Raw genomic sequence first — 120,739 nt, 5'->3', positions numbered from 1 at the left:
AAAGCCTTTGCATTTGGGGAGGTAAAATTAAATGTCCTTAAAAAATTCTGATTCCCACCAAGACTGAAAACTGCAGAACTTGAACTGTCCTTGGGCAAGTACCTTAACTATCTCATAATTTAGCTTTCATGTGAAAAAGGGAGTGCAAATATTTGCCTTAGCTCATCCTGAGTTTCCTTAAGAATTAAAAGATTGTATATGCACACAGATACACATATAGGTGTTATCTATGTGCTTTGAAATCTAAAAAAACTCTATTCCACTATGATTAAGCACTCATATCGTTGGAGAATCCCTCTGGAAGAAAATATTCTCTGTTCAGTTCACTCATTTAGGTACCTGACCCCTTCATCTCTGATCCCATCTGTATCTTGGATGTAATATGCTTTACAAAAGTCTGTTTTGACAATCTTTTACTTACACCTCTCATGTTCAATGTCAGCTTCTCTGATGTCATTATAAAACAAATGTCAGGACAACTTTGTGGTTGGAATAATTGAGGAAGCTGTTTACCCTCTTGACTGTGCTGTGGGACTAAACTCAGAATATTGAGCATCTCTGCCTATGAATTCAACATGCTATAAAATTCCTAATGATGCCTATAATCTAAATAGGCATCAGAGATGTTACTCAGAGATGTTCATTTTACCCTGAAGTCACCAGCATGCTTCTAAAAATTTTATCTGAAAAGTATTCCATAATTCCAACATACTGTGTTATGATTGTTCTATTTCAAGTATTTGTTCATAACATGTTGAGTTTTCACTGAAATCATCATATAATATCATTTTGTGTCCTGATTTTTGACTTGGGATTATTATAACACTTCTTCCCATGTTATTATACTTATCATTAGTTTAACTGTTAATTTAATTATGTGACATTGTGTAAAGCTTTTTAAGTGTCATCTCCTTGATCATTTGTCTTTTGAGATATTTATATCGCTTCCAATTTTGACTCACACAGATAACAACTTAATTTCCCAAGTATGATGCCGCTGTCCCAAATGCTAGGGATTATCATTTGTGTTTATCTCCACATCTTTTTACTATATACACATATGGTCAATATTTCAAGGTTCATGATTTTTCAGAAGAGCTGACCATACACATATGGTCAATATTTCAAGGTTCATGATTTTACAGAAGATGCAAACAAACAAAAAAGGTTATTTTATGACATGATCTTATTCTCTCATTTGGTTAGTAGAAAAAAATTGCATTTTTTATATACATACATATTTTTATCACCAGCCACATGTTACATTTTTACTACGTTTTTTTACATGTTTACTACATTTTTTAATGAAAGTATTGCTGTTACGAGAATTTTTTTATGTTTGTTCAGTTCATATTTTGCAATGTTGATATTTTATCTGGGATGGCTATTCATCAAGAAAATAACTACATTTCTTGGTCAAGAACACTGTTGCTCCAGTCAGATATCTTGGGTTCAAATCTCGGCTCCACTTTTTACTAGCTGGGGAAAGATACTTTAACATAACATAAAATACTCACTTCTTAATGAGTTTTGAGTTTTAAGATACATGTACATGAAATCATTCATTATGTAAGAGACTATATGGTTGGTATTAGAAGAATAGAAACCATCTGCAGAGAGAAGTGTAAAAATTCCTAAGAGACAGACGGATCAGTGAAAAACTCCAGATTATGTTAAGGGATGAACTACAGCTTTAACTGAAGAAAGTCAGATTCTGAACCAGGTTCCCTGAGATGCAAACATCCTAAAGCAGAGCAGAGAGGTAGGTTAGCACAGTGACAGAGCATCAAAGCTGGAGCTGAACCGCCTGGATTCATACCCCAACTGCTGCACAGTATGGTGCCATATTTCACAAGTCCCGATATATCTCTGGGCTTCATTTTCTTCACCTGTAAATGTGAGGAGTAAAATAATCTACCTTTTAGAGTTTCTATGAAAGCTAAATAATTAAGTATGTACAATGCATAAGAGATGCAGATAGGCAGTACATGCTTTTGGAATGGTCCTTTCATTAAGATTATTAGCATCAATGTTGTATTACGATTATTAATATTATCAAGATATTAATCTACCTGTTCATTTACCCCTAATACAGCTGCACAACTGTTTTCACACTAATTGCCTGTGGGGGATAAGCTTAGGAATCCTCTGGGCTTACACCGATGGGTTAACAAGGCATAGAGAATTATAGTCATAAAACAGTCACACCCGAGTTTGAGTTAGCCAGATTGACACCCCAAGAATAGGGGGTTGCAAAGGCACCCCGAGTATAAGGAGGCAAAAAGGCGCCAAGAAGGAATAGGGAGGTGTAAAGGCACCCCAAAATAGACACCAGTGCAGAACCCCCAGCATAGAGAGGGATTGGCAAAGGCCTAAAATAGGAACAGGCGCAAAGGTGCCCAACACATAGGTATATGAAATAAACAAGATTAGATGTTCAGGTTGAAAGCATTCCCAATTTAGTGCTACATCAGAAAAGCTGCTTTTGCAGGAGGATAGGGCCAAGTTAGGTAAATTGGTGAATTGGACTGTGGACTGCTGCACTGCAGGCAAAGCAGCCCAGAGCAGAGAGGGTTAACAAAAGAAAAGGTGCCTTGTTAACTCTGAGGTTATTTCCCCTACCTGCCTCATGCCCTAGGCTAGCTAAGATAAACAGAGGTTCTGCCTCATATACACTGTAAACAACCTTCCTCCTGATTGCCCTCCACCCAGATTTGTTTTGTATTAACCCAAACCCCTAACCCCAAATACCTTCAAAACCCCCTTTCCCTCACAACCACAAGTTAATGTTGACAAATTCATTCTCTCTTTGTGCACGTCCATCGCCATGTTTGTAATCCTTCTCATCCTAATAAAAACAGGGCAAAGACACTTATTCAGGGCTCTTGTCCTTCCCAGACATTAGCCATCTCTCGTTTTTCATCCTGTGTCCCACTCTCTTGCCAGACAAAAGAGAATTTTACAGCCAGAGCCTCTGACAATTTCCTTCTTCGAATGACTGAAATCATCTCGGCACTGTGGTTTCTGCTAATTTGCTCATGGTGATCAGAAGCTAGGAATGGCATCTCCAAATATCGCTAATAAATACTAAAAACCAACAACAAGGTGCAAACAGCCTCCCTAAATGTGATCCATGATGACATGAAAGTAGAAATAAAATAGGCCCTTGGTTGTAAAGAGTTTGTGGTCCAAAGACATGAAAATCAGAGGGGTGAGAGCATTTGACATGAAAGAAACCAACCAACGTTTTAATGGGGATGATGGGACAAATAGAGAAGATCAATATGAAACCTTTGGTTTAGACTGATTCTAGTGTCATAGTAGAAAAACTTGGAAAGGTAAGGTTCCCTCTCTGCCAAAGCCATGGAAGCCACGTTATGAAATCTGAACATATTTTTGCAGTCAAATGTGAGATTTGGAGATATACAAGATATGAGAGCTGATTTTATTAAGATTTATTCAGCACAGAAGAACAGAATCATTCAGCTGTTTATCAAAATTTAATCATCTGGTTTTTCTAAATTTAGCCCAGTTGGATTTGGGCTTATCTGGAATGAGGTGCCTGCTCCCTTCAAGATGTCAGGGTTGCACTGAAGACATCCATCTTTGAATCCCCTGCATTAGAAACTCAATGGAGAACATACAGGTGGATCCACTGTGGCCCCAACAGAATGAAGATCGACCCAGCAGGCATCCCGAGTATGATTCAGTGGTGACTCCAGACCTGTCCCTTCCCCTCTCAGAGGAGGAGCAGATGGGCTCCTTCTCAGCTGTCTCTGTGGGGGGTGGGGAGGAGGCAGCAAAATCACACGCCTCCTCTCAGCTTTAATAAGATCTTTTGGTCGTTGTTGCTTCTTAGTTTGTTCTTGTTGCTAAGAATTAATTTTTTTAGAGCAGTGCTACATTCACAGCAACACCAACACAGGTACAGAGATTCCCCATATGGTCCCTAGTCGCCATCCAAATATCACCCCTGCCATTACCAACATCGCCCGCCAGAACGGTACATTTCCCAGAACTGATGAGCCTACCGTGACACATCCTCATCACCCAAAGTCCAAAGTTTACCCCAAGGTTGACTCTTAGGTATGGTACATTCTATGGTTTCAGTACATACTAGTAACAGACATCCATCATCGTAATATCATGCAGAGTATTTTCACTGATCTAAAACAGGATCAGTTTAGATTCTCAAAACATGGGACATAAAAACTCCTTTCACACAGTGTCTAATACTCATTAAAATCTAAATAAAATGTCTCACACCATTTTGTTGAAGAAAAATAACATGTCAAGGGAGATAACTACGTGAGTTTTCACTGTGAGCATTATTAGCTCATACATAGGACAAAATCGGACTGGTATCTCATGAACGTCAGTATTGCAAATGGTCAATCCTACAGTTCGTTAAGTGGACCCTCTATGTTTCTAAACAGAAAGAAAGGACCCAATTTCAGAAATTCCATCTTCTCCTCGCTCTCCATCCTCCCCTCTTTTTACCTCCTAGCTGCAATTCAAAAGGAAAAGTGGGCATTCTAAAAATATGATTAATCTTAACTTATGATTAAAGGGTTACTGCAGTTTTCAAGTGCAAAGGCTGAAATACTCACCATGACTTTCAAAGTCCTCAAACGCTGTGCCATAGTCTTGCTTACCACCTTTCCTCCCAAGGCTTCTGCTCGTGTGTGTTCCAGCCATGCCTGACACTTGCTGTCCCTCATGAATATGTCCCGACCATTTCATTCCCTACATTTTTAGCATTTCTTAGTGGCTAAATGACCTTCATCTGATAAACTTCCACCTTCCGCATTTACTTCCTGTGTCCAGAGTACCCTGTCCATCTCCTGAGCACAGCCTTCCAGGTTTTCCCAAACAATTTTCTTGCTACTTATCTTCCACTGCTAAAATGTGTGTGTGCGTGTGTGTGTTTTGAATCATGCAACCCTTGATTATAGTTTTCTTTCCTTTTCTTTTTAAAATCTTTGCTCATTAGAATTCATATCTCATTAGCAAGTTCACATTGATCTATTTGGTGCACCGCAGACTAGGCTGGGAAGCAGCTTAGCAGAGAGCAGTCAAAAAGCATCCAGTACTAGAACTCAAGCCTTTGTGCTCCATGGTCATCTCTCCATCTTGAACACTCCACACCTCACCCACCACTGCTTGCAAAGCATCAGACTCCATTTATTTGGGTAGAGCTTGCATAAAGCCAGAAACCATGAACCTGGAAAGAAGAAAAGCACTGCCATGTCCAGTATGTATCCTGACTCTCAAATGGATGCAAATTGAAAAGGGATTAAAAAAGAGAGCAGAATTTGTATCATTATTTATGATTAGATTTATATTTATATATATATTTTTATGTTCATATTTATCATTTAAGCCCACAGTGTAAGGTTGAGCAAAGGATCCTATTAGGGATAAAGAGTACTTGTCTAGGATTTCACTAGAGAGTTTGTTTCTCATTCCTCCACTCCATATATACCTCTTACCCCAACAGCAGAAAGAGAATATAATTCTTAGCTGTAAGCAGATTTTACATGGGTTCTGGATAGCCAACTTTAATATCATGACGTCGTAACAGTCAGTGTATCATAGAATCGTGGTATCAACTGTATCAATCCATAGAGACTGCATATGATCAGTATACAACCTGATCCTTTTCCTGAACGTAAAGCTTGTAAATAAGAAATCCACCTGGGGGTGCCTGGGTGGCTCAGTCGGTTAAGCATCGACTTTGGCTCAGGTCATGTTTTCACAGTTCATGAGTTTGAGCCCCACGTCGGGTGCTGTGCTGTCAGCTCAGAGCCTGGAGCCTGCTTCGGATTCTGTGTCTCCCTCTCTCTCTGCCCGTCCCCTGCTCGCTCTCTGTCACACTGTCTCAAACATAGATAAAACATTTTTTAAAAATTTAAACTAACAAAAAATTCACCTGTATTGGGGCACCTGGGTGACTCAGACAGTTATGTGTCAGACTCTTCATTTCAGCTCATGCCATGATCTCACGGTTCATGGGACAAGGCCCACATTGGGTTCTGGGCTGACAACCTGCTTCGGATTCTGTCTCTCTCTCGCTCTCTCACTCACCCAGTCTCTCTTTCTCTATCTCTCCTCTCTCTGTCTCTCTCGATATAAATAAATAACCATTTAAACTAAATTTAAAAAATTGAGGATCAGCTGCTTATTTAATCCATTAAAAGAAAAAGAAACCCATATGTAGAGGACACTATACCTCTGCCCCCTCAAATATACCCCCCACCCTTTCGATAAGAATTTTTCCTGAGACTGTGCTGCCTCAAGCAGAGGCCAGTGAAACTGGAAGCCCTGACACATTCAGATCCTCTCATCACTAAGACAAATATGTTCCCAGAGCTTCAAGCTTCTCAGGAGACAGAACTAAACCATGGCAACTTCCCTAAAACCCAGTCCTGAATGGGAGGCAAGGAAAAGAACATAGTTTACTTGAGTTTGAAAACTTACCTTATTGCTCGTAAAGGAGATGAGGTCCAATAGAGAGCTCCTAGATTTGCTCTCGCAATTCGGATTTACTTTGAAGATGAATCATGTGCAGTAAGTGTGCAACATGTGAACCGTACATCCAATAGATTTACTCAGCTTTCCAGTGCAGGGTCTGTGGGGAGAGGAGATACTCCACGGATAGCCAGTCTTTCCTAGAAGGTCTGAGTTAGAGCTGTAATATCAGCAGAAAATTTCTCACTTCTATTCTTAGAGCTTTCAAGAATTAAAATGAAACATCCCCACTATTCTATCATAGGAACATCTCTAAAAGCAGCTCTGTAACCCCCCACAAAAAAACCCTGGAAGAACACATGAATTAACATTTCTTCCTCCTCCATCAGATATTTATAGAGATTTCATAGACGTTCACAAATGCTGAGCCTTTGGAGGGACAAGGACTCTGCCCTTTACACACAACCCCAAGGGATAAACTCAGTCAATCCTTGACCACAGTCACCTCAGTGGCAAGGATTCCTGAACAAGGCCATCAATGGGCGGATTCTGTCCTCAGAGCCCTTCTCCCCCTCCAGTCTGTCCTATGGGACACCTTTCATTTCAGTTACCAAGTGCTCCACTCCTGGCCCTGCCCTACGGAAAAAGCAAGCAGGTATAGATCACTGAAAGTTCCCAAATGCTCTGCTCTTTAAGCCAAATCTTTTCTAACCCCACACGAAACTTGGAGCCCATGTACAGGTTGAACCACATGTGATGAAATTGAATTCTAGCTTCACTATTTATATGTCTGTCACTTTAAGCAAGTTTCTAAACTTCTCCCTATTTCTTATTCTAGAAAATGTCACTCTCAGATATAATATTATAAATCTTAATGATACTCATAAAATATAAAATTATAATGAAACTACTCATTAAAATTCCTACAATTTCTATATATTTTGAAGTCAGTAAGTCGGCAGGTAAAGAGAGAAGAGAAAAAATATGGAAATGAAGATGTTTTTAAGTAGTTTTTATTTTTAATTCAACTCAAGTTATACTTAACAATGAAATGCACTTTTGTTATTGAGCAATTCTACACATTACTCAGCGCTCATCACAAGTGTCACACACTGGCTACCTCTGGAGTATCTTCTCTCCTTTTGATCTCCTTTACTATTCCTCCCAGCCCCCCACCTCCCTTCAGCAACCAGCATTTTATTCTCTGTATTTTAGAGTCTGGGTGTTTTTTCTCTTCTTTCTTTGCTCATTTGCCTTATTTTTTGAATCCACATATGAGTGAAATCATGTGCTATTTGACTTCCTTTGTCTGATTTATTTAGCTTATGGGCACTCTAAGTCCATCCGCGTTGTTGCAAATGGCAAGATTTCATTCATAATAAGGCTAAGTGTTTCTGCATGTACGTACCACATCATTTTTTTTAAATTTACATGCAAGTTAGTGAGCATATAGTTCACTAATGATTTCAGGAGTAGAATCCAATGACTCATCCCCTACATCTGACATCCAGGGCTCATCCCAACAAGTGTCTTCCTCAATGTCCGTTGCCCGTTTATCCACCCACCCACTCACAACCCCTCCGGAACCCATCAGTTTGTTCTCTACATTTAAGAGTTTCATGCATTGTCCCCTTCCCTGTTTTTACACTATTTTCGCTTCCTTTGCCCTATGGTCATCTGTTTTGTATCTTAAATTCCACATATGAGTGAAGTCATATGATATTTGTCTTCTCTGACTGACTAATTTCCCTCAGCACAATACTCTAGTTCCATCCACATTGATGCAAATGGCAAGATTTCATTCTTTTTGATTGCCAAGGAATACTCCAGTGTGTGTGTGTGTGTGTGTGTGTGTGTGTGTGTGTACCACATCCTCTTTATCCATTCATCTGTCAATGGACGTTTGGTCTCTTTCCATACTTTGGCTTTTGTCAATAGCGCTGCTATAAACAATGGAGTGCACGTGTCCCTTCAAAACAGCATACCTGTATCCTTTGGATAAATATGTAGTTGTGCAACTGCTGGCTCATAGGGTAGTTCTATTGTTAATTTTTTGAGGAACCTCCATACTGTCTTCCAGAGTGGCTGCACCAGCTTGCATTGCCACCAGGAGTGCAAAAGGGTTCCCCTTCCTCCGCATCCTCGCCAACATCTATGGTTGCCTGAGTTGCTAATGTGTGCCATTCTGACAGCTGTGAGGTGGTATCTCCGTGTGGTTTAGATTTGTATTTCCCTGGTGATGAGTGATGTTGAGCATGTTTCCATGTGTCTGTCACCCATCTGGATGTCTTCTTTTGAAAAGTGTCTGTTCAGGTCTTCTGTCCATTTCCTCACTGGATTATTTCTTTCTCAGGTGTTGAGTTTGACAAATTCTTTATAGGTTTTGGATACGAACCTTTTATCTGATACGTAATTTGAACACATCTTCTTCCATTCCATCATTTGCCTTTTGTTTTTGCTGATTGTTTCTTTCACCACGCAAAAGCTTTTTATCTTGATGAGGTCCCAATAGTTCATTTTTGCTTTCTTCCCTTGCATCCAGAGACATGTTGAGCAAGAAGTTGCTGCAGCCGAGGTCAAAGAGGTTTTTGCCTGTTTTCTCCTCTAGGATTTTGAGAGCTTCCTGCCTTACACTTAGGTCTTTCATCCATTTTGAGTTTGTTTTTGTGTACGGTGTAAGAAAGTGTTCCAGGTTCATTCTTCGGCATGTCGCTGTCCAGTTTTCCCAATACCATTTGCTGAAGAGTGTCTTTATTCCATTCTATTTTCTTTCCTGCTTTGTGAAAGATTAGTTGGCCATATGTTTGTGGGTCCATTTCTGGGCTCTATATTCTGTTCCCTTAATCTAAGTGTCTGTTTTGTGGCAGTACCATACTGTCCTGATGATTACAGCCTTGGAATCCACCTTGAAGTCCAGAATGTGATGCTCAAGCTTTGGTTTTCTTTTTCAGGATTGCTTTGGCTCTTCAGGGTATTTTCTGGTTCAACACAAACTTTAGGATTGTTTGTTCTAGCTCTGTGAAGCATGTTGGTCTTATTTTCATACAGATTGCATTACATACATAGATTTCCTTGGGTAGTATTGACATTTTAGCAATATTTGTTCTTCTAATCCATGACCAGGGAATATTTTTCCATCTTGTTGTGTGTCTTCTTCCATTTCTTTCAGTAGCTTCCTATTGTTTTCAGTGTATAGATTTCTCACCTCTTTGTTTAGGTTTATTCCTAGGTGTCTTATGGTTCTTGGTGCACTTGCCAATGGGATCGATTCCTCGATGTATCTTTCTGTTGCTTCATTATTGGTATATAGAAATGCATCCGATTTTGTGCATTGAATTTATATCCTGCGACATTGCTGAATTCACGGATCAGTTCTGGCAGCTTTTTGGCGGAACCTTTGGGTTTTCTATATGGTGTATCATGTCATCTGCAAAGAGTGGAAGTTTGACTTCCTCCTTGCCAATTGGATGCATTTTATTCCTTTGTGTTGTGTGATTACTGAGGCTAGGACTTTCAATACTATGTTGAATAACAGTGGAGAGAGTGGACATCCTCGTCGTTTTTGTGACCTTGTGGGAAAGCTCTCAGTTTTTTCCCCACCAAGGATGATATTAGTGGTGGATCTCTCATATATAGCTTTTATGATCTTGAGGTATGATCCTTTTATCACTACTCTTTGAGGGTTTCATCAAGAAAGGATCCTGAGAAACGTAACAGAAACCCATGGGGGAGGGGAAGGGAAAAAAAAAAAAAAAGAGGTTAGAGTGGGAGAGAGCCAAAGCATAAGAGACTGTTAAAAACTGAGAACAAACTGAGGGTTGATGGGGGGTGGGAGGGAGGGCAGGGTGGGTGATGGGTATTGAGGAGGGCACCTTTTGGGATGAGCACTGGGTGTTGTATGGAAACCAATTTGACAGTAAATTTCATATATTAAAAAATAAATAAATAAATAAATAAATAAATAAATAAAAATAATAAATCCCCAAAAAAAAAAAAAAAGAAAGGATGCTGAATTTTTTCAAATTCTTGTCCACATCTATTGACAGGTTCATGTGGTTCTTCCCCCCTCTTTTCTAAGCAAGATGTATGTCATTGATTGGTTTATGGAAATTGAGTCAGTCTTACATCCCAGATATAAACCACTTGATCATGGTGAATAATTCTTTTAGTGTTGGCTAGGATCTTGTTGAGAGCTTTTACGTGCATGTGCAACAGGGAAATTGGTCTGTAGTTGTTTTCAGTGGGGTGTTTGTCTGGTTTTGGAATCAAGGTAATGCTGGCCTCATAGAATGTGTTTGGAACTCTTCCTTCCTTTTCTATTTTTTCGAACAGCTTCAAAAGAATAGGTCTTAAATCTTGTTTCAGTGTTTGGTAGAATTCCCCGGGAAAGCCATCCAGCCCTGGACTCGGGTTATGGGGAGATTTATGATTACGGATTCAATTTCTTTAGTGGGGCTATTCAAATTGTCTATGGAGTTGGAGTTTCCGGTGGTATTCTCTGGTCCTTTCTAGTCTTTGTTGCTTTTGATCTTTTTTGTTTGTTTCGTCTTTTTTCCTCCCAGGGAGTTCCCCTTAAAATTTCTTGCAGGGCTGGGTTAGTGTTCACCAGCTTCATCAGGTTTGTTTGGGAAACTTTTTATCTCTCCTTCTATTTTCAATGACAACCTTGCTGGATAACGAATTCTTGATGCATACTTTTCTGATCCAACACGTGAACATATCTTGCCACTTCTTTCTGGCCAGCCAAGTTTCTGCGGATAGGTCTGCTGTGAACATGATCTGTCTTCCTTTGTAGATTAAGGTTTTTTTTTTCCCTTGCTGCTTTCATGACTCTTTCCCTGCCTGAGTATTTTGTGAATTTGAACATGATATGCCTTTTTGATGCTTAGTTTTTGTTGACCCTAATGGAAGTTTTCTGGGCTTTCTGGATTTTGAGGTCTACTTTTCCACTCTTATTTGCTCACATGACCCTTCTACCCCTTTTTCTCTCTCTTCATCTTCTGGGACCCCTATGATTTGGATATTATTCCCTTTTAATGAGTCGCTGAGTTCTCTCATTCTTATATCATGATCTTTTGCCTTAGTTTTCCTGTTTTTATCAACTTTATTATTCTCCATAATTTTGTCCTCTATATCATTGACTTGCTGCTCTGCTTCATCCATCCTTGCCACTATGGCACCATTTGAGATTGAATGTCAGTTATAACTTTTTTAATTTCACTCTGACAAGAGTTTACTTCTTTTATTGCCACAGAAAGCGATTGTGTGTGTGTTTGTGTGTATGTGTTTGTGTGTGTGTATGTTTTAAGCTGAGTAGTATTCTTAATATTGTGATTCTAAATTCTGTTTCTGACATCTTGCTTATAACTGAATTGATTAAGTCTCTGGTTGTCACTTCTTCTTCTTCTTTCTTTTCGGCTGAATTCCTTCTATTCATCATTTTGTAGGATGAAAAAGAATTAATAAAGTAAAATAAATAAATAAAAATTCAAAAATTTAAAACAACACAAAAAATATCAAGTAAAGAATGCTGGATTGTAGGTGTGTTTTGGCCTGGTTGTTGAAAGAAGCTTGATAGAATAGAGAACAAAGGAAATAAAACAAGTGAATAAAAGGGCACAAAAAGAAAAACATTTGAAAATTTAAAATCACAAATACAATAAGGTAGAATAAAATGAAATGATGAAAGTGAAATAGGATTTAAAAATTTACAATAAAGTAGAAAGTAAAGTAGAAACTGTAAAGAGAAATCTTTTTATAAAACTGGAAAATAAATATAAGTTTTTCTCTTTGTCTTTTCAAGAATGAGAAACAAAAAGAAAAGAAAAAGAAAAAAAATGGAATAGACGGACCAGTGAACAGAATGAGATATGGTTGAAAGAAATCCAGTTTCCCCCAGGAGTCAAACTATCAAGCACTTTATGGTTGTAAACTAAGCAGGCCGACAATTGTGGCATTCCTCTAGAGCACCATTGGCCCACTTGGAAGGACCTTGGTGTAATGGCTCGATTCTCCACAAGATGGCGCTGCTTAGTGTGCTACAGTGGAAGGTTGTGGCAAGCATGGGTGTGTATTCACATGCTCAGGAGGGCTGAAAATGGAAACACCAAGCTACCCAGTCTCTAGTATCAGAGCTCTGTGAACTCCCCCACCAGCAATCAAGCACTCCTCCTTTGTCTCAGGCTTCTGTCCACTCCCCGCAACTACACTGCCTATGACCAAGACATCAGTGCACCAGGCAGCACCTCCCTCCCAAGTTTTATCTCAGATGGGGCTGTGTATCCAAACCCCTCACTTCTGAGGGACTCACAGCTATGACCCACTGAGATGCTTTGGGGGAGGGTCTCAAGAGCAATGGCTGGTGCCTCCCTGCCCCCAGGAAAGTTCACATGACTGCGATGCTGCAGATACCCAGAGAGTGAAGCCTGGTGCCAGCCTGTGCTAGAAAAAGTTCATGCAATCATGTAGCAGCAGTGATTCAGGGATTATGAATTATGGTAAATCACAACACAGATATGGCACCAGGCTTCACCCTTAACATCCTCATCACAACCCCAGTGAACGTGGCTGTTATCCAGGGTCCGCTGGGACCTATGCCTGTGGGGAGGCCACACAGTGTCTACCAAATGTTATCCCGGAAGGGAAACTGCCTCTTCTGGTGTGGCCCTAGGACCCCCTCGGACCTCACTGTCTGCTGCTGGGGAATTCACCCTTCCAAACAGAGCTTTGCTGGGTATTGAGCTGTGGAGTTTTAATTCTGCCCACCCTTGTTTATGGAGACTTAATTAAACCCTCTCTTTTCTAGGTTCTCTTTCACCCATTCTTGTGGTTATTTTTGCTCTTTTTCTTCTTCACCAGCTGCTTTTAGAGGGAGTGCATTTCCTATACTCTCTTTCCTCTGTCCACAAGCAAAAACAGCTCCTAGTATCCACAGCTTCTCTCTCCCCCAGTTCACCTCTCTGCACCATGTACCTGATGAGTTCTGTGCCTCAAGTTGCAGATTACTGTGTTAATTCTCAAATCTCTTCTCTAGGTGTGGAAGGTGGTTTAGTGTTGATCCGGCTGCATTTCAGGGATGAGAAAGGAAAAAAAAAACTTCCCTGCTGGTCCTCCATCTTGGCCCCTCCAGTGCTGTCTACCATCACTTTCTAAATTAAAATAAATTCTGTTGAGGGCCAGTGTTCATACAAATTATAATGTAACCTTTCTTATGTAGCAAGGTGTTAAAACTGAAATGTTGTATAGACACAATGGATGTGAACTATGTTCTGAATCACCTTATGCCTATTTCCAAACCAAAGAAAAAGATGAAAGAAAGTTTCCTACTAGATAAAGGATATAGACGTGGTCAGGTTATAAAGTGGCCAAGAGACTTGTGAAAAAAAAGCTTTAAGTAAATCACTGTAGAGATATGTCTGTCCCTCACCCCAGACTTCACATGTGTCTGTGTGTGTGTATGTGTGTATGTGTGCGTGTGTGTGTTTGCGTGCTAGAGCACTACTTGGAGAACCTAGCATGGGGGCCCTCCATATGGGTACTCACAGCAGAATGAGATAAGAAAAGTCAAGGAAGGAAGAGAGACTGGTTGGTATCAGGTGAGGGTGACTGGTTGACATTAGCCTATGTTAGAAGTTTTCCATATAAATATAACTCTTTGGGAGCAGATATGCCTGGATGTTTCCCCACACACTCCCACAGAGAAGCCATAAGGAGAACTTCTCGGGACTAGCTAAAAAGAGATCACTGGGAAGGGTACAGAATTTGGAAGGAAACCACTGGCTTTCTGAGGGCTAACAAGGGGTCATCAGTGATATTAAGAAACAGAAATCTTCTTCCCACACCAAGGATACTAAAATTAGAGAGCCTACAAAAATCCGCCAAAAGGAAGTCAAAGAAAAATCTTTCACTATTTGCCAGAAGCAGACACGGTGAGTGAGTTTGTTAAGGTACCAAATCAAGTAAGACTTTTTGGTCCCCTGACCACTTCTTCCACCCCTATGAACTGACTTTATCTAAAATCTAAGGGAAGCTGGGATCTAAATGACCTAAGCATGAAAAGAAAATTCCCACAGCTTTCTGAACACTAACGAATATTTTTTTTCTCCCACTATATTAAATTTTAAGAATCAACAAGTGATAAGAATTAAACGTTTATTTTATTATGTCTTGGTCACTTAAGAATCGAGTATTCTAAATATAACCTTCACAGACCAGATTCAAATGCTTCAGAAATGAAACTGCAAGACACAAAATTAGGAATATCTTGAGTCTTCACTTAGAACATAAAACATAATTGCCTCTTGTAAATATGGCACTTAGAGCTCTGACAAATGTCTTCCTTGGGACTTAACTATTTATTCTGCCACTTCTTTCTATGTAGGAGTCTTGGGCATCTTAGATGGGACATGATAACATTTGGTCTTCAGTTGGTAGAAATGTTCTCATACTTGGGAAGGTCATTGGATTCTCTTCCCATTAGCCTATATCACTTAAAGTAATTCTTCTTGGTGCCAATTTGGTGTGAATTGTAAGTTCAGACACTGAAACAGCATCACATGACGGTACTTAATTATGAGATTATGATGTGGTGGTGGCGGATGTGGTGGTGGTTATGGTGGTAGGGTGTTTATTGCACATCTCAATTGTTTAACTTCAAAAATCAAACAATGTATTCAAACATTCTCCTACAAAACCAGAAGACCAGAATTGAAAAGCACTAATGTGGGCTTTCAATCCTGGGTTCTCCCAAGGAATATGAAATTTGAATGTTCAGACACCATTGGGAACCCTAAATGAATAAATAAATAAATAAATAAATAAATGTGTTTTCTCAATATGCAAATAAATGCAAGAGACAAGGAAGTCAAGCTAATCTAGGTCAATTTTATAGATACCCAGGAACTTCATTTTTCTCCTTGCAAATGTTCAGATACACAATGAGCGATTCTCCAATATAAAAGGGCAAAGCTTCTTCTATCCCACCTGGATACAGTTACCACTTTCCTTTCACCTTTGCTTTCTGTACACTGTACATTGCTTTCTAGCCGCCCTTCTACCCCTTAACCTTCTGCATATTCCTGTTGCCAAACCCCCTCACTGACCCTGATCTGTGACGATGAAAGAGAAGGACCCTGCCAAAAAAGCAGTTCATTGGCTGATACCGCCCATCACTGCCAAGTGTAAAACTCTCCTTCTCCCACCATTCACCGAACATTGACAGTGTTTTCCAGTGACAGTCCAGGTTTTCACTGAGGTTTCCAGCTCTTCGTGGAGTCTGAGGGTCCATCCATGTCCCAGTGAGTCAGGCTCAGGCAAGGATTGCACCACAGAATTTTCTCAGAACATCTTCTCCAACTCCCAGATTGTCAAGACTACAACCTTCCTTTCTAAGTTCTGATTCTATAGGGATTAGCTTTATGTCCAAGTTTTTAAGGACTAAAATAAAATCTGTAAAGAATTAGTGTGTACGAACACATACACACACACACACACAATCATTCTGTCAATAGTCAGTATAATTTTTTCTGAAGACAAATTGTACAGGAAGAGAAATTATCATGTGAATGTGGCCAGCTGTCAAAAGAATTCAACGGAGAGGCAGCCAGGTTGTTCATAATGGTTACGGAATTTAAATAATCTTATTCTAATGCCATCCTCTCTGAAAAAGGCATGTGTATTATTCGTACTTATTCACAATAAGTCAATTAAATATATAAAATATTAGTGAAATTAAAATTTCCCAATGGATTTTTCACACGATGAGAATAATTCATTTTGCCTGTCCATGAAGGAAGACCAGGCTGTTAAGGAAAAATACATTAGAAACCCTGAATATCCTGTATCCAAAGAAGTCATACTTTGCTACACCATAATTTCTTCATGGCTTTTTTCACTTCCATATTCCTCAGCGTATAGATCAGAGGGTTCAGCAGGGGCGTCCCAATTGTATAAAACACAGCCAGCATCTTGTCTATTGGAAATGTGGTTGGTGGGCGTGTGTATATGAATATGCATGGACCAAAAAATAAGACAACCACAATAAAGTGGGAGGTGCAGGTGGAAAGGGCTTTTCGCCTTCCTTCAGCACTGTGGTTACGCAGAGAGTACAAGATGACAACATAGGACATAAGCAGGATTATGAAACTCACCGTGCATATGGCCCCACTGTTAGAAACAAGTAACAAATTTGTCACATAAGTGTCCGTGCAGGCAAGTTTCAACAAGGGCTGCAAGTCACAGAAATAGTTGTCAATCACATTGGGGCCACAGAAAGGCAATCTCAAAGCCAGGAAAATTTGTGCCGAAGAGTGGATACATGATCCCACCCAGGCTAGAATCACCAAAACCCTACAGACGTGCGGGCTCATGATGGTTGTGTATCGCAAGGGCTTACAAATAGCTACATAGCGATCAAAAGCCATGAGGATGAGCACCAAGATTTCCATGCACCCAAACAAATGGAATGTAAAGACCTGAATCATGCACTCATTGTAGGAAATGGTCCTGTTCTGAGCAAGGGCATCCACAATCAATCTGGGGGCTGTGGTTGTAGAGAAGCAGGTGTCAGCAAAAGACAGATAGAACAGGAAGAAGTACATAGGACTCGCAAGGGTCCTGCTTGTTTTAATAGTCACTACAATGAGAAAGTTCCCCAACAGTGTCGCAAGGTAAAAGATCAAGAAGACCCCAAATACTGCCTTCTGCTTTCCTGCATCCCGTGTCAACCCAAGGAGAATGAATTCAGTCACACTGCTATTCATCACAGTACTACTGGCTGAAAGTAAGGTGCAGTTGAGGACAAGGGCTGAATCTGCAAAGAGAAGAAAAGAAGTGACAGCTTGGGAAGATCGGTGGGCTGAACTCTGAATGCCTTGCTTTTGCTCCATGTTATGTTACTTCTGACTGCCTTCAATCCCCTTTGACTCTTGGTAAATCCGCAGATGCCCAAGCCTCTCCCAGATCTATCTGTTGATTCAGAAACGAACTACCTTGGATCAAAGCCTTTGCATTTGGGGAGGTAAAATGAAATGTCCTTTAAAAATTCTGATTCCTCGGGGCGCCTGGGTGGCGCAGTCGGTTGAGCGTCCGACTTCAGCCAGGTCACGATCTCGCGCTCCGTGAGTTCGAGCCCCGCGTCAGGCTCTGGGCTGATGGCTCGGAGCCTGGAGCCTGTTTCCAATTCTGTGTCTCCCTCTCTCTCTGCCCCTCCCCCGTTCATGCTCTGTCTCTCTCTGTCCCAAAAATAAATAAAAAAAAAACGTTGAAAAAAAAATAAAAATAAAAATAAAAATTCTGATTCCTACCAAGATTGAAAACTTGAAACAGAACTTCAATTCTCCTTCAGCAAGTAACTTAACTGTGTTAAAATTTAGCTTTCATTTGAAAAATGGAGTGAAAGTATTTGCCTTACCTGTCCCTGGGTTTCCTTAAGAATTAAAAGATTGTTTATGCATACAGATACACACATATATCTCATGTGTTATACGTTTTATCTATGTGCTTTGAAATCTAAAAGAGACTATTCCACTAAGATTAAGCACTCATATTGTTGGAGAATCCCTCTGGAAGAAAATACTCTCAGTTCAGTTCACTTATTTTTGGGTCTCCTACCCCTTCATCTCTGAACCCATCAGTTTCTTGGATATAATATGCTTTATAAAACTCTATTTTGACAATCTTTTACTTAATGCCTTCGCGTTCAACATCAGCTTCCCTGATGTCATTATATAACCAATTTCAAGAAAACTATGAGGTTGGAATAGTTGAGGAAAACTGTTTACCTTCTTGACTGTACTGTGGGACTAAACTAGAATATTGAACATCTCTGCCTATGAATTCAACATGCTATAAAATTCCTAATGATGCCTATAATCTAAATAGGCATCAGAGATGTTACTCAGAGATGTTCATTTTACCCTGAATTCACCAGCACGCTTCTAAAAATTTCATCTGAAAAGTATCCCATAATTCCAACATACTATGTTATGATTGTTCTATTTCAAGTATTTGTTCATAACATATTGAGTTTGTCATTGAAATCATCATATAATATCATTTTGTGTCCTGATTTTGACTTGGAATTATTATAACCCTTCCTCCCACGTTATCAAACTTATCATTAGTTTAACTGTTAATTTAATTGTGTGACTTTGTATAAAATTTCTTCTATGGAATCTCTTTGACCGTTTTTCCTTTGAGATAGTTATATTGCTTCCAATTTTGACTCACATAAATAGCAACTTCGAGTAATTTCCCAAGCATGATATTGCCATCCCAAATACTAGAGATTATCATTGCTGTGGATAATTACTAAAAATATTTTTCAGTATTGTGTGTACATTTATTAACTATATTTTCTGATGAAATAATTCATGTTTTTCATTAATTATTCAAAGTACACAGAAATATGAAAGAAAATTTAAAGCTGTCTCCAAGCAATTGAATATATAATCCTACTCTCCAGAAATAACTACTTTTGGTTTCTTTTAGAATGTCTTTTAAGAAACATTCCCTAAGTATATTAACATATGTGTGTATGCCTATATCCTTTCGCTATATACACATATGGTCAATATTTCAAAGTTGATGATTTTGCAGAAAAGCTGATGAACATGCAAACAAACAAAAAAGGTTATTTTATGACATGATCTTATTCCCTCATTTGGTTAGTAGAAAAAATCGTATTTTGTTTTATACATACATACACATTTTTATCACCAACCACATTTTACATTTTACTACATTTTTAATGAAAATATTGCTCTAATGAGAAATTTTTATCTTTGTTCAGCTCATAATTTGCAACCTTGGTATTTTATCTGAGATGACTATTCATCAAGAAAATAACTACATTTCTTGGTCAAGAGCACAGTTGCTGCAGTCAGATGTCTTGGGTTCAAATCCCAGCTCCACTCTTTACTAGCTGGGGAAAACTACTTTACACATAACATGGTTACACCGCAGATAAAATGAGAAAAAGATCCAGCTTATAATAAGCGAGAGCTATGTAAGTCCCGCCTCTGCTACTTTCCCTATTATGATTTTACTTTTTCCCTTTTTCTGTGACCTTTTTTCCTTTTCTTATATTACAAGCTGTCCATTTTCCCATTCTAATTTAGTCTTTTTGCAAAACATTTTATAATGGTACTGCCATTCCCTTCTCTCATACTTCCATAATCATCTTTGATTTTCAATATCAAATCACAATTACCTGGACTTATGGCAAACATGGGCAAAATACTCACTTTTTCTTAATGATTTTTGAGTTTTAAAATACACGTAGATGATATCATTAATTATGTAAGGGTCTATGTGGTTGGTAGTACAAGTATGGAAACAATCTGCAGAGAGAAGAGTTAAAATTACTAAAGGACAGATGGGTCAGTGAAAAACTGAGGATTCTGTTAAGGGATGAACTATAGCTTTAACTGAAGAAAGTCAGGATCTGAACCAGGTTCTCTGAGATGCAAACATCCTAAAGCACACTGGAGAGGTAAGTTAGCACAGTGAGAGCATCGAGGCTGAAGTGGAACCACTGGATTCATACCCCACCCACTGCGCAGTATGGCGCCATGTTGCAGAAGTCCTTACATACCTCTGTGCTTCATTTTCTTCACCTGTAAAAGAATTTACTTTTTAGTGTTTCTATGAAGGCTAAATAATTCAGTATGTACGACGCAGAAGAGATGCAGGTATTTAGTAACTGTGATTGGAATGGTTCTTTCATTATGATTACTAGTATCAACATTCCACTATGATTATTAATATGACCAAGATATTAATCTACCTGTTCATTTACCCATACTGCATCTGCACAATGCTTTTTCACACTAATTTCCTTCCCCCAAGTGACTGAAATCATCTTGGCACTAATTTGCTCATGGTGATCAGAAGCTGGTAATGGCAACTCCAAATATCGTTAATACATACTAAAAAACAAATACAAAGTGCAAACAGCTTCCCTATATGTGAACCATGATGACATGAGAGTGAAAATAAAATATAACCTTGGTTGTAAAGAGTTTGTGATCCAAAGATACGAAAATCAGAGGGGTGAGAGCATTTGACATGAGAGAAACCAACCAAAGTTTTAATGGCGATGATGGGACAAATAGAGAAGGTCAATATGAAACTCCTGGTTTAGACTGATTCTAGTATCATAGTAGAAAATTTGGAAAAGCAAGGTTTCCTCTCTGCCAAAGGCCATGGAAGCCACGTTATGAAATCTGAACATATTTTTGCAGTCAAGTATGAGATTTGGAGATATACAAGATATGAGAGCTGATTTTATTAAGATTTATTCAGCACAGAAGAACAGAATCATTCAGCTGTTTATCAAACTTTAGTCATCTAGTTTTCTAAACATAGTCCAGCTGGATTTGGGCTTATCTGGAATGAGGTGCCTGCTCCCTTCAAGATGTCAGGGTTGCACTGAAGACATCCATCTTTGAATCCCCTGCATTAGAAACTCAATGGACAGAATACAGGTAGATCCACTGTGGCCCCAACAAAATGAAGATTGACCCAGCAGGCATCCCGAGTATGATTCAGTGGTGACTCCAGACCTGTCCCTTCCCCTCTCAGAGGAGGAGCAGATGGGCTCCTTCTCGCTGTCTCTGTGGGGGGTGGGGAGGAGGCAGCAAAATCACACGCCTCCTCTCAGCTTTAATAAGATTTTTTGGTCATTGTTGCTTTTTAGTTTGTTCGCGTTGCTAAGACTTAATTTTTTTTAAAGCAGTGCTATATTCACAGCAACACCAAGACACAGGTACAGAGATTCCCCATATGGTCCCTAGCCGACACCCAAATATCACCCCTGCCATTACCAACATCGCCCGCCAGAACGGTACATTTCCCAGAACTGATGAGCCTACCGTGACACATCCTCATCACTCAGAGTCCAAAGTTTACCCCAAGGTTGACTCTTGGGTGTGGTACATTATGGTTTCAGCAAATATTGTAACATACATCCATCATCATAATATCATACAGAGTATTTTCACTGACCTAAAACAGGATCAGTTTAGAATCGCAAAACATGGGACATAAATATTCCTTTCACACAGTGTCTAATACTCATTAAATTAAATAAAATGTCTCACACCATTTTGTTGGAGAAAATAATACATCGTGGAAGATAACTATGTGAGTTTTCACTGTGAGCATTATTAGCTCAAACATAGTACAAAATCAGGCTGGCTACTCATAAACAGAAGTATTACAAATGGTCAATCCTACAATTCTTTAAGTGGACCCTCTATGTTTCTATACAGAAAGAAAGGACCCAATTTCCGAAATTCCATCTTCTCCTCGCTCTCCATCCTCCCCTCTTTTTACCTCCTAGCTGCAACTTCAAAAGGAAAAGTGGGCATTCTAAAAATATGATGCATCTTAACTTATGATTAAAGGGTTACTGTGGTTTTCAAGTGCAAAGGCTGAAATACTCACCATGACTTTCAAAGTCCTCAAACGCTGTGCCATAGTCTTGCTTACCACCTTTCCTCCCAGGGCTTCTGCTCGTGTGTGTTCCAGCCATGCCTGACACTTGCTGTCCCTCATCAATATGTCCCGACCGTCTCATTCTCTATATTTTCAGTATTTCTTAGTGGCTAAATGACCTTCTTCTGGTAAACTTCCACCTTCCTCATTTACTTCCTGTGTCCAAAGTATCCTGTCCATCTCCTCGGCACAGCCTTCCAGGTTTTCCCAAACAACTTTCTTGCTACTTGCCTTCCACTGCTAAAATGTGTGTGTGTGTGTGTGTGTGTGTGTGTGTGTGTTTGAATCATGCAACTCTTGATTATAGTCTTCTTTCCTTGTCTCTTTAAAATCTTCGTTCATTGGAATTTATATCTCATTAGGCAAATTCACATTGTTCTATTTTGTACACATCCGACTAGGCTGGGAAGCAGCTTAGCAGAGAGCAGTCAAAAAGCAACCAGTACCAGAACTCAAACCTTTGTACTCCATGGTAATCTCTCCCTCTCAAACACTCCACACCTCACCCACAACTTCCCTGCAAAGCATCAGACTCCATTCATTTGGGTGGAGCCAGATTAAGCCAGAAACCAAGAATCAGTAGAGAAGAAAAGCACTGCCATGCCCAGTATGTACCCTGACTCTCAAATTGAAGAGGGATTAAAAAAGAGAGCAGAACTTATATTTCTATTTATGTTTATATTTATTTATATATATATATTTATATTTATTTATGTTCACATTTACCATTTAAGCCCACAGTGTAAGGTTGAGCAAAGAATTGTTATGGAAAAAGAGTACTTGTCTCGGATCTCTCGAGAGAGTTTGCTTCTCATTCCTCCACTCCATATATACCCCTTACCCCAACAGCAGAAAGAGAATATAATTCTTAGCTGTAAGCAGGTTTTTCAGGAGGTATGGACAGCCAACTTTAGTATCATTACTGGCAGAATAATGAGTAAACCACAGATCGAGGTATCAATAGTATTAATGCATAGAGACTGCGTATGGTCAGTATACAACCTGTTCCTTTTCCAGAACTTAAGCCTTGTAAATAAGAAATCCACATGAATAGGGGTGCTTGGGTGGGTCAGTCAGTTATGTGTCAGACTCTTCATTTAGCTCAGGTCATGTTCTCACGGTTCGTGGGATCAAGCCCCACGTAGGGTTCTGCGCTGACAGCCTGCCTGGGATTCTCTCTCTCTCTCTCTCTCTGTCTCTCTCTTCCTGCCTCTCAGTCACTCATTCTCCATTTCTCTCTCTCTCCTCTCTCTCTCTCTCAAAATAAATTTTAAAAAATTCAATGATATAAATAAATTGAGGGTCAGCTGCTTATTTAATCCATTAAAAGAAAAAGAAACCCATATGTAGAGGACACTACCTCTGCCCCCTCAAATATACCCCCCACCCTTTCGATAAGAATTTTTCCTGAGACTGTGCTGCCTCAAGCAGAGGCCAGTGAAAGCTGGGAGCCCTGACACATTCAGATCCTCTCATCACAGAGATAAATATGTTCCTTGAGCTTCAAGCTTCTCAGGAGACAGAATTAAATCATGGCAACTGCCCTAAAACCCAGTCCTTCGTGGGAGGCAAGGAAAAGAACATAGTTTACTTGGGTTTGAAAACTTACCTTATTGCTCGTAAAGGAGATGAGATCCAATAGAGAGCTCCTAGATTTGCTCTCGCAATTTGGATTTACTTTGAAGATGAATCATGTGCAGTAAGTGTGCAACATGTGAACCGTACATCCAATAGATTTACTCAGCTTTCCAGTGCAGGGTCTGTGGGGAGAGGAGATACTCCACAGACAGCCAGTCTTTATTAAAAGGACTGAGTTAGAGCTGTAATATCAGCAGAAAATTTCTCACTACTATTCTTAAAACTTACGAGAATAAAAAGGAAATATCCCCAATATTTGATGATAGAAAAGTCTCTTAAAGCAACTCTGTAACCCCAAAACAACTCCCCAGAAGAGCACGCAAATTAATTTCTTCCTCCTCCATCTAATATTTATAGAGATTTCATAGATGTTCACAAATGCGGAGACTTTGGGGGGACAAGGACTCTAGCCTTCCACCCACCGCAAGGGATAATCTCAAACAATCCTTGACCACAGCAAACCTCAGTGCCAAGCATTCCTGAACAATGCTATCAATGGGAAGATTCTGTCCTCAGAGCCCTTCTCCCCCTCCAGTCTGTCCTAAGGGACACTTCTCATTTCAGTTACCAAGTGCTCCACTCCTGTCCCTGCCCTACAGAAAAAGCAAGCAGGTATAGATTCCTGAAAGTTCCCAAATGCTCTGCTCTTTAAGCCAAATCTTTTGTAACACCACACAAAACTCGGAGCCCATGTACAAGTTTAACCACATGTGATATAATTGAATTCTAGTTTCACTATTTGTGTCTCTGTCACTTTAAACATGTTTCTAAACTTCTCCCTGTTTCTTATTCTAGAAAACGTCACTCTTAGATATAATATAAATCTTAAAAATACTCATAAATTACAAAATTACAATGAAAACTACTCATTAAAATTTCTACACTTTCTAAATATTTTGAAGTCAGTAAGTTGTCAGGTAAAGAGAGAAGGGAAAATATATGGAAATGAAGATGTTTTCAAGTAGTTTTTATTTTTAAATCAATTCAAGTTATACTTAACAATGAAATGCACTTTTGTTATTGAGCAATTCTACACATTACTCAGTGCTCATCACAAGTGTCACAGACTGGCTACCTGTGGAGTATCTTCTCTCCCTTGATCTCCTTTACTATTTCACACAGCCACCCACCTCCCTTCAGCAACCAGCATTTTCTGTTCGGTATTTTAGAGTCTGGGTGTTTTGTTTTCTTTTTCCTTTCTTTGTTCATTTGCCTTATTTCTTAAATTCCACATATGAGTGAAATCATGTGCTATTTGACTTCCTCTGTCTGAGTTATTTAGCTTATGGACACTCTAAGTCCATCCATATTGTTGAAAATGGTAAGATTTCATTCATTTTAATGCTATAACTGCATTGTACATACCACATTATATTTTCTAATTTACATCCAAGGTAGTGAGCATATAGCTCACTAATAATTTCAGGAGTAGAATCCAGTGATTCATGCCCTACATCTGACACCCAGTGTTCATCCTAACAAGTGTCTTCCTCAAGGTCCTTTGCCCATTTATTCATCCACTCACACACAACCCGCCCAGCACCCATCTGTATGTTCTCTATGTTTAATTTTAGTTTCTTTTCTTGTTCGTGAAGACAGAAAGAGAAAAAATTGATACTTATTCCCATTTTTATGAAAAGATTTTTCTTCAGTTTTTTCTACCGTATTTTTCACGTTTTTGTAAACTTTTAAATCTATTTCACTTTCCTCATTTCTTTTTATTCTGTTATTGTATTCATTATTTTAAATTTTCAACTGTTTGCGTTTTTTCACTTCTTTTATTTCCTTTTTTTCTCTATTCTATCAAACTTCTTTCAACAAACATCCAAAACACACCTGTGACCAGCATCCTACATTTGATTTTTTTGTGTTGATTTTAATTTTTTAATTTTTATTTATTTACTTTATTTTATTAATTCTTTTTCTTCCTTCAAAATGATGTAATGAAGGAATTCACCCCAAAAGAAAGAAAAGGAAGAAATGGCAACCAGGGACTTAATCAACACTGTTACAAGCAAGAAGACAGAACACAAATTTACAATCACGATAATAAGAATAATACCCAGGGTAAAATAAAAAACAAAAAACACGAAGAATCCCTTTCTGTGGCAAAAAGGAAGTAAACTCCAGTAAGGTGAAAATAAAAATGCTATTACTGACATTCAATCTCGAATGGTGCTATGGTGGCAAGGATGGATGAAGCAGAGCAGCAAATTCATGATACAGAGGACAAAATTATAGAGAATAGTGAAGAAGAAAAAAAGAGGAAAACTAAGTCAAAGAGCAGGATATAAGAATGAGAGAACTCAGTGACTCATTAAAAAGGAGTAACATCCAAATCATATGGGTCCCAGCAGACAAAGAGAGGGAAAAGGGGTAGAAGGGTCATGGGAACAAATAATAGTGGAAAAGTAGACCTCAAAATCCATGAAGCCCAGAAAACTCCCATTAGATTCAACAAAAACCAAGCATCAAAAAGGCATATCATAGTCAATTCATAAAATACTCAGGCAAGGAAAGAATCATGAAAGCAGCAAGGGAAAAGAAAAAAAAAAGTCCTTAATCTACAAGGGATAACAGAGCAGGTTCACAGCAGACCTATCCGCAGAAACTTGGCAGGCAAGAAAAGAATGGCAAGATATGTTCAACGTGTTGAATCAGAATGCAGCCAAGAATTCGTTATCCAGCAAAGTTGTCATTGAAAATAGGAGAGATAAACAGTTTCCCAAACAAAACTGATGGAGTTGGTGAACACTAAACCAGCCCTGCAAGAAATTTTAAGGGGAACTCTCTGAGAGGAAAAAAGACGAAACAAAACAAAAAAGATCAAAGCAACAAAGACTAGAAAGGACCAGACAATACCACCAGAAACTCCAACTCTACAGACAACACAATGGCAATAAGTTCATATCTATCAGTACTCACTCTAAATGTCAATGGACTAAATGCTGCAATCAAAGACATAGGGTAATAGAATGGATAAAAAAACAAGATCCATCTATATGCTGTTTAGAAAAGACTCATTTTGACTTAAGACAACTTCAGATTGAAAGTAGGAAGGTAGAAAACCATCTATCATGCTAATGGTTGCCAAAGGAAAGCTGGAGTAGCCAGTCTTATATCAGAAAATCCAGATTTTAAAATAAAGAGTGTAACAAGAGATGAAGAAGGGTATCAGATCAAAATTAAGGTGTCTATCTGCCAAGGAGATTTAACAATTGTTAAATATTTATGTCCCCAAGTTTTGATACCACAAATTTACAAATCAATTAATCACAAATATAAAGGAACTCATTGACAATAATACGATAATAATAGGGGACTTCAACACCTAAATGACAACAATGGACAGATCATCTGAGTGGAACATCAACAAAGAAACAAAGGCTTTTAATGACATACTGGACTGGATGTACTTAACAGATATATTCAGAACAATCCATTCTAAAGCAGCACAATACATATTCTTCTCCAGTGCACGTGGAACATTCTCCAGAAAATATCGCATACTGGGACACAGATAAGCCCTGAATAAGTACAAAAAGATTGAGATCATACCTTGTATATTTTCAGACCACAACACTGTGAAACTCGAAATCAACCACTAGAAAAAAAATGGAGACAGTATTATGAGCAATTATATGCCAATAAATTGGGCAATCTCGAAGAAATGGACAAATTCCTAGAGACATATAAACTACAAAACCTGAAATAGGAAGAAATAGAAAATTTGAGCAGCCCCATAACCAGTAAAGAAACTGAATCTGTAATCAAAAATCTCCCCAAAACCAGAGTCCAGGGCTGGATGGCTTTCCAGGGGAATTCTACAAAATACTGAAAGTAGAGTTAATGCCTATTCTTTTGAAGCTCTTCCAAAGTGTAGAAATAGATGGAAAAGTTCCAAACTCATTCTATGAGGCCAGCATTTACCTTGATTCCAAAACCAGACACCCCACTAAAAAGGAGAACTACAGCCAACTTCCCTAATGAACATGGATGCAAAACCTCTCAACAAGATCCTACCCACCCTGAACTATACAATACACTAAAAGAACTATTCACCATGATCAAGTGGGATTTATACCTGGGATGCAAGGATGACTCAATTTCCACAAATCAATCAATGTGATACATCACATTAGTAAGAGAAAGGAGAAGAACCACGTGAACCTGTCAATAGATATGGAGAAACCATTTGACGAAATTCAGCCTCCTTTCTTGATAAAACCCCAGTTTGTAAATGGTAATTAAACCCTTTCTTTCTAAGTTCCCTTTCTCCCTTTCTTGATCAGTCCTTGTGGGTGTTTCCACTCTTTCTCTTCCTCATCAGCTGCTGTTAGGGGGAGTGCATTTCCTGTACTCTCGCCCTGTCTCTGTCCTCTGTCCACAAGCAAAAATAGCTCCCCACTATCCACAGCTTCTCTCTCCCCCAGTTCACCTCTCTGCACCATGGACCTGCTGAGTTCTGTGCCTCAAGTTGCGGATTGTTGTGTTAATCCTCAAATCTGTTTTCTAGTTGCGCAAGATGGTTTGGTGATGATCTAACTGTATTTCAGGGAAGAGACAGAGAAAAGAAAAACTACCCGGCTGCTCCACCATCTTGGCCCCTCCAGTGCTGTCTACCATCACTTTCCAAATGAAAATAAATTCTCTTCAGGTCCAGTGGTCATACAAATTGTTTATAATGTAACCTTTCTTATGTAGCAAGGTGTTAAAACTGAAATGTTGAATAGACACAATGGATGTGAACTTGTGCCTAAATCATCTTATGCCTACTTCCAAACCAAGGAAATGATCAACAGAAGTATCCTACAACTAGATAAAGGATATAAACGTGGTCGGGTTATAAAGTGGCTGAGTAATTTGTGAAAACAGCTTTAGAGAATTCACTGTAGAGGTATGTCTGTCCCTCACCCCAGGAGTGTGTGTGTGTGTGTGTGTGTGTGTGCGTGTGCATGTGCGTGTGTGATGGAGCCCTATTCTGAGAACCTAGCATGGGACCCTCCATATGGGTGCACTGAGCAGACTGAGGTAACTAAAGTCAAGGAAGGAAGAGAGACTGGTTGGTATCAGATGAAGGTGACTGGTTGACGTCAGTCTATGTTAGAAACATTTCTTCATTAATAGAACACTTTGGGAGCAGAGATGCCTGGATGTTTCCCACAAACTGCCACAGAGAAGCCAGAAAGTGATCTTTTAGGGACCAGCCCAAAAGAGTTCACTGGGAAGAGTACAGAATTTGGAAGTTAACCACTGGCTTTCTAAGGGCTAACAAGGGGTCATCAGTGATGACAAGAAATAGAAATCTTTCCACATCAAGGACGCTAAAATTAGAGAGCCTACAAAAAGCCCCCCAAAGGAAGGCAAATAAAAAGCTTTCACCATTTGCCAGAAGCAGAGACAGTGAGGCAGTTTGTTAAGGTACCAGGTCAAGTAAGATCTTTCAGTTCCCTGCAAGTTCTCCCACCCCTTCCAACTGAGACTTTATTTAACATCTAAGAGAATCTGGCATCTAAATGAACTAAGCATGACAAGAAAATTTCTGCAATTGTTCTAAATATAACCTTCACATGACCGGATTCAAATGCTTCAGAAATGAAACTGCAAGACACAAAGTTAGGAAGATCGGGAGTCTTCACTTAGAGCATAAAACATAATTGCCTCTTGTAACTATGACACTGAGAGCTCTGATGAATGTCTGTCTTCCTTGGGACTTAACTATTTATTCTGCCACCTCTTTCTATGTAGGAGTCTTGGGCATCTTTGATGTGACACGATAACATTTGCTCTTCAGTTCGTAGAAATGTTCTCATACTTGGGAAGGTCATTGGATTCTTTTCTCATTAGCTTATATCACTTAAAGTAATTCTTCTTGGTTCCAATTTGGTGGGAATTATAAGTTCAGATACTGAAACAGCATCACATGACGGTACTTTTTTTTTTTAAATGAATTTTTTCTTTCTTTTTTTTTTTTAACGTTTTTTTATTTTATTTTTGGGACAGAGAGAGACAGAGCATGAACGGGGGAGGGGCAGAGAGAGAGGGAGACACAGAATCGGAAACAGGCTCCAGGCTCCGAGCCATCAGCCCAGAGCCTGACGCAGGGCTCGAACTCACGGACCGCGAGATCGTGACCTGGCTGAAGTCGGACGCTCAACCGACTGCGCCACCCAGGCGCCCCCACATGATGGTACTTAATTCTGAGATTACGATGTGGTGGTGGCGGACGTGGTGGTGGTTATGGTGGTAGGGTGTTTATTGCACATCTCAATTGTTTAACTTCAAAAATCAAACTATGTATTCAAACATTCTCCTACAAAACCAGAATACCAGAATTGAAAAGCACTAATGTGGACCTTCAATCCTGGCTTCTCCCGAGGAATATGAAATTTCAATTTTCAGACACCATTGGGAACCCTAAATAAATAAATAAATAAAAAGTGTTTTCCCGATATGTAAATAAATGTAACAGCCAAGGACATCAAGCCAATCTACGTCAATTTTATACAGATACCCAGAAAGTGCATTTGTTTCCCTGCAAACGTTCAGATATCCAAAAAGTTATTATTAATATAAAAAAGCAAAGCTTCTTCTATCCCAGCTGGATACAGTTACCACTTTCCTTTCACCTTTGCTTTCTGTACACTGTACATTGCTTTCTAGCCGCCCTTCTACCCCTTAACCTTCTGCATATTCCTGCTGCCAAACCCCCTCACTGACCCTGATCAGTGACGATGAAAGAGAAGGACCCTGCCAAAAAGCAGTTCCTGGATGATACCGCCCATCACTGCCAAGTGTTAAACTCTCCTTCTCCCACCATTCACTGAACACTGAGAGTGTTTTCAAGTGACAGTCCAGGTTTTCACTGAGATTTCCAGCTTTTCGTGGAGTTTGAGGGTCCATCCATGTACCAGTGAGTCAGCCTGAGGCACACATTCCACCGCAGAATTTTCTCAGAACATATTCTCCAACTCCCAGGTTGTCAGACCACAACATTCATTTCTAAGTTCTGGTTCCATAGGGATTAGCTCTATATCCAAGTTCTTAAGGACTAGAATGAAATCTGTAAAGAATTGGTGTGTGCACACACATACACACAAACACACATTCTGTCAATAGTCAGTATATTTTTTCCTGAAGACAAATTGTACAAGAAGAGAAATTACCATGTGAATATGGCCAGCTGTCAAAAGAATTCAACTGAGAGCCAGCACAGGTTGTTCACAATGGTTATGGGTGTTAAATAATCCTATTTTAATGCCATCCTTTCGGAATAAGGGATGTGTATTTATTCGTACTTATTCATAATAATTCAATTAAATATATAAAATATTAGTGAAATTAAAATTTCCTAATGGATTTTTCCCACAATGAGAATAATTCATTTTACTTGTCCGTGAAGGAAAACCAAGCTGTCAAGGAAAAATACTTTAGAATCCCTGAATATCCTATATCCAAAGAAGTCATTCTTTGCTACACCATAATTTCTTCATGGCTTTTTTCACTTCCATATTCCTCAGTGTATAGATCAAAGGGTTCAGCAGGGGCGTCCCAATTGTATAAAACACAGCCACCATTTTGTCTATTGGAAATGTAGCTGGGGGGCGTGTGTATATGAATATGCATGGACCAAAAAATAAGACAACCACAATAAAGTGGGAGGTGCAGGTGGAAAGGGCTTTTCGCCTTCCTTCAGCACTGTGGTTACGTAGAGAGTACAAGATGACAACATAGGAGGTAAGCAGGATTATGAAACTCACCGTGCATATGGTTCCACTGTTAGAAACAAGTAGCAAATTTGTCACATAAGTGTCCATGCAGGCAAGTTTCAACAAGGGCTGCAAGTCACAGAAATAGTGGTCAATCACGTTGGGGCCACAGAAAGGCAATCTCAAAGTCAGGAAAATTTGTGCCAAAGAGTGGATACAAGATGCCACCCAGACTAGAATCACCAAAATGCTGCAGACGTGCCGGTTCATGATGGTTGTGTATCGCAAGGGCTTACAAATGGCTACATAGCGATCTAAAGCCATGAGGATGAGCACCAAGATTTCCATGCACCCAAAGAAATGGAATGTAAAGACCTGAATCATGCACTCATTGTAGGAAATGGTCTTCTTGTGAGAAAGGGCATCCACAATCAATCTGGGGGCTGTGGTTGTAGAGAAGCAAGTGTCAGCAAAAGACAGATAGAATAGGAAGAAGTACATGGGAGTCCCAAGGGTCCTGCTTGTTTTGATAGTCACTACAATGAGAAAGTTCCCCAACAGTGTCGCAAGGTAAAAGATCAAGAAGACCCCGAATACTGCCTTCTGCTTTACTGGATCCTGTGTCAGCCCAAGGAGAATGAATTCAGTCACACTGCTATTCATCGTAATACTACTGGCTGAAAGTAAGGTGTAGTTGAGGACAAGGGCTGAATCTGCAAAGAGAAGAAAAGAAGTGACAGCTTGGGAAGATCGGTGGGCTGAACTCTGAATGCCTTGCTTTTGCTCCATGTTATGTTACGTCTGACTGCCTTCAATCCTCTATGACTCTTGGTAAATATGCAGATGCCCAAGCCTCTCCCAGATCTATCTGTTGATTCAGAAGCTAACTGCCTTGGATCAAAGCCTTTGTATCTGGGGGGGTAAAATTAAATGTCCTTAAAAAATTCTGATTCCCACCAAGACTGAAAACTGCAGAACTTGAACTGTCCTTGGGCAAGTGACTTAACTGTCTCATAATTTAGCTTTCATGTGAAAAAGGGAGTGCAAATATTTGCCTTAGCTCATCCTGAGTTTCCTTAAGAATTAAAAGATTGTATATGCACACAGATACACATATAGGTGTTATCTATGTGCTTTGAAATCTAAAAAAACTCTATTCCACTATGATTAAGCACTCATATCGTTGGAGAATCCCTCTGGAAGAAAATATTCTCTGTTCAGTTCACTCATTTAGGTACCTGACCCCTTCATCTCTGATCCCATCTGTATCTTGGACTTTACAAAAGTCTGTTTTGACAATCTTTTGCTTACACACTCTCATGTTCAATGTCAGCTTCTCTGATGTCATTATAAAACAAATGTCAGGACAACTTTGTGGTTGGAATAATTGAGGAAGCTGTTTACCCTCTTGACTGTGCTGTGGGACTAAACTCAGAATATTGAGCATCTCTGCCTATGAATTCAACATGCTATAAAATTCCTAATGATGCCTATAATCTAAATAGGCATCAGAGATGTTACTCAGAGATGTTCATTTTACCCTGAAGTCACCAGCATGCTTCTAAAAATTTTATCTGAAAAGTATTCCATAATTCCAACATACTATGTTATGATTGTTCTATTTCAAGTATTTGTTCATAACATGTTGAGTTTTCACTGAAATCATCATATAATATCATTTTGTGTCCTGATTTTGACTTGGGATTATTATAACACTTCTTCCCATGTTATTATACTTATCATTACTCTAACTGTTAATTTAATTATGTGACATTTTATAAAGCTTTTTAAGTGGCATCTCTTTGATCATTTGTCTTTTGAGATATTTATATCGCTTCCAATTTTGACTCACACAGATAACAACTTAATTTCCCAAGTATGATGCCGCTGTCCCAAATGCTAGGGATTATCATTGCTGTTGACAATTATTAAATACGTTTTTCAATATTTTGTGCACATTTATTAACTATATTTTATTATGAAATAATTCATGATTGTCATTAATTATTCAAAGTACACAGAAGAATGAAAGAAAATTTAAAAGCTGTCTCCAAATTATTGTATCTATAATCCTACTCTTTGGAAATAACTATTGGTTTTCTTATATGTCTTTTAAGAAACATTCTCTAAGTATATTTACATTTGTGTTTATCTCCACATCTTTTTACTATATACACATATGGTCAATATTTCAAGGTTCATGATTTTACAGAAGATGCAAACAAACAAAAAAGGTTATTTTATGACATGATCTTATTCTCTCATTTGGTTAGTAGAAAAAAATTGCATTTTTTATATACATACACATTTTTATCACCAGCCACATGTTACATTTTTACTACGTTTTTTTACATGTTTACTACATTTTTTAATGAAAGTATTGCTGTTACGAGAATTTTTTTATGTTTGTTCAGTTCATATTTTGCAATGTTGATATTTTATCTGGGATGGCTATTCATCAAGAAAATAACTACATTTCTTGGTCAAGAACACTGTTGCTCCAGTCAGATATCTTGGGTTCAAATCTCGGCTCCACTTTTTACTAGCTGGGGAAAGATACTTTAACATAACATAAAATACTCACTTCTTAATGAGTTTTGAGTTGTTTTTTTTTTTTTAATTTTTTTTTCAACGTTTATTTTATTTTTTGGGACAGAGAGAGACAGAGCATGAACGGGGGAGGGGCAGAGAGAGAGAGGGAGACACAGAATCGGAAACAGGCTCCAGGCTCTGAGCCATCAGCCCAGAGCCTGACGCGGGGCTCGAACTCACAGACCGTGAGATCGTGACCTGGCTGAAGTCGGACGCTTAACCGACTGCGCCACCCAGGCGCCCCATGAGTTTTGAGTTTTAAGATACATGTACATGAAATCATTCATTATGTAAGAGACTATATGGTTGGTATTAGAAGAATAGAAACCATCTGCAGAGAGAAGTGTAAAAATTCCTAAGAGACAGACGGATCAGTGAAAAACTCCAGATTATGTTAAGGGATGAACTACAGCTTTAACTGAAGAAAGTCAGATTCTGAACCAGGTTCCCTGAGATGCAAACATCCTAAAGCAGAGCAGAGAGGTAGGTTAGCACAGTGACAGAGCATCAAAGCTGGAGCTGAACCGCCTGGATTCATACCCCAACTGCTGCACAGTATGGAGCCATATTTCACAAGTCCCGATATATCTCTGGGCTTCATTTTCTTCACCTGTAAATGTGAGGAGTAAAATAATCTACCTTTTAGAGTTTCTATGAAAGCTAAATAATTAAGTATGTACAATGCATAAGAGATGCAGATAGGCAGTACATGCTTTTGGAATGGTCCTTTCATTAAGATTATTAGCATCAATGTTGTATTACGATTATTAATATTATCAAGATATTAATCTACCTGTTCATTTACCCCTAATACAGCTGCACAACTGTTTTCACACTAATTGCCTGTGGGGGATAAGCTTAGGAATCCTCTGGGCTTACACCAATGGGTTAACAAGGCATAGAGAATTACAGTCATAAAACAGTCACACCCGAGTTTGAGTTAGCCAGATTGACACCCCAAGAATAGGGGGTTGCAAAGGCACCCCGAGTATAAGGAGGCAAAAAGGCGCCAAGAAGGAATAGGGAGGTGTAAAGGCACCCCAAAATAGACACCAGTGCAGAACCCCCAGCATAGAGAGGGATTGGCAAAGGCCTAAAATAGGAACAGGCGCAAAGGTGCCCAACACATAGGTATATGAAATAAACAAGATTAGATGTTCAGGTTGAAAGCATTCCCAATTTAGTGCTACATCAGAAAAGCTGCTTTTGCAGGAGGATAGGGCCAAGTTAGGTAAATTGGTGAATTGGACTGTGGACTGCTGCACTGCAGGCAAAGCAGCCCAGAGCAGAGAGGGTTAACAAAAGAAAAGGTGCCTTGTTAACTCTGAGGTTATTTCCCCTACCTGCCTCATGCCCTAGGCTAGCTAAGATAAACAGAGGTTCTGCCTCATATACACTGTAAACAACCTTCCTCCTGATTGCCCTGCACCCAGATTTGTTTTGTATTAACCCAAACCCCTAACCCCAAATACCTTCAGGACCCCCTTTCCCTCACAACCACAAGTTAATGTTGACAAATTCATTCTCTCTTTGTGCACATCCATCACCTTCTGATCCTAATAAAAACAGGGCAAGGACACTTATTCAGGGCTCTTGTCTTTCCCAGAAATTAGCATCTCTCATTTTTCATCCTGTGTCCCACTCTTTTACCAGACAAAAGAGAATTTTACAGTCAGAGCCTATGACAATTTCCTTCCTCGAAAGACTGAAATTACCTCGGCACTGTGGTTTCTGCTAATTTGCTCATGGTGATCAGAAGCTGGGAATGGCAACTCCAAATATCCTTAATAAATATAAAAAAACAAATACAAAGTGCAAACAGCTTCCCTAAATGTGACCCATGATGAAATGAGAGTAGAAATAAAACATACCCTTGGTTGTAAAGAGTTTGTGATCCAAAGATACAAAAATCAGAGGGGTGAGAGCATTTGACATGAAAGAAACCAACCAAAGTTTTAATGGGGATAATGGGACAAATAGAGAAGGTCAATATGAAACTGCTGGTTTACACGGATTCTAGTGTCATAGTAGAAAAACTTGGAAATGTAAGGTTTCCTCTCTGCCAAAGGCCATGGAAGCCACGTTATGAAATCTGAACATATTTTTGCAGTCAAGTATGAGATTTAGAGATATACAAGATATGAGAGCTGATTTTATTAAGATTTATTCAGCACAGAAGAACAGAATCATTCAGCTGTTTATCAAAATTTAATCATCTGGTTTTTCTAAATTTAGCCCAGTTGGATTTGGGCTTATCTGGAATGAGGTGCCTGCTCCCTTCAAGATGTCAGGGTTCCACTGAAGACATCCATCTTTGAATCCCCTGCATTAGAAACTCAATGGACAGCATACAGGTGGATCCACTGTGGCCCCAACAAAATGAAGATTGACCCAGCAGGCATCCTGAGTATGATTCAATGGTGACTCCAGACCTGTCCCTTCCCCTCTCAGAGGAGGAGCAGATGGGCTCCCTCTCAGCTGTCTCTGTGGGGGGTGGGGAGGAGCAGCAAAATCACACACCTCCTCTCAGCTTTAATAAGATCTTTTGGTCGTTGTTGCTTTTTAGTTTGTTCGCGTTGCTAAGACTTAATTTTTTTAGAGCAATGCTACATTCAGAGCAACACCAAGACACAGGTACAGAGATTCCCCATATGGTCCCTAGCCGACACCCAAATATCACCCCTGCCATTACCAACATTGCCCGCCAGAACGGTACATTTCCCAGAACTGATGAGCCTACCGTGACACATCCTCATCACTCAGAGTCCAAAGTTTACCCCAAGGGTCACTCTTGGTGTGGTACATTCTATGGTTTCAGTACATATTAGTAACAGACATCCATCATCGTAATATCATGCAGAGTATTTTCACTGATCTAAAAACAGGATCAGTTTAGATTCTCAAAACATGGGACATAAATATTCCTTTCACACAGTGTCTAATACTCATTAAATTAAATAAAATGTCTCACACCATTTTGTTGGAGAAAATAACATATCGCGGGAGATAACTATGTGAGTTTTCACTGTGAGCATTATTAGCTCAAACATAGTACAAAATCAGGCTGGTTACTCATAAACAGCAGTATTACAAATGGTCAATCCTACAGTTCTTTAAGTGGACCCTCTGTTTCTATACAGAAAGAAAGGACACAATTTCAGAAGTTCCCTCTTCTCCTTGCTCTCTATCCTCTCCCTTCTTTTACCTCGTAGCTACAACAACAAAAGGAAAAGTGGACATTCTAAAACTATGATGAATCTTAAGATTAAAGTGTTACTGTGGTTTTCAAGTGCAAAGGCTGAAATACTCACCATGACTTTCAAAGTCCTCAAACGCTGTGCCATAGTCTTGCTTACCACCTTTCCTCCCAGGGCTTCTGCTCGTGTGTGTTCCAGCCATGCCTGACACTTGCTGTCCCTCATGAATATGTCCCGACCGTCTCATTTCCTAAATTTTAAGTACTTCTTAGTGGTTACATGACCTTCCTCTGATACAACTTCCACCTTCCATTTCTTCCTGGATCCAGAGTACCCTGTCCATCTCCTCGGCACAGCCTTCCAGGTTTTCCCAAATGACTTTCTTGCTAATGGCCTTCAACTGTTAAAATGTGTGTGTGTGTGTGTCTGTGTGTGGTGTGTGTGTTTGTGTGTGTGTTTTGAATCATGCAACCCTTGATTATACCCCTCTTTCCTTCTCTCTTTAAAATCTTTGTTCATTGGAATTTATATCTCATTAGGCAAATTCACATTGTTCTATTTTGTGCATGTCCGACTAGGCTGGAAGCAGCTTAGCAGAGAGCAGTCAAAAAGCAACCAGTACCAGAACTCAAACCTTTGTGCTCCATGGTCATCTGTCCCTCTCGAACACTCCACACCTCACCCACCACTGCCCTGCAAAGCATCAGACTCCATTCATTTGGGTGGAGCTGGCATAAAGCCAGAAACCATGAACCAGTAGAGAAGAAAAGCACTGCCATGCCCAGTATGTACCCTGACTCTCAAATGGATGCAAATTTAAGAGGGATTAAAAAAGAGAGCAGAATTTATATTTATGTTTCTGTTTATTTATATTTATTTATGTTCACATTTATCATTTAAGCCCACAGTGTACGGTTGAGCAAAGAATCTTGTTAGGGATAAAGAGTACTTGTCTCGGATTTCACGAGAGAGTTTGCTTCTCATTCCTCCACTCCATATATACCCCTTACCCCAACAGCAGAAAGAGAATATTTCTTAGCTGTGAGCAGGGGTGACAGTGGGTCTGGACAGACCACTTTAGTATCACGACTGGCAGAACATTCAGTGCATCATGGAATCGTGGTATCGAATGTAACAATGCATACAGACTGCATATGGTCAGTGTACAACCTGGTCCTTTTCCTGATCTTAAACCTTGTAAATAAGAAATCCATCTGGGGGCTCCTGGGTGGCTCAGTTTGTTAAGCATGGACTTTGGCTCAGGTCATGATCTCGCGGTTTGTGAGTTCGAGCCCCGCGTCGGGCTCTGTGCTGACAGCTCAGAGCCTGGAGCCTGCTTCAGATTCTGTGTCTCCCTCTCTCTCTGCCCTTCCCCTGCTCGCACTCTGTCACGCTCTCTCAAAAATAGATAAAACATTTAAAAAAATTTAAACAACAAAAAAAGAAATTCACCTGTATAGGGGCCCCTGGGTGACTCAGTCAGTTATGTGTCAGACTCTTCATTTCAGCTCAGGCCATGATCTCCCGGTTCATGAGACAAGGCCCACATTGGGTTCTGGGCTGACAGCCTGCCTGGGATTCTCTCTCTCTCCCTCCCTCACTCATTCTCTTTCTCTATCTCTCCTCTCTCTTTCTCTTGTGAAATAAATAACCATTTAAACTGAATAAAAGAAAATTGAGGATCAGCTGCTTATTTAATCCATTAAAAGAAAAAGAAACCCATATGTAGAGGACACTATACCTCTGCCCCCTCAAATATACCCCCCACCCTTTTGATAAGAATTTTTCCTGAGACTGTGCTGCCCCAAGCAGAGGCCAGTGAAAGCTGGGAGCCCTGACACATTCAGATCCTCTCATCACAGAGATAAATATGTTCCTTGAGCTTCAAGCTTCTCAGGAGACAGAATTAAATCATGGCAACTGCCCTAAAACCCAGTCCTGCATGGGAGGCAAGGAAAAGAACATAGTTTACTTGGGTTTGAAAACTTACCTTATTGCTCGTAAAGGAGATGAGATCCAATAGAGAGCTCCTAGATTTGCTCTCGCAATTCGGATTTACTTTGAAGATGAATCATGTGCAGTAAGTGTGCAACATGTGAACCGTACATCCAATAGATTTACTCAGCTTTCCAGTGCAGGGTCTGTGGGGAGAGGAGATACTCCACAGACAGCCAGTCTTTCCTAGAAGGCCTGAGTTAGAGCTGTAATATCAGCATAAAATTTCTCACTTCTATTCTTAAAACTTACAAGAATAAAAAGGAAACATCCCCACTATTCTATGATAGGAACATTTCTAAAGCAGCTCTGTAACCACCTGCCCAAAAAAACCCTGGAAGAACACATGAATCAACATTTCTTCCTCCTCCATCATATATTTATAGAGATGTCATAGACGTTCACAAATGCTGAGCCTTTGGAGGGACAAGGACTCTGCCCTTACCACCTCAAAGGATAAGCACAATTAATCCTGATCACACAAACCATGGTGCCAGGATTCATGAACAAGGCTGTCAGTGGTCAGATTCTGTCCTCAGAGCCCTTCTCCCCCTCCAGTCTGTCCTAAGGGACACGTCTCACTTCAGTTACTAAGTGCTCCACATCTGTCTCTGCCCTAAGGAAAAAGTAAGCAGGTAGAGATCACTGAAAGTTCCCAAATGCTCTGCTCTTTAAGCCAAATGTTTTCTAACCCCACGCAAAACTCGGAGCCCATGTAGAGTTTGAACCACATGTGATATAATTGAATTCTAGCTTCACTATTTGTGTCTCTGTCACTTTAAGCAAGTTTCTAACTTCTCCCTCTTTCTTATTCTAGAAAAAGTCACTCTTAGATATAATACAATAAATCTTAATGAGACTCATAAAATATTAAATTACAATGAAAACTACTCATTAAAATTTCTACAATTTCTAAATATTTTGAAGTCAGTTGACTCAGTAGGTAAAGAGAGAGGAGAAAGAATATGGAAATGAAGACATTTTTTAAATATTTTTTTTTATTTTTAAGTCAACTCAAGTTATACTTAACAATGAAATGCACTTTTGTTATTGAGCAATTCTACACATTACTCAGTGCTCATCACAAGTGTCACAGACTGGCTACCTCTGGAGTATCTTCTCTCCTCTTGATCTCCTTTACTATTTCACCCAGCCGCCCACCTCCCTTCAGCAACCAGCATTTTATTCTCTGTATTTTAGAGTCTGGGTGTTTTTTCTTTTTCCTTTGTTCATTTGCGTTGTTTCTTAAATTCCACTTATGAGTGAAGCCATAAGATATTTGTCTTCTCTGACTGACTAATTTACCTCAGCAGAATGCTGTAGTTCCATCCACATTGATGCAAATGGCAAGATTTCATTCTTTTTGATTGCCAAGTAATACTCCAGTGTGTGTGTGTGTGTGTGTGTGTGTGTGTTGATATATATACCACATTCTCTTTATCCATTCATCCATCGATGGACATTTGGGCTCCTTTCATACTTTGGCTATTGTTGATAGTGCTGCTATAAACATGGGGGTGCATGTGTCCCTTCGAAACAGCACACCTGTATCCCTTGGAATCCCTAGTAGTGCAATTGCTGGCTCATAGGGTAGTTCTATTGTTAAATTTTTGAGGAACCTCCATACTGTTTCTATTACATTCAAAGGATTCTACAATGCGTGTGGTATGTATTCCTGAACAAACAGACAAAACTCCGGGCATTCTTGGATCTTACATTCTGCTGGGGACAGACAAGAAACAATATAATAATAAGTCAGTCAAATAGTACGTTAAGAGATGATAAATGCCATTGAAAAAGAAAGCCAAGTAAGAACAGGAGATACGGCATGCTAATGGAAATACAGTAGTAAATACAGCATAAGAGAGGCCTCACTGAGGAGAGATTAGAATAAGACCATAAGCAGATGAGGCTATTAGGCAAACACCCATGTGTTAAGCAGAGAAAACAGCTGAAGCAAATAACACAAAGAGAAAGCCTGCCTGGTGTGGTCAATAAATTGCAAGGAGGCGATTGTGGCTGGAGCTGAGCAAGTGTGAAGTACCAGAAGAAGCCAAAAGAGCCACAGAATGTCAAACCATTGTAAGGGTTTGGTCTTTCTCTGAGCAAAATGGGGTCAGTGCAGGGTTTTGATGAAAATAGATTTAACAGATTGAGAGTAGAAGTAGGGGGAATTCTAAGTTCATGACTATGATCTAAGTGAGAGATGATGGCAGCCCAGACCAGGATGGAAGGAGACTTGATGGGAAAATAGATCATATGCTGCATCTATTTTGAAGGCAAATGAATGTTTTTCTAATAGGTTATGTGTGAACTGTGATGTTATCAATTTTTTTTTTTTTTACTTCCATGTTTTTGGTCTGGGAAACTGGAAGGATGGAATTTCCTGGGGAAGGCCACAGGTCAATTATGTTTGATTGCAAGAACAATCGATTCTTCCCGAATCAAACATTTGCAAATTGATCACCACTGGGGGCACTGGGCCTGGCGGTTGGGGGGGAAGGATCAGGGGTCTTCCCACAACCCCGGGGATTCCAGCACATGGAAGGGAAACACGAAGGCATGCCTGTACTTCTTCCCCTGCAGAACTGTACCTGCTGAAATTTGTAGTGCTGTTCATGGATGACCTGGGCCATAATCCCAGTGGAGCTCCATCATGGCTGGAAGTCTAGCAGACATGGTTTTCACCATTGTAAAAAATACAGACCTCATCAAAACCAGGCTGTTGTGCAGAATGTGCTGAAACCATCTCACAGGGGGATCCTCTGTATTTTTCTACTGTTTCTGAAGAGGAAGTGTTCCTGACCCTTTATCGGGGGGGTTTCCCTTACTGTTTCTCTACTGTCACCCTTCTAGTTTTTGTGAACCTAGAGAGAATCTAGACTGGGCCCCGAGATTGATTCTCTCTCCCCCGCAACTTTGCCAGTGTCTGCCTGGCTACTGCGGTGGCCCAGATCCTCTCCCTTCTACACGGTCAAGAAAAAGATGAAGGCTCAGAGCTCCTACCTCCCCCATTGTGGAGGAGTAGATGTTCATTTCTCAGGAGCAGTGGACAGGGAAAGCCCCAGGGGAACTAGGGCTCTGGAATGGATTGACAGTCAACCTACTGAAGATTGTGCCACATTTTGGAGTTATGTTTGGCACCTTTGAGTTCTCCAAGCAGAATCTGTCTTTACCAAAATTGTTACGTTGTGTCTCTGAGCTATAAATTGACTCCAGGGCTGGATCAGAGTTTGAGGCCCCAGGAATTATGGGAATTAAAAACATTCTTCAAAACTAGACAAGTGAAGTCTAAAGAACGAACACTTTAAAGTCGAATAGAAGTGCACCGACGGAAGGCATGCTGCAGTCACAGGCAGATGTGGCTTCATACTGTGCACACACGGAGCGAGGAGAGGGTACTCTTGTCTGCTGCTCTTGGAAATGAGAAGGTTCAGCCATATACCGCCTCTGAGCTCCAAACTGATGTCCCTGGGAACACCTGTGCCACAGGAAGGCTGCCCAACACGACTGTCTCATGACGGCACTTCACTAGATTCGATACACGACGCCAAAGAAACGTCACTGTCACGACACCTCAAAACAACATGTAACTGAGGTGGCTGAGCAGATGCCATGTCGGGTCACAGTTTGCACTAAACTCCATCCGTCCAGTTTCACTCAATGGGACCCAAGACCTCTCAGTACAATCATTCTGGAACTCATAACCTTTGCTGACTGCTGAATACACACACCGCAGCATAAATTACGCCTTAATCATAAACTAAGTGAAAACATTTAACATTTTTCACCATGCGGGTGCCTGGGTAGCTCAGTCAGTTAAGCTTCTGACTCTGAATTTTGGTTCACAGCATGATATCATAGTTTGGGTGGTGGGATCAAACCCCACGAGGAGCCGACAGTGTGGAGCCTGCTTGGGATTCTCACGCTGTCTGCCCTTCCCCTCCTTGTGTTTCTCTCTCTCACTCTCTCTCTCTCTCTCTCTCAAAATAAATAAATAAATATTTTTAAATGTTATCACTATCATAGAACCATGCTTTTTTATTTAAATTTGAAGCAGTCCAAGCTTAGGTATTTCAAGAATCTTGTGTTTCAGGAGGCAGTTTTCATCATGACTGCTTAATTACGACCGAAAAGACCCTCTTCCAGGTAAAGTCATATACAGATTGAGTGGCCTGAATTCTCTGTCTTTTAAACCTGATTGGCAAACTTACCCTGAAAATAAATTATTTAAGTCAAATTATTCTCGCAAATTGTCTTAGATGCCTAGAAAGGATCAAATAGAACATTTGGCATATATCAAAAAAAAATGTAACTGAACAAAATACTTCAGGCTAATCATCTCTACTAGAGTTTTTTAAAAATCAGATTTCAGGTTGTTACAGCTGAGGACTCTCAGTCAAGTTTATGCAACTGTACTTTCCAATAGTGCCTATTTAAAAAAAATTTTTTTAACCTTTTTATTTTTGAGAGAGAGACAGAGTGTGAGCAGGGGCAGAGCAGAGAGAGAGGGAGACACAGAATCTGAAGCAGGCTCCAGGTTCTGTCTGCACTGTCAGCACGGAGCCCAATGCGGGGCTCGAAAGCATGAACTACAAGACCATGACCTGAGCTGAAGTTAGACGCTCAACTGACTGAGCCACCCAGATGCCTGCAATAGTGCCCATTTATGCGTTTTAAAAATCTAATATTAAGATGTTAATTTATACACAGACAGGCTTTTGTGTATAAATATGTTGAAAGCATTTTCCCTATTAAATTATTTTCAAAAGAGAGACAAACCAGTCATTAAATATGAAGATACCTATTAGATATATAAAGGAAAGTATCAAGCAAGTAGTCAAGTATACAAGTCTGGCATTCAAGACGGAGGTCTGGGGTGGAAATATAAATGTGTGACTCATCAGCATAGAGATGGTATTTAAAGCCACAAGAACCTTTGATTCTATTTTCGTTCTAATATAACTTATGAAATGAATTTTTCTGCTGAGCTTTAGTGTCCTAAAGACATGCATTTTCAGAGAAAGCTCAGCTAATCAGAATTGACAGAAAAGAAAGGAAAATAAGAACCTTCCTGATCATCAGTGGCTCCACACTTTCCCAGAGGAGGTTCCTAAAACTCAAAGTGAAATGCTTTCTCTCCTTCATAATCTCAACTCCATTACTGCTCTTTTCTCCTCTCCTCTCTTCCCTTCTGTTTCTATAGCAATACTAAACTGTAGCAAGTCATAGCAAAGCTAAATTTGTGGCAAAGCAGGCAAGGAAAGTAGCTTGTTGATGCCTTTTTTTTTTTTTTTTTTTTTTACCAACCAAGAAATTCCTGCCTTATCCTCTACAGGATTTGTACTGTGAGAGATTTTCCAGTACAGGAGATGAGCTTTCAATACATCCTCCAGGGGTGTCTGGGTGTCTCGGTCAGTTAAGTGTGGACTCTTGATTTCAGTTCAGGTCAAGATCTCATGATTTGTGAGTTCGAGCCCCACATTGGGCTCTCTGTCGATGGTGCAGAGCCTGCTTTGTGGTTCTTTCTTTCTCTTTCTCTTGCCGCTCTCCTTCTCTCAAAATAAATAACTAAACTTAAATGAATAAATAAATTAATGAATACATGAATGCATATATAAATAAATATATAAATAAAGCTTCCAAACTTTTATTATCAGAGTTTGAAGGTCCGCCTTTACCCCCAGGGAAAAATGCTCATGCAAAGCCTCTCAGATTGGCTTTAGATGAGTTTATCTGCCACACTTTACACGCCAATCATCAGATCTATAGGAAACTACTCTCGATTATATTTACTCTCAGAGACAGACTCATTGGCCACTCCCACAGGGACTGGCTCCTGTTGTCCATACTCATTAGTTAACAGTACCTGAAACTAGAATGGAAATCTGATGAGATACATGAAAAACATAAACCAAAACACCGAAGTGCTTATCCCAGTCACTAGTCCATATCTTTCCCACGAGGGAAGAAAATCTCTCAAGGAAGCCAAATTATCATGCGAAGTTTGCTTGATAAAGGTGGAATTCAAGAAGCCATAGCCTGAAACGTTTCTCCCAATCCAGAAGTGTACATGCCATGCCAAGCAGCCGAGCAATCTTATCCACTAGTCCGTGAAACACTTCTTTGCACTAGGTCTACACCTGTTGCATAATGAGAAGTATTGCCTCCTTGACATATTTTGTTCTGTATTTCCAGGTTGGAATCTTACTTCTGTGGACATCTTCTCTTGGTGGATGGAATATTATAACAGTAGCTCTGTTGTCTCTGTCAGTTGTTTTTTTCATATGTATGATCTTATCCATGAGGTGTTGGTTTTCATGATGTAACTCTCACAATTGTATAAAACTGTCACCAATTCACCAACCGATGATTAGGGAAATGCCCATGGATTTATATCACAAATATATATGAAACTCAGAATATGAACAAATAATGAGAAGCATGATGAACAAAGAAAAAAGATATTAAAGTACATAGAGAGTAATTATGGATTAATACAATGAATACATTTGTTGTAAGCAGAATTGTCCTGTTTGGGGTGCCTGGGTGGCTCAGTCAGTTAAGCGTCAAACTCTTGATTTCAGCTCAGGTCATGATCTTCTTCGTGAGATCAAGCCCTGCGTCAGTTTCCAGGCTGACAGTGAGGAGCCTGCTTGGGATTCTCTGTCTCTCACTCTCTCTCTGCCCCCTCTCTCAAAAATAAATAAATAAACTTTTTTAAAAAAGTCATGACCTATCTTGTTGTACATGTTCAAAAGGCAAAAAAAAAAAAAAAAAAGGAAAAAAGGGCCAATTTTTTTTCAATATATAAAGTTTATTGTCAAATTGGTTTCCATACAACACCCAGTGTTCATCCCAAAAGGTGCCCTCCTCAATACCCATCCCCCACCCTCCCCTCCCTCCCACCCCCCATCAACCCTCAGTTTGTTCTCAGTTTTTAAGAGTCTCTTATGCTTTGTATCTCTCCCACTCTAACCTTTTTTTTTCTTCCCCTCCCCCATGGGTTTCTGTTAAGTTTCTCAGGATCCACATAAAAGTGAAACCATATGGTATCTGTCTTTCTCTGTATGGCTTATTTCACTTAGCATCACACTCTCCAGTTCCATCCACGTTGCTACAAAGGGCCATATTTCGTTCTTTCTCATTGCCACGTAGTACTCCATTGTGTATATAAACCACAATTTCAAAAAGGGCCAGTTTTTAAAGATGATACAAAGAGAAGACAAGCATCAAATAGAGGCTTAATTAGATGGTATGTATGCTCCTGTGGGATCATCAGTTTCTTGTAGTGACTTTGCGATATTCACTGTTGAGCCAGAAAAGACAAGATTCAGATCTGATAGTGTCAGAATTGATTTGCCAACCAAATAGGTCAGTCAAAATTAGGGGCCAATTTTTCAACACAGGTCAGAAACATGGAAAAGAGAAACACACCAGAATAATATACGAAGGAGGGAGCTACAGCTATAGATACAACAGAATCTGGCTACAAGCTGCAATGCAGACAGCAGAAGGGAAGAGTGGTCTTATCTTCCCATAAATACCACTGTACTAGATGTTTAGGCACTCTGTGATATTGGCTCAAAATAATACGGGTCGGTGCTCTGCGGTCATTCTGCCTATGTCTTCAAAAGTTCTACTGGGAGAGAATTCAATTGTCCACGTCAGGATGAAAACATCTTCTCTTTTCTATTAATCCAATTTTATTTACGTTGTTATGGAATTAGCAGTTGGAGTCCTCTGCTTTTTCCCACCTCAAGTCAGAGTTTGCCACACCATAACTTCCTCATTGCATTCTTCACTTCTGCATTTCTCAGAGTATAAATCAGAGGGTTGAGCAAGGGTGTCACAATAGTGTAAAACACAGCCACCATCTTATCCACTGGAAATGTAGTTACAGGGTGAGTATATGTGAATATACATGGAACAAAGAATAAAATGACAATGATGATGTGGGATGTGCACGTAGAGAGGGCTTTCTTTCTTCCTTCTGCACTCTGGTTATTCAGAGAATGTAAGATGAAAATATAAGAGAGAAGCAGGACGACGAAACTCACCATGCAGATAGCCCCACTGTTAAAAACTATGAGTAAATTGATTACATAGGTGTCCATGCATGCAAGTTTCAACAAAGGTGGCATATCACAGAAATAATGATCAATAACATCGGGTCCACAGAAGGGTAGTTTCAAAGCCAAGAAAATCTGTGCAGAAGAATGGATACAAGACACCACCCAGGCTAGATTCACCAGTGTGCCACAGACATGCCGGCTCATGATGATAGTGTATCGCAGGGGCTTACAAATGGCCACATAGCGATCAAAGGACATGAGGATAAGCACCAAGATCTCCATGCACCCAAAGAAGTGAACTGCGAAAACCTGGGTCATGCACTCGTTGTAGGAGATGACTTTCTTCTCAGATACAGAATCTACTATTAACCTAGGAGCAGTGGTTGTTGAGAAGCAGGCATCAGCAAAGGATAAGTAGAAAAGGAAGAAGTACATGGGGCTCCCAAGTGTCCGGCTGTATCTTATGGTCATCACAATAAGTAAATTTGCCAAAAGGGTTGCGAGGTATAGAAACAAGAAGACCACAAACACTACTTTTCCCTTTACAACATTCTGTGTTAACCCAAACAGAACGAACTCATTCACACTGCTATTCGACTCCATGGTCACAGTGAACGTAGAAAAACACAGCTGAGAAATTGTTCATCTGCAAGAAAGTTGGGGAAATGGTGACTTAGCAACAGCAGTGGACTTGATTCAGAATTGCACTCTTGTGGTTCTAAATCAACGGTTCTCAGTTTTTTATGTATTGTAATCACTTGGGAAACTTTTTGTTTTTTAATGCTGATGTCCACGCTTTCACCATGAGCATTAACTGAAGGTCTTCCAATGTGGACTGAAATTTTGACAGGGAAAAAAAATCTCTCAAGTGATCGTGACCTCTGCCAAATTCTGAGAACTAATGACTTTGCTGTATGATCTTGATCAGGTCACTTTAATGTCTGGAAGCTTTTTCTTCATTTGCAATTAGAGATACTAATAGTTTATTAAGTACGTACATATGTGTATGGTATATATGTGCATGTAATGTATATGCAGCTCAATTACTGAAAAGTAATAACCTTGTATGATTTTAAAACATATACACTTGGAGACTCTCTCTTGAAAAAAACACATTTCTTGATTTGGACACTGGTTTGTACCAATTATTCCTGACCTCTTTGGTATCTTGGTTAGATTATGCTGTAAGAAAAAATTATTTCCCCAAATTCAGGTTCATGGTGGCCATAATTTTACCTATTACTTCAGCTTAGGAAATTACTACAATTTGTCTTTATTCTGTCTTACAATATTTCTGTACCTTTCAATATTGATGTGAAATGATCTATAATTTAATATGAGTTTTGAGATCCTCTTCCTTTCTGATAAATCACCAGTCCTTCGATGAATTAATAACAACATCAAACCAGTCACCAATATGTACTAAGCACATACTCATATCTTCAATCTATGTAATAGGGCATAGATATGTCCTCAACCTCTTTACAACAAAGTTGGAGGGATAACACACTTCTAGATAAGATAATTAACTACATAAGAATTATATACAATTCTATGCGATAATGCTGAATGCATTTGTACTTTTGATTCCAAAAGTACAAAGATCCTTAGATTCTAAATTGATTGGTCAGTGAAGTTTCAAAAATGAGAAAGATGTGACGTAATTGCTTTAAATATGTTAAACTGGTTCCCAATACGGTTCTCTGAAACTCAAGTATTCCATAAGTTTATACTGGCTTTCCTTAAGTAAAATATATAGTTCAAAACTACTCACTCAAACTGTCCATTTACCCCTACTAAAGTTATGCATCTAAAAAACTTCAAGTTTATTTTCCATCCAGCTAAAATAATATTAGTGCATTATGATAAACCAGAGATGTTATAACTACAAACTTCGATTGGCAGGTCCAATTATCTCTTGACAGCTATAAAAAAAGTAAATAAATTAATTATTACTTTGTTTTGAAACATTAGATTCCTAAAAAGGGATTAAAAAAAAAAAAACCAAAAGGGCCCTTGGCTGAGAAGAAAGGAGCAGTTATGTGAGAAGAGTCAGTAAAATATCATAAAGGGAGAAACGTGCATTGCTTCAGGTCAACATAGAGACTATCTCCATAGAAACTATACTCTTGTTAAATCAAAAGGTTGTAACAGAGAAGTTTGGGAGCAGATAATAGACAACTGTGAAAGCCAGGTGATGTAGTTCTATTTGTTTTATTTTAAATAAGCAAAAAGAAAATTTGGGGACATAAAGACAAGAAAGTAGCACTTGACAAGATGTATGCATTATGTGAGATCAACACCACCACTTAGAGTTCTATCACGGAATTCAGTCATCATTTCCAACACTCCTGGACTGTACTTTTTCTCTGATCCGGGAGGATATCACAGTAATGGAGCACAGTATTTTCTCTTCATAATTCTTAAGTTTTACTTTTATCTGTTGAAATTTTAGCCAGTTTCAAATTATATTGGTACCAAAAGTCTTCCTTTGGTTTTCCCAGATAAATAAACCTCTACCCCTAGATCCTATATTACTATGTGCTTTATTAAATATATATATTTATAGGGACAGCTGGGTGGCTCAGTTGATTGAGCATCAGACTTAGGCTCAGGTCATCACCTCACAGTTCGTGAGTTCAAGCCCCACATCAGGCTCTGTGCTGACAGCTCAGAGCCCAGAGCCTGCTTTGGATTTTGTGACTCCCTCTCTCTCTCTGCCCCTCCCCTGGTCATTCTCTCTCTCTCTCTCTAAAATATAAACATTAAAAAAATTAAATAAGAAATATATTTAAAATGTATATATATTTATATTTATATACAACTGAACAAGGCAATCTTAGATTATACATTATTCATGTTCTATAATCTTACCATTCATACGATATTCCACTTTTGTTATTTTATTTGACCTGCACACTTTCCTACAATGTAGGTGTGGCCACTTGCCCTATGTACAAAAACTCTATGTGCAAAGTTTCAGGTATGATACAGAAAGTTTCACTGAGTACAACCAGGCTAGAACTTGAGTGGGAGGCTACTAGATAGGAAGTCTCTCTATCATTCACCCTCCAGGTCATATAATGTATCAAATCCCTATCACCATGTAGATTGCATCCAAGAGAAGATAAATCCTGAGCCATCAGGGAAGGATGTCAAGTGATACCTTAATTCCTGCTCCCAACTCCAAAATCAGGTTCTGTAAACTTCATGGCAAAAGGAAAATTAGATATCCAAATGAATAATAGCGAAGGGCAAAGACAGAAAAGAGAACAGGAGAGAGGAGAGTGACAATGAGCAGACATCAGGGAGAGAAGAAACAGGGGATAAGATTCAAAAGATGTATAGAGGAGAGGTGAGCAAAAAAATGTTGGAGAGGGTCATTTCACCCAAGTTTTCATCAGAGAGTTTAGCTTCTTTATTCCTGATCCACCACACTATCACTTGCCCCCCCAAAAAAGACAGAGAGTGCAGTTTTGGGTCGTGAGCAAGAGTTAACAAGCTTCTTGAAACCCCAAGTGTAGAGAAGGGACACTCTTATCTTATACTCCATTCCAGAAACATCACCACTGACCTAAAACTTTTCAAATCAGGGGGCTCCTGGGTGGCTCAGTCGGTTGGGCGGCCGACTTTGGCTCAGGTCATGATCTTGCGGTCCATGAGTTCTAGCCCTGCGTCGGGCTCTGTGCTGACAGCTCAGAGCCTGGAGCCTGCTTCATATTCTGTGTCTCCCTCTCTCTGGCCCTCCCCTGTTCATGCTCTGTCTCTCCCTGTCTCAGAAATAAATAAACGTTAAAAATTAAAAAAAAAAAAACTTTTCAAATCAGAGGACCTGCAAAGTAGAAACTTCAGCCAAGTTGGCCTCAATGCCATGGTGCAGTTTATCGTTCTTCACCCTCTACATTAAGCAGAGATTATCTGAAAGTCAGTATAACTCTGTGCTGAGGCCAGGAAAGTCTTAGGAACCCTGGACAACCTCAACCCTTCATGGGTGGAAATACTGTCCAGGAACTTCATCATTTGTTAGAAGACACGCTGAGTATTGATATCAGATCAGTCTTGAAGACACAACATGAAGAAAACATCTCAGACAGACAGGAAAACTTACCCCTTTGCTTAAGAGGAAATAGATGACTTCCAATGTAGTATATTTTCTTGTATCTTCAACTTCCATTTGCTTAGAAAGTGAATCATATGAAGCCTGAATATCATGTGCAAACCATACTTCATTGACACTTATCCTTGTTTTTTTTTTTTTATCACAAGAGGTGATGGCATAGAGAGAGTTTATGGAGGAAGGGGACTCTGCATGTGGCCACACATGACACAGCTCCTCCCTGGAAGCACTACGACAAAAACAACAAGGTCTATATTGGAGGAAGGGAGGGGGTGGTGAAAAAGAAAAGTTTCTTAATTCAGCCCTTCAAAATTTTATGGAGGAACTTATTCCTGCATTCTGAGAGAGAGATGCCTCTGAAGCAGCCTCTCTTCCCAGAGTTTCTTTTGGAGAATACAAATGAGGTAAGCATTTTCTTCTTATGCTATTAGGTATTTACAATTCCCACGTAAGTCTGCAAATGCCTAAGACAGGCTTTCAGACTCAAGACTTCCAGGAAAACCATTACTCCTAACCCAGTCCCAAAGGATGTCCAATGAGCTACCTCATTCAGATAGTCCAAGGGCAAATGTATGCTTTGGGGCCAATTAGTTAGCTTCAACTCACTATGATTGCAGGTTAGGAAAGTCTGTTCACTTCTCCATAGGATTTGCTTAAGCTCATCTCTTCTAAAAGCATGAAAGTCATTGATGTCATTTAAAGGCTCAAATAGATACATGTCAGATAGACAGACGTGAGCCCTGGCCCCACCACTATCTGCTATGTGATTTTAAGCAAGTTTCTCAGCCTCTTTAATTTCCAATGTTCTCTTAGGAAAAGTCAACTGGTAATCATTATTTATTTATTTTTAACATTAGTGTTCAGTTCTCCCCTGTTCCTAATCTTACCTATATTTTATAGTCAATGCAGAGAATAAGATGAGAATAAGAATTTTTGAATATAGGTCTTCGGTATTTTCTTTTTGTTTTTAAAGATTCATGCCCTTCCACTTACGTAGAGAAAGTTGCTTGTGAATGGTTACAAGCTGTTAAAGATGGGATAAATTACATTAAAACAACACTTTTCACAAAGCAAATCATGTTGCAACCCAGCACTCTGCTCTAGAATCGCCTGCCAGGCACGTCACTGTCCACTAGGCACCTTCAGTGAAGATGAAGTGATCCATTCAGGTAACAGGGGAATGACAGAGGGTGGTGACAGAAAGAGAGGTAGGAGAACACTACAAAAGATTTCACAATGCTTTGAACTCTTGCTGAAAGGTCTAGTGGCAACCAGCAAGGCCTGGTGTCTCACAGAAACATCTGAGAGAAAATCACACCCCAACACCTGGCTTGTCGTATTAGAAAAGGACTAGAAGAATCCTGAGGAAGGTTTTTGGTCTGTCACTTAAAGTCTTAGAGCCTCCACTGCCCCATAAATTAAACGGTAATATGAAGACCTACCTTTAAAAAAAAGTTTCTGCAAATCTTAAAATATATAACATAGGAAAACAATGAGTCCCTGGCTCGCAGAAGCACAGAAGAAATATTCATGTGTTTTTATTACTCCTGCTTAAACATGAACTGAGCACCAGAGAAGTGAAATAACTCATGAAGTTTACAGAACAGAAGCAACAGGTTACAGAAGCAACAGAAATGAGCCTAGAATCCACATCTCTTAAGTAGGAGTCTAAACTTCTTTTATTTTCATATGATGTGCACAGGAATGTCATAAGATTTCTTAGGCTGGGAAACAAGAGCAAGCAATGAAAGAGCCCCTGCCTTAAACCTCCCAATCAAAAAGCCCCATTTTAACTCCTTACATTTGAAGGAGGATTAAGCTCTCCAGTGCTGGTGGGAAAGTTTTGCAGAGGGCAGTTTCCAAGGAGATCTTTGAAGCGGTCAAAGCCAAGAAGCCAAGTCGATGATCTCTTGAAGTTTCTTCGATCTCTAAGTGAACTGACCCTTAACACTCATTAAATTCCTTATAGACCAAAGGACTAAATGAGATCTGGATTCCAGGTCCTGTCAAAACAATGGCAGGGTTTGCTGAATGCACTTGGCTATGCTCACTCCATCATGGAAACTGTGGAAACAGAACAAATGCTAGCTGAGGTTTTTACTAGTTTGAGCCACCTCTGGCTTCATCTTAGGATTATTTAAACTCTGCTCATTGAAATTTGTATCTTACTAAGGTAAGGTTTCCAGTGGATAATTCAGAAACTCTGGCTAGATAAACCCAACTAATAAAATTTAAATTTTAGGCAATAGATGACTTTATTGGGATCATAAATATTTTATGAATAAAAGTCAGATCACTGAGAGCAAGACTTATTGTTGCAGGGAACGGAAGAAGGGATAGAGAATGAAAATGAGAAAGTGGATAGAGAATAATGGCTTTATTTTCTATTTGAATTTTGAGATATTATATTTAGATTTTAAACATGGGGAAATTTGCTAGAATGTAGAATTTATTTTAAATGCTCTATGTATGTCAAAAATTAAGAGCTAATTTATTTTAAATACTCTATGTATGTCAAGAATTAAGAACTAAGAGCTAAGAGCTCGTATCAGCAATAACCACACTCCTTTGCCAAATTTGACACTTTAGTGTGTTAATGTTAAAGATATATTTAAATGTGAATATGGGAAGATATCTCATTTATTCACTTATTCAACAGATATTTACTGAACTCCTACCTCAGACTGTTCTAGATGCTAATGATACATTATGAGCTGAAGAGGGGAAAATTTCCCTGCCTCACTTGAGTTTATAACCCATAAGAGAAGGGTGACGAAAGAAAAAAAGAAAGAAAGATAGATTATGTAGCATATTAGAAAATAACTTCTCTTTCAATAATAAGTTAAATACGTCAATAAGAGAAGGCTGATAAAAGAAAGCAAGAAAGAAAGAGATTATATAGCATATCAGAAAATAATAACTTCTCTCAAAAAAGTTAAAAGATGAAGAGTAGGTAGGGAAGTGGGGCTATGAAATCTAAGTTGCTATTTTTCAAAACATATTCCCATGACACAGGAACACCTATAGCTGAGGTTCTGAGAATGCGCTGATCTCTTCCACTCAACCCATGACTTTCTTCCTCAATCACTGAAATCATTGCCCTACGCATAAACTTCTTTTCATTTGAAATAGTGTTAAGTTTCTAACCTCTTAAGATATTTTTGGCATGCCTCCACAAAGACTTACCAAAGCATGGGATGAGTGACAACAGGTCTGATAGGTAATTTCTCCCTTCAATCTTTTTTTTTTAAGATTTTAAGTAAACATAATATCCAACGCTTTTACTTTACTATGAAGATACTGAGTTACCAAATCAGAGTCGATAAGTGATCTAAGTGTGAAAACATTTTTCCTGACCCCATATTACTGGGTTTTTTTATTGCATTACATTAGCTCCTACCAAACAGACCCAAACACACAAAGGCTTAGTCTAGAAAATTTGACTCTTCTACTCTTTACAATATTTTGTAAACTTCAATGTTTTATTTGTCACTACAAACCACCATTATTCTGTTCCACATTTTCTTTATGGCATTTTTCATTTCCTTGTTCCTGAAAGTGTAAATCAAAGGATTGAACAAGGGAGTTAGGATGGTGTAAAATATAGCCACCATTTTGTCAAAAGAGAAAGCAGATGGAGGTCGTGCATACACAAATATGCAAGGGACAAAGAACAAGACCACAATAGCAATGTGAGATCCGCACGTGGAGAGGGCTTTCCGCTGCCTTTCAGGACTGTGGGTTCTCAGAGAGAGCAAGATGACAACATAGGAGACGAGTAACAGAGAGAAGATTATAATGCAGATAGACCCACTATTGGCGACCACCAAAAGGCCAAAGATGTGAGTGTCATCAGTGCAGGCAAGCTCCAATAATGGGTACAAATCACACATGAAGTGATCAATGACATTGGGGCCGCAGAAGGGAAGCTGGAAAGTAAAGAGAATTTGTATCATGGAATGCAGAAAACCCCCTGTCCAGGCTACACCCATCAGAATAGTACAGAGCCTCCAGTTCATAATGGTTGTGTAGCGTAGGGGCTTGCAGATGGCCACATAGCGGTCGTAGGCCATGGCTGTGAGGACAATCACTTCCACCCCAGCAAAGAAGTGTTCAGCAAACAGCTGGGTCATGCAACCTCGAAAGGAGATGGTTTTCCTCTCATAGAGGGAGTCCACAATCATCTTTGGGGCAATGACAGTGGAGAAGCAAGCATCGAGGAAGGACAGGAAAGCCAAGAAGAAGTACATGGGGGAGCCCAGGAGTGCTGGGCTGCTGCTGACGGTCACCACAATTAGCAAGTTGCCCCCGACAGTTGCAATGTAGCTGAACAAGAATACAACAAATACTATTTTCTGAACACTGGGATTCTGCGAAAGCCCCAGGAGGACGAACTCAGTTACAAAGCTTTGGTTTCGCATGATTTCCAAGGAAAAGCTAAAAGCCGCCAGAAGGAGCATGTGTAATCTGCAATTATGAGAAAGAAAAATTTGTCTCGGACCAGCGGACAGTAGTGCAACAGTCAGTAATAAGTTGGTGCATCACACGAAAAATTATCTTCTATGTTTCTGGCGTCACTGTGAGTCACACAAAAGTCAAAGTTTGTTGAAGGTGGTAGTGAGCGGTCAGGCAGAATTGGGGAGGAGAAAGGTAGTATTAAATACTTTAAAATAGCCAGAGTTCCAATAAGGGGTAAGAATGGAGGTATCCACATGTAGAGAAATAGTTTATCTCAACTGCCAACTTGGGTCCCTTAGCAATGGCTTCCAGAAGTGAACTGTTGGCAAGGGTTCTGAAGCACATCCAGGTTCTGAGGAAAGGACCATGACAGTGTGGTCATCATGTCCACCATGAGATGGAATGGGAGCCGAGGGGACTTGCGTGCCATCCCTGATAGGAGTCTGCCTGATCTGCAAACAGAAGAAGAAATAACATCCAGGTTAAGAGGTCCTTGCAAATCATGGCTACTCGCCAAATATTTCTTTAAACATCTGAAATGAACTTGGCCTTTAAGATGAGTTCATTCATTCCTTATAAAAGAGAAAGATACATGAGAAAGCTCCATGTGAACACAGAACAAGTATGCATGTGTTAAGTTGAGGGGTTTTTTTACTCATCATTTTAAAATAAGAACAAACGTTTTTTGTTTTTTTTAAAGTACCTATTTCAGAGTCTTGCCATGATGACTAAGTTAAATAATACAAGAAAAACAATTGTTCAGGGCCTACTGCCCAAGAAACAGTCCATGTTAGGTCTTATCCCTATTTTACTGATGGGAAGCTCATGCTTACCAAGATAAGGTTAGCAAATAACAGATGCTAGGTCTGGGATTTTAACAAAGAAACTCTGGCACTAACCCCCAACTCCATCCACTGTGTCAACAGAAAGGAGTAAGAACTTTCTTTTTCTAGCAAGAACACAGAGCAGGGTGGCCTTTCAAACGTTCATCCACCTGTAGAGGTTTTAACCTTCAGATTTCCTTATTCATGTTTGAAGGAGGCCCTTTGATGAAGGACACAGAACAGATGAGTGTAGAATCAGAAGGTAATGACCCAATTACTTGCAGGTACAAATTGATAACAATCACATAAGTAAGGAACAGTAACAGCACGGTGAATATTGCCAGAATCTTAGGGCTTTATTAATTACTTGCTAATTAATCATACAAAGTGCTCCAATCTGATTAAGCACAACTTGCCAAAGTATATCTGTTGCTAATGAATATGACTTTATGGTAAAGTAGGGATATTCATACATAACCTGCCTGCTCATCTCACAGGATTATGATGTGGGTCAAACTGGAAAAAGGAAAAATGTCACTTAGATTAAGCAGTCCTTACCAATCATAATTACTACTCTCTCATTTAAAAACTCAAGCACTTTACCCACAGAAATCTTTTCCATAAGCCATCCAGATGATTCCTCCAACTTTTGACTTCATTTTCGATAGCAAGACACAGCTTTGAAGAATGATTATGTCCTCACCTGCACCTTTAGCAGAAATTTATCCATCCTTACGTATATGTATGTACATATACACATAATCTATGTTTATTAAACAGGTGAATAAAAGAATAATGGGTCTTATTGGGCAAATTAAAAATAAGCTGATTTTTATGAACGTCTCTTAGAGCTAATCAAAACAGTTTACAATGTTAATAACGCTAACCAGTATACAACCATGTATACGAATGTCTGTTGTCTCTTACTTTAAGATAACTATTTCCATTATTTTTCCAGCATACTAGACATTCCTAAATAGTGCCTGGGCTGCAAAGTTGATATTTGGCTACAAGCTGTCACTAAGAAGAATATCAAACACTAGAAGGTCATTGGATCAGTCAACAACCATTTATTAAAAAGTAAAGAGGGGCGCCTGGGTGGCGCAGTCGGTTAAGCGTCCGACTTCAGCCAGGTCACGATCTCGCAGTCCGTGAGTTCGAGCCCCGCGTCAGGCTCTGGGCTGATGGCTCGGAGCCTGGAGCCTGTTTCCGATTCTGTGTCTCCCTCTCTCTCTGCCCCTCCCCCGTTCATGCTCTGTCTCTCTCTGTCCCAAAAATAAATAAAAAAAAAAAAAAATTAAAAAAAAAAAAAAAAAACGTTAAAAAGTAAAGAATATCAACGCATGATCCAGCAGTGATCAGCTTATCCCAGAATCAAAGCAGGAAAGAAATGAGGAAGCACATCAGCTCCAGATTCATACAGACCAGGCTGTTCTACTCAGTTATATCGTGTGATGGGAAAAAATCACTTAAAATTCTCAGAGACTCTGATTTTACTTCTGTAACTGGGTATATATAAAAATGCCTATTGATGGGATTCTTGTGAGATTCAGAAAAGGTGAGACACATAACAACATTTATGTAGTTAGGATCATAGGAGAAAAATTACAATAAATGGTAAGAACAAGCCCCAGAGCTACTGACAGAAGAGAGATGACAGTGTTTTGTTTGGTTGTTTTTTTTTTTTTTTGTAATGTTTATTTATTTTTGAAGCAGAGAGAGACAGAGCGTGAGCAGGGGAGGGGCAGAAAGAGCGGGAGACACAGGATCTGAAGCATGCTCCAGGCACTGAGCTGTAAACACAACGCCCGACCCGGGGCTCAAGCTCACAAACCGCGAGATCATGACCTGAGCAGAAGTCGGATGCTTAACCGACTGAGCCACCCAGGGGACCCCCAAAATTTTTTAATAATATAAATAAATATTCAGTTTCTGCTGTCAAAAAACTAGCAATTACAGCTTCATTGCTGAACACCCATGTGTCATTGAATAAAACCACTAAGTCTCAGCATCCTCTTCCATAAAATAGATTTAGTAACGCTTGTTCAAGCTGATGGCTCACAAGAGTCAAATGACATAGTCATTATGCATATGTTTTGCAATGTATAATCCAAAAGGAAGATGTGAAATACTGATATCAGAGTGATATTTAAGCAGTGTTTACACCCACAAAGCAAGCTGAAAACTTTAATCTATGATGAGATAAAACGTGTCTTTAAGGTGTTGGTTTTTAAAATTATATTAATTCTAAAATCGCAGGGAAACTCTCATTATGGAATCATTTGGAAAATATTTTTGTAAATATTTCCAGAATCATAAACATGTTTTTATTCCTTATAGTAGTGACTCCCACCCTAAACAAAAAATTATTCTAAAAGTGAAATAAGGCGGTGTCACTTTTTCTGTTTGTTTCAAACAACAGAAATGTATTTTCTCATCGTTCTGGAAGCTAGAAGTAAAAATTCAAGGTGTTACCAGGGCACTTCCTCCACAAGCTCTAGGAGAGAATCCATTCTTGCCTCTTCCAGCTCCAAGTATTCTTTGTTTATAGGCGCACAGCTTCACTCTCTGCCTTAGACTTCGCGTGACTTTATCCTCTGTCTCTTCACATAGCCTTCTCCTCTGCATCTTGGTCTGGGACTTCGGTATCTCTGTCTTCTCCTTTTCTGTCTCACAGGGATACTTGCCATTGGATTTAGGGCCCATCTGGATAAGTCTCATCATGAGATCCTTAACTCAAGTACATCTGTAAAGACCCTCCCCCAACCCCGCCAAATAGGGTCACATTCACATGTTCTGGTAGACATATCGTGTGGGACATATTATTCAACCAGCTCTACTAGGGTTCCCCCAAGAACTGATACTTTATTTATACTATCTGATACATTGTGAATACTCCAGACTGAATGCTCAAGTATCAAGTATGTATCATGATACTATAATGAGCTATCAGAACACGGTTGCATTATTGAATACTGCGCAAAAGTCGGTAGACTGAATACTTTACTTTTTGGCTTATTTTTAATATAGAAATAATAAATTTACCTGCAGGAAGGGTAGGAGTTAAAACAAATGATTTCCTGTAGTTTCTTTTGCTTGAAATACCTCTGAATCTTTATTTTAGCTAAGGTATTTTGGGTTTGGGTTTGTTTGGGGTTTTTTTAGGTTTTATTTAAATTCTAGTTAGTTAACATACAGTGCTATATTAGTTTCAGATGTTCAGTATAGTGATTCAACACTCCCTATATCGCCCTATGCTCATCACAAGTGCCCTCCTTAATCCCCTTTACCTGTTCCACCCATCCCCCCATCCACCTCCCCACTGGTAACCATCACTTTGTTCTTTATAATTAAGAGTCTGTTTCTTGGTTTGCCTCTCTCTCTCTCTCTCTCTTTCTCTCTTTTCCCCTTTGCTCATTTAGTTTTTGCTTAAATTAAGGTGTTGTAACTTTTATAATGGAAGACGATGTCATATCATTTATAATAGTCATTTATGTGTCATTTATAATAGTGAAAAATTAGAAATATCCAACATGGTCAATAATAGGAAAATGCTTCTGTAAATCAAACTACTACAAATAGCGCAGGATGCTGTCAATAAAATGCTAATCAATGTGAAATGAGAAAAACAAAAGTAGTATAATAACTCTGCCCATTTGTACAGATGTTTTAATAAAATTTTATTATTTTTTTTTTTAATTTTTTTTTTCAACGTTTTTTTTTTTTTATTTCTGGGACAGAGAGAGACAGAGCATGAACAGGGGAGGGGCAGAGAGAGAGGGAGACACAGAGTCGGAAACAGGCTCCAGGCTCCGAGCCATCAGCCCAGAGCCTGACGCGGGGCTCGAACTCACGGACCGCGAGATCGTGACCTGGCTGAAGTCGGACGCTTAACCGACTGCGCCACCCAGGCGCCCCAATAAAATTTTAAAATCAAGAAGTGATCATTCAAAAATAGACTTTTATTCTCAATATGTATCTAGACATAAATATATGAAACTTAAAATTAAAAATCAAGTTTAAAATCCATATCACCATATTTTCCATCACCTTAACCATTCCGAGAAAGGAGACAGGGTATGAGGATCGTTTTATTAACTATCCAGTATCATTAATTTGCATAGGTGGCACTAACATGGTAACATGACATAGATTCTTAAACTAAAAATTTTTAACTATTGTAAACTTTTCATAAATACCCATATCATGGGCCCAAACTTTCCCAAAGATTTCAAGGTCCATCCTTTCTTGATGGCCACACTTTGTAATGTGTACACCAGAGATTGCTCAGGGACTCTCATGGCCATGAACTGGGGCTGTGGACTATTTCCTGGGGCTGTGACCTTGGGAATGTGCCACCCCACTAACCCCATTGTCCACTATTTCCTTCCCATTCATTCTGCAACAAAACTAATCTAGCATCAATCTTTCTGAAAATAATAGAAATGCTTGTTTCAATTTTGAAATATATATTTAAAACTATATGAGGAATTATTAGTAAGGTTGTCATTATAGGTAGATTTTTATAATTATATTACAAACAGTAAATTTAAGATATGTTTTTATGTACTTATATGTGCATATCAATCACATTTGCATGTAAAATTTAAATATACATAGTTATTACATATTAAAAGAATAGATTAAAACTCCATGATTAACTATTCCCCCTTAATTCCTAAACCCACTGTATTTTTGATCCAGATTATTATTTACTGCTGCAGTAAAAAGAGTAAAATTCTCTCTGAAAATGCAAACATGTGAATCACAAATCTCACCATTTATCAGTTTCTTGAAAATTCTGGTGATGGCAATCACTTATACTCTATGGAGAAAAGTCCATTCAATGGCTGGCCAAAATGTGAAGCATGTTTCCAAGTCTTATTTCTACATCTAGGAGACAGAAGAAGAGTGTCTCTGGCAGACGAGGTAGAGAATGTGCCTCACTGCTTCTCAAGCAGTCTTCAACATGACCTCAGGGATAAAAATAAAATAAAGAAGCAAAAGTTCCCTCCTTGACTTCCAGCTAGGATTTAAAGAAGTTTCCCTGAGAGGCTATGAACCTGTAGGATTGCTTCTTAGTTTTCCTCAGGGTTTGGAAATTTCCCATCAGTATGATTTTTCAAGACACAGTTATCTGTGATTTGATTTATGCAGGTACTTGCAAAACCTTTATGTCCCTAACCAATTAAAGTTTTTTTTTCTTTTTTTTTTAACTTCTCCTGGGTTCCCATTTGAAGATGCTTTGATTTCCCTTCATATTCAGGAATAGAAAACTATGTATATTGGGATGGAACATAATATCTCTGCGCAGGATTCAAGCAAAATGCCCGTGTATTTACTAAATACAAGAGCTGAGTTCTGGGATGAAGCACATCAATTCATAAGGATCTGTAATGTGTTGGGATTAGGATTAGATAACAAGTGCTTTTTCAGGAATAACACATTTTATGAATAATGTGCAAAGCTGTGTGGATTCATGAAAAATCTTCTTTTTTTATGTCTGAATACCTAAGCGATATATGTTATGACTTTAAAACTAAAAACAATTTTTAGAGATTAAAGGAATGTTTCTTTTTCTACTTTTTTAAAAAGAAGTAATGACAGGGGGCACCTGGGTGGCAAGGCTGGTTAAGTGTTGACTTTGGCTTAGGTCATGATCTCACGGTTCATGGGTTTGAACCCCGCATCAGGCTCTCTGATGTCAGCACAGTTGGGATCCAACTTGTTTGCACTTCCTCTCTCTGTCTCTTTTTCTCTGTCTCTCTCTGTCAAAATAAATAAATAAACAGTTTTTTAAAAGAAGTAATGACAGGTCTGCTTACTTTAATCCTTCAGAGTATGTAGCGCTGGGATTGAAGCTTGAGGGAAACTTGGACTTAGCTCATGAGATCCCTTCAGAGAGGGTCCATACCAAGGAGTTTGTTGTTCTACACACTTTTGTGTCCTACCGAATTTTATGTCTATTCACATCTGACAAAAAGAAGCAGAATTGAAGTGATTTGCCAGAAAAGTGAATGTGCAGAAGCACCTTCACCTGTGGTATTAACGGGCACGTGCTACTTTCTTTTAACTGACATTTTAGAGACTTTTCCCGACCAGAAGAACCATCTGACCAGGAACACACTCCTGGAGGAGACGATCTTTTAAACACATGACTCAACAGCAGAACTCCAGCAATTAAATCCTGGAATCCTGGTTCCTTCTTTGAACCACACTTGGCATCTTCTACTTTATTCCCTACCTCGCTTTGCTTAATCCTTATTATTTGATTCTATTAGAGAAACAGTGGGATAACACTGAAATAATAGTGGGAAGATCGAAAGGGACAGATAATATAATAAGCATGTTATTTGTGCAAATATTTAATTTGTGAATTAAAAAAGAAACTGTACAAGTCAAAAAAGACAGAGGAGAGAGATAGAGACAGGTACAAAGAGATGTATGAAATGGGGGGGGGGGGGAGATACAAGGTAAGAGGGAGAGAAACTAGAAATTTGCCCCTTCAGAATTGATCCAATAGACCAATCTTACCCACCGATTTAAAATTCCACCTTTATCATTTATTAAATTACAAAAATTATACCAAGTTTCCAAAGATAGATGGCTTAACCACTGGACCATTTCTTCTGTTCTTTAGAATTCTCTATTAAATGGCCTTTAGCAAAATATTTACACAGCAGAGCTTTATGATATATTCTGATATGTAGAAGATCCAGTCCCGTCTCTACTTCTCTCACGTTGTTTTTATTACCAAGGCTGTTCAAACATAGCTACACATACACACAAATTTTAATGTTAGTTTATCAATTTCCACAAAGATGCACTTTCTCATTCTTTTGCAGGAGTGTTACTAATTCATCACAGAAATTGGTGTCTCTAAAATCAGGGTCTCATCTAGGGTGCGCAGAGCAGCCAAATATTTTTTTACAGGACCCCTGCCTAGGTAAATACTCTTATGAAATAATAATAATAATAGAGTAAAACCTTGATTTGTGAGCATAATTCATTCCAGAAAGATGTTTATGATCCAAAGCACTTGTCGTATATCAAAGTGAATTTCAAGAACCGTTGGCTCAGTTGTGACCATGTGATATTTGGTGTCACGTGCTACTCATATTGCAAGATATCGCTCGTTTATCAAATTAACATTTCCTAAAAATGTTTGCTCATCTTGTGGAACACTGGTAGAACAAGTTACTCGGAGTCCAAGGTTTTACTGTAATAATAACAATAATAATAATAATAATTTGATTCAAAAGTATATTACAAGATTCACAGGTCAGTGTTAGATATAGTGAATTATTGACAGAATTCTAGAATTCAGGGTAGAAAGAGGTACTTTGGATTTGTTTATTGTCCAGTTAGACACAGAAAGATTCTTCCTGATGCGTAAACATCTGTCTTCCTCTTCATATCCAGAATCTATCTCTTCTTATTCTCTCCAGAACCTCTTGGAATAATGTTGGAATAATGCCTCTTGCTTGACATAATGCCCTCCTGGAACCAAGGTCCTGGGCATAAAACCTAGGATACTTCATAGAGTACAGTATAGAATCCAGAGTTTCTAGGGCATCTGGTTGGTGCCATGGGTAGCACAGAGAGCCAAAGAGCACCCCAAAGGAGGAAACAAGGATGAGACCCATGCAATCAGGTCCAGCTGGAGTACCCCACCAGAAGGCACTACCCAGTTACAGACACTAGAGAACCTAGAAAACTTCACAGAAGACATTTCCAAGTGTGGAATGAAGACCAGAAGCCTTGCTTGCCCAGGTCTATGTATTATTTAAATATTATTATTAAATTAAAAATAGAAGTTCTTCCCATCTGGGAGCATAAAGTGAGTTAGTCATTCAGACGACTGGGAGAAAGTATTTTGGGCAGAGAGAATAGCCTACATAAAGACCCTGCAGCAAGAATGTAAATGACCAGTAAGAGGAACAGAGAGATGCCAGAGTAACCAGAGGAGTCAGCGAGGCTTTAGTCATAAGGGAGGAGTTGAGAGTAATAAGAGGGCAGTCAGATTATGTCCACTTGATTGTTAGTATTGCAAAAGGTTTTAGCTTTTAACCTGAGTGAGATCAAGAGTCATTTCAGAGAATTGAATAAAGGTATGGCTATTATCTGACTTCTGGGTTTAAGGATATTTCTGCGTGTTGTGTTGACAATAGAGCAATAGGGCAGAGAATGCCAAGAAAGAAGTGAGAAGAGTGGGTGAGAATTGCAAATATTCAGGTGAAAGATGTAAGTGGCTAGGAGCTAGAAAATGGTCCAAAAGAGATCACAATTGGGTGAATTTGGTCCAATTGGTTGTATTGAGATAGAGCCAACAGAATTTCCTGATAAACGGGGGTATGAGAAAGAGAGACCAACTATGCCACCAGCTGAAATATAGAATGTTGTGAACAGAGTAGATTTAGAGGTGGGAAAAGAATCTATTAGTCATTCAAGAGGAAATGCCATGAAGGAGGTTGGGTTTCCAGATCTCAGCCTCCGGAGAGAAGCCTGAACTGGAGGTAGTAATTTGGGAGTCAAGGTCAAGTAGGGAAAATATGTCATGGAAGATTGGATTCAGTGATGGAGTCCATAAGATGAGAAATGAGGAAAGCCTATTCAATGAGTGACACAGATGTCACTGGTGATCTTGAAAAGAGCATTTTTAGTGTTAGGTCCTGAAGTATGCCTGAAAAAGATGTAAAGAGATTGGAAAGGGAGAAATGGGAAACAGGCATTACAGAATCGCTTAAGTTTTGCTACAAAGAAGAGACAACGAAACAGTAGTACTTGATAAAGGAAATGAGATCAAGGGAATAGTTTATTTTAAAAATGAAAGATATCAGACTGCCTCTTTGCTGATGCAAATGATCCATTCGTAAGGGAAATGAAAAAAGAGATGCCTTTATGTAAGTGATAAAGAGTTGAAGTCCAGAGCAGATTGGTTGCCTTCAGACAGGAACACAGATAATGTATTTAGTGGAGTAAGAAGGTAGCATATGATTGAACAGGTGCTGACAGATTGATAGGTATAGTCACAAGTCTGTGGAAGTATTCTGATGTCTTAATTTTTCTCAATGAAACAGGAAGAAAGTCCACCTAATATTGCCCCCAAAATTTGATGCTTGCAAGGGCTTTTTAGGCATATACTCTTTTTCAAATTAAAGCACCATTTTACCCTATTTTGCTATGCCTTTGCATCATGAATAATATTGAATTTTCATATTTTATCATATTTCAATTTTACATAATCATATGAAATTTACAAACTACACTAGTAACAGCAAATCTCTATAAAAAAGTAGTAAGATCAATATTTGTTTCAGATGTTAGGGTTTAAAAAGTCAGGCACTGAGCTCCTAAGAAATATGTTTAATGAGCAAAGGTATTTAACGTGAATTAATTTGGGGAACCCATAGGGCAGATATGAGAAGGAATTTGTGAAATCTAACTGACAGGTAATAATTTCAGCACAAATGGTGCTAACATCTGCAGTTATATTAAGCATTAAAAGTTGTATTTAGAGATAATGTTTGAAAACTGAAGTCAAGACTTTCAGCCTGCGAAAAACATTGCTTCAAATGTGCTCTAATAATTCCAGCAGATGGCAATACAATCATTGTTTAAAAAAAAAAAAAAGTGTTTCACCATCCAATGGAAAATAGAAGACAAATAAAATTTCTCTTTTATTTTGAAAAAAAAAAAAAAAAAAAAAAAGAACAGCTCTCCCCTTTGTAAGAGAAGATGTAGGTTTTGGACCTGCTTTTGATACGGGGAAAATTACCATACACATTACAAATATGTAAGGCTAGGGATATCGTTATGACCTTTCCAGTTCTTTAATTCTATAATTAAAATAGAAAAATGATCATCCTAAATTTTTTAGAGAGCAAGTTATTATGCTTTCATGGGCTTTTTCTTCCTTCTTGACATGAGGCAAGGTCGAGAAATGTAAAGTGAATCCAGGAATGAAGAGGTAACTGAGGGAAGAATGACTAGGGAAAATCATCAGGACAGATTTATCTAAGGATGTGTGAGTTCATCCGAAGATGGAAAAAATGAGGTGGAGCCCGCCAAGCGAAATCTCTGGAAAAGAGAAGTCCAGCAGTGAACAGAATAAAAACAAACAAAAGCCCTGAACCAGGACTTGAATTATTGAAAATCAGGCTTGAATTCTTTAAAAAGAAAAAAAAAACAGGTTTAAAAAAAAAAGAAAAAAGAGTGGCCAGAGTCTAGTAAGAAAAGTGATGGAGTATAAAATGTACTGGAGAGGTGGGAAATAGGGTGATTGTAGTGTCTTAGTGTGATTTGCATATTAAAAGATGCCATCGGCTGCCCTGTGCCCAATGGATTGTGATGAATGTTGGAGGGACAAAACCTCGTTGTCCTTGAAGGAAAGATTTGTCCTTCGCATACAAATTAGTGACACCCCAGGGTTGTTTGTTTCTTATACCTTGATGTATAGAAGTGTCTTATACCTTCTTGACCCACAATTTCCTCATGGCATTTTTCACCTCTGCATTCCTCAAGGTGTAGATCAGGGGGTTTAACATGGGTACAACAATGGTAAAGGACACAGCCATTGCTTTGTCGATGGGGTAAGTGGCCACAGGCCGCACGTACAGGAAAATGCAGGGCACGAAGAACAAGACGACCACAGTGAGGTGGGAGCCACAGGTCGAGAGGGCTTTGCGCCGCCCCGCAGAGCTGCAAGACTTCAGGGAGCAGAGGATGACCACGTAGGAGACCACGAGGATAAGGAAGATGGTCACACACATCACCCCACTGTTGAGGATGACTAAGAGACCCAGGGCGTGGGTGTCCATGCAGGCGAGTTTCAGCAATGGGAACAAATCACACATGAAGTGATCGATGACATTGGGACCACAGAAGGGTATTTGATACATGAAGAGAAGCTGTATTGCTGCGTGGATAAACCCCCCCACGCAGGCGCCTCCCAGCAGCAGGCGGCACACCCGAGGGTTCATGATGCTCGGGTAGTGCAGGGGCTTACAGATGGCCACGTAGCGGTCATAGGCCATCACGACGAGAAGGATGACCCCCACACCACCAAAGAAATGCTCCGCAAAGAGTTGGGTCATGCAGCCTTCAAAGGAGATGGTAGTTCTCTCGGAGAAGGAGTCCACGATCATCTTGGGGGCAATGACAGAACAGTAGGTGGCATCCATGAAGGACAAGGAAGTGAGGAAAAAATACATAGGTGATCTCAGGCTCTGACTTGTGATCACGGTTGCCACCATGAGTAGGTTCCCCAAAACCGTGGACACGTACAGGATTAGAAACACAGCAGAGAGCATTTTCCGCAGCTCTGGGTTCTCTGTGATGCCCAAAAGAATGAATTCAGTCGCATTGTTTGGATTCTCCATTTACTTTGGGCTGAGATAAGCACACCACACTGAGCTGGAAAATCTACAAAAGAATACTATTTTGAATTAGTAATCATTGAGTGTGCTGGACAATTTTTTCACTGTGTCTTACACCTTCTTGACCTACTTTTTTCTCCAGCCACTGACACAGCAACCAGCTGCTAACAGTATAGCCTGACAAGAGCTCCATCCTACTGATCCCTCCACCAACACCTTCACTCCCCAGTACATCTGTTGTTTCCTGTCCCCATATGTGTTGCTTGAGATACTTGGAAAACCCCACTTCATCATTCTGGCGCATACTCTTACCTGGAAATATGAAGAGATTAACATACTTGAAAGAAATCCTAGACCATTCATAAATAGAAGCCGAAGAATAAATGGTAACCAGTTTAACCACAATCTTGGATTAACTTGCCTTTCTTCCCTATTTCACTCTCCCCATTCACTGCCTCCAGAATAAACCACCTACGTACAAGCCTTCTCTCAGCCTCTGATTTTTGGTAACTTCAAGCCAGAAGCTAACACTCATTTATCACTAGACACACCCAACAACCAAGAACACATAAATTCTCCTTCACTTCTTCCACATATGCAGTGAGCACTTAGAATGATCTAAGTTGAACAGCCTACCAGCTAGGTCATATCCCAAGGACTCCCCACTTATTAAAAGCTATACTCTTTCCATGTACATGTTATCTTCTCAAACTGGATTATTATTACGTATTGTGAATATGCAATGAATCACCACTATGTCTCAGGCAGTGGAATACCCTATGAGACATTTTCTACATTTTAGAGATAAGATATGGAGGCTTCAAAGAGTAGAAAAATAAGACACTGAGTTCCCACCGTTAGAAAACATTGAAACCAAATTCAAATCCGGTTTTTCCTGGATCAAAATCAATAGCAACGGCAAGCAATGTCTCTTCTCTTAAGAGTCTATCAAGTGCTCGATATGGTAGAGACATTTGCTTCATGATATTTCGCTATCATAACAAATCAGTGAGATAAATTTATGCTTCCTGTGCTCATTTTACTAAATAAATCCTACAGTAAAATTCAACAACAAATTTGATGACAATTTTACCATAAAGAACATGTTCTAATTATATATAATCCAATCCTGAAACTAGAAATTACAACTAATTAACTGTAACTAACATTCCAAGACTCTAATAATTTGCCAGATATGCTGACTAAAGAAAATAAAACTGTGCCTCTTTCTCTGCCCAAGGAAGACCCCGTTCCAACTTAGCTGATATCACCCCTGCACGTGAGCCTGAAGTAGTATAAATCATTCCCTCCATTTTTCCTTGTGAAGGAGTGCCAGGCGAAACAAAGAATTTTATTTTTTTTAATTTATTTATTTTTTATTTTTTAATATATGAAATTTACTGTCAAATTGGTTTCCATACAACACCCAGTGCTCATCCCAAAAGGTGCCCTCCTCAATACCCATCACCCACCCTGCCCTCCCTCCCACCCCCCATCAACCCTCAGTTTATTCTCAGTTTTTAACAGTCTCTTATGCTTTGGCTCTCTCCCACTCTAACCTCTTTTTTTTTTTCCTTCCCCTCCCCCATGGGTTTCTGTTAAGCGAAGCAAAGAATTTTAAAGAATAACCAAAATATCAATAAAACAATTCATTTATTTTTTTTTTTACTCATTATGTACCAGCAAGGTACTTAGTCTGTTACATGCATTATTGCAATTATTTTTCATATCACATGAGTTGGAGGCTATCATAAATCCCATCTTGAGGATGAGGAAACTGATGTTTGGAGTCAGTAGGCGTCTCGTCTAAAATGAGTGAGGATTATGAATCCATATAATCTCATTTTGAGACACGAGCTCTTAACCATTACACTATGCCACTGAAGAAGTGAACAGTGGCCTCAGTCAGCTATATACAAGTGTCACTGCCACCAAATGATATGGTAAAAGCACTGTTCCAGTAGTAAACTTCTCTTTGCTATGACTACCTAAGCAGAGGCTGTCTGCCACTTGATAGGAATATGTTAGAGACCTATGGGGAATATAAATAAGGTTCTCTAAGATTCCTCTAAATCCCCAAAGACACATTCCTAATATTATTCCTTTTATTAAACAAGGTACACAATTGCCAAGGCACTGTTTGCAATCTACAGTATGGGCTAACCCCAATCTCCAGGATAGGCTAACCCCAATCTGCAATATGGGCTAACCCCAATCTACAGTATGGGCTAACCCCAATCTCCAGGATAGGCTAACCCCAATCTGCAATATGGGCTAACCCCAATCTACAGTATGGGCTAATCCCAATCTCCACCTCAGAACTTTAAAAGTCCTATAATAGCCCTAATAGTGTAGAAGGAACATAGTCTCAGAATCAGGCTAGCCGGGTTTCATTCCAAATTATTCCTCTTATCTCTGAAGATGTGTCGTCACATTCTCACCACTCTGGGCCTCCGTTTCCTCATCTGGAGAAGGAGGCAGCTGTGGTAGATGAGTGGAATGCTAGGGGTTCAAAGGAAGCAGTTCAGGGACTCTGTCCCTCTCAAGCACAGAAGCTTGGCTCCTACCTGCCTTAAATGTTCCCACTTCCAAGTAAGATGTCCTTTGGCCATCTCAGGACTTAAAATATCTTAAAGCATAATACACTAGAATAGAGACTCATGCCCCTTCTGTCTTAAAATCTATAAATTTTTTATATTTCTTTTCTGACCACTAATACACAGTCGGTATGACATTCAAGGCCTTGCCTCATACTAATTAACCTCATTTTTTGTATGCCTCCTTCGCACAGCGGTCAAAGCCATCTCTTACTGCCAGAACACACATGTCTGTCTAGTCTGGTGGGAGAGGCCATGGGTTCAGAGCAAGCAGACTTCGCTCTCTGTCCCACTCCTGGCACTCACACACTGGACAACCTTCAACCCTGCAAAAAGAAAACAATGTAATTAGCCATTAAAGGGGCAGAGAGAGAGGGAGACACAGAATCCTAAGCAGGCTCCAGGCTCTGAGCTGTCAGCACAGAGCCCAACGCGGGGCTTGAAGTCACGAACCGTGAGATCATGACCCGAGCCGGAGTCAGACGCCCAACCAACTGAGCCACCCAGGCGCCCCTGATTTTTTTCTTTTAATTCCCACAAAAGCCATAGGAGACAGGAACCCGTATTAGCCTGGTTTTCTGATGCAGTGGTTAAGGCTTAGAGAAGTTGTACATTTTCGTATGTCTGTGACCAAGTCCATGGCACAGGATACTAACCACCATCTCTGCAGCCTCTCTAAGAATTCCATACCCTGCCTCACAATGCTTTCAGAAGCACCGAAGGAAGTACCAGGCATGAGAATGTTTGGGGAGCACTAACAAAATATTCACGACTATTTTCTGTTCCTATAAGCTCCTGTCTTCCTCCTGCCTCTGCCCATGCCATCTATTATCAACAAACCCATTATTATTCTTCCTTCCTGCCTCATTTCTTCCCGAATGCCCCCTTCACCACCATCATTCTGGATATTTGTTACAATGTCCAGCTAGGGTACATATCAGTGGTAATTCAGCTGTATTCCTGGCCAATTTTTTTTTAAATTTCATGTCAGTGTTATCTCCCTATGTGGATGCTTAAGGATAGCTAATTTATTCTATTTCCACAAATGTCTAATGCTGTGCTGTGTACACTCTAGTCATTTAATTAAATTTAATTAAATCCATGAAATTGGATTCAACCAAGGAAAATAGCATCCAAGGAAAATGCCCAAACAATACTGGTGCCCGTCTTGCCTCCAGAAATGAGAGAGTGCCATTGTCAGAGCCAGGATGCTATCCTTCTGGCATCTAAGCTCATATATCCCATCTTTCAGCTTTTCATTTCTACTCCTAGACATACATTAGCCAATCCCAAGAGTGGAGCCCTACCTTGGATTTGCACTTTAGTGTTGAACCACCGCCTTCAGATCCTCTTTGTAATAATGCCTTCTTTTTCCAGTGCTCCTATGAAATACACTGGCTAAAAGACCATTCATACAAAGAAGTGAACAACTGCATTGCTTCAATTCTCTGATGATTATCTAGACAGTACATATTTCTCATTCCATTACATGTCCAAAACTGTGAGGGATAGAGGAGGTGCCCTACCTGTAAAGAAGGAAACAGAATGAGCACTCCTGAAATGATGCATATACAATGTAAGTTCCAGAAGGGAAATTATCAGTATGATCTATAGATTTCAAAGAAGATTAAGTGATCTAAGCCTTGACATGAGAATTTAGAAACTCCTAAGTTTTTGATAAAGAAAGTCAACAGGAAAGAGAACAGCATGAGCAAGGCATGAAGAAAGGAAAAACATAATGTACATAGCCAAAATATGTGAACTTTGACATCACAAAAACCTACATTTCATTCTGGACCTGCCAGGGATGTAATCAACCAGAAGTTACACATGGTCTTTAAATCACGGGGTTTTTTTCAGAGTTGTATTAAACATAATAAGTTCCTAGCATTACAGTTTAGGTTTTGATATTTACATTTATAAATATTAAAATGGGATAAAATATTAAATTAAATTATAGTGTAGATGTTTGTTAAATATTTATTATAATGCTTGTGATATTTTTGGTGTCTCATAAAAGTTAGTCACATACACCCCTACTGAGTTATGAGATGCCTTGAGTAGGTGTGCCTAGCTAAACTGGAGTTCAATTGGGAGTAGGGAGTAAGAACTTAAAGACCTATGTAAAATTCCTGATTTTCCACACTGCAGTCAGTTCTCACTTCTGAATACATAAAATAGGCCAGACAACTTCTCTGTGCCTCAGTTCCATTTTCTTTTTAAAAATTTTTTTTTAACGTTTATTTACTTTTGAGACAGAGAGAGACAGAGCATGAATGGGGGAGGGTCAGAGAGAGAGAGGGAGACACAGAATCCGAAACAGGCTCCAGGCTCTGAGCTGTCAGCACAGAGCCCGACGCGGGGCTCGAACTCACGAGCTGTGAGATCATGACCTGAGCCGAAGTCTGACGCTTAACCGACTGAGCCACCCAGGCGCCCCAATTCCATTTTCTATAAAGTGGGAAGGTAATGTTACCTATTCCAAAAGGTTTGTAAGGATTAAATGATTTTATAAATGTAAAGGGCTTAGATCAGGATCTCTATTTCTTTTCCTAGAATGAGGGGAAGGATACTGACCACAAACTATTTTAAAACAGATCCTCTGCCTTTGGATCACATGTTTACACAGGCTTCTAGTAAATGATATTAGATTTTATTAGAAGTATCCATATACTTCTACTAAATGCTCAGTTTAAGTTTTATAAATTGCAAAAGTAAGATATAGCCCTTGGAAAATATTTCGTATGGAGAGGTAGAGTGATAGAAAGCTGAAAGTCAAGGACCACTCCCAAGCATAAGCCCTACTGGACCCTTTATTGTTAGTGTAGTTCACTCTCTTCAGATGTGCATTTGTATGCAGGAATATTCTATGTGCACATTTATGTGTTTTGCTCTATATAAAAGTATATAAAATATAATAATATTCTTGAAATTTTAATTGAACTGTTTGGGCATTATTTGTCAACAGTTATGAATTTTCCTACATTTTAACTTCTGCATGTGATTCTATTTTATGGTTGTACTATGATTCATATAACCAATTTGTTTTTGCTTGACATTTATGCTATTTCTAGTATTCTGTCCTATACACAATGATGCACTGGACGTCACTTTACTGACTTTTTTACTTTCTGGTTTGAATGTTTCCTGGTTGAATACTTCCTGGTTGGAGAAATTCCTAGTAATGCCATCACCGGATCAAAAACTATGCATATGTTGAATTTCGATTGCTTCTGTAACTGTTCTCTCAAAATCCTGAAGTATCTTTCATTCTCATCAACAGTGTATGAAAGAGTAGTTTTTCCCACAGTTTTACTCACACTGAATATTATCAATCTTGATTATATTAACCAAATGATAAGGTAAAAAAATCATACATTACTTTAATTCTCATTTAATCATTCATTCATAGAATTTCATCAATGACCTAAACAATAAATATATTATTGGTCTCCAGATGAAGCTAAAGTAAATTTACTATGTAAACTTTTTTAAATTTTTTTTAATGTTTATTTATTTTTGAGAGAGAGGGAGAGACAGAGCATGAGCAGGGGAGGGGCAGAAAGAGAGGGAGACACAGAATCCGAAGCAGGCTCCGGGCTCTGACCTGCCAGCACAGAGCCAGATGCAGGGCTCAAACCCACAAACGGCGAGATCAGCTGAAGTCAGATGCTCAGCTGACTGAGCCACCCAGGCTCCCCTATATGCACTGTGATATCGATGTAGAGATATATAGTCTATACACAAAATATCAAAATAATAGTAATAATTTAGCATGTGCTGCATACCACGTATTTTGCTAGTACATAATACATGTTTTCTCATTTAATTTTCACATCTGGCTCTGTTTAGACAAATTTTATGGCTGAGAAAAAGCAGAATAATTAACTTGTGTAAGGCTATACAGTTAATAAATGATAGAACCTGTATTTGAATCCAAGTTATGGCTGATTCATGTTTCTAAGTGTGTGAATATCTTATGGAGCCGAATAATTTCTTCAGTAAAATCCTGGACCACAAGAAATGCATTTATGGATGTCCCTGAGTTGTCCTTTTTAACGATCAATCAATAGCCCCGTATTTCTCAGAATATCTGTACCCAGAACATATGCATCATCAGTAGAATGTCTCTAATTAAGAGCTTTAAAAGGATTATTTTTGTCAGCAAGTCTTCCTAATTCATTTTGCTTTCCTTGCGAGATGAGTGGAGAAGGAATTATCTACAACAGCACCTCTATGGGTTGGAAATTACTATACCATTGTAGATACAAAACTTAATGTTCTCTAGGGATGTTTCCAGTGGGAGGTGGCTGAATCCCTGAAGAACCTTTCTTGATTTCACGACCCCATCCCCGAGCAAATCATATCAGCATCACCTTCAGCACCAACACTAACACCCTGCAGTGGACAGAGCTGCTCACATATAAATGTGTATGTGCTTATATAAATATATGTTTTATATAAATATATTCTTTAAATCTAATTCATCTTTACATTAAAACTGAAAGCCAAACAGGGCGCCTGGGTGGCTCAGTAGGTTAAGCATCCAACTTCGGCTCAGGTCATGGTCTCATGGTTCGAGCCCCGCGTCGAGTTCTGTGCTGACAGCTCACAGCCTGGAGCCTTCTTCAGATTCTGTGTCTCCCTCTCTCTCTGCCCTTCCCCCACTGGTGCTTTCTCTCTCTCTCTCTCTCTCTCTCTGTCTCTCAAAAATAAACACTGGAAAAAAATGAAACCAAACATTTGAAGTATCATTAAACTAAATCGGGAATAAAGCACCATGTAAATTCGTTCTCAAAGGTTATTGGAAAATCAAGGCTAAAAGCAGTTGGCACAAGAAGAAAGCAGAAACATGTGTAATATATACATATATATGTGTATTCATGTGCACACACACACACACACACACACACAGAGTTGCATGAAAAAAAGGAAACATAAAAATCTCTCTAAAACCATCCTAGACTTACCAGCTATTCCTGTTCCTCCCCTTCCCAAGAGCACATCCCTAAAACATAAATACACTCTCATAGTTACTAATCTCATGACTTGGATTAGGCAGACACTTACATTTTGATAATTTGCTAAAAGAAATTAAAGCAAATCCCATCAAAAGTGTTGATAGGTTAAAGCTCTCCATTCTGAAGACACAAATTTGCGTGTAGAGACAAAACCGTTGAACTACTGACACATTTTAAGTATTATTGTACATGTGTAAAAAATGATTCAATTAGTTCAACAATTTCAAAGGAGTAGTTCAAATTAAGAAGAACATGTTTAATACTCACGTAACTTGTTGGAGTCACCTGGAGTCAGTGCTCGACCTGATGTCATCCTTGTGACCTCCAAAAGCCAGTTACCCGATGGTTCCAGAAGGTAGAAGGCAGAGATTGTACAAGTAAATTCTCCAGGATAATGTCAGGGTAACCAAAGTCTGGCCCCACCCAGGATGTACTTACATGAACTTTCATCTACAAAATAGCTACAAATCATGACCTATTAGAGTTTCCATTGAGCAGATCAAAGCATACAGGCAAGTAAATCAGGACACGTACTGCAGACACATCGTCTAATCATTTCATGGGGAGCTATTTCTATAGGACCAGAGTTTCTCATGATTTTGGATGAAAGATTTACAACAGATGCTCTAAGTATCCAAGAATTTAAATAGGAAACAATCCTTGTAGATGGCAGAGAAACTCAAATTTCATCTAAATAAGAAAGGTTGCCAAAAAAAAAAAAAAAAAGACAGCTAAGCTATTTACAAAATCATGCATGGAGCTGTCCCTGCCATTTGGCTGTATTTTGAGCTTAATTTGTAAAGAGTTTCCAATCCGCATCTTAGAAGAAACACTATTAATAAGATGTTTTCCTTCGGGCAATAGTCTTGAGCTAAGAGGGCAGAGCGCCATTTTCCAATGGCACAGAATTTCCACGTGTGCAGACTTGTATCATTCCAATTGCGTCCCCTTGAGGCTGTGTCTCTACTGACTGGGGAGCTAATCACCGTACCACTGAATTCCTATCCACCCCTACAAGGATCTGTTTTTCTCCGGGGCAGAACTTCACTGGAGACAGGCCAGGCTGATACTCCACAAACACAACCCCAGATCCTGGTATTAACCATTCAATTATCTATTCCCAATGTAACCTCTCTTCTTCAGTAACAGAATGGCCACACAACCATCCATCTGCCTAATAACCTAGACGAAGAAAAGCCAATACACCTAGCAAATCCTGGAACCAAGTTTTTCCACTAGTCTGGTGTCCCCTTCATCTTTTAAGACTATTATTAAAATTGTCACACCTAACTGCAGAACAGTTGCCATTATTAAGGATTTTAAACAATGTACCTCAGCCAGAAAAAAAGGACTCAATTCTTTCTCATTTCATAACAATAGTACTCTCAAATAACATGTTTTCAATTTAGAAATATTTGGAATGATAGCCTTCATTCTTTTTCCACCTTCAATAGTGAAAAATATCAATATGCTACATTTACAACATAGTGCACAGAATACAACAGTCTCCTGAGGAAGTCTCCAGAAAAAGAAGAGTCTCTCAGTTTTATTGAGTATGACCCACAAAGGTGATGGGCCATCTTCTGCACTTGGATTATTTTTACTAACATCTTAGAATCACTTCATGTTCTTACCTAACCACTTTGATATGTAGGTTAGGGGAAGCTTCTCAATCTTTTTATTTTTCATTACTGCCCTCCTAAGGCACCGTTGTAGACATTCTAATTACCCTCACTAAAATTTTAACACCACAGATATATTATCCATGTATGTACCTTATGTATATCTGTGCTTTATATATAAAAACACGTTAAGATATTTTTATTCTCCAAGAAATTGTTTTTACCTGAGCGAAGAATACTTTACCCTTTGCCAAAGCATATGAAAAAGCTTACTTACAAAAAGAAAGGTGGGGGGCCCTGGGTGGCTCAGTCAGGTAAGCATCTGAGTCTTGAATTTGGCTCAGGTCATGATCTCAGGGTCATGAGATTGAGCCCCGCGTTGGGCTCCATGCTGGGTGTGGAGCCTGTTAAGATTCTGTGTCTCTCTGCCCCTCCCCCACTCATACGCGAATGTTCTTTCTCCCTCTCAAAAAAAAATAATAATAAAATGAAAACATAAAGAAAGGGCTGAAGGTAAATAATGTGGTTAAATGTGAGCATGACTGAAATCCTAGTTGTGCTACGAACAAGTACACACATCTATATCCAGTTCTTCTCTTCTGCACCACCTCCTTAATATAATGTTTTTCATCATACCTATTACCAACACAATTACATTTTTCATTCATTTGTTCACTTGCTTATTAACCATCTGCTCCCCACTGTAATTTAAGTTCCACACAAACACAACCTGTTTGTGTTAGTCAACGTCTTATACCAAGCCCCTAGAACTCTCTGGCACACTGTGGGAATTAAATAGTATTTTTTTTTAATAAAGGAAATAAGAATTTCCTAAACTGAGTTGACTTTGGAGTCATTTTTCAAGCAATAAATATTCACACATGGAACAGCGATTGTAAAAGCCCTAGAGAAACGACATTAAGTGCTTGACAACACTACCCTCATGCCCAGACTATCAGTCTCCTCAACGATTGAATTGCTTGTTTTTCTTTCAAATATCTTTCTCGCCCATACTTCATTCACTGTCTTGCAAATGCAACCATTTGAATTTCATTTCCTGAGCCCGTTACATCCCACTTTTCATGATGTCCATGAAAGGAAATACATCTGTGGACATGAGATCATCAAGTGGCTTTTCTCGGACACAAGGAGAATCAAGAGAGTACAGGTAGCCTGGGAAACCAGTCTCAGGGGAAGGCTGAAGGAAAGAAAGTGACCCCCAAATAAGGGGGAAAAAATGCCTCACGGACAATCTTCACAATGTGGCCAATGAGTAGTTCTCGTTTTGGTTATTTCACTTCATGCCAGCAAGGAATAGTGGGAAGTGGGAAGAGTAGAGGAGGCAGAGCCTAAAAGTCTTGATATTGACACTTAACCCTTATTGAATTGCATTTTTTTTTGCATAAATAGTGTAAAGATCCATCGAATAAAACGTATTGCATAAAGAGACTTACAGCTCGTAAAGCGCTATCAAAATGTGTGCGTCACAGTTGGTCTTCAACAAGAGTTAGCTCACTCCCCTCACTTATTGCCTGATAGTCTCACCGAAGTCTACATAAACCAAAGTCTCCTTGTACAACAGATACGACCACTATGTGTCTTATTAATTTTTCAGAGTAAATATACTTCTTTCCCTCCTGTTGTTTTAAGTATCAGAAATAATCAGACGGCACTTGGCCTTCATGAGAGAATCTCGATGATGAGATTCTTTGCAAAGGATTACCTTAACATTCCTTGAAATTACACCCAAACCAGCAAGCCTCCCTCAACAGTCTCCTGACAACAGGAGACAGTCTTAGACCGTCTTACATTTCTCCTTTCAGGTCTTAATGCCTGTCAAGTTTGCCGTTGACAATTTATAATCTGTGCCTCTTTAATCTTCTCACGTGGTACAGCCCTAAGACACAATCGTTGGCTGTAGCTTCCCTCTTTCAATCTCCCCTTTTGTCTCAATGTAGAAACATTTACTCAATACTCTCCCTGTTCTTACCCCTGGCTCCTATCTGTCAAACTGAACCACACATTGTTTGGTTTGGAGTCTGTTGTGCTTAATTGCCACCAGCAATTGCAAACTTGATCCCTTTTAATAGATTAAGCGCTGTTAGATCATCTTCCGGGCCTCGACTTTGTGGGAAAATGTTCTATGCCTTATGATTTGAGACAGCCAGGCATAAACTAGGACACACAGTCACCCCCGAGAAAAGATAGACCGTGCTCTGGCATTACCATGCGGTCAAATTAAGATGTTAAGTCCAGATGACCAGCGAGTGTGAGAAAGGGACCTCTGTGGGAAGTAACACAAGTTGGAGCCTTACAGTCAGAGAAGCTTTGTTTCGTAAAGTGCTGCGTAGTGAAAGAGAATGACCCGGCAGATTCCATGTGCACAGAAGAGTGTTATTGCGTAAACATATCTCTATATGGAAGACAAGGCTACAACCAATTTTGACACCGTCTTTCTTGAAGGACAAAGTGAATGACCAAGACCTGCAGAAAAATGTCTTATCCATAGATATAAATGCTTCAGACGACTGTGTTTTATCTGAAAGAAAGTAGGGCTGAGATCTGGAAGACCCGTGTTCAAGTGTTGCAGCTGAAACTCGTAGACGTGTGACCTGAGGCAAGTAAATTAGTAAACCTCTCTTGTCACCAATTTGCTTCTCTGTAAAATGAGGACAGTAACATTGGAACTACCGGTTTTGGATGCGGATAAATCACCTGAGCTGGGGGCGCCTGGGTGGCACAGTCGGTTAAGCGTCCGACTTCAGCCAGGTCACGATCTCGCGGTCCGTGAGTTCGAGCCCCGCGTCAGGCTCTGGGCTGATGGCTCGGAGCCTGGAGCCTGTTTCCGATTCTGTGTCTCCCTCTCTCTCTGCCCCTCCCCTGTTCATGCTCTGTCTCTCTCTGTCCCAAAAATAAATTAAAAAAAAAAAAAAAAGTTGAAAAAAAAAATCACCTGAGCTGAATATGCCTGATAAGTAATAAAATGTTCATTTAATATAAATGTATGTATCACAACCTCCCGAACAAAAGCTTTAGAACCTAATCATATGTCCTTTTGTTAAGGTTAAATAAAATAATGTTTACTGTTGTTGTTTCAAATGTCTCAGGTTTTGGTAAGGAGAAAGAAAAAAATTCCTTTATAGTAAAAAATATTTAAAAAAAATAAAGTATGAGTCATAAGGGTATTTTTATTTTTTATTTTTTTATTTTTTTTATAAGGGTATTTTTAAAGATGAGACCAAATTCAGAGTGATTTCAACATTTCTGGCTTATTTTTTGTGCCAAAAAAAAAAAAAAACACCCTAAACTAGAACTAGGTTATGAATTATTCCCTTCCTTTTGTGTGTGTTTTCCCTTTTGCCTTTGGTACATTCATAGGGCTAAAAAACATCAGCAGTTTCACTCCCCAACTGTCCCGTCCACATATATCTACCTAAGAATTTCTATTTTCTGTTTCACCATAGGTGAAGCAAAAAAAAAAAAAAAAAAGTCCTATGGAAAAAACGATTTCATCCAAGTAACATATGTATGAAAAATTTGGTAAAGTAACAGTAAGACTCTGGAGAAAAACATACTCTTTAATAACCAAACTTGGGATTTATAGTCGTCTTTTCCATTGCATACCTTGAATCTACGAACACTGACGCTTTGGTAAAGTACATTAAAAACTATCAAAAGCACCTATCAAAGGGCTTAGCCACTATTGAGTGTTTAATAAATGTTAGTATGTGGGACTTTTTTTTCTGTCAGCCATCTGCAAAATTTATTGATTCTCTTTCATACTTTATGACAGATATAGTCTTCCCTATTTATATATACCATCACTTCCTTGGCATTATGAACAGCCTAACTAACTCTCTTCTTCCACAGACTCCTCATGGCATTTTTCACCTCTGTGTTTCTCACTGTATAAATGATAGGATTTAACATGGGAGTGAGGATTGCAAAGAACGCAGTCACCAGCTTATCCACAGGGTAGGTGACCACAGGACGCATGTAAGTGAATATGCAAGGCACAAAAAAAAGTACAACTACGGCAAAGTGGGAGCCACATGTTGAGAGGGCTTTGTGTCGTCCTTCGGAGCCGTGGGAATTCAGGGACCTCAGAATGGCTATGTACGAGATGAGTAGCATGGAAAAAATGAGCAAGCACATGGCCCCACTGTTGGCCGCCACCACCATTCCCAACCTGTAGGTGTCGCTGCAGGCAAGTTTCAGCAGAGGGAAGAGATCGCACATGAAGTGGTCAATGACGTTGGGACCACAGAAGGGCAAGCTGACCATGAAAAGCGTCTGCACAGCGGCATGCAGGATCCCCCCTAGCCAGGCCATCGCCAGCAGGAGGCGGCAGAGCCCCTGTCGCATGATGGTTGTGTAGTGCAGGGGCTTGCAGATGGCCACATAGCGATCATAGGCCATGACAATGAGGAGGATGATCTCTGATCCTCCCAGGAAGTGCTCCACAAAGAGCTGAGTCAGGCAGCCACCCAAGGAGATGGTTCTCCTCTGATACAGCAGGTCGATGATCATTTTGGGGGTGGTCACAGAGGTGTAGGAGGCATCTATAAAAGACAAGTAAGTAAGAAAGAAATACATGGGAGCGGAAAGTGTGGGGCTGAGGGAGATGGTGATGACAACGAGCAGATTGGCAAGCACAGTAAATAGAAAAATGAACAAAAAGACCACGAAGAGTATTTTCTGCAAGCGTGGATTCTGCGTGAGTCCCAAGAGAAAAAAATCAGTCACATTGTTCGGAGGTGTGAGGCTATCCATTCAAGAAGGAACACCCTCCTGGGGCCTGAATTCCCTACAGAGGGATAAAGAGAGATACCTATTAATCCATGAAAGGATTGTAGTCTGAATTTCATGGTACAAAAACAGTCACTGTAACTGTAGCGCATGTTCTGGGCACTCCTTGCCTCGGCGTTTGTCTTCATTCCTTCTTCCTCCGCAATGCTCTGTCTCTTCATACACCTCCCACCTGCCGCTTATAAACACCCAAAGGGCAGCTCCTGATGTGTAATTTACGGAGAAAACCCTGGGTTTTAAACACAAGTGGGATTTTCCGGGTTCCAACCCTAAGTGACTTCACTAAGTCATTTCAGTGGCCCATGCTTCTGAGCCCTCCTCTCTGCCTGTGACCGTATACATTGTAACTCAGTTACAACTGACTTACAACTGTAACAACTGAGTTAACTTACAACTTTAAGTCAGTTAAGCGTCTGACTTGATTTCAGCTCGGGTCAGGATCTCAGGGTGATGGGATCGGGCTCCATGCCAGGTGCTGCCCTCAGCGTGGAGCCTACCTGGGATTCTCTCTCTCCCTCTTCCTCTGCCCCTCCCCGACTTGCATGTGCAGTCTCTCTCTCAAAATAAACACTTTTTTTATGTTTATTTTTGAAAGAAAGAGAGAGAGAGAGCACACAAGTGGGGAAGGAGCAGAGAGAGAGAGAGAGAGAAAGGGAGACACAGGATCTGAAGCAGGCTCCAGGCTCTGAGCTGTCTGTCAGGGCAGAGCCTGACACAGGGCTGGAACTCATGAACCCGAGATCATGACGTGAGCTGAAGTCCAATGCTTAACCGACTGAGCCACCCAGACGCCCCAAAAAATAAACACTTTAAAAAATAATAATAAAAGATAAAAGTTTTTAAAAATAAAAATTTCATGTGGAGAACAGAGTCTGTTAGATAAGATAGGTTATGTGTGTGTGTGTGTGTGTGTGTATATACATATATACGTGTGTGTGTGTAAACATGCACACACAAATATATAAAATCTATTACTTTAAGTGTGTATCATATGTTCACTTATTCAACAAATACTTACTGGACGTTTCTTATGTATATAAATGTGTTTGTCAACATAAAGTCATAAAAAGCGTCCCCGTTTAAATGCCTTTAGTAGGGGTGCCTGGGTGGCTCCGTCGGTTGAGCGTCCGACTTCGGCTCAGGTCGTGATCTCATGGTCCGTGAGTTCGAGCCCCGCGTCGGGCTCTGTGCTGACATCTCGGAGCCTGGAGCCTGCTTCAGATTCTGTGTCTCCGTCTCTCTCTGCCCCTCCCCCCACTCATGCTCTGTCTCTCTCTGTCTCAGAAATAAATAAACATTAAATAAATGCCTTTAGTAACCCCTCCCCCAACACTTTATTACCAAACAGTAGCAGCGCATTCATTCATGAGACTCCCCCACTCCTTCATGCTCCTCCTACCTGCATTCTTGCGCCCTCCCTTCCCATCCCCCCAAAGCATCCATCACCCATCATTCCTGCTTGCAGGATCTTGCATTATTAATGGAACGAGGAAATGTGGGGACATAAATCTCTCAAATGAAACAAGGGAGAAAACATAAATATAACAAAATTTATCCTGCAGGAACACATTTCTTTTCCTTCCAAAGGTAAATGGATAGAGTTTAAGTTTTTAATTATCCACGATGAAAATGTTATTCATATGTGAAAACCAAGTGTAGCAACCTCATAGCAAAATCAAGTAGTCCCTTATTCTGAGGTGGACTTCCCCGGAAGATTAGAAGAGACAATAGTGCATGTAAGTAAGAATAAGATGTAATTAATAACAGTGATTTATAACTAGCTATGAAGAAGTAGAAATTATTTGGGGCGGTATTCTTTGAATCTACAATATTCCTTCTAGGAATAAAACCCAAATAACAATATTTTTAAAAGAGAAAAACCATTATGTACAAATATGTTCAACACAATTATTAAGAACTGTGGAAAATTAAAAACTGCATACAATGTCCAACATCAGAGAAATGGATAGGCAAAATACAGTGCACCTCTCTGAATAATATGTCATTTGTAACAGAGATGTTTTTAAACATTTGCACAATATCAAAGCAAAATTATTATGTTGTAATAATAGTTGGGGGAAATTCTGGACGCAAATTTGAATATATAACATGATTCTAACTAATTTAAATATGCATATAAATAAATAAATAAGAAAAAAAGATCCCAAAATATTTTTACTTCCAAATTGGTAGTATTGTAGTTGATTCCATCTTTTGTGGTTTGACCTGCTGCAGAAGACATTTAAATGTCAGATTAACCAGGGGAGGGGGTAAGAGGTGATTTTATGATTTACAAGATCCATTTAAACCTAAGATTCTATAATTATATATTTTCTGGGGGGAAAAAAATCTCACCTATGAACTTGTCTGACATAGCTCCATGGCCAGGGTCTCAGGCAGCTGGTAGTTCACCAAGAAATAAGTCAGGTGGTAAGATTGAAAATACAAACTAGCCCAGCTACATTGTGTCTTTGCTGATTTATAAACGGCACCTTTCTCTTGAGTCTCACAAGCACAACTATCCACCCTGTCGGTAGGCACATTCTGTGAAGTTTATTAGTTATAGCTAATTAGACCTCAGGGATATGTCACCATCATCAGTAGATCTTGCCAACAACCCAATTATTGCACGTAACTTAACTGAACATCAGTTTTATAGCATTCGTCTTTAATTTTTAATTTCTTCCTTGAATCTATATGAATACAAAATACCATGACAAGAGGAGAAAACTAAGTCAACCATTTATAAATTTGTATGCTTGATAAAAAATGAGCTTAATACAGAGTCTGAATATTTGGTATTGTAAAAATTAAACATTTAGATGGATAACTATCTGATTTTTTAAACTTGCAAGCCATAATATTTGTTTTTTGATTGGTCTGCCATTCATGGTGGTAATTTTCAAATATTGTTTTCAGATGTACATGAGGTGATAGTTACGAACCCTATTATAATACTGGTACCTCATATCAGCTAAAGTTTCCAACACTTCTTCAAAGTGGTTCTTTCTTATGCCAATTCTGAAATTAGATAAAAATGATAATAATGAACATAATTCCATTCTTGAATTGTAGTCAAAGATGGTAACATGTATTTATTTCACTCATATAAATTTAATCTCATAGTATCCCTATGAAATAGAAAAGAAATAGGCATCTATCTGTATTTATAACAAGGAAAGATAAGACAAGAAATAAGAATGCTATTTGCCAAGGTGAAACAAGAAGCCAGGCCTCTAAATTGTGGGCCAGGATCCTTGTCCCTAAATTATTGTTTTGCAACTCAAGTGTCATGACACCTTTATGCTGCCACCAACTGTGAGGCATATTACAGTTATGTACTAAAAGAAATAAATATCAATTTTTGAAGTGATATTTTTATTCAATTACATTCAGAAATATTCCTGTATAGAAGCACACTCACCCATGTTCAGATATGCTTTCTTTAGTAAGAGGAAAAGGTAATTGTACATAACTCTGGGTTGGGTCCTTAAGAGCAACATGTGTCATGGGGGAAAACAGTTTAAGGTATCTGAGAAAACATGACTAAACCTAGTTTGATTAGACACTTGAGTATTATAGTGCCATGGTAATATCTGTGATGGTACATACCAAAGACAGTTTGAATGAGGATTTGAACCTGAAGAGCTATAATATATATATATATATATATATATATATATATATATATATACATATATATACATATATACATATATATATTATATATACAATATATATGTATATATATACATAATATATACATATATATACATTATATATATATATATATATATATATTTTTTTTTTTTTTTTTTTTTTTGCTGAAGGATCATCTGTGAAAATGTCTTGAACTTGTCTTTCAACTCTGGGATGAAAACCAGTCAGATCAGAGAATTAGCATGTGCTTACAAGGTCATTGTGCCCAGTGTCATGAAAGATTGCATGCCATTCACAATGCCCATTAAATGGTCATCCAGCCTCTACTTAGCTGCAGTAGTCAGTGGAGAGACTGCGTTAGAACCCCTACCACTGTCTAGTCCAGTTTCCCAAGGCCTACAATAGCATGAGATGAAAAAACAACGAGTTAAATATAAATCACTGAGGGTTTCCCATGAAAGTAATTTTTCAAAAGAGAAGTTCCTGGAGCTATACCAGGGAAGTGTGTTTCCAGAATGTAAATCCAAAGGCAGAGTGGTTGCAAACCCCCAGAGAGACAGCAACACAGCGTTTCAAATCAGAAGGATAAACCAGAATGAAAGCAGAAGAAATTAAATATAGATCATATCACAGTTGACCAGAAACTAGTTGAGGTACGGTCTGATGTTTGATGGGTTCAGGGACTAATTTCACAAAAATCAGGTACCTGCCAAAATGTTCTTCATGCATTTCATGTGGCTTCGTGCATTTCAATGGGGAGAGGAACGTGTTCTCAAAGGAGCAGAACTCGCATTGTCTTACCAGTCCACAGACCCCTTCAGCCTTGAAGGACATCTTCTAAGTTGTTTGTCAGAAATGCAAAACTTGGGGGAGATGAGCTGTGGTCTCATGACTCTTCCAATTTTACTTTTAACTGAAGTAGACGTGAATATAACAATACTCATAGTAATAAAATATGGGCATGGGCAGAACCACGGAACTTGGAATCACCTTCTAAATTACCCAGGTAAACTACTGGTAGACATAAGGAGAGCTGGTTTGGGTCATGGATGAGATAATGGTGCAGTGAGAAATAAAACCCATGTCTCCTGGTCCTAAAGCTGATGTTTTTTTACTCTACATTTTCATAACCATAATATGCTGACTAAATATTGTTACATCATGGAATCCCTTGATTTTTTTCCAATAAAACATATGGCACTCATGAGGTGGGATGCTGGATCTTTCTGTCAGAAGAGGAAGCTGTAAATACATCTATGACATACATACACATTTGTATTTTGGTCACAGATTTCATTTTCTTTAACAGACTTTATTTTTGAAAAAAGCCAAAATTAATTCACAAGAAAGTCATGCAACTTAAGCTGTTCAGCTGAGAAATACTTTCTTTGACAACTGTTGAGTAATGATTCCTATTTTTTCGTATCTCTTATAAATGCTCTCCTAAAGCAGTTTCCAAAGAGGATTCCAGGTTCAAGGAACTAAATGCAAAGTCAACTTTTTAATAGTGAAATGATTTTACTGCATGTTTCTGACAAATAATTACATTTGATTTTACTAATAATTATTACTCAAAGTGTCACTTTCTATGGCATATAACCAAAAACTATTTTTATAAACCAAACCATAATCAAATACCAGTCCCAGACCCCTGTATCATGAAAAGATCACAGGATGTGGAGTACGAATATTTGCACTCAAGGCTGGCTTGCATGTTCTATGATCTAGTTATTTAACCTTTCTGATTTTCTACTTTTTTTCTGTAAAATAAAAACACGAGAATTCAATTTTGTAAGTTGTGACCATGGGAAAACACTTTAAAATCTTCACATCAGTCTAAATACAATTAATTTTTATAATCCCTGACAACTTTTACCCAACGGAACAAGAAACCCAAGATAATTTTAAACATTAGATATATCAAGTGTGTGCTAAGAGGGTATTGGCAAATACCTCCTTTCTAAATTGCATTCCACACTGTCCTAGGCCAGTAGGCAATTCAACTGAGTACCAACTGCTTATATACACAAGCCATTACACAGCTCTGTAATTAGAAAGGAACATTTTTAAGTCTGTTACAAAACAAGAGTTCTGATGAAATGCTGCCTTTTTTCTGATACTCTTTGAAATGGTTGAAAGAGCATCAAATTTGGATTTAGAAAAAGGCAGAGCTGCATACTAGCTCTGTCTGACATTGGGCTGGTTATTTAATGTTTTTGAACTTCATTTTCCTTCATCTGTAAAATAGGAATAATCATAATAATACCTGCTTGCAGAGGTGTTGTGCCACATGAGAGATATGAGGTCTTAAAAGTAATAAAATATAAAAATGTAAAAGATCATGAAAGAAATAACATCTTTGTAGTGGGTCATTTATTTTCTGAAATTGCATTGCTGTTTAATAACATTCTAATGGCATTTTTTACTTCTGTATTCCTTACTGTGTAGATGACAGGGTTTAGCATGGGAGTAATAAGAGTAAAGAATAGTGTTAGGACTTTATCCATGGGAAAAGTAGCTACTGGTCTCAGATACATAAAAGTACAGGGCACGAAGAACAAAACAACAACTGTGATGTGGGAGCCACAGGTAGAGAGGGCCTTTTTCCTCCCTGCAGAGCTGTGAGTCTTCAGGGAGCACAGGATGACCACATAGGATACCAATAACATCACAAAGGTGATCACAGAAATTACTCCACCATTGGCAACAACCAAGAGGCCAACAAGGAAAGTGTCAGTACAGGCAAGTTGTAACAGGGGGAAAATGTCACACATGAAGTGATCCATGACATTGGGACCACAGAATGGGAGCCAGAAAGTAACTAGAATCTGTCCAATGGAGTGGAGAAAACCCACTGCCCAACACACCCCCACAAAGAGGCGACATGTGTGGTGGTTCATGATGGTCACGTAGTGCAGGGGTCTACAGATGGCCACATAGCGGTCATAGGCCATGACCACAAGGAGGACAATCTCTGAAGCTCCTAAGAAATGTTCTACAAAGAGCTGTGTCATGCAGCCACTGAAAGAAACAGATTTTGAATCAGAAAGCAGATCAGCTAACATTTTAGGGACTATGGAGGAGGAATAGCATGCATCTATCAAAGACAAGAATGCCAGGAAGAAATACATTGGGGAATCCAAAGTCTGGCTGCAGATTATAGTGACCACAATGAGCAGGTTGCCTGTGACAGTGACAATGTAGATGATAAGTAACACCAAAAATAGAATTCTCTGCATCTGAGGATTCTGGGTAAGTCCCATTAGAATGAATTCAGTCACATTCATCCTGTCTTCTTTTATTTCAAAGCTGATGATGAATTCAAGAGTGGAGAATTAACCTGTAAAGACAGTATTTTCAAAGACAAGGTGATGAGAACTCTATATGTGGGGTTTTTGGGTAAGTCCAAAGCATTTTAATAGCATAAGCTATTTTTTCATGGTGTGCCAAAGAAAAGAAACTTGCTTTTTCTATTTTATAAAAAGAGCAAATTTTTGAAGTGACTTCAACTTCTTACAAGGATGCAAAAATCCTTGTTCCACACCTGAAAAACTGGTCACTGGGTCTTTGCTAGAGGACATCCAGGCACAGGAAGGTCACCATATAATAAGCCTGATTGCTTCTCAGCCAGTAAGAAATGTTAAAAAACTCATTAAATATTTTTAAAAAGATGTACAACTGTTGGTTTGGTTCCACACATGGTTGACGCAAGATTAAGTCTAATTCACCTTCTTTTACATTTAAAAACCCTTTAAATAAGTGGCAGAGGAGTAGACCTGCCTGCTTGTTCACCCCTTTATTTGTTCCCTTGGTTCAGTGTCGGACTTATTGTGGTGTCCAATAAATATGAAATGAATAAATAAGTTGGAAGACTCTTTACTTATTTCTTCTGTGTTTTCTTTTTTTCCAGTTAACTCCAAAAAATGAAAGTGTTTACTCCCTTACTAAGGAAAAAATAATGCAGTACATGGTGGGAATGCACACTAGATGTAGTCTTTCCACCCCTTCAGATCCACTCTCAATGTGCCCACCCTGGGCAGCTGCTTTCCCTGGTCTCTTTCAACCAGATCTCTTACCTTCTGACCAGTAGGTGGTACCAGCTGAATGTAAGAAAGCAGGTGAGAAGAAAAGGATGTCAGGGTATGTATTGTTAGATTGACAGTGGTCTGTCAACCACTGGGTGACTCACTGAAGCAGAACTCTTTGGGATGGACCCTCTGGGTTCCTGTGATCACTCCCCCTGCCCCCTGCCCTTGCTCTCTCAAGTCTAATTGTGGTAATGGCTTTTTCATCCCTTATTGGTTTCCCTTAACCCTACCTATACCTTGATAAATAAACATAATTAAACTATTTTTAATCTTTCATTTTAAGTATGTTATCTCAGGACCCCAATGGATGCAGGAAATTTGTGTTCTTTCCTTTGTAAAAAAAATAAAAATAAAAATAAATGAGAAAATCATTTTCCCTTTATATGAATTTATTTTATTTATAAGATCTGTACTTCTTTTCATGTATAGCTGCTAAATTAAATTAACTTTTGTCAGAACAAACTGAGGGTTGATGGGGGGTGGGAGGAGGGGAGGGTAGGTGATGGGTATTGAGGAGGGCACATGTTGGAATGAGCACTGGGTGTTGTATGGAAACAAATTTAACAATAAATTTCATTTTTATAAATAAATAAATAAATAAATAAATAAATAAATAAATGTTTGGTAGAATTCCCCTGGAAAGACTATATATATATATATATATATATATATATATATAGTATAAGGCAGAAATGTAGCATAAAGATTATTGGGCATCTTCAGTGAAAGTTTGTGTTATCTGCAGCACTCTCTTTGGGATTATATAGGATTTATGCCTTTTACTGCCTTGAGCTATTTTATAACTCATAACATTTATAAAACTGATAATAATGCTAATAACTCTGGCCCATAGAAATGCAAGTGTTGTTTGGTGAAAGGTTGATTGACTTCCCTGGCCATTCTAGATAAAGTCAGTTCTGCATTTATTTGTAGATGAATTACACATCCCTGATTGAATAATGTAAGGGTAATATTTTGGATTCTTCTTTTGGGTGATTATAATCTTACCAGTTCTCTCATAAATTAATGATTAAATAAAATCTTTTTCATGTGTTCATTTTGTGTAAGAGTCATGGTTTCACTTTCTAAAAAATTCTCTTGCTTTTTGATCTGAGAATAGGGACCATTATATTTAGGAGCAATAAGCTAAAAGACTCATAAAAATCCAGATATTCTTAACCTCTGTGTTATTTCACCATGGGTTTTTCTGTTTTATTTTGTTTGAGGATCTCCTTCTATTTAATCAATTTGTAAAAGTCTTCTTTAAAATTTGCACCTGGGTGGCTCAGTCAGTTAAGCGTCTGACTTCAGCTCAGGTCATGATCTCACAGTTCGTGAGTTTGGGCCCCGTGTAGGGCTCTGTGCTGACAGCTCAGAGCCTAGAGCCTGCTTCAGATTCTGCCTCCCTCTCTCTCTGCCCCTCCCCCGCTCACAGTCTCTCTCTCTCTCTCTCTCTCTCTCTCTCTCTCTCAAAAATAAATAAGCACTAATTTTTTTTAAAAAACTTGCTTTGAAGACAAATAGAATCAAAATATGTTATTAAATTATTTTTTATTAACCTCCTAATTCTATTCCCACCCAGACTTGGCTAATTAAGTACCCTTATCAACCACAGCGAAACCAAGCTGCTGAACAAATTACATCAATTTGGCTCTGGTGTGTGTGTGTGTGTGTGTGTGTGTGTGTGTGTATAGGGGAAGGATTACACAACGAAATATAATTTTATGGTCTACTGAGTCATTCATGTATAAGTTCGTTTCAAAATACTAACACTCTCAGAAGTGGAGCTTTAACAGTAAAAATAAGAGATAAAATTTCCTCTTTCGTGAAGCTTATATTCTGGTAAGTAGAGAGAGAAAATAGCAAATAAAAAAAAGAACTATACATTATGTCAAGTTACAATAATTGCTATGAGAAAAACAAAGCAGGGTAAATGATACATGGTCCCTGTATATGATTTTCTCCAAGGCAGTCAGAGAAGGCTTCTTTTGGAAGGGATTACATAAGCCAAACTTGAATGAATGGGGAAGGACCTGCAATGATACCCAAGGAGAGAAGTTTCCATATAGAGAGACCAGCAAGTGAAAAGTCCTGAGGAGGGAGCATGGTTGATACTGTTGATCAAAGGAGGCAATGTAACAGGATAGGAATGAATAAAGACTGGCTGATGACAGATCTTGTAGGGCCTTGCAGATCATTGTAAGAGGATTATTCTGACTCAGAATGGGTCAGAGAAGAAAAAGAGTAGAAGCAGACTCGTTGGGAGGTTACTACAACCATCCAGCTAAAAAGCAATGATGGTTTGGACCAGTATGGTAAGAGTAGAGGTGAATATATTATGAAGGTAGATACAATAGAATTTGTGGATGGCCTTAACATAGACGTAAAGAGAGAAGAGAGTAAAAATTACTCCAAAAATTTTTGGACAACAACATCTAAAGACAGTGTTGTCATTTACTGAGACAATTTCATGTCTAGAAGTCACTGCTAACACAGTCAATGATTTCCTGTTTATCAAGTACCAGACACATTTAATCTTTAATTCAACAATGAAGTCAGACACTGCTATCGTCCTCATTTAACAGATGAAATATTTAAGATATAGAAAGGGTAAGGAAGCTGTTCAGTGTAAGTCAAAGGGTTGTGACGCTGAAATAAACAAGCAAAGATAATTCTATAAAATGCATTTAACCCCTGGAACTCTTCACTATTTACCGTAAAATGAACATGCTTGGCTCAAAGGATATCTGTGAGGGCAGAACAGCTACTATCCCAGTAAGTGGCATAAAGGAGATACAAAGGATGACGCCGGACTACGACTATTAATATTATAGTCCATATAATATGAGGCCATATCTATAACACCTAAAGCAATGAATTACTCAAAAAGAATAAGAGTGGTTGCCAGTCATTTATCTGCATGGTTTTTAACCACCTAGCACGAGTCCTTTTCTCTTCTTTACCAAAGTGATTGCTTGTAAGCTATTTCACACATGCACTCCACAGTAGATTTATTAGTCTTGGCCTTCAGCGGATAAAGACAGTGTTTGTTACACATGATTACAGTTTTAAAATGAATGTCAAAAATATTTCAACAGAAATAGATTTCTTGCAAGTGTTATTCACTGATACTCTCCCCTTCAAATTCATTTTTCCTACCTTTTTGCTCAGCATCCTCCCTGCCCCACAAAATAAAAAAGATCTCTACCTATCCACTACTCTCCATTCCTTTTTCGTGTCTCCAGATTTCATTTCCCTAGAGTGATCTTTTAACCTGTAATGGTGTATACTCAAGCAAATGTTTCTCCCCTTAAAATCCCAGAAAGCACTGCTTCAGTGCCTTCTGAAAAAGGACTAGTAAGAATAATCTAGTAGAGGCATAGCTACCAAGAAGGCCAAGGAATGCGCATCAATGCTGCAGGTGAAAATATGAAAACTAGGATGCCTATACTGTAGGAGCCTAACCAGGCTCCTTTTTTTCAGCCCCCAGATTGAAAAATAAAGGCACCTGGGTGGCTCAGTCGGTTGAGCGTCTGACTTTGGCTCAGGTCATGATCTCACAGCTTGTGGGTTCGAGCCCTGCATCCAGCTCTGTGCTGACAGCTCAGAGCCTGGAGCCTGCTTCGGATTCTCTGTCCCGCCCCCCCCCCCCCCCCCCCGCCGCATCTCCCCTGCTGGTGCACTCCCTCTCTCTCAAAAATCAATAAACATTAAAAAAAAAGAAAAAGATAGGCCTATTAACAGGTGTTATCATTATAGATGAGAAAAGGAAGCAATTTTTTCTGTTTAAGCCTGTGTGAGCTAAAGAGAGAGAATCCAGTCTTTAAAAACTCCAATGTTTTATCTCTTGCAAACATGGTTGTTTGGGTCTTTGGCTTACCTTTGTAATTATATCATCTAAAAATTGTAGAGAATTAATAGAGAAGCTATCGAATAAGATATAGTTGCGGTATTGTCACAACTAGATCAAATCCACTTTTTAGTTTTATGAAAATCAGTCCCTTATTTCTCAGAACCCATGATTCATTCATTCATCCGTTAATTCATTGGTTTACTGTCCAAACTTTCACTGATTTACATGTTAATTCAGTAACTATATATATATATATATATATATATATATATATATATCCGGCCCCTAATATGTGCAAAGGGGCTGGAAGGGGCTACCAAGAGAGATGCAGACAGGGGCCTTCTCTGAAAGAACTCCTCATCTATGATATGGACAGTCAATATTCTAAGGAAAAAGAGGGAAAATGTTAAAAGTATCAGAGATACGCACTTCAAAGTGTGTGACGTGCCCCATAACCAAGTGTGAATGCCCTGGAAGATGGAGCATTGGATCACACCTCGTGACTAGTACACTGAGTTAGGCGCTTTAACATTTTGCTCTGAAGATTAAGTGAATACTTAAAGTAGGGAATAGAATTCCAAATGCTTACTCTTGAAAGAACCACTTCAGTTTCCCATCACTTCAGGAAGCAAGGGACTGCTATTTCTTGCATAAAGAGATTAAAGGGGTGCCTGGGTGGCTCAGTCAGTTAAGCATCTGAATCTTGAATTCAGCTCAGGTCATGATCTCACAGTCTGTGGGTTCAAGTCCCACATGGGGCTCTGCACTGACAGTGCGGAGTCTGCTCAGGATTCTTGCTCTCCCTCCCTCTCTGCCACTCCCCCACCTCAAAATAAATACATAAACATTTAAAAAAGAGAGAGATTAAAAATTTGGAAGCAGTGAGGCTCCAGTTATCTGCTACATTTTATCAAATACGACCATCTCAACTCTCAGAGAGAAAGCCTTTGCTTTGATTGCTTTCAAATGTGATACCAGAAACGACATCTTCAACCAATAACCGTGATGTTTTCACTAGCCTCTCCTATATAATAACACATAGGAGGGGCGCCTGGGTGGCGCAGTCGGTTAAGCGTCCGACTTCAGCCAGGTCACGATCTCGCGGTCCGTGAGTTCGAGCCCCGCGTCACGCTCTGGGCTGATGGCTCGGAGCCTGGAGCCTGTTTCCGATTCTGTGTCTCCCTCTCTCTCTGCCCCTCCCCCGTTCATGCTCTGTCTCTCTCTGTCCCAAAAATAAATAAAAAATGAAAAAAAAAATAATAATAACACATAGGAAACAACCAAGGGTGTCCCTCCCAGCAGTGTTCTCCCTCATTAAGAGCCAAACTACATACGAGTCAAGAAAGGAAACGTCTGCTACACAATCAATTAATAAAAGCTAAAAGTCACTTCAGTGCATTTAAATAAGGCACCCCTTTTTGCTTTCAGGAATTAAAGAAACATTTCTCCAAAATCTTTTAATTCATAGAAAAAGTCTCAGTTACTATATTGTTAAATGTTATGCTTTTGTTGGAAAAGTATAGGGATAACTATGAAAAATTATGCATGAAAAATACAGAAAGTAAACAAAGCAAAAACAGTATTATTTTATAGGTTTTTTGTAATGCTGAAACTAACATTTTTTTCATTTTTCACCTCTCTGTATTTTATATTTTTTTTAGCATGATTATATGTTACTCTACTTTTAGAAAAGACTTTTTAAATAAATTTTAGTACCATTTTTAATGTTCCAATAGCTCTTTCTCACCTCCTTTTTTATTTTTGTGGTGGCAGAAATATTACAGTTCTGAGATAATTAAGGACTAAAGAATTAAGCTTACTTTCCTCTTAAGAGTGTGAATTATTTGGTAATTATAAAGTTCTGTGTGAAAGTTAACCATTATTATTACAAGTAATGATCAAAAATTAGTATTGACTGTTTCACATATGCTATACATTATGCAAAAAAATGTAAAATACCTCACTGAATATTTTTTAGAAAGAGCTATATGTGGTTGAAAGGTTCTTCCTTCTATTTTATAGATAGGAAAATTGAGACATGGAGAAGGAAAACCTTGTGTTCCAGGATATATAGTTAGTGAGGGACAGACCTAAAGATATAATTCAAGTCTGTCTGGCCTCAAGTCTTGATCTTGACCATGGCCCCACATTACCTCCTATGTAAAATCTTACCAAGGTACTTAGCATGAATCTTCTTTAATATTCATCTTTCAACAAAGGCTTCAAGAAGAGACTGTTTCTCATCCTAAGTTGTGGAGACATTAACAAATAGATTCAAAACACACTTGAGAATTTGAAATACGTCAACTTCTTCCTCTGAGAATTGTCCATCTCCTCTCTTTGGAGAATTTAGAATTATCATTACTTATATATTTTGTCTGGTCAGTTAATAACATATTATGGTCTCTGTCCATTTCTAATTTGACCTAAATTTGCTATTAAAAGGTAGTATCATACATCAAGCATTTACTGTTTACAATCCTCTCTCATATTTAATTTCAAAATAACCCTAGAAGATGAGTACATTACTCTGAACTTATAGATGGAAAACCTAACACTTAGAATAATTTATTTCATTTTTCCAGGATGGTGTAACTAGTAAGCAGTAGAACCAAAAGTCAGTTTCTGCTATTTCAGTTCCACAGTGTTATCTGCCTGATTTACGAGCTCTCCAAAATCAAAAGTCCCAAAAAGTGTTGTACCATTTTTGACTGTAAGAAGAATACATGGAGGCCAGAATTTGGTTAATCAATCATTAACCATAGACATTGGGAATTGAATGAATTATTGAAGAGTATCTAATTCATTCTTTTTATTTTTCATATGAAGAAACTGAGGCCCAGGGAAGGAAAGAAACATTCCTGAAATTACACATTCAGATGGTGACGAGGAAAAAATTTAAGTCTGATGGTGACAAATTAAGGGTACAAATTTAGGTTTCTTATATCCCAACCTACTTATCTTTTTCCTGCATGGAATAGCTGATATTTTCACTTGCTAAAGGATAATTCAAACAAAAGACATTGTTTTGCTTACCTAATTTAAGATTTATTTTAAGATTCCATTTTCCACACAGTTACCCTGTCTCTCCATTTTATTCCAAGCCGAACTAGTAAATTCAGTGGGAATGTGGTAAGACTCACTCCCTGAATAAATCAAATCTCTTTGGTAGCCCAAGGATATGGTAATGTTTTTTTACTTACTGTTTTGAAGAGGAAGATTAGTTCTAAATACTTCTACTCAGCCTATCATTCCATGAAACTAAACACCAGGGATCAGGGACCCAAAATGGAAATGTATTCCTGTAGAATATAAGTAGTCTAACTTTCTCCGCAGAACTGGCCCACTGTGATCGCTTTGGGCCAATATTCTTTCACCTTCGGTCTGCTTTCTGACCATTGGCCCACAGTGGCATTTTGCCACCCAGGAGTGAGCATTAGTTTGCAACATTTTTATGGCATCTCCAGAAATGTTTGAGTATTTCTCTCTTTTCAGAGCATAGTTACCCTGACAAATGATGTCAGATGCCTTAGAGAAAGGTTAGGATGAAGATATACACCCCCTATCTGTGGTGATATCACAGGGTATTTATTCAAGGATATGTGATGATTCCTTCAAGAAGTTCTGGCTTAGGAAATTATTCTCATCTCAAGATTTGATGAGAAGCTATTATCTTCCTGAACTGAATTTTGGTGATTCAGTTCAGGACTTTATTCACCAAATCTAGATTATTTATCATCATCATCATCATCATCATCACCACCACCACCATCATCATATTAGTCTGCTTGGGCTGTCATAGCAAAATCCTGCAGACTGGGAGGCTTAAACAGACCTTGGTATTCCCATAGTTCTGGAGGCTGGAAGTCCGATATCAAGGTGGCAACACGGTTGGCTTCCGGTGAGGCCTCTTTTCCGGGCTTGCAGATGGGCCACCTTCTCACACTGTCCTCACATGGCCTTTCTTCTGTGCACACGAATGAGAGAGAGAACTCTAATGTCCCTTCCTCTCCTTATTAGGATACCAGTTGCATCAGATTAGGGCCCCACCCTTATGATCTCAAGGAGTACTAGTTCCTCCAGCCCTCACTGTTCAAGACTTGCAAGCCTAGTACAAGGCATGTGAGTGAAGAAGCTTTTCAGAATGACCTCAGGCTCAGCCAATTTCTGCCTGCAGCCTCATGAGAGGCCCTGACCCAGAAATACCGCTGTGAACCACTTCCAAATTTCTGACCCACCAAAACCATCTGAAATGATAAAGTGGTTGCTGGTATTTGGGGGCGATATTTTAGACTTCGATACTATGTGAAACATTGCAGTAATTTAGACACTGTATTATTGTTCATGGATCAACAAATTGAACACTTTGGAAAGCTAAGAAATAGAAGAATAGATATATAGATATTTTCTGTATGAAAGTGGAGGTGTTGCAGGGTAGTGGGAAATGCAATGGTTATTCAATAAATGTGCTGGGAGAAGTTAATCTACTATAAAAAGGAAAGTATATTCCCACCTCGCACCATACCTGAAAATTTATATCCTATATAGGTTAGAGATATAAATGTAAGAAGCAAAACTTTAAATTTTTTTGAAAGTTATATTTATCAAATCAGGACAGGGAAGGACTTTGAGAAGTATATGCACAGAACATTCATCCTGAGTCCGGTTTCTGCACCTCTGCACCACAGCAGAGGTGGTGAGACCTTGATCCCAACTTAGTTCATGCCAGGACCCCAGTGTCATCTCCTACAGTTCTGATAAATTTTTACTATTTAATCCACTATGTTGAATTTCTTTCTGAAGAAAAGATCTAGATTAATTTTTATTTACTTCATTGAATAATAAATGAACCTTCATGGCTGGCATTTATTCAATACATATAAAAGAAATGGGAGCGTTAATATTGCTAAGTACACTAACCGGATCGAATTACAAACTGAAAGAAGGATGAGGGCAAAAAAATACCAATATCGTATCCAATCTGTGTTGTGAGTTGACTTCTCAACAAGGTAACGCATAATGCCAGAACCTTAAAAAATGGTCTTTGTATTACAGTAATAGACCTCCAAAACTTCTACAGAGCAATTGTAAACAGAGAAGACACCTATGATTTACCACTTAAGTCAAGAACACAAAGTTTACAGAGAATCAGAAAGTCATTCATATGTAAACAAAACAATCTAGTCCCAAAATGTTTTACATTTATTGCCAATTTTTTAAAATGGTACCCAGAGAGTATAATTTAATGTAGGCAGCATTTGAGGCTCTATCGTAATATGAGTCGAGTCACTTATACATATATTGTAACTACTGGAAGAAGCCATTTGATCTAGATGTACAGAATGGGTTGAACAATTTAATTTTTCTGTCAGAAACTTAATTAGAATATACAAAATCAACCATATGCTACCACCACAGTATAAACCTAACAAAGTTCACTACTTATGGGTCTATCCTCAGCTGTGAACATGTGCTGTGAAATTAATTAATTTGACCAGGATATTTATTTTTGCTGTTAGGTGAAGCAGTTAGGTTTTCTTTTTTAACAAGGTGAATTTTTAATTTTAAATTTTCTACTAGATAATATTTTTACATACCATGGAGGTGCCATACCCCACAAACAAGAACTTGAAATAAAACCAAAAATTGTTTCCCACTAAAGAATCTTAACACAGTTTGATTACATATATCAGGGATTAAATTGACACAATTCTCTTGCTCTCTAAGGGATATAACATACCCCATTTAGATAAAGATTAATTTATAGACCTGTTTCAGAATAAATAGGCTAAATAATGCAAAGGAGATGATTTTTATTTATTTTTTTTATTTTTTTTAAGGGTTTATTTTTTTTTATTTTTTTTAATATATGAAATTTACTGTCAAATTGGTTTCCATACAACACCCAGTGCTCATCCCAAAAGGTGCCCTCCTCAATACCCATCACCCACCCTGCCCTCCCTCCCACCCCCCATCAACCCTCAGTTTATTCTCAGTTTTTAACAGTCTCTTATGCTTTGGCTCTCTCCCACTCTAACCTCGTTTTTTATGATTTTTAAAATGTAATCACTGATAGTGAAAGGAGTCCTTGATTCTGTGAAAGAATGAATATCATGTTCTGCACGAGCAGTACAACCTTCCTCCAGCAAAGGTCAGATTTTTACTCCAAAGCTTCCTCATGGCATTTTTTATTTCTTTATTTCTCAGGGTATAGATTAAAGGGTTCAGCATGGGGGTTATGAATGTTAAAACCACAGTCATGAATTTATCAATAGGAAAGGTAGAATTAGCCCTTGCATACAGGAAGATACAGGGAACAAAGAATAAAATGACCACAGTTATATGGGACGCACAGGTGTAGAAGGCTTTGCGTTTCTCTTCCAAACCATGAGTCTTAAGAGAGCGTAATATGACTGCATAGGAAACTAGGAGAATGAAGAAGATGACAGTGCAAATGGCTCCTCCATTGGCTATCACAGAAATCCCAATGAGGGAGGTATTGGTGCAAGCAAGTTTCAATAAGGGATACATATCACACAAGAAGTTGTCAATGACATTGGGGCCACAGAAAGGGAGCTGATAAATAAAGAAGAATTGAACCAATGAGTGCAGAAAGCCTCCAGTCCAGGCCACCAGCAGCATAAGAACACATACCCTCCTATTCATGATGATTAGATAATGAAGTGGTTTACAGATGGCTACATATCGGTCATAGGCCATCACCACCAGAAGAATGACTTCAGCACCAGCAAATAAGTGATCCAGAAAGACTTGAGTCATGCAAGCCTGGAAGGAAATAGTCTTCTTCTCATAGAGCAAGTCTACAATCATCTTGGGAGCAATGACAGTAGAATAGATAGCATCTATAAATGATAAATAAGCCAGGAAAAAGTACATGGGAGAACCCAGTGACGGACTGGCCATGATGGTCACAATGATAAGCAGATTGCCCACTATTGTCACAATATAGATGAGTAAGAATGGGACAAAGAGAACTTTTTGCCCCTCAGAGTCCTGTGTGAGCCCCAGGAGGACAAACTCTGTCACATTGTTTCTATTTTCCATACGTTCTTCTGAAGGCATTGAACTCAGGCCTCAGAGGCTGCAAACAAAATGGCCAAAATGAATTTGAGAGGATCACAAGCTGTATGTCAACAAACTAAGTGTTGACATAACATTGTTGACTCAACAATGTTTGCCCCAAAGGGTCTCACACAGGGTGACTTTCTAGAAAATGAGTTTAGAATCTCCACCCACAAGTTCCTTGCATCAACTACAATGAGGAGACCAGTTTTCTACCTGGGAGGTACATGTGAGTGGGCATATCTGTGACATGATCTACCAAACAAGGAAGAAGCTTTCTCTAGAAATTCACAAGGACTGCATTTTTTGACATTATATGTCATTTCTTTTTTTTTTCTTGACTTCTTTTTGGCCTTCTGAGATTCACCATGAAAACAATCTCATCTCTAATAGCTTACTTACAATGTAATACCTAGTACATGGAGCATAAATTGATAACCTGACATTTAGATAACTGCTTTTCTGAATTACTTCACTATGAGCTCCAAATACTGAAAAAATAAGTCACCTGAAGCAATGAAAGAACAAGACATAGCATAAGTGCCCTTTAAAATGTTTATAAAGAGGCGCCTGGGTGGCTCAGTCGGTTGAGTGTCTGACTGTGGCTCAGGTTCATAGGTTCGAGCCGCTCAAGGGGCTTTGTGCTGACAGCTCGGAGCCTAGAGCCTGTTTCAGATTCTGTGTATCCTCTCTCTGCCCTCCCCCCCCCCGGCTCTCTCTCTCTCAAAAATAAACATAAAAAAATTTTAATAATAAAATAAAATGTTTATAAAATTTATTTTAGCTGAATTTTAAACATGTAAGAAACCAACTGAGATCAATATATTAAATTCTTCCCACCCAAGAAAGTACAATAAGAGCAACATGTTGTTTGAAAATACACACACACACACACACACACACACACACACACAAACACAAAACTGAGTGGACATTTACTACAACCTAGGTTATTGGGGAGAAAAATGGGTAGTACAAATTTAAGTAAATGGGCACTACATAGATATTTTTCCTACTTTCCAAAACTGTTTAGAATTGATTATTGCTAACCATAGCTCAATTTAGAATGCCAACATAAAGATTTTAGGCAGAATCATGGTATAGTAGAAATAATTCTATACTAAAAATCTAAAAATGTTATTTGATTTTGCCCAGTCATCTTGGGAAAATCATGTTCCAACCCATGTTTCTATTGGAAAAGGTTACAGTCTTTCCAGATTCCTGAGATCCTGAATTCTTGTTATTGCAAACTTTATCTAGCATTTAACAGTAGACCATCTTTTTAATAATCAGGGTGAATTATCATGTGTTAAAGGTTATATGATTATTAAAGTAATGAGTAGATTAGACCAGCTGTTTTGTTCATTGTTAGTTCTTGATTATCCGAGTCTGTGTGGAACATAAGACATTCTTTCTCACTTGAGGAAAATGAATTATCCATTGGGCCTTTCAGATATGATCCACAACCAACTTTGCATGTATTGTGTGCAACTTTTTTTGGCAGAATTATTTGAAATGTGCTCCGTTATAATGTGTACATTTGTAGACCATCATTTGTGAAGGGAAGGAGATGATTTTATTCTTTCTGCTTCTAAGCAAGCCAATTTGTACTCAAAATCAGAGGGAGAGTAAAATGTAGAAGAGAGAAAATAAGAGAAAACATCAAAAGGCAGATAGCAATCAGCAAAGACCATAAGCTGAATGAAATATGCTTGGAAATTGATGAATTTTGACTTGGGTGGACTGAACGAACTGGAAGTAGAGGAATTTCAGATTTCCTGACTTTTCAACCTGGAGTTAGACTGGAGGGTCCCCCAGCATCAGTACCAGGACTCACCCCTCAGACTTTTCATATTTCCAGAAAACCAGATTCTGAACTTTAAGATATATCAGAAGATATATCAGAAGAGACAAGCTGCTTAAAGGGGTTCCATCCAGCAGTTCATTGCATACATACAAAATTAAATATCTTCACGCACAATTATGAAGCTATGTCTGCATTTATAATGACAAATACTCACAATTCACAGGGTTTGTCCGAGCATTCAAGAGATAGCTTCCAGTAGGAGGGTCCAACCCCTTGTCCTGTTGGGAACTTACAGCACTCATTTGTTTAGAGTTGTGTTTTCTCCCAACATCTGTTAGATCTGCCAGGAGAGTGAACATAGACACATATCTTTTTAATAATGGTATCACCAGAATCCATATGTGTGCCTTATGCATTTTAAGGGATCAATGAATGTTTGACTGTTTAAATGAGCTTATGAACATAATTATTACTCTAGACTATTGAAAAATGGTGATTTGACTCAAAATGATACAAAATTCTATACTTTACCTATACAATATTTTATTAAAAATAAATATATCTGCTTCCAACATTCGTTAGATACTTCAAATTTCTTACCACATTCAATGAGAACAAATAAATAATTAAAGAGTGCTCCAAAACCTTAAATCAATAACTGTCCCACAATATGAATTAAAATAAGATAAATTAAGAAGATCTCCACTATGCCAAATTCCACAACATAAGGCAGAAGAAACAAACCACATATATGGCACGCGAGTTGTAAAATACTGGGAAACACTCTCAAATCAGCAAGCTATTGGAAATTATAGACTTAAATTTTGAGCTACAGTCCAGATCCTTTTGAAACATGATGGCAGGGCACCTGGGTGGCCCAGTCAGTTGGGTGTTCGACTTCAGCTCAGGTCATAGTTCATGGGTTCCAGCCCTGCATCAGGCTCTGTGCTGACAGCTCGGAGCCTGGAGCCTGCTTTAGATTCTTTGTCTCCTTCTCTCTCCCTCTCTCTGCACCCCCTCTCCAACTCACAATTTGTCTCTCTACCTCTCAAAAATAAAAAAATAAAAAAAACATTAAACAAAAGAAGAAGAAGAAACATGATGGCAAGCCAATGGTTAGAAACATGTGTTTCTATTTAACTGTCTGATTACTAAAATCTATTCCCCACATAAGCCATCATTTTTTAATGATTGAGCAGTGACCATAAAAATTATGCAGCAAACATTTTGAGGTCCCAATAAACACTCATCAGATTTTCAAAAAAGATATACTTTAAAGAAATAACACATTTTCCAAGTCAGTTTCTTCATAGTGACGTAACAATGCTACTCTAAAACCTGAATGTGGCTGAACAGACTTTGGGGACAAACAGAATAACAACAACCACAGAGGGTGGATTGCCTCTCCCATATATAATCTTTGTGACTTTTATAATTTTGCAGGGGTGGTCCTGGATGCACTTTATGAGAACTCAGGTTCTAAATTCTGGTTTGGAATTTAATCCTCAGAATCTATACTTAGCAACTGTGTGACCTTGAGCAAATTACCCAACATCATCTGCATGAAGAAACACAACAGCTTCTAACACATATGATGGTTTTAAAGACTAAATACGAAAATGCAAATAAAGTTATCCAAAAACTGCCTGACAATTAAGAAGCACTAAATAAATTCAAGATATTATTTATCATTATTTGGTTCCCTGTGTAATTTTAGTGCCACATCTCTTAGAACTAGTGTTAGATGAGTTTCCCCAAAGTCCACTGTCTTCTCCCATTACCCAAGGGAGCATTCCCTGAGGGGTGGAGGGACTGACTGGGCAGTTTTCATACACAATTACAGAAGCTGTCCTTTCCTTACCATTTGCTTTACTGTGTACAAATGCCCTTGCCTCTGTTTTTCTCAACATTTCAGTCTCCTCTTTGCATTGTATCATTAAATCTAAATTTAATCAAAGGGGCCTTATTTTTATAAACAAGAGGTCAACTGGGTGAATAATACAATGTGTCAATTTTATTCACAATATTTTTAAGATCCTAAAAATGAGAAAATATCCATGGAATTAACCCATGGCAGAAACAGATAGTGGCATTTTCTTTAATATTCTATACATCTCATATCTAACAAAACTCATGAATTCTATTTCCACAGACACTAAAGTTTGCTTTCTAATAAGGTACATATACGGGTCAATGAATCTAACAAGTAACTAAATTTCTATGACCTCAAGTTTTCACACTGTAAGTTCTGAGTTTCCCTTTGTACTAAAGGGATATTAAGTTACATATCAAACTGTTATTTGGTGTATATACACACGAGAATAGGAAGCAGAGATTCAAACTGTCATTTGCACACCAATGTTCATAGAAGCATTATACACAATAGCCTAAAAGTGGAAACAGTCCAAATGTCCTTCAACTAACGAATGCATAAATAAATTATGGTATATATAGACAATGGAACATTATTCAGCCTTAAAAAGGAAAAAATGCTGATACATGCTACAACATGGATAAAACTCATTGAAGACACCATGATAAGTGCCATAAACCAGACATAAAAGGGAAAATATTTTATAGGATCCCTCGTATAAGGTATATATGTATACGTATAAGGTATATGTTTAAGGTATATACATTACCTGGGTTTTCTGTTTTATGTTTTCTGTTTTCTCTTTTCTGTTTTCTCTTTGGTCACTTGTTCCAAATCCAGGCTTCTGCAATTCTATCTTTGGTCCTGAAAGATGACCACTTAGTTGCATGAAAATAAGACAGGATTGCCAACACATCAACCCCAACGTGACTACAGAAAAAATGTCAGGGTGCACTTAGTGACATCGAAATGCTTTGTCACATAAGTATTTCTCTTTCTCTGCCTGCACAAAGCATGACCATCTTCTTCAACTTTCACAGACATTTAATAGTTTGGATTATGGGATTATACAGAGTTGGCTTCAAGAATGTATAGTTGATATGATTGATGAATCATTGAATTTGAAAGCTGCCATTGAGATTATGTACCAAAAATTAAATGTAAAACATCGTTATGTTTAACTGACCAAATTAATTGAATCAACCTTTAATAGCATTTTTAGTCCATAATGCAGTGGATGTTTTGGATTCTTTGGAATATTTCTGAAAGCATTCGCGTGACTGTTTTAATATGGTCCATGCCCAGTAAAGTAATGGCTTTTTTTTACATCTTGACAGCAACATTACCCCCCAAAGAGAAATATTCTCCCAGGTAAGGAAAGATATGACTGGGCACTTAATCAACAATGAGCAACAAATTACTTCATGGAGTTGTTAAAACATTTTGTCCCCAAGGCTTCTTGTTCAAAATTAAACTCACTGAGGAATCATGCTCTAGAGGACTGAGACCTTTTACATGATCCATGTTTTCAGAGGCTTCTAGCCAATCACTTCAGGAGAATTAAGTAGAAAAAAACAGCAATCTAAAAGCAAGGAACACGTCACTTATTAATACCAAAAATACAAGATTGCATGAACAAGAATTCTTTATTTTTTTAATTTAATTTGATTTCTTTTAAGTTTATTTATTTATTTTGAAAGAGAGAGCACATGAGTGAGCATGAGCAGTGGAGGGGCGTAGAGAATCCCAAGCAGGCTTCCTCACTATCAGTTCAGAGCTCAATGTGGGGCCTGAATCCATGAACCATGAGACCATGACCTGAGCCAATGTCAAGAGTCACTCAACCAACTGAGCCACCCAGGTGCCCCTTTTTTATTGTAGACTAAGGGAGAGGGGCATAGGGAGAGAGAGAATCCTAAGCAGGTTCCATGCTCAGCACAGAACCCAAGGCAGGGCTCAATCCCACAACCTGGGATCGTGACCTGAGCTGAAATCAAGAGTCAGACACTCAACTAACTGAGCCACCTAGTCACCCCAACAATTCGTTATTTTCAATTCATCAGTATATATTTGAAATTCTCAAGTTGGGGCGCCTGGGTGACTCAGTCAGTTGAGCGTCCGACTTCGGCTCAGGTCACGATCTCACAGTCTGTGAGTTCGAGCCCCGCGTCAGGCTCTGGGCTGATGGCTCAGAGCCTGGAGCCTGCTTCCGATTCTGTGTCTCCCTCTCTCTCTGCCCCTCCCCCATTCATGCTTTGTCTCTGTCTCAAAAATAAATAAAAACGTTTAAAAAAAATTAAAAAAAAAGAAATTCTCAAGTTGAAGAAGACACTGGAGTGAAGTAAAAATCTTAAGTCTTTGTATAAAAAAAGACATACTTAATAAGAATGGCAGAAGATTATTGGTAATAAATGTTAAAAGTTTCCATTTAACTCAGAGGAGGTAAAACCCACATATAAAATTCCAACTGAGAAGTTTTGCCCCAAAGAAGAGAATCTTTCTTAAAAAGAATAAGAGATAGATGATATGGATATGTAATTTGAAAGAGACAATTACAAAGTAATATAAGAAAAAAAACATAGAAACTAAATCTAGAAATATTTGAAACTGGATATTCAGATGCCTTTTATATAACAATGTCAGGTCCTTTGAAACTCTCTACACATGATTTGAAAAGCGTATTCCTTCTTTTTTATGTTTATTTATTTAGTTTGAGAAAGATAGAGGCATCATGACAGGGGAAGGAGCAGAGAGACCGAATCCCAAGAAGACCTGGGGCTTGAACTCACAAAATTGTGTGGTCATGACCAGGGACAAAACCAAAAGCCAGGTGCTTAACTGTCTGAGCCACCAGGCTCCCCAAAAAAATACTATTTCTTTACTGAGGTTTATTGATATGGAAGTTTTCTGTCTCTTTTTTGATATTTGGCCTTGACTCTTTCCTTAGCTTCCTTTCCTTGAGCTTTGCCATACCTTCCTTTACTTGTTTGAACATCTCTAAGATGGTGTGTTGAAGTCCTTGTCCAGGCATCAGAGCTTTATAGGGACAATTTCTGCTGTTTTATTTTGTTTCTTTGAATGGGCCATACTTTCCTCTGTGTGTGTGTATTTGTATTTAAAAAATAGAATATCAATAAAACCAGGAGCACATTCTTCAAATTGATAAACATTTAACCACACTCATCAAAAAAAGGAGGGATGGGGGAGAGAGACGACTCAAACAAAACCAGAAATCAAAGAGGATAAGTAACAACCAACCCCACAGAAATACATAGGGTTATAGAGAATATAAAAGTAATGGATATATTCCTATGAAAAAATACCTCCCAAAACTGAATCAGGAAGAAATAGAAAATTTGAACAGACCAATTACCAGCAATGAAATTGAATCAGTAATCAAAAAACTCCCAACAATCAAAAGTCCAGAACCAGATGACTTCACAGGCGAATTCTACCAAACACTTATTTTTTTCCTACCAAACATTTAAAGAAGAGTTAATACCTATTATTCTTAAACTATTCCAAAAAATAGAAGACAAAGGAAAATTTCCAAATTCGTTCTATGGGGCCAGCATACAAAACCAGATAAAGACATACCAAAACCAGATAAAGACAAAAAAAAGAGAACTATAGGCCAATGTGGCTGATGAACATAGATGCAAAAATCTTCAACAAAATATTAGCAAGCCAAATCCACAATACATTTTAAAAAGTCATTCACCATGACCAAGTGGTATTTATTCCTGGGTTGCAAGAGTGGTTCAATATTCACAAATCAATTACTATGATACATCACATCAACAGTAGAGAAGATAAAAATCATATGACCATTTCCATAGATGCAGAAAAAGCATTTGATAAAGTACAATATCCATTCATGATAAAAACCCTCAATAAAGTAGGTTTAGAGGGAACATATCTCAACATAATAAAGGCCATATGTGAAAAACCCAGGTTAACATCATACTCAAAGTGAGAGCTTTTCTTCCCCCCACATTGGGCTCTGTGATGACAACACGGAGCCTACTTGGGATTCTGTCTATCCCTTCTCCAGTGCCTTCTCTCTCTCTCTCTCTCTCTCTCTCTCTCTCTGTCTCTGTCTCTCTCTCTCTGTCTCTCTCTGTCTCTCTCTGTCTCTCTCAAAATAAATAAACATTAAAAAAATCTATACTCTGAAAATTATAGAACTCTGATGAAATAAATCGAAGAGGACACAAAAAAAAAGTAGAAAAGCATTCCAGGGTCATGGACTGGAAGAACAAATATTAAAATGTCTATACTACCCAAAGCAATCTACATATTTAATGCAACCCCTATCAAAGTACCACCAGCATTTTTCGCAGAGTTAGAACAAACAATCTTAAAATTTCTATGGAACCACAAAAGATCCCAAGGAGCCAAAACAATCCTGAAAAAGAAAAAGAAAACTGGAGGCATCACAATTCCAGAATTCAAGCTATATTATAAAGCTGTAGTCATCAAGACAATATGGTACTGTCACAAAAATAGACACATATATCAATGTAACAGAATGAAAAACCCAGAAATGGACCCACAACTGTATGGTCAACTAATCTTCAACAAAGCAGGAAAGAATATCTAATGGAAAAAGGACAGTGTCTTCAACAAATGGTGTTGGGAAAACTTGACTGCAACATGCAGAAAAATGAAGCTGGACCACTTTCTTACACCATGCACAAAACTAAATTCAAAATGGATGAAAGACATAATGTGAGACAGAAAACCATCAAAATCGTAGAGGACACACAGGAAGTAACTAACCTCTTTGACCTCGGCCGCAACAACTCCTTACTAGACATGTCACCAAGGGCAGGGGAAACAAAAGCAAACACGAACTATTGGGATTTTAAAGAAAACAATCAACAAAACTAAAAGGCAACCTATGGAATGGGAGAAGATACTTGCAAATGACATACCTGACAAAGGGTTAGTATGCAAAATCTATAAAGAACTTACCAAACTCAACACCCAAAAAACAAATAGCCCAGTTACAACATGGGCAGAAGACATGTATAGACATTTTGCCAAAGAAAATATCCACATGACTAACAGACACATGAAAAGATGCTCAACATCACTCAACATCAGAGAAATAGAAGTCAAAACCACAATGATATGCCACCTCGCACCTGTCAGAATGGCTAAAATCAGAAACACAAGAAACAAAAAGTGTTGGCGAGGATGTGGTAAAATGGGAATCCTCATGCATTGTTGGTGGGAATGCAAACTTGTGCAGCCACTATGGGAAACAAAATATTTTCCTCATAATGTTAAAATAGAACTACCCTATAATCCAGTAATCACACTACTGGGTATTTACCCCCAAAATACAAAAACGCTAAAACAAAGGGATACATGCACCCTATGTTTATTGCAGCATTATTTACAATAGCCAAATTATGGAAGCAGCCCAAGTGTCCATCAACAGACGAATGGATAAAGAAGTAGTGTGTGTGTGTGTGTGTGTGTGTGTGTGCGTGTGTGTGTACATATACACAATGGAATGTTTTCACCCAGAAGAAGAAAGAAATCTGGCCATTTGCAACAATATGGATGGATCCAGAGAGTATAATGCTAAGTGAAATAAGTCAGAGAAAGACAAATACCATATAATTTCACTCATAGGTGGAATTTAAGAAACAAAAGAAATGAGCAAAGGAAAAAAGAGAGAGAAACCAAGAAACAGACTCAACTTTAGGAACAAACTGATGGATTACCAGAGGAGAAATGGATGGAGGGATGGGTGAAATAGGTAATGGGGATTAAAGAGTACTCTTCTCATGATGAGCACTGAGTAACGTATAGAAATATTGAATCCCTATCTCGTACACCTGAAACTAATATAACACTGTATGTTAACCATACTGGACTTAAAATTAAAAACTTAAATTAAAAAAGTAAGATTCAGAAAACTATGCAATACTTAGTATAATTTCAAAAAAAGCAGGAAAACTCTACACAATATATGTTCAGGATACATACATATGTAGTTAAACTGTTTTTAACTATGGTTATCCAAAATTCAGCATTAAGATTACCTCTGGGAAGAGGCAGATGAATGCTATCAGGGAAGTATGCACAGGTAGTTTCAATGACATTGATCACATTCAAGGTTAAGAGGCTATCACATGTAAAAGTAAATTGCATATATCATTCAATATGCATGAAAAATAATAAAATTTAAAATAAGAAAAGTTATAAAATCTTTTTTTAGTTAGAAAAGAAAACTCTTTCAAAGCATGATGATGTTCCGTGTTACAATGAAAGCAAGTTCATTTTCTTCCTAGCTTGCAGTGTTTAGGGATGGGCTGCAGACAGAAAAACCTGTTGTCGATTTTTACACATAACAGTGAAAAACAAAATTTTATTTATTCCAAAGTAAATCATTATTAGGTCTATCAGGACAAAGTACTTAAGTTGAATACAACTTTTGGGGGAAACACTGTTATGCAAAATAACACATTTCTTTACCCATATCTTTAGTATCATGAAGACAAAGTAGGTTCTATCTTCTTGTTGAAGAATGGCAACAAAATGTACATAACAGCTAATGAGGAAAAGCATAAAATATATTTATAATTGAATCAGTATGGTTTTCTGTGCTCAAATTAGGAACTAGAATCTGTTTTCATCATCAACCATCCCCATACAGGCTCATAACAAACTGGAAAAACATACAACATCCCTTTTAACATCCCTTTGTTAAATTTTTAACAAAAGTTCTCACTGATAGCGTCTAACCAAACACAATAACATCTCCCATTTAAATGTCCTGAACTGCAAAAGCATAGGCATTGACCTGAGGAATGGAAATCATCTTAAGGACAAGATGCATATTGCAGCTACAGAAAGTTTCTGTGCTGATAGAATAATGAGCATTAAAATTTATACACCACTCTTTTGGCCCCAGTAATTTGTTCTAAGTATTAGCCAAATTACTTTCTCTTTAGTTTGGGTGAAAGTAAATTTTCAAAAGTAGGTTGGTTCACATTTAAAATTTTAAAACTCTTCGGGTGCCTAGATGGTTCAGTTGGTTAAGCGTCTGACTCTTGATATCAGCTCAGGTCATGGTCTCATGGTTCATGGGTTCAAGCTCTGCATTGGGCTCCTTGCTGGCAGTGCAGAACCTGCTGGGGATTTTCTCTCTCCCTCTCTATCTGCCCCTCCTCAACTCATGCTCACTTTCTCCTCTCTCTCTCAAAATAAAAAGACATTTTTTTAATTTAAAAACTATTGTTTCTAAAGTTCCATTTCAATATAAACCAAGAAAAATAAGGCTACGAGGTGAAATTAATTGTATTTTTACTTGTAATGGGACAAATATTATTCAACCTCCAGAATTTCCCTATTAGGTTGATTATTACCTCAAAAGACAATCCATTCCACTTCTTGATGACTTTGTGTAAATAAAGAGAAACATCTCTAGAGAATCCACTGAATTTACTAAATCCATTGTCAGAATTTAGAACCCTTTTGTTGCTTCAAAATTAATCATAAATGTGTTCGGTGTCAGTGACACATGCTTATTCTTTTTTTTTTTTTTTTTTTTTTTTATTTATTTATTTTTTTTTTAATTTTTTTATTTTTTATTTTTTAATATACGAAATTTACTGTCAAATTGGTTTCCATACAACACCCAGTGCTCATCCCAAAAGGTGCCCTCCTCAATACCCATCATGCTTATTTTACTTTTGGTTACATTTTTACACCAGAATTTTTCCATAGCATTTTTCATCTCCGAATTTCTCAAGGTGTATATTAAAGGATTTAACATGGGAGTGATAACTGTATAAACCAGAGTTATGGATTTATCAATGGACAAGTTGGAAACAGGTCTAACATACATGAAAATGCAGGGAAGAAAAAAGAGGACAACCACTGTGGTGTGGGAGCTGCAGGTGGACAGGGCTTTGCGCCTCCCTTCCGGACTGTGACTTTTAAGAGAATTTAGAATGACTCCGTACGAGATGAGCAGAAGGATAAAGATGACCATGCAGATGGCTCCACCATTGGCAACAACAGTGAGGCCTATTAAGTAGGTGTCAGTGCAGGCAAGTTCCAGTAATGGGTACATGTCACAGATGAAGTGATCAATGACATTGGGGCCACAAAATGGGAGGCTGTACACAAAGAGAAGTTGAACCATAGAGTGCATAAGACCTCCAGCCCAGGCCACCACCAACAGCAGAATGCAAACCTGTCGATTCATGATAGTCAAGTAATGCAGCGGCCGACAGATGGCCACATAGCGATCATAGGCCATCACGATCAGGAGGAAGACCTCAGAACCCCCAAACAAGTGTTCTAGGAAGAGCTGGCCCATGCAAGCTGGGAAGGAAATTGTCTTTTTGTCACAGAGTAAGTCTATAATCAATTTGGGAGAGATGACAGTGGAATAAACAACATCCATGAGTGACAGACAGGTGAGGAAGAAGTACATGGGGGAGCCCAGAGAGGGGCTGCCAAACACAGTCACCACAATGAGCAGGTTGCTCATTATTGTCACAATGTAGGTCAGTAAAATCATGACAAATAATGCTTTTTGCCCTTCAGGATCCCGGGTGAGGCCAAGGAGGACAAATTCCGTCACATTGTTACTATTTCCCATTTCCTCTTTCTATATGTCCTGTTTCAGGGATGAGAGCTCAGGACAATGCAATCTGTAATTAAATCGTGAACATGACTATAAATACGTCCATTGTTAAGAGCACATCTTCATCATTAAGTGTTTTCTACAGCAGTTTATACGCAATAAACAGTTAGTGGTAACTATTGAGTTCTTCCAAAAAGCCTGCTACACCTTCCCTTGATGGTCCTATTTGTCTTCAGATGATCTTGTTGGCCTACAAGAAAGAAGTTCTATCTCTAAGTCTTAGGAGATCGTCTATAGAGAGGAGTAATCAAAAGCTCAGCTACCGACACAGATTTATTATAGCCTTATTTAAACTATGTCTGTTCTTGGCACAGAAGTCAGCAGTCACAAACGAGGAAAGGATTCCTGCTCTCCAGAAATTTACTTTCTGCTGGTGGCAATAAACACTACATAAATCGGCATAGAGTCAGACTTTTGAAGTGGTAGTACGTAGTTGCAGTGAGTACCTTTACAGTGTGATGTATCCAGCACCAAAAATAGCCTCTCTTCTGTAATAAATCACTTAATAATACTATGATATTCCACTATTAGATGTTCAGACTAGACTCTGATGTAAAGACTAGATTTAACTGTACCAAATAACTGCAAAACTATTTAGCACATTGTTCCCTATTACAATGACTTGGTATGATTCTCGATCAGCTTTGTAAAGAGTTGGAGTTCTCTCCATTTAATGTTTGCCCACCCCACAATATCTTAACACAAATAACTCTCTAGATTTTCAGCAAATACATTTGAACTGAACTGGAGAGACTTGCGATTTTCACAAATTGTTACATTAGCACCTGGTATTTTTTTTTTTCAAAACTCTTGGCATGAGCTAGGTAGTGAGGGAAGAGAAACAGACGCTGAAAAGAGGGGTAGGGTACAATGGGACATAGTTTTACTTATAATGCTTCTTAGGTACTGAGAGCACTCAAAAATACAACTTCGTTGCCCAGGTTGCAAAAAACAGCACCCTCAGGGGAAAAGTCCAAGCTCAGTGTAAGAAGGCATGGGTTTGAGTCACCTTCTAAATGTCTTACAAGCCTGTCTCAGCTTGCTCATTGGAAACGAAGGGGGTCAAACTCATCCACCTCAGAATCCTTTCCAATCCAGTGCTCTGTGAGACCTTTGTGCAGCCCCACCCCTTCTATTTTGCTGGCATTTCCTTCTATTTTCATATTTTTATAATTACATTAAAATTTCCAATCTTGTTACTGTTACTTGAGAAAGGCTAGCCAGTGGCAACTGGGACTTGATCATTACCAAGATCAAATCATGACTACAAGTTTCTCATTCAGTGTGCACCTAGTTAAGACCCAAACTGGAGAGGGAGCGTAGTGCAGTGGTGAATAATGTGGGTTCTGGAACTTCATTGCCTGTGTTGGAATCCCAGCTCTGCCATGTGCCATCTGGGCAATGCTGGGCAACTTAACCTCTCTGTGTCCCAGTTTCATGATTTGTAGAATGGGGAGAGCAACAGTTTCTACTTCTTAAGTTTGTTGTTTTATTACAAATAAAGCATCCGGAAACTGCCTGGCACCTATTTAAAGGCTCAGTAAATTGTACTATGATTAATGTTCTTGAATGTTTCACTATTAAGTTTGATCAGAACAAATCATCTGAATCTTTGTCAATTTAGTAAGTATCATAGACATAGTCCCAGGTAAAAAGAATATTGCACCTCTAACTCATGAACCACTTGCTGTGCATAGGATAGGTTTGTATGCCTTAGGAATTACCTATTTTATTACATGTGAGCAGTATTATTTACATATGATGAAATGTGACTCGTCTAGAAACAAGCATAAAACTAGAGAAAAAAGGTAGAAAATGAAAGAAAGGAAGTATCAAATCAGAGAGGAGAAATTATATTGAAGATATGAATATCCTCAGGTAAAAAAGAATATTAATGTGATAATTAAGTGAGGTTAGTATTCTTTTAAAAATATTATTCAGGGGTGCCTGGGAAGCTCAGTCAGTAAGCGTCCAACTCTTGTTTTCAGCTCAGGTCATGATCTCACAGTTGGTCGGATCGAGCCCCAAATCAGGCTCTGCGCTGAGAGCACAGAGCCTGTTTACGATTCTCTCTCTCTCCTCTCTCTGCCCCTCCCTCGCTCATCCTATCTCACTCAAAATAAGTAAATAACTTTTTTTAAAAATCTTATTCTGAAAGTTTTCCTTTAGTGAGGAAGTGTTAGAAGGCAAATCCCCTGAGCCTTCCAGGGGTCACTCAGGAGGCATCCTGGGAAGTCATAGCAATTAAACACAGAGCACTTCTTGGTAAGGAAAAAAAAATTCAAAAAGAATAAAAGCACTGATTCCTTAGAGACCCTACATCTGAAGGGAAGGACAAAATTAAATGAGAGAAGAATTGTACAGATACAGACACAAGCCCAAACTTTTGGGTTATTCAGTGCTCAAGGAAATTAAAGAATTAACTAAACCTCATATATAGACAAGTTGATTCCAATCCCATGGATTTGGGAGGGGAGGACACGTGAAGAAAAAGCTTGAGCTTTCCTTAGAAGCCAGGTGTGACAAATGATTTCCATGCTTCATTCACATTGTTACTCCATTTGGTTGGGGGGTGCTATCATCGTGGAAGTTCTAGATTGATAGAGCCACTCCTGTTCAAGAACATAACACTACAATGTAGTCTATATATAATTCTTATTTTTCATTCATTATTTTCTGCAAGAAATAGTGTTCTTCACTCTTATTAATCCCCACTTGGATTTCACCAAGATAAATCTTCTACTAGCCAGTTAAATTATTCACATGTAGGAATGAGGCATATAAACTATTCTTCACAGTTTAAGTCATCAAAGATTTCATACTATAAAAATGGACAGATAGCCTTACTAGGCTTTAATAACTGAAACCATTACGTAAACACAGCTCTACTTAAAAGATATAATTTACATAGTTTGTTATGAATATATCTTTTAAAAGATAAATTAAAATCCCATGGTAACAAAAATACTATAGTATTTTACAAATTACAGTTTTATGTCTCTCTCAATGGCCAAAAGTTACTCACGAGCATGAATTTCTTCATGAATATGCAGCAACATAGTACCAATGAAAATTTTAAGATTCACACCTAACAGTGCACATCAAGCTTCCAGAACAGAATAGGCATTTATTTATTCCTCTATATTCTAACACACTTGATATGATATACAATTTTAAATTCTCTAATTTATATATCTAACAGTAATTACACATATTAACATGCTATGTAAAATAGCCCATGAACCTACTTTATAATTCCGTTAGTTTATTTTAAATGCATTATGTGTTCCTCTTTGTTATTTGGCTCAATGGACAATAAAAATCTGTCAGGTTATAATACTAATACCAAATACATTTTAGATACACTGGCTAACTTCAGTTTTGCTAGCTTAAGTTCCTCAATCCAGTCTTTCTCCAATGAAAATATATGGTATTTAAGACATTAGCTACATTAAATATATTACATGAGTTTTCATTGCATATCCCTTGGTTGTTTTAAGGACTCACCTCTTGGGTCGTTTCTTTGGTCATTAAAATAGTGCTTCTCTCACTGTGAGTAATTGTAGATACTTCACAGAACTGCGGGCGACCATAGAACACATAATAATATATGCCTGATCAGTGCATCTAAAAACAGTTCCAAGTGACCACACTTTCTACATTTCCATGAAGTTTCCCCAACGTCTTAGTCTTTCAGGTAAGTGTAGAATTATCCAATGTGGATGTCTAGGTTATAAAGACACATAAATACAACATATTTACTGTGCAAATATAGTTGAACATCACTTGCTGAGAAAATGACCTCAAAGCAAAACAAAATTGCTATGTCCAAAAGGCCATACAAAAATTATCCTAATTAGTAGAAATTAACTTGGACAAGCCTGTTATTTGTCAACATAAAAATGCCCCAAATTTTATAACCTCAAATTAGTTAAATAAATCTCTTATTAGACATTTATGATGAGACAACAAAAAAAATATTTTATTTTGAGGATTGGGATAACATTTATGTCTCTGTACATTAGCATGTCTCTGTGCCTAACAACAAAAATTCTGGAATTTGCTTCCTGGAAGACCAATGACTGAGCAGTCTCTCAGGTGAGAGAGAACTCTACCTATTCACTCATTCAAAACATACGTATCCTTAAGGTCACTTCTTCCTTAACGGAAGACATGTTTCTACCTTTCCCCACTCTTCATCCAAGAGAATTGGGCTCTTCCATATGTTTGTACAAGTAATGAGGGATATTTATGCACAAGAAAATATAACAAAAAACCATCTAGGGAGTTAACAAAAACTCCAGCCTGCACAGATATTTGAGTTGTCAGAAATCTCTTGGGCCAGTGTATCAGGAAAATAATCCTCCCATTTCTGTGTGCAGACACAGCCTATGGCTTTCTGTGTCATTACTGTTTTTAATGAAAGAGAATGTAAGGTCATTATAGTTTATTAGAATATGTGCAACAAATTCAAATAAAGTAAACACTTCTGGACAGTTTTTCTCCCCTAGAACAATCTCTAGAGAAAGAATGACTTGGTTCTTGCCAAGAAAGAGGCACAGTCAAATATGTGAAGTGAAAAGCATATAATTTAAACAGAAAAAAAATGTTAAGCAAATGATAAATTGTGAGTTTATAGTAGGAAAGATTTAGGTAAGGGAAGTCATATTTAAGCCAGCATTAAAAAAGAACCAGTCTCAGGCTTACGTATCCAATCATATCCTCAGCAAAGGAGGTCTTTCTTCTAGCTGTTAGAATCTCTGTTTATGAAATCCTGAGGCTCAGAGACAGAAGGCCCTGGGATGAGGGAAGTCACTGAGGTTAACACTGCAATTGTTGAAAAGATAGCTAATCACAGTTCCAGACTCTGGGTCGCAGTGGATGCTGTTTATCAAAGCCTTAATCTATGTCAACTGACACCATAATAATTTTCAGTTCATTAATTCAGTCCCTTAATTTCATTCCAGGGTCAATTGAGTAACTGTTTCTATAAGAAACAAATTATTTTCCAACAAGAGCCTGCTTATACATCAAATCTCTGAGGGCTTCCACACTTACTCATTTTCCCTGGCTTACAATGGGCTCCATTGAGCATCTTGATCTCCACATACGTTTAGTTATATATTGCATTTTCTAGGTCATAAGGATCATAGATAAAGATTCATTAATCAGCAAAACTAAAAGACAACTGATGGAATGAAGAAGATATTTGCAAATGACATATCGGACAAAGGGTTAACATCCAAAATCTATAAAGAACTTACCCAACTCAACACCCAATACAAATAATCCAGTGAAGAAATGGGCAGAAGACACGAATAGACACTTTTCCAAAGAAGATTTCCAGATGGCTAATAGACACATGAAAAGATGCTTAACGTCACTCATCATCAGAGAAATACAAATCAAAACCACAAAGAGATACCACCTCACACCTGTCAAAATGGTTAAAATTAACAACTTAGGAAACAACAGATGTTGGCGAGAATGCGGAGAAAGGGGAACACTTTTGCACTGTTGGTGGGAATGCAAAATCATGCCACAATTTGAAAACAGTATAGAGGTTCCTCAAAAAATTAAAAATAGAAATCCACTACAACCCAGCAAATTGCACTACTAAGTATTTATCCAAAGGATACAAAAATACTGATTCGAAGGTTCACATGCACTCCAATGCTTCTAACAGTATCCAAATTATGGAAAGAGCCCAAATGTCCATCAACTGCTGAATAGATAAAGAAGATGTGGCATAGATAGGTAGGTAGATAGATAGATAGATAGATAGATATACAATGGAATATTACTCGGTGATCAAAAAGAATGAAACCTTACTATTTGCAGCAATGTGGTGGGAACTAGTGTATTATGCTAAGCAAAATAAGTCAGTCAGAGAAAGACAAATATCACATGATTGCACTCAGATGTGGGATTTAAGAAACAAAGCAGATGAACATAGGTGAAGGGAAGGAAAAATAAGATAAAAATGGAGAGGGAGGCGAACCATAAGATACTCTTCAATACAGAGAACAAAGTGAGGGTCGCAGGAGGGGAGGTGGGTGGAGAGATGGGCTAAATGGGTGATGAGCATTAAGGAGGGCACTTGTTGGGATGAACACTGGGTGTTATATGTAAGTGATGTATCACTAAATTCTACTCCTGAAACTATTACACTATGTGCTAACCAACTTATACTTAAATTTTAAAAGTCTGACTATCCTGACTGTGGTCCTACATTTAACTGGATAGGGAGAGGGACCGGTGGGTTCTTTCCAGTCACCATTTCCAAGCCACTTTGAATATGAATGAAGCTGCCCTGAATCCTGTAGACCCCTAGTTATCAGTTGAATACCACAGAGGGACTCCAGTCCATGCCACATGAAGCAGAAAAAATACCCAGCTAACCTCTGCCAGAATTACTGGTCCACAAGATTGTGAGGCAAATGTAAATGGTTGTGGCTTTAAGTCACAACATTTCAAAGTCTTATACCATGTAGCAAAAGATAACCAGAGCAAAGAGTGGAAGCTGAAACTGTGGTGCTTCCATAACAGAAATGTAAAGTACATGGCATTGACCCTGGCCCCAGGAGTTGCTGGGGCTGTAAGGGCTTCGAGGCATCTGTAGGTAAAGCTTTGTTGAAGGACAGGGTGGACTGTGCTTGGAGGCTGAAGAGAAAGTGATTCATGTTACCAAGTGCTAGCAAAGTTTGGTAATACCCTCACCTGTAGTAGTGTGGAAAATAGGAACAGGTGGGGGAGCAGGTGGATTTGACTGTGATTTCCAAGCATAATACTGAATATGCCAGCTGGTTCCTCAGCCGTGTATGATATGTTGAAGGATGGGTAACGAGAGGTGAGGGGTGCCTAGGTGGCTGTCAGTTGAGAATCTGACTCTTGGTTTCAGCTCAGGTCATGATCTTATGGTTTTGTGAACTTGAGCCCCATGTTGGGTCTTGGAATTCTCTCTCTCCCTCTCTCTCTGCCCCTCCCCAACTCATGGTGTCTCTGTCTCTCTCAAAATCAATAAATTAACCTCAAAAAAAGAGATATAGAGGTGAGTTAAAAGCTTGACTGTTCTCAAGTTCTCAAGCAGAATTCAGAAGAAACATGTAAGGAGTCAAGACCTGCTGGGTTCTGGTATAAAGCTGGTTCGCATCCATAGCGTCTCCAAAGAGCAAAAAAGCTCTCAGAGTAAGAAATGGCACCAGAAGAAAAAATCACCTCAGTGTTGTAGATGTAAGACCCTAGTGAGACTTCAGAAAGATTTAAGGTGTGTCTCATAAATTCTCTCAACTAGGTTGTCCACCTCCAAAACATATGCAGGACACAGGGAAGAAAGAGCAAGTCTCTAGTTCTTAGACTTTCTTTTTTCAATTCACAAAGTCTAATTTCATTTACTTGTGTTTTCACAGGGTTATTCGATACAACTGATATATAACCTTGTGTAAGTTTAAGGTGTACAACATGTTGATCTGACATATACATATATTGCAAAATGATTACCACAATAAGGGTAGTTAACACATATGTCATCTCACATAACTGGAATTTTTGTGGGGGATGAGCAATTTAAGATTCGCTCGCTCAGCAACTATTTCTATATAATACATTATTGTTAACTACTGTACCCTGCTATAAATTAGCTCCCCAAAACTTATCCAACTTGCAACTAGAAACGTGTACCCTTTAACTAACATTGACAA

At 38.6% G+C, this 120,739-nt stretch overlaps 9 protein-coding genes and 1 pseudogene across 9 annotated transcripts; 1 reads left to right on the top strand and 9 right to left on the bottom strand.

The window, feature by feature from the left end:
- Positions 1–16,322: 16,322 nt before the first annotated feature.
- LOC131488783 (olfactory receptor 4C11-like) lies at positions 16,323–17,231 on the bottom strand. Its single transcript, XM_058690617.1, has one exon. It carries the CDS (start codon positions 17,229–17,231, stop codon positions 16,323–16,325), a length of 909 nt encoding a protein of 302 aa, XP_058546600.1.
- Positions 17,231–31,979, bottom strand: LOC131486652 (olfactory receptor 4C11-like). The gene is made up of 4 exons (XM_058686546.1): positions 31,087–31,979; positions 27,613–27,635; positions 23,579–23,646; positions 17,231–17,281 (listed from the first exon to the last, which is right to left on the bottom strand). The coding sequence occupies exons 1-4, from the start codon at positions 31,977–31,979 to the stop codon at positions 17,231–17,233; spliced, it is 1,035 nt and encodes a 344-aa protein (XP_058542529.1).
- A 3,896-nt stretch (positions 31,980–35,875) lies between these two features.
- LOC131486651 (solute carrier family 25 member 43-like) lies at positions 35,876–42,411 on the top strand (annotated as a pseudogene).
- A 4,452-nt stretch (positions 42,412–46,863) lies between these two features.
- On the bottom strand, positions 46,864–47,778 carry LOC131488782 (olfactory receptor 4C11-like). Its single transcript, XM_058690616.1, has one exon. The coding sequence runs from the start codon at positions 47,776–47,778 to the stop codon at positions 46,864–46,866; it is 915 nt and encodes a 304-aa protein (XP_058546599.1).
- A 6,996-nt stretch (positions 47,779–54,774) lies between these two features.
- On the bottom strand, positions 54,775–55,713 carry LOC131488781 (olfactory receptor 4C15). The gene has a single exon (XM_058690615.1). It carries the CDS (start codon positions 55,711–55,713, stop codon positions 54,775–54,777), a length of 939 nt encoding a protein of 312 aa, XP_058546598.1.
- Positions 55,714–66,799: 11,086 nt separating this feature from the next.
- Positions 66,800–67,977, bottom strand: LOC131488780 (olfactory receptor 4C6-like). The gene has a single exon (XM_058690614.1). The coding sequence runs from the start codon at positions 67,953–67,955 to the stop codon at positions 67,041–67,043; it is 915 nt and encodes a 304-aa protein (XP_058546597.1). The 5' UTR covers positions 67,956–67,977; the 3' UTR covers positions 66,800–67,040.
- A 13,061-nt stretch (positions 67,978–81,038) lies between these two features.
- Positions 81,039–82,487, bottom strand: LOC131487844 (olfactory receptor 4C3D-like). Its single transcript, XM_058688992.1, has one exon. The coding sequence runs from the start codon at positions 81,963–81,965 to the stop codon at positions 81,039–81,041; it is 927 nt and encodes a 308-aa protein (XP_058544975.1). The 5' UTR covers positions 81,966–82,487.
- Positions 82,488–86,996: 4,509 nt separating this feature from the next.
- On the bottom strand, positions 86,997–106,117 carry LOC131487845 (olfactory receptor 4C46-like). Its single transcript, XM_058688993.1, has 4 exons — positions 105,845–106,117; positions 105,135–105,229; positions 102,707–102,832; positions 86,997–89,001 (listed from the first exon to the last, which is right to left on the bottom strand). Exon 4 carries the CDS (start codon positions 88,946–88,948, stop codon positions 88,031–88,033), a length of 918 nt encoding a protein of 305 aa, XP_058544976.1. The 5' UTR covers positions 88,949–89,001; positions 102,707–102,832; positions 105,135–105,229; positions 105,845–106,117; the 3' UTR covers positions 86,997–88,030.
- On the bottom strand, positions 99,714–100,676 carry LOC131487846 (olfactory receptor 4A15-like). Its single transcript, XM_058688994.1, has one exon. It carries the CDS (start codon positions 100,665–100,667, stop codon positions 99,714–99,716), a length of 954 nt encoding a protein of 317 aa, XP_058544977.1. The 5' UTR covers positions 100,668–100,676.
- On the bottom strand, positions 102,687–112,997 carry LOC131486650 (olfactory receptor 4A5-like). Its single transcript, XM_058686545.1, has 2 exons — positions 112,058–112,997; positions 102,687–102,832 (listed from the first exon to the last, which is right to left on the bottom strand). The coding sequence occupies exons 1-2, from the start codon at positions 112,992–112,994 to the stop codon at positions 102,687–102,689; spliced, it is 1,083 nt and encodes a 360-aa protein (XP_058542528.1). The 5' UTR covers positions 112,995–112,997.
- Between the last annotated feature and the right edge of the window lie 7,742 nt (positions 112,998–120,739).

This window comes from Neofelis nebulosa, chromosome 10 (assembly GCF_028018385.1).
Source record: "Neofelis nebulosa isolate mNeoNeb1 chromosome 10, mNeoNeb1.pri, whole genome shotgun sequence".
NCBI lineage: Eukaryota > Metazoa > Chordata > Mammalia > Carnivora > Felidae > Neofelis > Neofelis nebulosa.
The sequence above is the reverse complement of the archived record's forward strand: the minus strand, read 5'-3'. Positions and strand labels throughout refer to the sequence as shown.

Bases quoted from the DNA above. Each gene is read 5' to 3' on its own strand.
- LOC131487846 (XM_058688994.1), bottom strand. From the start codon at position 100,667: ATGGAAAATAGAAACAATGTGACAGAGTTTGTCCTCCTGGGGCTCACA.
- LOC131488781 (XM_058690615.1), bottom strand. From the start codon at position 55,713: ATGCGAAACCAAAGCTTTGTAACTGAGTTCGTCCTCCTGGGGCTTTCG.
- LOC131488783 (XM_058690617.1), bottom strand. From the start codon at position 17,231: ATGAATAGCAGTGTGACTGAATTCATTCTCCTTGGGTTGACACGGGAT.
- LOC131486652 (XM_058686546.1), bottom strand. From the start codon at position 31,979: ATGAATAGCAGTGTGACTGAATTCATTCTCCTTGGGCTGACACAGGAT. The intron at 27,636-31,086 runs GTGTAGCAAAGA...TGTATAGTTCAG, and splicing joins AAAGCCATGAAGAAATTATG to GGTGGGTAGGATCTTGTTGA. The intron at 23,647-27,612 runs GTTTTGCATCCA...TCATCTTCAAAG, and splicing joins GGGTAGGATCTTGTTGAGAG to TAAATCCAAATTGCGAGAGC.
- LOC131487844 (XM_058688992.1), bottom strand. From the start codon at position 81,965: ATGGATAGCCTCACACCTCCGAACAATGTGACTGATTTTTTTCTCTTG.
- LOC131488782 (XM_058690616.1), bottom strand. From the start codon at position 47,778: ATGGAGTCGAATAGCAGTGTGAATGAGTTCGTTCTGTTTGGGTTAACA.
- LOC131487845 (XM_058688993.1), bottom strand. From the start codon at position 88,948: ATGAATGTGACTGAATTCATTCTAATGGGACTTACCCAGAATCCTCAG.
- LOC131488780 (XM_058690614.1), bottom strand. From the start codon at position 67,955: ATGGAGAATCCAAACAATGCGACTGAATTCATTCTTTTGGGCATCACA.
- LOC131486650 (XM_058686545.1), bottom strand. From the start codon at position 112,994: ATGGGAAATAGTAACAATGTGACGGAATTTGTCCTCCTTGGCCTCACC. The intron at 102,833-112,057 runs GTATTGAGGAGG...CTCTCCTGGCAG, and splicing joins AAGTAAAATAAGCATGATGG to ATCTAACAGATGTTGGGAGA.